We start from the raw sequence: 122476 nt of genomic DNA, 5'->3' as shown, positions 1-122476 counted from the left end.
TTTTTTTTTTTTTTTAATGTAGTTTATTAGTGTTGTTTGTGGTCCCAGTCCCAGTTCCACATCATGTATGTAATGTGCACAGATGCAGCTCAGGATTCATACTTTTTATGCCTCGTATGTACCCATGAACAACACATGGTATTGTTTTATGTGCTCTCAGAATTTACTGCCGCAGTATTATGCATGTGTTTTGGAGACCCATTTATGTTGAAATGCATAATCTAGCTCTTTCCTCTTTTTTTTTATTATTTTTTTAAAGATTTTATTTTTATTATTTATTTGACAGAGAGACACAGTCAGAGAGGGAACACAAGCAGGGGGAGTGGGAGAGGGAGAAGCAGGCTCCCTGCAGAACGGGGAGCCCGACGCAGGACTCGATCCCAGGACCCCAGGATCATGACCTGAGCCGAAGGCAGTCGCTTAACCGACTGAGCCACCCAGGCGCCCCTAGCTCTTTCCTCTTAATGGCTGTGTGTTCTGCACCCAGGGAACATAACATCTCACTGGTACAGGCAATACTAGAGGGAACACCTTGGCGCAGGTTCTTTTTGTGCACATCTCATCCCAAACCTGCAAGAGTTTCCCAAGGAGGTATCAAAAAGGTGGGGTTGCTGGGTTTGCTGGCTGTTCTCCATTTGTCCTCTCCCCTCCATTCTTCATCCTTACTGGACTGCTCCGGCCTGGGATGCTGTTCCCTGGAGACCTGCACCGTCCACTGCCTTCCCGTTGGGTTTGGCCCCCAGTGGAGGCGCAGGAGACTAGAGGGCAGGAAGGAGGGCTCTGGGTACTTTTCCCTGACCTCCCTCTCTGTTCCAGTGCTTTGTGTCTGGCAGCAGGTCTGTCCTTCCATCTGTCCTTCCTTCCCCTGTTCCAGGTTTGCAACCTGGGTTCTGTGTCCTCTCTTTGTCCAGTGAGCCCTGAGCAAGGTGACAGGTTCCGACCATTACAGGTTTCTGGGTCCGTCACCATCCGCTGTCTCTTTCACGCTGCCTATTCCTCCCTCATAGAGAGCTCTTCATTGGAACATTTGGGATAAACTGTTTTCTACCAGGACCGGATGGACACATTGGCTTCATAGGACATGCTCATTATTTACTGATTTATTTATTTGAGAGAGAGCTTGAGTGCATGAGTGGGGGAGGGGAAGAGGGACAAGCAGACTCCCCCCCTGAGTGGGGAGCTGGACACGGGGCTCAATCCTAGGACCCTGAGATCATGGCCTGAGTATAAGTCAGACACTTAATTGACTGAGCCACCCAGGCACCCCAGGACATGCTCATTTTTAGAACTTAATTTTTGCTTTAACATACACACCCTACCCCCTAGTTTTGGGAAGTCAAATAGCACAAAAAAGTTCATGATGGAAAACAGAAGTCACCTGCCTTCTTTCCCATCTCCTTTATCTATTTAGGCTCTCCAGAGGCAACCATATTCAACTGTTTTCATGTCTCTGAGGGCCCAAGATGTGGAACATCTTTTCATATATTTATTGACCATTTTTATATCTTATTTTGTGAAGTGATTTTTCAGGTCTTTTATAACTTGATCTGTAGTTCTTTATATTTTCTAGATATGAAATATATCTCAAATGTATGTAGAATATTTTCTCCCAACCTGGGGCTTGCCTCTGACTTTCCTAATAGTCTCTTTTGAAGAACAGGAAGTTTAAATTTTGATGAAAAGCAACTTATTATTTTTGTGGTGAAATCTAATTTATTGTTTTTTCCTTTATGGTTGTTTGCTTTTGGTGTCATAACAGATTGCCTACCCAAGGTCGAAAGTATACTCTTGTTTTCTTTTAGCAGTTTTATAATTTTAGGTTGTGCATTTGTATCTATGACCCATTTCTGAATTTTTGCTTTGTTTTATATGGTGTGAAATTGAGTTCATTTTTTTTTGTCCATAGGGTATCTAGTTTTTCCAGCAGCATTTATGGAAAAAACTATCCTTTCTCCACTGAATCACTTTGATGTTTTTGCCAAAAATCAATTGATGATACCTGTGTGAGACTATTTCTGGATTCTAGACTCAGTTCATTGATGTATTTATTCATCTTCATACAAACTTTGGTCTTCATTTTTCAAGATTATTTTGGCTAGATTTACCTCCTTTGCAATTTCATATAAATTTCATAATCACCTCTTCAAGTTCTACAAAAGTCTGCTAGGATTCTTAGATAAATGTGGAGAGAAGTGACATGTTAACGATACAGTGTTTCATTCAGTTCACGAATATGGCGCTTCTCCATTTATTGAGGTCTCCTTTAACTTTTCTTGGCAATGCTTCTAGCTTTTGGTTGAACGATACTGTACGTTTTTTTCATCCAGTTTATTCCTGACTATATTAATGATATTCAAAATGGAATTGAAAATTGTTTCCCAATTGATAATTTCTAAGATACAGAAATAGGATTATTTTTTGTATATTAACTTTCTATTCTATGACTTACTAGTTTAATAATTTATTTTATAGATTTCTTATGGTCTTTTAAAGTATGTCTTTGAATAAAGACAGTTTTACCTTCTCTTTTCTTATATTTATGCCTTCTATTTGTTATTTTTCTTGCCTTATTGCACTAGCTAGAACCTCTAGCACAATGATGAATCAAACATCTTTGCCTATTTCTGATTTTAGGGTGAACATATTTGTGATAAAACAAGGATCAGATTATCAAAGCAGACTCACCCAAATCAGAGATGTGAAAGCAGTCAAATTACACAGATGAGGCAGGAACAGGTTCAGAACCATCGACAGAGCTCTTCAAGTCCATTATTGTGACATCAGATGCGCTCTGTTGCCTTTTATAAATGATGAGTGCAGTTCACATTATTTGCACGTAAGTGAGCCATTTAAGTCATGAATGCATCTCTGTTTTATACTTCCATAGTTATATAACATTTTCCAGGGAGCAATGCTCCATAAATCCATGGGCTCCAGGTTTGTTTATTATAAGCAAGCCTGTCCATCCTTCAGAATGTACTCCATAGGTAATGATTCTCCTGCTAGCAAGTACCATTAGCTTCTTTGCCAAGAGGTTTGCCATTTCATGTTTATGAGGAAATTGAATCAGATCACCTGTCTTCTATCTTTTCCAGGGGCTTTTCCCAGATAACAGGGAAGAATGGATTAAAGATGCCATTTAATTCTTTCCTTTTCAATATTCACTATTTCACCAGTAAGTATCATGTTAGCTGAAGGTTTTTGTAGACCTCCTTAATCAGACTGAGTAAATTTTCTTCTGTTCCTAGTTTGCTATAAGTTTTATTATAAATTAATGGTAAATTATTTTCTAATGCTTTCTCTGCATTTGTTGGGATGATCAAATAGTTTTTCTCATTTAGTCTGTTAATGTGGAAAATTACATTGATTTTCAAATGTTAAACCAACATATCATTCTTAGGATAAGTCCTACTTCATCATGAGATACTTACCTTTATATACATGCTGCTGGAGACACACAGAGACACACATACACATTTTGTCAGTTGCTTTTTTATATTTTTTTAAATTGGTAAATGCACGTGACATAAAATTTAGCATCTTAACCAGTTGCAAGTCCACAGTGCAATGGTGTTAACTATTTGCACATTCTTGTGCAACAGATGTTTAGAACTTTTTCATCTTGCAAGACTGAAACTTTCTACTCACTAAACATCAACTCCCCATTTCCTCCTCCCCCTCAGCCCTTGGTAACCACATTCTACTTTCTGTTTCCATGAGTTTGACTAGTTTAGGTACCTCATATAAGTGGAATCTCATGCAGTATTTGTGTTTTTATGACTGGCATGTTTCACTTAATGTCCTCAAGGTTCATCCATGTTGTACAGTATGATAGAATTTTCTTCCTTTTTAAAGCTCAATAATATCTCAGTAATATCACATTGTCTTTATCCATTCATCTGTTGATGGACACTTAGATTGCTTCCACCTCTTGACTATTGTGAATAATGCTGCAATGAACATGGGTGTGCAAATATCTCTTTGAGATGCTGTTTTCAGTTCTTCTGGGTACATACCAAGAAGTGGGATTGCTGGATCATATGGTAATTATGTTTTTAATATTTTTGGAGAAACTCCATACTGTTTTTCACAGCAGCTGAACCATTTTACAGTCCCACAAACAGTGCACAGGGTTCCAATTTCTCCATATCCTCTCTGGGACTTGTTTTGTTTTTTTTTTGCTGTTGTTTGTTGGTTGCTTTTGTTTTTATTTTTTTGATAATGAGCATACTAATGAGTGTGAGGTTTTGATTTGAATCTCCCTGATGAGTAGTGATGTTGAGCGTCTTTTCATGTGCTTCATTTGTATATCTTCTCTGGAGAAATGTCTTTTTAAGTCCTTTACCCATTTTTTAATCAGGTTATTTGTTTGTTGTCTTGAGTTGTAGGGAGTCCATTATATTATCTGGATATTTACCCCTTTTCAGATATATATTGTCTGCAAATATTTTCTCCCCTTCCATAGGTTGCCTATCACTCTGTTGTTCTTACTTTGCTGCACAGAAGTTTTTAAGTTTAATGTAGTCCCATTTGTCAATTTTTGTTTTCGTTTCCTGTGCTTTTGATGTCATATCCAAGAAATCATTGTCAAATGCAATGTCCTGAAGATTTCCCCCTATATTTCCTTACAGGAGGTTTATAATTTTAGATCTTCTGTTTAGGTCTGTAATCCACTTTGAGTTAATTTTTGTATGTGGTCTAAGTTAGAGTCCATCTTCATCCCTTTTGCAAACACCGTTTGTTGAAGAAACTGTCCTTTCACCAGTGTGTAGCTTTGGGACCGTTGTCAAAGATCGTTTGGTCATAGACGCAAGGCTTTATTTCTGGGCTCTCTATCTGTTCCACTGGTCTATATATCTGTCTCTATGCCTGTACTTACACCATCTTTTTTTTTTTTAAAGATTATTTATTTATTTATTTGAGAGAGAGAATGAGATAGAGAGAGAGCATGAGAGGGAGGAGGGTCAGAGGGAGAAGCAGACTCCCCGCCGAGCAGGGAGCCCGACGCGGGACTCGATCCCGGGACTCCAGGATCATGACCTGAGCCGAAGGCAGTCACTTAACCGACTGAGCCACCCAGGCGCCCTGTACTTACACCATCTTAATTACTGTTGCTTTGTAGTATGTTTTGAGATCATGAAGTGTGGGGCCTCCAACTTTATCTTTTTCAAGATTTCTTTGACTATTTTTTATATGAATTTTAGGATGGATTTCTGATTACATTGAATCTGTAGATTCCTTTGGGTAGTATGGACATTTGAACAAATATTAAGTCTTCTAATTCATGAACACAGGATGTCTTTCCATTTATTTGTATCTTCTTTGATTTCTTTTAGCAGTATTTTGTAGTTTTTTTTTTTTAATTAAAGATTTTTATTTATTTATTTGACAGAGAGAGACACAGCGAGAGAGGGAACACAAGCAGGGGGAGTGGAGGAGGGAGAAGCAGGCTCCCGCGGAGCAGGGAGCCCGATGCGGGGCTCGATCCCAGGACCCTGGGATCATGACCTGAGCCGAAGGCAGACGCTTAACGACTGAGCCACCCAGGCGCCCCTATTTTGTAGTTTTTAATGTACAAGTCTTTCAGCTCCCTGGTGAAGTTTTTTCCTAAGTATTTTATTCTTTTTGATACTATTGTGATTGGGATTGTTTTTAAATTTCCTTTTCAAATGTTTCATTGTTAGTGTCTAGAAACACAACTGATTTTTGCATGTTGATTCTGTGAAATCTTTATAGAGTTTTCTAGACATTAGATCATGTCATCTGAGAGCAGAGATAATATCCTTCCTTTCTAGTTTGGTTGATGGCTCCGTGTAGAATTTCCAGTACTATGTTGAACAAGAGTGGGCATCCTTGCCTTGTTTCTGATCTTAGAGGGAAAGCTTTCAGTCTCTTACAATTTTGATATAAGAGTAATTCTGGCCTCATGGATAAGTTTGGAAATGTGCCCAGCTCTTCAATTCTTTGGAAGATTTTGAGGAAGATTGGGATTACTAACTGTAAACTTTAGAAGTTTGGTAGAATTCTCCAGTGAAGACATCTGGTCCTGGACTTATCTTTGTTGAGAGGTTTTTTTTTTTTTTTTTTAAAGATTTTATTTATTTATTTGACAGAGACACAGCAGGAGAAGGAACACAGCAGGGGGAGTGGGAGAGGGAGAAGCAGGCTTCCCGTGGAGCAGGGAGCCGGATGCAGGGCTTGATCCCAGGACCCTGGGACCATGACCTGAGCCGAAGGTAGACACTTAACGACTGAGCCACCCAGGTGCCCCTGTTGAGAGGTTTTGATCACTGCTTTAATTTCCTTACTAGCTAGTTCCGTTCAGATTTTGTATTTCTTCATGGTTCGGTCTTCGGAGGTTGTGTATGTTTCTAGGAATTTATCCATTTCTTCTGGGTTATTCAGTTTATTGATATATAATTGTTCATTGTCGTCTCTTACAATCCTTTTTATTTCTGTGGTATCAGTTATAATGTCCCCTCTTTAATTTCTAATTTTAATTATTTGGAACTTCTCTCTTTTTTTTTTTTTTTTGTCTATTTGCTAAGAGTTTGTCAACCTTTTTCAGTAATTTTTTTTCCTTTTGTTTTTCCATTCTTTGTTTATCTCTCCTGTAATCTTTATTATTTTCCTTCTTTTAACTTTTTTGCGTATTTTTAAGAAACACTTTAATTTTTAAGAGCAGTTTTAAGTTTACAATAAAATCGAGAGGAAGGTACAGAGATTTCCCACATGTGCAGAGCCTTCCTTGTTCTCAGCACCACCACTAGGAAGGGACATTTGTTACAATCGATGAACTTGCACTGACACAACGTAATCGTTCAAAGTCCATAGTTTACCTGAGGGTTCACTCTAGGTGTTAGGCATTCTGTGGGCTTGGAAAAATGTATGACGTTTATCCATTATTGTAATAGCATACGGAATATTTTCACTGCCCTAAAAATTCTCTGTGCTCTGCCTATTCATCTTTCTTTTCTCCCTACCCCTTAACCACTGTTTTTTTTTTTTTTAAGATTTTTATTTATTTATTTGAGAGAGAGAATGAGAGAGAGAGCACATGAGGGGGGGGAGGGTCAGAGGGAGAAGCAGATTCCCTGCTGAGCAGGGAGCCCGATGCGGGACTCGATCCCGGGACTCCAGGATCATGACCTGAGCCGAAGGCACTCGCTTAACCAACTGAGCCACCCAGGTGCCCCCCCCCCCCCTTTTTTTAAAATTAAGATAGTTTGCCTTTTCCAGAATGTCATACAGTTGGAATCATCCAGTAGGTTGCCTTTGCAGATTGGCTTCCTTCACTTTGTAATATGCCTTTGAGATTCATCCATGTCTTTTCATAGCTTGGTCGCTCATTTCTTTTTAGCACCAAATAATATTCCATTGTCTGGATGTACCACAGTTCATTTATCAATTTACCTATTGACAGGCATCTTGGTAGCTTCCAAGTTTTTGTAGTAATGAATAAAGCTGCTATAAACATTTGTGTGCAGGTTTTTATGCAGGTATAAGTTTTCATCTCTGTAGGGTAAACACCAAGAAGTGGGATTGCTGGATCATACAGTTAGAGTACGCATCTGCAAAACTGTCTTCCAAAGTGCCTGAACTGTTTTGCATTCCCACCAGCAATATATGAGGAGTTCCCATTGCTCTGTATCCTCGCCAACATTGGGCTTTGCCCTGTTCCAGATTTTGGCCATTCTCATAGGTGTGTAGTGGTATCTTGTTTTAATTTGCATTTCTCTGATGATACTTAATGTAAAACATCTTTTCATATGTTTGGTTATCATCTATATATGAAATATTATTTGGGGAAGTGTCCGTTAGGGTCTTTGGCCCATTTTTTAGTTGGGTTTTTTACTTTCTTACTGTTGAGTTTTAAGAGTTCTTTGTATATTTTGGACAACTGTTCATTATCAAATGTATATTTTGTAAGTATTTTCTCCCAGTCTGTGGCTTATCTTCTAGTTCTCCTGATAGTGTCTTCTGCTAACTTTTAGTTTCGTTTGTTCTCTTTCCAGTGGTTTTAGATGTAAAGTTAGATTGTTGATTTGAGATCTTTCTCCTTTTTAAATGCAGTTGTTTATTGCTGTAAACTTTCCTCTTAGTGCTGCTTCTGCTTCCTCCCATTAGTTTTTGTATGTTGTTTTTTTGCTTTCATTTGTCTCCAGATATTTTCTCAATTTTCTAAATTTCTCCTGTTGCTAAAAACTTACACCAGTAAGGTTACATCTTGCACATATATTTGTTACAATTAATGAGACAATATTGCTACATTATTACTAACTGAAGTCTGTACCTCATTTGGATTTCTTTAGTTTTTATCTATTGTAATTTTTCTGTCCCCGGATTTCATCTAGGATTCCTTACTGCATTTATTTGACTTGTCTCCTTAGACTCCTCGAGATGGAACAGTTTCTCAGACTTTCCTTGTTTTTGATGACCTTGGCAGTTTTGGATACTGGATAGGTATTTTGTGGAATGTTCCTCAGTTTGGGTTTGTCTGATATTTTTCTCAAGATGAGATTGTGATTATAGGATTTTGAGAGGAAGACCACTGAGGTAAAGGGCCATCCTCATCACATCATATCAAGGGCACCTACAATGAGCACTAGTTATCACTGATAATGTTAAGCTGGATCATCTGTCTCCACTGTGAGGTTAGTCATTTTTCCTTCTTTCCATATAGTAGTCTTTGGGAGAAAGTCTCTGTGCACAGCCTACACTTAGGGAGTGGGGAGTTATGGTCCTCCTCCCTGACGGCGTAGTATCTACATAAATTATGTGGAATTCTTCTGTATGTGAATTATTTCCATTGTCTGCCATTTATTTATATCATTGTGGACTCCTCAATATTTATTGTATACCTTTGGTTATAATCCAATACCATGTTATTTATGTTGTTGGCTTCTGTGTCCTTTGACTTACCTCCATCATTGTGCAGTGGATTTTGGATACTTCCTTAATTTCTGGCACGACCAGATGCTCCAGGCTCATCATATGTATTCCCTGTCCCAGCCCCAGAATCAGCCATTTCTCCAGGGAGCCCCTCTTCCTTTCTTGGATATTGGTATTAGAAATCAAGTTCTGGCCATTGGGTGTGTGAATTGCCCCTGGAGTTTCATTGCTTCTAGTTCCTTAGGGACAGTTATTGAGAGAGAACAGTGTCCTTCCTTCTAGGCCCTCTAAATGGACAGAGCTCGGAAATGTATGTGTTATACCAGGGCTTATGCACATATCTGTAATTATTTCTATGTTTATCCATAGGTAAAGCAAAACATGAATTCATACTGATGTCTCCAACTATAATGCAGTGTCACATGGCTCATTCTGGCCTTAGCCCCCTGCTCATCTGTCATCTTCCATTCTAACAGGGAGAAACTTGGCTCCTACCACCTAGCACCTGTATGCTGATGTGTTCAATCCCACTGTGTACATATACCTGTACCAGGACAAGAAACGCCTTTATCAGCTGGACTGCAAATGCTGTGTGTCATCCTTTTGTCTTTGGTCTTATAGTCTCTGCTCTGTTCCAGAGTTACTTAGATCAGCATCTTTTCTCCCCACTGATTTGCCAATATTTTGTTAAGGATTTTTGTATCTATGTTTGTGAGGCATATTAATCTGTAAACTTATTTCTTTATATGGTCTGTGTCGGGCTGATTGGTTTATCTGTTTATTTCTTTATGGGCTGGGTTTGTGCCAGCCTTATAGAAAGGGCTGGGAAGGGGCACCTGGGTGGCTCAGTTGTTAAGCGTCTGCCTTCGGCTCAGATCATGATCCCAGGATCCTGGGATCGAGTCCCGCATTGGGCTCCCTGCTCAGCAGGAAGCCTGCTTCTCCCTCTGCCTCTCCCCCTGCTTGTGTTCCCTCTCTCGCTGTGTCTTTCTGTCAATTAAATAAATAAAATCTTAAAAGGAAGGAAATGTGTTGCTAAATTTCCATATATTTGGAGATTTTGCTAGACAGCTTATTCATTTCTAATTTAATTCTTTGAGGGGGGTGGGCTCAGAAAATATACTATATTTTTCCAGTCCTTTGAAATTTATTTAGATTTGTTTTAGGTCCCAGAGATGGTCCTTCCTGGTGAATGTTCTTTGTAGACTAGAAAATAATGGGTACTCTATATTTGTTTTGTGAAATAGTCTGTAAATGATAATAAGGTCTAGTTGGTTGATGATGTTCTTAAAATTTTGTAGCTTTATTAATATTTGCTCATTTAATCAGTTTCTGAGAGGTATGTATTAAAATTTCCCATAATCATTGTGTTTTTGCTTATTTCTTCCTTTTAGTGTTCTCAGTTTTTACTTCTGAATATTTCTTTCCATAGCATTCTATTCACATTTCATGGATTCAGGTTTTTATCTCTCTGGTCTTATTCATAATTTCTTTTTGTAGTTTTCTTCAGCATCCCACTTCATATCTTTTCCTTGATGTCCCCTCCCCCCTTTTTCTGGTTTGTAGATTTTGTCTAATGTCTTTCCCATTAGAAGCTCTTCTCCAAGGTCTTGACTGTTTATACTTAAGAGTGAGGCACGGAAATGCTAGTTGGGACTTGTTTGCACACTTGAGGGGCCTCAGTGTAGCATGGTGGAGCAGGGGTCTGGCTCTTTGTTGGGGACCAGCACACCCTACTGTTGGTAGCAGAATTACTCCGCTCTCTGATTTAGGGCTGTGGTTCTATCTGCTCCTCCTGGGAACCAAGTGTTTAAGAGCGGTTGTGGTTCTGGGGTGCCTGGGTGTCTCCAGCGGTTGAGCATCCAACTCTTGATTTCAGCTCAGGCCATGATCTCAGGGTCCTGGGATTGAGGCCCCGGTCTGGCTCTGTGCTCAACGGGGAGTCTGCTTGAAATTCTCTCTCTCCCTCTCCCTCTGCCCTTCCCCCTGCTCGCTCTTCTCTCAAATAAATAAATCTTAGAAAAAAAGAGGGGTTGTGGTTTTTAACATTGGGAATGAAACTTTAACTTAAACCCTATTTTTTGGGACAGCATACACTTCCCATTTTCAGCAGGATCTTACATCCTAAGTCCAAATATTTTCTGGAAGGTTACTCTCTGGACGGTCACGAGGGTGAGGGAGTCTGGCTGTGTAAGCTGCTGATTCCCAGGGGAGGGGTGTTGATTATAACTGATTCTTATAATGGCCGTCAGTGGATCCCCTTTTGCCCCAGACCCTTTACCAGTATGTAAGGGTAACTAATGACTCCAATTTCTGAGGCTTTCCAGATTTTTGTAAGGGGAACCAGCTTGTTTCTTGTTGAATTTTCCTCCCAGCTGGCTTACATTTTAGCTTTTTCTATTTTTTAACTCACTTACTATTTGTCCTTTTAATTTCCCTCACCCCGAATTTTGTTCATGTCTCTCTTCTCCTGCCCTATCTTCTTCTACTCCCTTTATCACATATTCTCGACTTTTCAATTCCTCTGTCGTCATTATACTGGAGTTTCCAGAGAGATCAAGGTTAAGTTCATATTTAGCCATGTTTTAATTGGAATTCTTATTGCAGTAGGTCATGCATTTTATATTTTACTATTTTTAAATTGCTTTCCATGGTGCTGTACTGATTCACATTCCAGCTGGTAGTTGAAAATTTTTACTTCTTTAGATCCTCAGCAGCTTTGGATATTTTCTGAAATCTTTAATTTTGACCAATCTGTTGGGTGCAAAGTGCTACGTAATTGTTATTTTAATTAACGTTTCTCCGGCTACTATTGTGGAAGTAGCTGTCAGATGATCATGAAGCCCGGGCATGCTGGGGGAGGCTCCTGGGTAACTAACTCCCTTTGGCTTCACCAAGCCCGTCGGTGAGCACGGAGGAAGGGTCTAGCTTTCATTTGCCCATTTTGCTTCCATCCGTGGGCAGAGAGGAAGCCCACTTGCCATTCTCATGGGGGTTGCCTACTTTTTAAGCCTCTGGTCTCTCTTTAAACATTCTCGCTAAGATCTCCCTCATGTGGGTCCATTGTCCAGCTGTGGGGATGGGGACCAGAGGAGCCACGTTTCCATCTCCTGCTCTGCTCCATTAGGCTCCATGTCGTTTGTCTTTGAGGATAACTCCATTCCATGACAGTGGCTCTTGACATCCTATGTCAGTTCCATCATTGTCCAGTTATGAGAGCAGGGCTGGACACCTTGCAGGGCTAAGAGGTTTCTTTTTGTGTGTGAATTGCTTGTTTATATTCTTTGCTCATACTTCTATGAAGTTGTTTAAATGCCTTTGGACTTCATCTAACTTTTGGAAACATTTTAAACTTTGGTGTAACGAATCTTTCAGTCTTTCTTTCCCTTTATAATTCGTGTTTCTTTTTTCTTCTTTTTATAATTTAATTATGTTATGTTAGTCACCATACAATACATCATTAGTTTTTGATGTAGTGATCCAAGATTCATTATTCTGTGTTGCATGATTTTAATTGCATGCGTATCTTGCTTGCCAGACGCTTAACTCTCAATCACAAGGATTAGGTTTTTTCATCTTTATTCCCCAAATCTAGCATGGGCTAATGCTCATATGTCAAAAATTTTTCCAGAAATTTTGTCATAAGTTTATCCTAACTATGATTTCAGAAGGACTTTAAGGACAAAATACAAAATTCATGTTTCCATGTGGTTTAGGAACTCTTTTCCTATTCCCAAATCATAGAAATTATTAGAAGAAAACATAAGATTCAACTTAAAGTTTTCTTTTCACTTTTAGCTATTGGATCCGTGGTGAATTTATTTTTGCATATGATTTGACGTAGGGACATAATTGTATGTCTTTTCCATATGGCGAGCCAGTTTCCCCAGAACCACTTGACTAATCATCTGTCCTTTCCCACGGATGCCACTTCTCTTGTGTTCACATACCCATTCACTAGGGAGTCATTGCTTGACGGGTGACAAGAATGGCTGAGAAGAGAGCCCAAAGATAAGAGCGTTCAGAAATAGACTGACAAAATATTTGTACCTCTAAAGCTTGGATTCTAGGGGTACGCTTCAAGTCTTTGCTTGACCATCTCCCCTGGGCAGGTCTCCCTCACTGCATCCTCCCCACACAACCATTTCTGCCTACCAATGCAATGGTGGCACAAGGGAGAGAATTAGCATATCTATTATTCTGTGTTGCATGATTTTAATTGCATGTGTATCTTGCTTGCCAGACACTTAACCCTCAATCACAAGGATTAGGTCTTTTCATCTTTATTCCCCAAATCTAGCATGGGCTAATGCTCATATGTCAAAAATTTTTCCAGAAATTTTATCATAAGTTTATCCTAACTATGATTTCAGAAGGACTTTAAGGCTAATAGGGCATGAAATGAACAAAATTAAACTATATTTTGAATTCCTTTCTTTAATACTCAGTTACAGAGATATTATGACATTCAATTACATATTTTATTTCATTTTTTTAGCACAGCTATAAATCATGAATGTTCAAAAGAAAGTGAATGTTAGTTAGAACAAATATTAGTATACAGAAAATGGATGCACAAATATGCTAGTCTTCTATGATACAGACCATCTTAAAAAAATGTGTTTATGTGTACATACACATGGCAATGGGCTAAATTTGATAATGGGATAAAATTTGGTTCCTTTCTGGTCATTAGCACAGATAATTTAACTGATTTCAGCTACATTGTGTCAAACACCCCCACGCACCCACATCCTCTCCCCCACACATATACCCAAGTGAGGGAATTTTCCATTAGGTAAATTTGGAAAAATTTAAAATTTTCTGGTACAGAGCTTTTAAAAACCATCTCAAATAAGCTTCATCAAAATGTCTAATATTGACCTCACTGACAAGCACTCAGTGATAAAAAAGATTATCTTATTTATTGGGTACTTTTTCATTGTCTGTTTCTCCCACTTAATTTATCACTGTAATTCCAGCATTCTCAAGAGTGCCTAGCAATGAATGCATATGCATACAGAAGCAAGTGCTCATAGCAAGGTATTATTAAAGATGAGGAAGATATAAATTGATCCAGAATGATAGTTATTTAGTCAACAAGAAATGTCTCGAATGCATAGATGCTATAATCAGATAAAGCTAAGATTTCACTATTTGGCAGCTAGGGATCAAGTGACATTTTTACAGTGAAAATGAAATACTAGTTGAAGAGGGATTAAGCCCCTTTGGAATTTGGGCAAGCCAAACCCAAATCACTGAACTTTTTCAATTACAGATCCAATAAGCAACTAGACACTGAATAGAATGGTGTCTGCAGACGTTGGTTCAGCCATGACCATGTCACCATAAGATTTGGGCCAAGGAGACACAGTGTCCTCAATCATACAGTGGGTTCAGAAGACCTGTCCTGCCTTTTTACAGAACTGTTGTGAGAATCAAGTACAATTATGTATATGTATATATATTGTACAATTGTTGTACAATCAAGTACAGTTATGTATATGTATATCCTTATTCTTCAGTGATTTTGTAAGCAGTATGTCCTTATTACAATCAACACTGAAAACAAGAGTCTCCGTGGCAGGCATGGTGGTGGGCCACTTGGCTCTCCCTTGAAAGAGGAACTTGCTGATGAGTGGGTTATCTGACAGCCTTCCTCTGCAGCAGCTTCTGGATCTCCCCCAGCATCTGAAGGTTGTGTTTTCCCTGGGAGGCCTCTGGGAATGACGTACATGGTGTTGTGTGTACGAAGACCTAGTCATTTCTGCCTCACATGGGACTCTATTCTCTATGAGCAATCTTTGCTCTGGATCGTACCAGCGAGCTGGCCAGGACTCTCCCAGAGCTGCATCTCAGCTGGATGGTTTTCTTACCCCCATCTCCCTCCTCTCTCTCTCTCCTCTCATAGGGAACCATGTCACAGCCCGAAGGCTCTCCCTGTCTAGTCTTATTGCTTCCCTTCACCCCTTATCTTTCTCAGGCATTACCTATAACAAATGTTTGCACTTCTAACTCCTGTCTTGGCATCTGAGTTCCAGAAGACCCAGCTAACATGGTCCCTCAAACCCTAATCGTCTAAAAAACAACCCTGTCAATATTTTGAATTGTATCTTTCTTTCCAGAGATTTTCATTATGGATAAGCATGGTGGGCTTTTTATTTTAAGATGGTTGATTTCTGCCTCCTTTTCCTCTTCCCATCATATCAGGCATTTATGAATAAAACATTTTGAAAAACAAGCCTCAGAAATGCTAGCCACCAGCTGATGCTCATCGTTTTAACAACGCTAGTGCTTGAGGAGACTCAGACATTTCTTGAGCACACGGTGTTGAATAGTGCGAACAAGTGAATCAGAGGTCCCAGGCATCTCCCAATAGCTTTGTAGAGGGAGGCTCAGATTCTTCCTTCGCTAGAGCTGCGGCCTCTGCAGTCTTTTTCCACGCCGGCCTGGGTCTGCCCAAGTCCAGCTGAGAGTGACCAGCAACCACACTGCCTTCAGCTCTGAGCAGTACGCCCCTTAGTAGCCAAGCCGCAGTTTAGACACGCTCGCCTCTTGGTCCCTATGTTGGCCCATGCAGGTGCACTGGAAGGGAGGCTCAGTGGGGTATCACAGAGCTTCTTCATCAAAGGCTCCTGACCTGACTTAGAGGCATAATTTCCCACGGACCTTGGGAAAGCTGAGCCTGGACGGTTGTCTGGTTGGTAGGTAGACTCTCAGAGCTCCTCTCAGAGCACTCCTTGGCTGCTATTTTAGATGAGATAATCCTGAGCAAGGTTCCCATAGTCATCTCTTCCCTTCTAATTCTATTTTGATTTTACTTCTGCCTTAACGCCACTCTTGCATAAATATTCCATAAATTTCATGAATAGGCTTTGTTAACATTTGAAGTCATCTTGTAGATTGATTTCAACCAGAACTCACTCACTCTTTTTTAAACTTACTCCACTACAGAGTTTATTTATTTATATATTTCAGAGCGGGTAAATCTATTTTCAAATGGTGTCTCTCTCTTTAATTCAGCTTTTCAACCTGATGGTAAAATTCCACAGGGAAATGTACCTGGGAAGGTGTGCTTGGACAGAGCCAGGCAAAATGCGTAAAGATGGGGGCTCCCTTCTTACATTGAGTGAGACCAGTAACCTCTTTGAACCTCTTATTCCTCATTTGTATTGTAAAATAGTAATAAAATAATATCCTCTTAGCTTTAGGAGGGGACAGTATCAGGAGGCGTGCAATGTTCCTTCAAAGTAGCGCTAATCTGAGGACACTTCTCTTCCTTTGAAGGGAAGTCCATAATTGGAATTAAAAAAAAAAAAAGTTACTTTCACTCAGACTTAGGCTTACTCCCTTACTACGAATCTGCTAATTCCGTTTGTCTTAAAGCCACTCCAAACAGAGTCCTGGAGACTGGGCCCGTGGCCCTTTCACCCCTGGAGTAAAAGCGTTTCTGATTTCTGTCTTACAGGTGATATTTGCACACACTCTCCTTTTCTGCTACATTCCTTCTCTACAGTTGAGTTTCCAGGATTACAAATAGATAGAACTTACATTCACCAACGTCTTCAGCATAAGGAATCTCAAAAACATTGTACCTTCACAGGTCCTACCACTTCTGAAATAAAGGCAGGACCAGGTCCTAAGAAGAGCATAGATTCGGGAGTCTCACGTAGATTTGTGTCGCGCTAGCTACAAACAGGTAAGCAAAGCTTCTCCTCACCTTTATTTCTCACCTGGAAGCATGGCGACCACGTTTATGGTTTTCTCTTTCGAAGATATTTTTTAAAAGCTCGCTTTTATTTTTGCTTCTTCTCAATATTTCTTCTGTGGTTTGAACTTTCAAAACCGACATCGATTTTCCAATTCCCATTATAGAATGTTTTCCTTTTCTCCGAAGTCAAAGAAGTGATCCCTCGAAACCACAGAAAAATCGTCTTTGAAATAAATGAAAAGTGGGTAGAGGTCTTGGATCCAGTGAACTGCAGAGAAAACAAAACTCCCTACTACCAAGGTGAGAAGCACCTGCTAAGGGGGAGGGGCTGAGTCAGGTAGCATTGCTCCCTGTGGATTCCGGTTTTGTCTTTCCCGTCAATTAGTACGATGGGGACATACTTGTAGTGTTCAATGATGTCTCCCACTGAATTAAACTTCTGAAACACAGAAAAGAAAGTTAATGAAAATTTAAATATCTTTTGTGTCAGTGGGTTAAAGCACAGAATAAGGTTTTTTTTTTTTTTTTTTTGAATTGTGAAGGTGTGTCAGAAAGTGATTTTAAAAAAAGAAAGTGGAAAGCCAGCTCTTGAAGGATGAGTGATAAAAATATTAAGTTAACATGGGAGAGTAAGGTGGTTGGGGAGACCAAAAGTGAGCAGGTCAGGGCTCGACCTTCACTGAGTGAATTGGTGGGAAGGCCTGCAGTGAGCTCCCCTCCCGGAAACCCCTGTGTTCCAGGGAGTCCTGGGGTAATCAGAAGGAACAGAGCCGGCCACAAGGTGCTGGCAGTTCTTAGCCAATGTCACTTCCTTCCCTGGGTTTCTTGTGAAATAATGAGGTGACAGCAGATCTTTACTTTTATGTTTCTGGAGATGCACAGATGAAGGGCCGTGGCGATTGAATGGACAGTGAGATTATTTCAAGTTTGGGGAATCAGGACATGCTTTGCTGAAGATGCAGACTCAAAATGAGCTATACCTTCTGGGTGATTCTAGATAAAGGGACAAGAGGGTTTAAGGATTCTAAAAGCATGAACAAAGGCAGGTGTTGAGGACACGAGGGTCCAGACGGTGATTCTGATGAGCTGAGTTTGGATGTGTCCTCAAAGGAAATCCTGGAGGGTGAGTAGGAAGAGTTCACTCAGCTTGCCTTGCACACCTTAAGACAATGTTGATCCTCCTCGGCCTCAGCCCTGGGAGGTGAGCAGGGCAGGGGGAATGGCCTTCATGGAAGAGCTATGGAAACTGCAGCTCACAGACATGGCCTGACCTGCTTGGAGGTCACACAGCCAGGGAGCCACAACCAGGAATGCAACCTGGTTTTTCTGGACAGGAGTCCTCTGCTCTTGCCCTTCTACAGTGCCTACGGCTTGTGACCCTGGGTTCCAACAGACTAGGAGAGAGGACACAGCCTGAAGGGAGGGAGCCCTGGCAGGGAAGCCTTTGATGCTGCTCTAGTGTGATTCCTCCCTCTGCCCAGTGCGTCCCAGCACAGACGTATTTGCAGGCCTTCAGAATATCCAACAGGGAATGGAATTGTCATGGTGCCTGTCCTCGTGCAGATTACATTCTGGTTGGGACAGACGGGAAATAACTTCCTATACAAGGAGGTAATTTCATTTAGGGATAACGTGCTCTGAAATTAATTAACTTGGAACTCAAGAACATCACCAGGCTACCCACGGACCTTCCCTTGGGGCTGCTTGTGGCTACTGGGAGGGAACTCCTTTTCCTTGGGGGAGCACTGAGTTGAAAAGCTAGAGACCTGTAACCGCCATGGTGGAGGGTATGAAGACAAAGAGGCCACTGGAGGAGGGTGTGAAGACAAAGAGGCACCACACTGGGGGAAAGACTCCAGGAAAGAGTCAGGGAATGACTAATCTCCTGACATGCACCAGTCCCTGGATCCACTCCATTCCTGCCCATCCTGAAGACTGAGTCCACAAGCTTCCCCATCGTTCCCACCCAAGCTCTTCTGACACAGATTCTGTCTTTTCACACTAAAACAGACCTGCTTGAATCTGTGACTTGCCCCTCTGCACCTGTTACTAGATCTGGTTTCAAGGACATAACCTATCTGTCCACCCCTAATAGGGATACGATAAATACTAGTTCCTACCTGATGCTAAGGTACGGTGGTTTCCCTTTTGTGCCATGGGGAAAGCAAGTGTTTTGTTAGAGAAGTCGTACGTGAAGGGCTTTTGGGGACCAAGTGCCTGAGTTCCGAACTAGGCTGTCCCACTCACTAGCTGTGTGACCTCGGGCAGGTTTCTCACACTCTCTGTTTCAGTTTCTCTATTTATGAACATGATGCTAAGTAATATCAGGACCCACCTCTGAGGGCCCTTGTGAGGATTAATTGAATTGACACATATTCAGCATTTAGAAGACAGCTTGTTATACAATGAGTGCTCAATAAATAAATGTCTCATTACCATGACCTCATCCCTTTTGGCTTTGCCAAGAACAAAGAGCAATGAAATCACTGGAGAAGTTTATAGATGATCATTGTACACCTTCAGGAAGGCTTTTTTTTTTTTTTGTATTTCATTTCCAGTTATAAACTAGGAACAGAGTTTTCTTTCTCTTTTTCGGTATTTGACAAAACTAAAAGTAATGAAAAGAAACTTCTCACGTGGAACTCTTCTGCAAAATTGGCTAACCACGTGGCACAGAGGAAAGCCTCTTTGGTGATCTTCACCTTCAGAAGGAAAATGCATGGCTCCTCTTCTCATTCCTGTTATCTTCAGGATGGTCTTGAAATAATGGGTTCAATATTAACTGTTTTAATAACCTACTCCGTGGATGCCATTTTATAGGAAATTGTAATCTTAATAAGTGGTAGGAAGCAAGCAAGGCAGGAGCGATAAATCATTACTGTCATTTCTGATTATGCCCTTCTAGTGATAGGCCCACAAATGATAAATAATTACCCTAAAGAGACTTTTAAAAAATATTATAATGAAGCTCTTAAATAAGAAAATTCTTATTAAATGATTTTTCCAGGAGGGCAGCGAATGTCATCCGAATATTAGATCTTAAAATTTCTTTAAATCTTTTGTGTTTGCCCTACATACCAATGGTAGGCAATGACTTACTTGCCAGAAGGGTAAAGAAATCTGTTTGGGTGCATGCATAGGAGTGAAAGAAGAAAAGAGAGAAGCGGGCAGGGGAAATGAGAAGCTGTGAGCTCGTGGGTTCATTGTTTGTCTCTGCTTACTAGTCTTTAACGTTTATCAAGTAAATGTTTATCATAATTTTCAGTCACTTATCATAACCATTTGCAGGACAAGGAAAGGTCTGATGATGGAAATTGCTCCTTTCTATGAGCTTTCACAGAAACGTTGACACATGTGGTTTCTGAACTCGGACGCAGGTTAATGCCTGGCAGCAGGTGAATCTCGTGCCAGGGCTGGTGTTCTAGCAGCTGCTAAGTATTTCCAGTCTCACCCCTGCTTAGGTTCATGCGTCCATAGGCACAGATGAGCAGGGTAGTCCCTGGACGGCAGGGACTCTGTGTCCTCAGAATGGAGCATGAAGTCTAACATAGTGTAGGCATAAAATGAATGCTTGACCAATAACTTGGCCAAAGACATTTCTGATGTTTGAATCCACCGAGTTTGTGGTGCTTTGTTATAGGCCCCAGGGAATGAGGACACTGGGTCTTTCCTAAATCTGAATTCAGACATGAGTTTCTAGCCACGTGGCTAAAAGGATGACCCAAATACCTAAAAACGCAGCAAAACGGACCTTCCCAGGCTTATTCTTGGCAGACGTGGGTGGGTTTGCTCGCCTTCTGTGCTTGGGGAGGGTTGGCGTGCTCGCCTTCCGGGGGCCTCATCCAGGCATCCCCTGCCACCCCCATGTCCTGGAGTAGCTGCCCCTCACTTGTGCCTGGGTGCACAAACTCAGTGCAGAGGCTCTCGGGAATCATTTCCGGTGGAAACCCATCCTCACTAAGCACCTGCCTCTGTGTGTCTGAGCCTCTATGACTGTATTTACATCACCTCCTCTGATAGGTGTCTCTGCGTTGGATGTGTGGTTAGATTCTCAAGTTTGCAAGGCAGCCAAAAAGCCCCACAAAATCAAAATCATCCTTGACAACTCTGTGTCTCATTACCTTTCTCCTGCAGGGTCAAACTAAGACGCTATTTCTTTATTTAAGCCCCAGATGAAGTAGCTGGTGCTGGCTTGCACTCAGCAGAGCCTTACTGTATCAAATTCTCTCTCCCTTTTGTAAAGCTGGGAGCATCTGCCCTAGCCAAGCAGGTGCTCGCATGCCTGGTGAGGGGCAGGAGGGAGCTGAGAGCAAGCTACACTGTCCCACCCGCGCACCAGCACCTGGCGCGTAAGGCAGGAAAATATACAGATGTAAAGTGTAATTTCTCACCCAGTGCCTGGTGCATAGTAAGCTTCACGAAAGTGTTAACTCTCTTTCACCCCCATTCTGGATGGTTTTCAAGCAGGCTGGCGATTATTTGCATTTGGTCACGATGTTATCCGAGACCATATGAGTATTTTTGCAGAATGAAAAATGAAGCCCAGCCTTGCTCTGTACCTGATGTTAGTGGGGTCCTGTTACCTAACATTTGTGTCTCAGTGTCACTGTTAGTTGGAAATGTTGGTGACACCGATGCTGCAGGGTTGCTAGGAAGGATGAAATCGGTCAAGTTAATTAGTAATTGTTAACTGTGCAGAATAGGTCCTGTTCACAGCAAACATGCAGGTGTTAAATAGGAAAAGGGAGACTTGCTTGGGGGGGATAAAGCATGGGAGGAGAGAACTCCGGAATATCCAGAAAGGGTTTTCTTAAAATAGGCATTTGAATCCTTAAGGGGTCCTTGGTGACGATAATTAGAGCAGCTCACCTGGAAGCTGATGGTCTAATCTGGGCTGTCACAGATGGTAAGAGCTTCCCTCCTGAGGCGGGGAACTGGCTGACAATCTGATTAAACGCTATTGGGGTGTCATCGCAGAGTAAGAGTCGCTGTCTCCTCTTTTATGAGAAGACCAAAGTGTGGCATGCAGGGGGGAAAAGCTGTGACCTCTTTAGGGCTGTGTCCTTGCTGGTAAAAGGGGCTCAGTAATGCATCCTTCCCTGAGGTTTTTTGAGCAAATGACACAGCATTTCGCAGAAGCTCCGTGTGTCAGGGTGCATGATTTCCACTTGCTGTGTATCCTGAGCATTTAGAAGTCATATACAGCTTTTTTTAAGAACATGAGCTGGAAGAAGCTAGAAAGGATAGAGGGGGACTGAGATGGAACTGTACCCGTTATTACAGTGACTCGGGAATAAGAATGAAAATATAATAACTCATATTTAACATGGGCTTGCTAAGTCTCAGGCTGGCTCGGAGTGCGTTATGTTTGTTACGTCACTAATCCTCATCACAAAAAGGAAAATTGGCTACTTCCCTTTAGCTTTGCTATCATCCTCTCTTGGTATGGCTGCATTTAGCGGATTTATGTATTAATCTATCTATCCACTCATGCTCTCATTTATGCCCAGACTTTCCCAGGCTCTCACATAGGCTGGTGCTGACCACACCTCTCCAGCCATGAGCGATTCTCTGAAAGTGCTCGGGGTCAGACACTGGGTTTAAGTTGGAGTCTCCATGCAGTTGGGATTCTCACATAAGCACGTACCCGATGCGCTTTGGCAGCCCTGGCCATGTTCTTCATTGTAATCTCTACTGAAGAACATTGAGGTCTGGAGATGCTAAATGAGAATTACTGAATTAGAGAAGTCCAGACAAGAAAAGAACATTACATTTGAAGAAATTAAAGCCCAGAGATGTTAAGTGACTGACCTGAGCTCACATGCTTAGTAAATGGTGATGCAGAACTTAACGCCTACCCTTCCCTTCCAACCCGCCTTCCTACTTTCCTTTCAAGAAGAGTTGAAGGAGTAGCTTCTCCTCACGCTCTCACTTTCTACTCATTTGTCTCTAGCCATTTACATAACTTTCTGAGCCTCAGTTTCCCTATATCTAAGGTTGGAGCAATTGTTATGTGAAGGAGTCATTGAGGGTTCATGTGAGGTGATGCAGAGAGACCAGGCCTACCATAAGCACATTCAGTGAAAATTAGTCTCCTTCCTCCTTTGTCTTTATGCAGTTCATGAATGCCTTAATTGATGGATTCTCTCACCTAGCTGCCTATCAGCAGGTCTGTACTGAGGATGGGCATGCTCAACATGGCACTGAATGCTGTGCTTGAGCTCACATTCAATTTGGAGACACAAACCTAAGGGTTCCTAATGCCAGCAGGTGTGGTGAGGAATGCCTGCCGTGGGAGTTTGGCGTGGGGGCAGGGAAGGAATGTGGTGTTAACACTAACTGGGGCTTCAGGGGAGACCTCCTGGGAGGCAGAACTTCGATGTGTCCCGCAGAATGACTTTCCTTTAATGGGCAGAGCCGCGTGGAGGGTTCACGGAATGGTCAGGATTGGCTGGGGCTCATGAGCTGAAGCGTGAGGTGGGCAGGGCTGCTTGTAGAAGGGGCTGGAAGGGAATTAGTCTCCACCTCCAGGGCGGCGCTCTTTTCTCCTCCCCCAGCAGTTATGGGGATATGACAGATAACTTGGCCAGCATTCCCCTCCGCCCCCGCAACATCTCCCCTTGTTGTCTTTGGTCTGGAAAAGGGAAGCTGTCAGGTTATACCCACCTCATCTCCCCTCAGTCCTGTCCCCAGGGCGAACTGCTGATTCTTCTCCAGGAAACGGATTTTCACATTGTAGACTTTGTTCCCATAAAACACCACCAGCACGTAGGGTTCTGCCCTGGATTTCGTGGAACAGTCTCGGACCAAGAAAGTGCCGTCCTGAAGCAGAAGGAAGAATGGTCATCTCTCAGGCATGCCAGCATCCCAACCCTGCCAGCGTGGGTCGCAGTGACACTTGTGCGTGCCACGTTCCCACATGCCTTGCTCTTTGGCACACCAGTTCTTCGTGCAGTTTAATTGAGTATTTGAGGGTCAGCATTTGTAAGGGCCCTCGTTAATTTCTGAAGAGTGTACCAGTCAGATCAGGACACCCCCTTCTTCCAAATCTTCCACCATCCCCCACTGGCCTCAATGTCATGCCTACAACCACAGCGTGATGTTCGTGGATAAATGCTCCAGCCTGTCTTGGGGTTTTGTTTCCCTCCTGTCTCCAGCCAAGCCACTATTTCCCACCGCCTTGCTTCTGGGCTCTCAGGTTTCACACAGGCAACCTCATCTGTGGGGAGTAGCCCTCCACCTCCCCTCCTGGGGGTGCTACCTTCACCTGCCCATGTTCCCATATATCCTATTCTGCCTGGTGCTCGGGTGTTATTCTAGAGACAGTGGGAGCCACTGCAGGCTTTAGCAGGAGAGGCTTTTAGCATAATACATGGAGACTCTGAGTGGGGAGATGTTAATATAGGGCTAGGGTCCCCCCAAAAAACATGGGGCTTCAGTCATTGATAGCAGCGTGAGCGGACATGGGGGGGGGGCTAACATAGCCTCCGGTGAGGGGAAGGCAGGTGCAGGGGAAGAAGGAGGAGACAGAAGATTGATTAGGAAGGAAACCCAGAAGCGTCAGTGTGACGGGAGCCAAGGGAAGAGATGGAGGGTTTCAACAGTGTGAGATGGCTTGAGGGCTGTGAAGAGGCCGACTGCAGGCATCAGGCCCACCCTGGGGAATAGCTCGCTGGAGGTCTGGTCATAAACGGCCAGGAAATGGAGCGATACTCCTGGATTCTCCTAAATAGAAACACACCTGCAAGGATGGTTGTGTGGCTACATTGTGTCTTTTATATGATGAAAAATACTGAAAAATCTGTAACTGTAATTGCATAGATTCTTGCATAGATGGTTATAAATGATCTATTAGAATAGATCTAATTAGATGTGTGCAGGACTTACTATTTTTTATAGATCGATATTATATATAATAATTTATAATTAATTGTTACATATAATTATCTCCATATAGACTATATTTTATATCTATATATCTATATAACTATTATGCATAACTAATATATACAGTTATAGATATAGATAATAATGGTTATAATACAATAATACTATAAATATATTAAGTTTATAAATAATACTAAGAAACTGTAGTGACGTGGTAATTCTGGTAGCTAAGGTTTATTGAGACTTGCTCTCAAGACGCTAAGCATTTTAGAGGCACCTGGGTGGCTCACTTGGTTAAGTGTTTGCCTTTGGCTCAGGTCATGATCTCAGGGTCCTGGGATCGAACCCCTCATTAGGCTCCCTGCTGAATGGGGAGTCTGCTTCCCCCCCTCCCCTCCCTCCTGCTTGTGCTCTCTATCTCAAATAAATACAATCTTTAAAAAAAGATGCTAAGCATTTTACACACATTATTTCATGTGATGTTTACATAAAATTTGAGAAATTATTTTATCCCCATTTTACAGGTAAGGGAAGTAGGGTCTGATTGCTTAAGTGAATCCACTAACGCAACACAGCTAGTTAGTAGATTACCTAAAAGTCAAGCCCAAGTTCTTGCCCTTTAAATATATCAGCCTCTGAGTACATAAAGTGGGATTGAGGAATTTTCTGGAACTTGTTCTACCTGAAACATTTAGCCGTAATTGAAGCCTTAAGATTCAAGCACAGAACATTGCCCGAGATCAGAAAGGGAGAGGACGCCAAGACACGGAACCAATTTTTGGATTTATCATCTTAACCTCTGCAATGAGTTTGTCATCACGAATCTGGGCGATCCTGCAATTTAAATGAAATTATATTTCCTTAATTGGAAACATGTTTTGACAAAACTGAGACAAACAGAATAGGAAAAGATGAAGTCATGCCACTGAGATGCTGTTTTCTCAGTGCTTTTGTGGGAGGAGACAGAAACAGGCACAGAGAGCTGTGGCAAAAGGAGCCTTGACCGAGTGCCAAAATGTTGCTGGAAGGACGTTATGGGATATATACATTGCTCTAGAATTCTAGCACCATCCCCACAGTGGCTCCGCGAAGCAAATGGGCTCAGAGAGTGCAGTGGCTCATTGGCTACTGATTAACCAGGAGTAGGAGGCAAGGTTGGAGCTGGTACCGTGCTCCCCCATCTACGCGGAGAGGTCAACTCGGGTGGGATTCCCTGGGGAGGGGGCAGGAAGGGTCCTGTCGGCAAGGCATCAGCTAGCCACCTACGGCTCCCCGCTGGAATGTAAAGAACTGTGATGGCTACTAGAGGCAGTTGTGGTTTTGTAAAAAGAGCCCTGATCTTGAATATACGTTCTGCCACTTTTTCCACTTTTTCCTCTTGATGACCTAGACCTTGATTTAGCCTCAGGTTCCTCATCTAGAGAATGAGATCGTTCCATTGACTTCTAATATGTTCAAGATACTTTGTTAGCAACTGTATTAATTTCCTACTGCTGCTGGAACAAACCACCATGAACTTCATGGACTAAAGTGCAGATTTATTCTCCTGTGGTTCTGGAGACTGAGTTCTGATATGGGTTTGACTGGGCTAAAATCAAGGGGTCACAGGGCTGGGTTCCTTCTGGAGGCCCTTGGGAAGAATGCATTTCCTTGCGTTTTTTGGCTTCTAGAGGCCGCCAGCAGTCCTTGACTTATGGCCCCCATGTCTGACGGACATTCCTGCCTTCCTCTTACAAGGATTCTTGTGATTACATTGAATCCACTCAGATAATACAAGATACTGTCCCCATCTCAAGATTCTTAATTTAATCACATATGCAAAGCCCTTTTTCCAAGTAAGGTGGTATATTTACAAGGTCTGGGGATTAGGATAAGGGTTTCTTGTCAGGGGGCGTTATTCAATTTACCCTAGAAACTTACATATAATTTATCTTATTTAATTTCACAATATCAATTCTGAGAGCTACAGTTTATTAAAATTTATTGGGGACCTACCATTTATCCACCCATTTACTAATTAACTCACTCATCCATTTTTGTATCTCTTCATTCAACAATAAACATTGCACTGGTTAGTTGAGGAGCGGTTTTCATGCTCCAACAGTCTTGAGAACCTTTCTATCTCTTCTGAGAGATTTCTCACAGCCTAGTAGAGCTCTCTGCTCATAGTAGAATAGTTATTTAATAACTATTTGCTATTTGTTACGGTGGTTCTAGTAGTCATTTGATCTGATCCCAAGTATGTCACTTCTTTTCTCCTTGTGGTCATATGGTAGGTTTGTCCTTCCCCACCCCCTTGGGAGTTAGGCCTGGCCATGTGAATCACTTTGGCCAATGAAGTGTGATCAGAGACGAGTGTTACTTTTGAGAGCATGTGCTAAGAGCCAGTGTGTGACTGGAGGTGAGCACACACGGAGACGCGGTCTCCACCAGCACCCAAACCTTTCTAGCCCATGGAGCTCAAGCAAGAAAGTTTTGCTATGCTAAGCAACTGAGATCTTGGGGTAGTTACTACAGAAACCTATCATACCCTGACTATGACAGCATTCATGATCCCTGCACCTTTCCTGAAGACAGGAGACATGAAGACCTGCCTGTACTGTGGGCAGACCTTTAGTAATGAGATGACCTTGGAAGAAAGCAGAAGGAAGGCATCTTCCATGGTGACCTCCATTCAGACCTCAGCTTCCACATCTGATCTCCAAAATAGTTCCTTAGGGTTGATTTTACTGTTTTCATTTAATCAATAAAGAAACCTAAACTTAAAGATATATTTTTTAATTCAATTAACCATCATTAGTTTCAGATGTAGGGTTCAGTAATTCATCAGTTGCATATAATACCCAGTGCTCATCACGACACATGCCCTCCTTAAAGATATTTTGGAAAGAGCAAGTCACATGATTCATAGTGACACAGCCAAGTCCCGCTTTTAATGACTACCTCCTGAGCACTGAGAGATACAGGCTGGTGCGTCAAAGCACACTGCTTGGTACGTGCTGGGGGACCTACGGGCAGAAAACCGTAAGACGGCTGGAGGCAGGGTGAGATGGGCCCTCTAGAAGGCGTTACCTTGTTCTCCTTCCTTAATGCCTCTTCTACTGCCTTGCGGCTGTGTTCTCCGATGTACCAGTCATTCTGCTGAACATCCTGTGGTGCAGGTAAGTGATGAATATTTTAGGGTCAAAAAGAAGTACTAACTTTAATCAATTAATTAACGAAAGTGTGCTTTTGTTCTACTAGGGGTCACACCACAGTTTGATTTATAGCAAATACGCAGTATAAAAATTCCATCCCTGGATCTGGAAATGGACACAGGAAAAGCAACTGCGGCTTAGGGATTATAGGAAACTGGCATGACAGAGTCCATCTGTCATTGAAAGTAACCAGAAATTTCACTCCCATCTGTTGAGAAAGGCCCTTTGGCACCACGCTCAAAATGGGTAATAAACCTTCTATCTACCAGTGCTTTCTGAATCTGCACCCGCTGAAGCTAAGGTGGGAGGTGTATTGTTTGTGAAGCCAGTGTGGCCTTAGTCCTTGCAAAACCAGCAGGGGAGGAAGAGGTGCAGGTCAAGAGCATCTTTATAGCTCTTGCGTGAAGTCACATGTGGTGGAACTAGGATTCGAACCCTGGTCTGTCTGGCTTTCTCCCTGATACCCTGTTATACCAATTGATTTATTTTGATGATAAAATCCACCATAACAGAAGAAAGGGCAGTCAGGGAGATGTACCATGAATCTACAATTCCTTTACTGGATTCCAAGGATGATAACATTAAACAATCCCTTGCATGAGTCCAACCTCTCCAAGGCCATTCTTCATTCATTATCCAGTCCACCCCCATAATAATCCTGTGAGGTTGGCATGTCAGGACAGTGCAGGCTCAGGGAATCAGCATCTGTCACATGACTGGCAAGAACTAGGTTTGGGACAGCAGGTCTTTGTTCTCTCCATCTGAGTCTCTGGTCTTCCCAGCACATACCTGATGGTACACCACCAAGCATATGTGAGTGCCATTGGGAGAGGCATGAGCTAGTGGCAGCCTAAGTCTGCAACGTCACTGGCTGCAGTCTGAGGACGTGGGTCCGGCCAACCAGATGTGCTTGCTGTTCTCTGGACATGCATAGCTTCAGGGCTTGGCATGAGCTAGCCCTGCTGCCTAGAAACCCCCTCACACCTCACCCTTTCCTTCCGCCTGGCTCTGCTACTATCTTCCATCCAGTTGGGGATCAAAGTCATCTCTTATTTAACACCCCCTTTGGAATAAATTCCTCTACCTAGACCATAACCCCCTGGGAAGGTCCAGACACAGGACCAGCTCTGCTCTATTCCTGCAAAGCCATGGAACAGGCTCCAGAAACAAAGGGGCCTTAGAGCCCCATCCCCCTCAGAAGTGGGAGCTCTCAGAGCTCAGAGTGATCTGCTGCTTCTGGAGGGTCTCTCAGATAGTCTAGGGGCTTGGCCGGGCTCAGTCATGGTGCATTTCAGCTATTCTGACTTTATTTACTTGTTCAAACTGGAAGACGCTTAGAGATTTTATAGTCCTGTGTTTCTCCAGGTGTGGTCATGAGTGCCGGCAGGTGAGTTTAGGTGGCACTCAGATACAGCATTAAATAACTCTGAATTACTTGGGGGAGAAATAGCTCCCTTTCAGTTCTCTGTCTAGCCCTTTGAATAATTCAAGAGGAATGTTTCATTTTTGTTCTAGTATGTTCCTAATAACTCTCTGGCATTTTTAATCTCTCCTGCAATCCTTATGCTGAAAGCCATTAGTGAATGGTGGGATCTTGCTACAGTTTAATGGCCTTGTTGTGTTTGAGCTTAAGCAACTTAAAAATGTGGTAAAATAGACACAACATAAGATTTACCATTTAAGCCATTTTAAGTGTATAATGCAGTGACGTTGAGTACATTTTCATGGTTTTGCAACCATCACCACTGTCCATCTCCAACACTTTGTCATCATCCCAAACTGAAATTATATATATAAAATCCCTGCATGAGCATTTGGACTGTTTGCACATCTTGGCCTTATTGTGAAAAATGCTGCTGTGAACATGGGTGTACAAATACCTGTCTGAGTCCCTGCCTTCAATTCTTTGGGGCATATATGCTCAGAAGTGGGTTGTTGAAATTAGTTTTAAGGTTACTTCCTATCTATGGCATGTAATACTGGCTTTCTCTTTAGAACAGTGGTACAAAGTGAAAAAAAAGTCAAAGAATATTAATAAGTAAACATTATTATTGATAGTACATGGGTAGGTCACAGATCATAAGGTGCACTGAAATTGTTGACATCAGGGAACTCCTGATCTAGTGCAAGCTTCTCCCATGCCTGTGAGGGATCCAGGCTCTGGGAGGGGCGTGATTTTGGAGAGACACCTGGGTAGAACTCAGGGATTTCTGTGCTCATGAAGAAGATGACAGAGGGAAAGAATCCAGGTACACAAAAAGGAACAATAACAGAAGTATGTGCAAAAGTTTCCCAAAGTCTAACTTAAGAGTATGTGACCTCTTTTAGAATTAAGGTAGAAATTAATATAAGGACAGCAAAAGACTTTTAGGATACTGCAGGGATTATAGGACTGGACCAGAGATATCTTATATGCTCTGCTTCTACTTAAAATGCTTTGCAAGCTCCACAGCAGGACCCCACGCATATGAGGATATGGAATGGAGACCCAGAAGAAGCATATTCCTCTGTGCCTTATAGTGAAAGACTTTAATAAGCAATGTTATAAGGTAATGGAGGGAAGGGCATCGAAACTACAAAGAAAGTTTTGACACCCACCCTCCCCCATAGTAAATGTAAGTGCAACATGATCCAAGAAGACCATAGGGATGGTGAATATTTTAGAAAGAGATCAGGAAATAGATGAAGGACAAACAAGAGTACATCTGTTATCCATTAGCATCTCTCCCTGCTCTATGTCTTTTCTGGGGCAGAGACCATATCCTCTAGCATGTTTTGTGGCATATAATAAATGCTCAATAAATAGCTGTTGGACTGTTCAAATGAAATGAGTATGTGATAGGTAGATCTTTTATTGACAAAAGAATTGCAATATATAAATCCTTGTTAGTCCTGAAAGATTATTGAACAGCTAGTGAATATAAAACACAGGTCTTGATATCTCTATTTTTTTGATTGATTAATGCCACTTGGAGAATCTGAGAATATGCAAATTAAAGACTGGTAAAAGACCTATACAAGATGTAGCAAAACACTGTAAAGTATATAAAAACCAGTAATATATAGCCAGGAGGGGAAAAAACAAAGCCAATCATGATGATCTCCTTCTAAGCATTGTTCAATAAAGCTCTCTGTCGATGCTAAGTTCATCCAGAAAGACACTGAAGAGAAGCATTTGTTTTACCTTTGCATCAGACCTTGTAGGGAAAGGTTTTCTCCAGCTTGTGTTTTTATAGTGAAGCAAATTTTCCTGAGGGCTGAAGCGGGCTGGAGACTGACATCTCTGAGGAGGATGAAACTGCATGCTTTCTTTATGATCTGGAGAAAAGGAAATTCACATATAAATATGATTTTGTTACTGTTTCAGATTACCTCCCTCCAACAAGGAGCTGGAACTCATCACTCCTTCCTGTATCTGGGGCAACCTTCTTGGTCTACACTACTGTGCTCTCATTCTGGACAGCAATCTCCTCTGGATTGTTCTCTTGCTTCAGCTTTTGCCCCTTTCTCTCTAGGGCATCTGGAGTAATCTTAACAAAATGTAATTCTGACTTTGTTATTCCACCTGGTAAAAATCTTTCCATGATTTCCTTTACACCTGAAAGAAAATCCAAATGTTTTACTTCTGTCAATAAGGCCTGGAATAATTTTATCTATCCATCCATCCATCCATCCATCCATCCCACATCGTCTGCTCTGTTCTGGTCATGATGAACTCTGTTCAGTTTCTTAAACAAGCCAAGCCTGTTCTCAACTCAGAACACACTACTTTTTTAACTTGAAAGAATAACTTTTTGTTTTAATGGAATATCACTTCTTTTAACCTAAAAGAATGAATAACAGATAAATTATGGCTATTCAGACTTGGGCAGTTGGCAGATATTTTATTAAAAATGAACCAAGTAAGCCTGTCACTTTATGGAAAACAACTGGCAGTATTTGTTGCCAGTTATAAAATTAGATTTTTCTAGTGCAAACTAGAATTTGGAAAAACTTTTATCTACCACCGTTACATAACAACACACTTTTCTGATGAGACTGGTGGTGTTATTTGCAAATGTAATTTAAAAAATGTTATAAAATGTGTTAACATTGGAAAGATCTGCTCAGGTCTGTGAATAATATTCCAAGTGACCAATGCATGAAATTACAAAATCATGCCTGGTTAGAAGATTCTTTAAAAGAACAAGATAGACCAATGGACTTAAAGTAACAGAATACAGAAAGTTCACTGAAAGGGTTTAGTGTTCACATGGAACCTAAACTTTAAGATACTACCACTTGTCAAGTTTTGACATGGTGTTTTCTCTTTATATTCAATGAAACTAGCATATTTCCACTGCATGCCATTCTCATAAATACTAATAAAGGATGAAATCAAGGCCACAAGGAAGGAGTGAAGTGTTAAGAGAAATACTAAGCAAAGATATTTGTAAATATGATAGTAATTTTAAGCAAGGATTAACTGTATAAAAATCATAAAGCCTTGAGAGTATGAAAACAATATCAAAGTAGAATACTGGACAGTAATAATATAACATGGAAGAAAGGTGATTAGTATAAAGCCAGAATTATAAGCTATAGAGTCTTAATTCAGTCTAAAAATATAACTAAAATTATAGTCCTAGTTAGTAGCTGAGTAAGAACTTTGAAAGAGTGGGATACTTGTGACAGTATGCTTTGAAACACAATACTGATAGCAAATATTTACATGTTAGTTACTGTAGCATTTAGGTTTTATGTTTTTATTCTGCTTTTTGTCATAAAAAAGTTGAATTCTTCTCTAAGTTTACTAAGAAGAACAGAGTACTCCTGAAACATTTTACATTCTAATTTAATGGTTCCAAGGATTGTGGGTTTTAATGTGGAGCCTAAGAATGTTTGTTATAGGGAATTACGTGTACGAAAACGTTTGTTGAAAAATGTTTGTTTGCTTGAAGTTTAAATCACATTCATCATAGTAAGTTAATTTCACCCACCAATTTATGACCTTAAAAATAGGAATTATGCTAAAGACATCTCTGATTTTCAAATTTTATAAGTAAAGGAGCTCAATTTTCAAATAGTGCAGAATCCATACCATCAGAATTAGGGCATTCTGAGTTTCTTCTATTGCTTGGGAAGAGGATATGAACCTCAGATTCTTAAAATTCAAGCATGCTTTTATTTAAAATGTTAAAGGTCATGAATGGGTGAATAGAATTGGAATGTATAACTTCCAAGGGAGAGAAAGAAAGGGGAGTTAGAAGATGAACCCACTATCTGGCAGGAAAAGAAATAGTCCAAAAAAGTAGGGCAAATAGGAGTCACAGAGTAATATAAAAACTGATCTAAAATATTAGTAATCACAATAAATGTCAAAAGTTTAAGCTAAGCATTGAAAAACTAGGTGCAGACTAGTTTAAAAGTTCCAGTTATGTGCAAGTATAATGACACCTAATGGTCACTAATGGGAGGATGGAGACTATATACTAGGCAAATCCTAACCAAAAAGCTAAAAGAGCTCTTGTAGTATTTCCAAAAATACTTTAAAAACTTTATTTTAAATTATAGTGGAGCGGTACATAGAGACTTATTACGGAAATGGCCATCGCTATCTTTTCAACATGGATCGAAGCTGTAAGAGTGTACTTGAGAAAAGAAAATAACCATTATCAGCATTGTCTATCACTTGGTTCGTGTAGTTTGCATAATAGTGTTCAGTGATTATGAATTTTTCATTATATTGTGGCAACTGATTTATTATATTTCAACTCTGAGTGCCTTGCTTGAATATTTCAAGAGTCTGACTTGAAAAAGAGCATTTGGGAACAGCTATATGCATTTGTAGTCTATGCAGAGAATGAGTTAGATAGAACAAAACAACAAACAGAATAACTTTGCTGTGCTATTTTCCCCTGAAGGCCCTTTGGATCTTTGTTTAATGAGTGAATGAAATTCTGAGCATATAATCCACTACAAATATTTAACTGATTTTGTTCTAGAACAATGGCAGCTGATCTTTGGAAATTATATATATATTACATATTATAATATTAAATATATATTATATATTATATATACACACACATTTATATGTATACACATACATATATATACATATATAAATATATATATATACACACACATATATATATATATTTTACATGAAACTGCATTTTAGTTTTATAACCCCATGAAATAGGACTCTCCTACTTGGAGAACAGAGGGCCACATTAATGAAGAGATTGATAAAGTAGAAGAACATTGTGGGGAGGACACTGCGTAGGTGGTCAATAAAATTTGAGGCAGGGCAGCCTAATAAAAAAGGCATGGGTTGTAGAATCATATTGATATCAATAATTACTAATATTTAAAAATTCTTCCGTATATAAAGCTGTTAGTGTGGTGTTTGACCTGACTGATCACTCAAAAAACACCACTGCTTATGTTAATATTATAAGAGAAACACAGTTTTAGACTCTTCTTTTGTAAGTTATATAAAAGCATTTTATTTTAAGCAGGTATCCATACATATTTATTGGTAAATTTTAATTTACTCTTACACACAATTTAAAAATTAATTTTATAAGAGCCATATCTTTTTTTATTGTTATGTTAATCCCCATACATTACATCATTAGTTTTAGATGAAGTGTTCCATGATTCATTGTTTGTGCACAACACCCAGTGCTCCATGCAGAATGTGCCCTCCTCAATACCCACCACCAGGCTAACCCATCCTCCCACCCCCCTCCCCTCTAGAACCCTCAGTTTGTTTTTCAGAGTCCATCGTCTCTCATGGTTCGTCTCCCCCTCTGATTTCCCCCGCTTCATTCTTCCCCTCCCGCTACCTTCTTCTTCTTTTTTTTTTCTTAACATATATTGCATTATTTGTTTCAGAGGTACAGATCTGAGATTCAACAGTCTTGCACAATTCACAGCGCTTACCAGAGCACATACCCTCCCCAGTGTCTATCACCCAGTCACCCCATCCCTCCCACCCCACCCCCCACTCCCAACCCTCAGTTTGTTTCCTGTGATTAAGAATTCCTCATATCAGTGAGATCATATGATACATATCTTTCTCTGTTTGACTTATTTCACTCAACATAATACCCTCCAGTTCCATCCACATCGTTGCAAATGGCAAGATCTCATTCCTTTTGATGGCTGCATAATATTCCATTGTATATATATACCACATCTTCTTTATCCAAAGAGCCATATCTTTTAAAGAATATTTATAAAATGCTGATAGAAAAAGAAAACGTCAGCAAACAAAAATTTAAGACAGAAAAGAACATAGATCATCTACAATCCCAAGCTTAGAGATTAAGGTTATAATTTTGGAGTAGAGCCAAACCTTTCTGGACCATCTTCCAATATATCAAAACAATTTGTTTTTTGGTCCTGATACCCATTTGCTTAGGCTCTGTGATGTGGTGAAACAGGCATTGGTTGTAGTCAGTTAACAGCCGCTCCAGACCTTTGGAATTGTCATAGGCAATTAAAACATGGTCTTATCAGAACAACAACAACAACAACCCAAACCTTTGGAATTTCCTAAGTGATAAGAATGATACAGGTACTTTAATATTTATAACAAGCCCCTTGCAACCATACTTGAGTATATTAATGAGGTGGCTTTCCAGAAGTGCCTAAGGATGGTTGACAGGTAAATCAGCCATGTGCCTGGAGGGTTGGAACTTTTAGTCCCACCCCCTCGACCTAGGGAAGAGGAGAGGGGCTGGAGGTTGAATCAGTCACCAGTGACCAGTGATTTCATCAATCATGCTTATGTAATGAAGCCTCTCCAAAACCCCAAAGGATGGGGTTCAGAGAGCTTCTAAGTTGGTGAACCAGAATGCTTCCACATGCCATTATACAGGGCCCCAAACTCCATGAGGACAGAAGCCCCTTTTTTCAGGACCTTGCCCTATGAATCCTTTCCATCTGGCTGTGGCTGAGTTGTATTCTTTTACGATCAAATGCTAATCCAGCAAGAAAAATGTTTCTGTGAGTTCTGTGAGCCACTCTGGCAAATTAATTGAAGCTATGGAGGGGTTTGTTGGAATCTTGGATCTATAGCTGGTTGATCAGAAGCCCAAGTGACATATGCTTGGCATCTGGCGTGGGCTGGTGGGGCACAATCTTGTGGGATTGAACACTTTACCTGTGGGATCTAATGAATTCACGTAGTGTCAGAATAGAGTTGAACTGTAGGTCGCCAAGCTGGTGTCGAGAATTGCCTGGTGGTGTGGACCACCCCCCCGCCCCCCACTTTGGAATTGTTGGGTACAGAATTCTCAGACTCCTAATAGCTTAGCTTGAATTCATTAATCAGGGAATTGAGGCAAGTCTGTTTATCAAGTAGTAGCTGAACTATCAAAAATAAGCATTTCCCAAATTCCTTTCTCATTTGTAGAATAAGGATGATAATATCCCCATTGACAGAGGTGTAGATTTCACTCTTCTACACAAAGAGTGCCGACTCCTTCTGCTCAGGCATTCAAATTAAAACCAGTAAGCCTTAGAGAGTCTGCTAGACTGAAAACTGAGTGCTGGGATTGTGTGGTTTTCTATGTATCTAGTTTCTGCCATGCCCTGGTGATCCAGAAATGAATTTTCACCTAGTAGAATGAACACCTGCTCAGTAAGCTGATGGTGGAGCGAGGCAGGTGTGAAAGCACTGATTAGCTGAAGGGCAGGGCTGTCTCTGTTCTGTATTCTTAGGGCCCAGCCTGATTCGGTATACAACCCATGTGCTTTGTGGATGTTTGATGACTGAAAGAGGAATGAATCAGTGGTGTTTGAAGGCTCTGGAAACATTTCCCCTGTCCATTCTGGGGTGCTTCCTTCATCAACTGTTTCTCGGACACGAGCGGAGAACAGTCTGCAAGAGCTCAGTACAGATGATATACTCCTGGTCCTGGGGTGCTTGGCTGGACTCATGTCTGTGAGGGCCATCCACTTCACTAACATCTTGAATTGCTCTTCCAATCTTGAATTGCTCTTCATTTTTCACTTGTGCATGGTTTCGTCTTTCAAATTAAGACTTTGGAATTCTCTCTATGCGGATTCTGCTTCCCTGAAGCATATTCTCACAACCCTCACTCAGCTCCTAGACTTTCGCCCCAGATGCTGCAAGTCTTTTTATCTTCATACACCTAGTCTGGCCTCCAGGACTACTGTTTCTTCCATTTGATTCTTAGGGATTGAGCCCATCCCATTAATCACAGCTCCTTTTGACTGCCTTCCTTCAAAAAAGGAAGTCCTCTCTTGGGAAACGCCTTTTTTTTTTATTAAAGATTTTATTTATTTGAGAGAGAGTGAGAGAAAGAGAGAGCACGAGAGAGGGGAGGGTCAGAGGGAGAAGCAGACTCCCCACTGAGTGGGGAGCCAGATGTGGGATTTGATCCTGGGGCTCTGAGATCATGACCTGAGCCAAAGGCAGTCACTTAACCGACTGAGCCACCAAGGCGCCCGTCTTGGGAAACTCTTACTAGCAATGCGGCACACATCATGGGAAATAAGCTTTCCAAATTGGTTTTTCAATCTAAGGCGTAGATAGTGTAGGGCAGAAGAGGAATAAGGACAAGATGGAGAGGAAGCAGAAAACTCTTAGGTCTAATGGGTCAGTTGGGTTGGGAATCTCTGGAGAAGGAAGGATATTTATTAAAATGTGTCAGTTGCCTACTATGTATCACGTGACTGTGTGTGTGTGTGTGTGTGTATGTGTAACCCTGTGAGTTAATATTATTATTTGGATGTTATGGATGGAGGGAGGGTGAAGATCCAAGAATGAACTTGCTCAAGATGACCCCTATTGCAGGGAAGGAGGCAGCACTGGGACTCAGGTCAGTAGAACCCTCAGTCATTCCACTATATCCCATGGGGTCTGCTTCCTCCAGCATTAAGCCCTCTTGAGGCTCAACAGAAAGAGATTGCAGGATTAGACCTGGACACAGAATCTCCATAGCATATGGAGTGAAGAAAGAAATGCAAAAGTACACGATAGATTTGTTTGAACAAAATAATACTAATCAAAACCCACCACCAATAGTAATATAACGCTATATTTATATGTTGCTGTAGACATCTCTGCAGACAGGTATCCTATATTTATCTTTACAGTCAATTAGTAAGAGGAGTCAATTTGATTTTCTTCATTTGACATACTTAAAATAAATCTATTTTACATCGAAAGGATTGGCAAAAACCAAAAGTTTGTCAAGAACAACTACTGGAGATAATGGGGAATGAGTAGGACTCATAAGCTGTTGGTGACACTAACATGTCTGCTTTGGAGGATGCATCTAGTACAATTGAAGAGAGGCATAGACTCCGACCCAGAAATTTCACTCTTAGAGAAGTTACCGTGTTGTGTACATGGGAAGACTTCTACAGTATTGTTCGTAACATCATCATGTTCATAAGAAGAAAACTCTGGAAACCACCTAAGTGATCATACTGAGTTACGGATAAAAATTGGGATATTAACATAATGGAATACTATCTTGAATGAAAATTACACCTACACGCATCAGCTCAACAGCGTGGAGGCTCACAAAAGCTAAGTCACAGTGCAGGGATGTCATAGTGTGATGGCTTACCTGTTTGTTTTAGAATTCTTACATACAGTGCTCTTACCTCTGTTTTGTACACTGTAGTTCCTGGTCATGAATGGCGAACTAAAGGGAATGTTAGAATTGACAGAATGTTGGTATTTCCCATAGTAGGTAAAATTCCACTCAAAGGCAACATCAGTCATGGTGGACTAAGTCCCATTTACAAAGCACTTTATATTTCACTGGTTGTGCTACGAGAATTTCTGTTTTGTAAGGCAATAGGCGGGTGGTTCTTTCTCTCTTTTCTCAAGGCAGGCAAACAGATATGGAACAAATTGACCCATACAAGTTCTTCCCATCATATTTCAGTGAGCACATATCATGATTTTTTGCTTTTGGAAGCCATGAATTCAGACTTGCCTCGTAACTACAGTCACTATAGATAGGTGGCGGGTTGGGGCTAATATTCTATAGAAATTGTTTACCAGTTGAAGGAGAGCGAGCCATAGCAAGCAAGAGGAGCACAGAAATTATTTTGTTCCTTCTTGAAATGTGAGCTAAGTGAGAAAACTGGATTATTATAAGGAAATCCATAAGAGAAAAAGGATTATAAAAATATAATAAAAGACTCTTTAAACAACAATACGCAAGCGAGGGAAAGGGAAGTAATGGGGGATGGAGATCATGCCCTTGATGTGCAGGCCTGGCATGGCGGTGAGAGCTGACATTTACTGGGCACTGGCAACAGGCCTGGCTCTGCTTTCAGCGTCTACTGTAGGACGAGCAATGTTGCCCAAGGATGTGGTTTGCTAGTGATGAGGTGGGCAGTCCGATTCTGGTGAATGTCTCCTGACCACTTTTCTGTTCTACCATAGACAAGGTACATTCCCTGTACTTATTGAATAAATAAAAGATAGCATCCTAACTGTGGGCAGGGCACCAGGGAAAGTCAGCATTCATGCATTTTCAGAATCAAGCCATTATTGGCAGCATGGGCTACTGTTTGGGCTTCGAAGTTGGACTTAACTTCAGTAGTAAGGAACTGCACCTCTCTGGGCCTCATTTATTCCCTCTGGGGAGTGGGTCAAAACTATCTCCTAAATTCAGTGTGGCTTTAAGCTGGGGTCTGATGGCTGAAGAGGGTTTTTTCCAAGTAGTGAGAGGGTGGAAAGAGGGAAATATGGGGGGAGGTGGTATAGACAGAGGAAGAGCATGTGCAAATGTCCTGCATTATGTGACAACAGGGATTGAGACAGTGGGAAAGTGGCATGAACTGAGGCTGGAGCCACTGGCCAGCCAGGGGTCATGGGGACCTTAGAAGCACTAATTTTGGAGGCCCTGGATTTTGTTGTAAGGAAGCCACTGCTAATTTATAGTGACCTTGGTCAGTAAATCACTGGTCTGAGCCTCTGCTTCCTCGAATCTTCAGTTGGGACAGCAGTGGTCACAATAAACCCCATCAGGCAAGTGTTAAATCAGATAATGGCATTTTCAACCTCCAACCATCTATAAAGTTTTGTTCAAAGTTAGGTGTCAGTTTGCGTGTGGTAACTTACAAGTTACCAACTGAGAATAATTAGAAATAGCCAATTTTTCCCCCAGATTGGTTTGCATCCTTCCAGTTAAACCTGTCTAGTTCATATCCAAGCCTTCAGATCTCCCAAACTTCTCTAACAAGCAATCACTAGTAAATTACAGGAAGAACAAGGCCATTACCTTCCCTAACAACTGTGACTCACACATTTCCCTTGGGCCTCATCATTGGGCTTCATTATCAAAGACCAAAGACTTCCCATTTCTCAGGAAGCCTTCGTGCGTCATTATCCAGGACGACACATGGCCTGACCCCCAGGCTGCCGCCCAGCAAGGCATTCCTGTCTCCTTACCTGGCAATGGCAAGAGGAATCTCGGGGGTGCTTTGATTTTGTGACAGGTGAATTGATTCAGGCTTCATCTGGTAATGAGGAACTGCATAGAGGAGTCACATCATTTGGTCAGGTTATAAAAAGAAAATGATTGGGGACCTAATGGAACTTCTGTGATTTCATCTGAGTGATCTCTGATTAGTAGGAGCGGGCTGTTGGTGGTCAGCAGAAACCATAACCTACATATTCTACAACTCCCCTGGCTCCTGTGGGCAGCTTTTCCCTGAGGCTATAAAAACTCTTTCGAATCGTGAATATTCAATAGGATCAAGAATACTGAATCTGGAATTCATCATTGAGCTTCCTGAAATACAGAATATCACATCGAAAGGTATTTGGTATTGGAAGGGCTTGGTGTGGAAGTGAACCAAAGTTGAATTCTGCATTCAAATGAAAACTTACATAGGAACATAAATAAAACAGTGAAACTTGAGAACTGCTCTGGGCAGGGGGTTGCCCAGTGCTGGCCCACGCTCTCCTGAAGTCTCGCATCTCTTCTGCGACAGGGCTGGAGAGCTCCCAGGATTCTGATGTAGACCAGCCGTGCATACCTGCTTACCAGCAGGCATACATTTTCTCAATTTTCCCCCTTTGATCTTTAAGTTTTGAAAAGATCTGCCAACCATATGAACTGGAGTTATTTAGTAATTACATATGCCATGGATGTGACCACTATCTATTTCCTTTTCATCATGAATAATCTGCCATCCAAATCACCAAGGGATGTAATCATACTATGATATGAAATGCCATAAAACACTCTCCCAGTTGCTGTCCTTAGAAGTAAAGTTAAGGAAGCGAATCGACATTGACATGTCTTAATTCTGGTTGTTGCTCTGTGCTCTTTCTCTGTCCAAGGTGGGTCACAGACTGGACACCTCTGATTGAAGGGCTGTGATTACTTGCAATGTGATTGGGGTCAATGCCTGGTCCACTAGTCACCCATCCCGTAAAATCATTTGATGTCATCAGCAGCCACCCAGAGCCTCTGCCCCTCATGCGCTGAGCAACATGACATCATGGCACCGATAATCCCAGCAGTCCAAGACGACAACATCTGAACTAAAATTTTAGTGAGGATGTTGAGTTTCAGTGTGGAAAAGGGCACAGTTTACTTTAGGTTTTAAAGTTATTTAGAATTGCCAACTGACCCCCGCTTCTCCATAAGGGACCCTTGAGAATCTACAAACCCTGGTTAGGCCCACTCAAGCCTAACTCCCTCCGTATAAAGAAGAGCAGACTTGAGACCCACAGAGGCAACACAACGTGGCCAAAACCAAACTGAGTTGGTGGCAGCCTCTGGAAACCTAACCGATGTTGCTTTGTGGGACTATGCAGCCTGTGTTAAGTCTCTGGGTCATGGCTCAGATCCTTGGACTTTGACATAACTCGTCATCGTAAGTGAATCAGGTGAATGGTATTTCAAAGGTGGGCATGAACTTGCTGCTGCTTAGCATCTACCAACAATGTGCATACATGCATATGTGTGTGTGCACGATCACATGAGGGTGTATGTGTGTGTGCATGGGTACCACCAAAGCCAGAAAGACCAAGAGCTTCCCTGGAGCAGTGGGCCAAGCACATCTTTCTAAAGTGGCAGGGGCTGACAGCATGCCTCCTTCTTGTCATTGCCTATGGCGGAAGAAAGACCTCCACCTGAGCCTCAATTTTAATCACTTTGTTTCAACCAGAGGGCTCTTGAGTAGACGAGGAGGCCCCGGGCCCACCTGGATCACATCATCATGCACACATGCAGGTGCTCCTATATGCCAGGCCCTGAAACAATCCTTTGTAAAAATGACTAGTGCTATAAATCTGGAAATGGAACTTAACCTAATAGTATCAGTGTATGAAAACAAATGTAAACGGCTTACCTCTCTCTGTTCCAAGAACCTGCATTGAATTAACAACAACAAAAACATAACGTTGAGTGAATCTTGGTGATAGAGAATTTTACATTAAACCATGTTTTTCTTGGAGCAATTGGTTAGTAGAATTTGGACAACATTTTTGTTAGTATAGATTTTTTAAAACCCACAAATAATTCTCCAGAAGACTAAGCAAAATCAAAATGTTCTACTCTCTGTGTGAGGCAGCAGGCAAATATACAGTCTGCTGATGGGTCTATAAATTACTTTGACTCTTCTGGAAACAGTTGAACCATAGCTGTCAAGAACCTTAGGATTGCTCCTATCCTCGTCCCAATAATTCCATCGATGAGACTTTTTTTTCCTAAGAAAACACCTGAAATCTGGACCCAGTTCCATGCACAAAGGCGTCCAGTACATCATTACTTATGGTGTCAAACCCTGGAAACAATCTACATGCCCATCTAAGTGAGAACAGTTAAGTAAATTTTGGTGCTATACTGACTTATTGGAATATTATAAATGCATTGCAAGTATTTATGCAGAGTATGAAATAGGAGTATACTACAAGTATGTGTCAATGTTACATGAAAAGTTCCGGCTACAAACTGGACTTATGATGTTTTTTATATGCAGGGGTGTGTGTGTGTGTTGCAGGGGAGTCTACTGACCCCTGGAGCCCAGGTCTCCTGACTCACCTTGGCTCCACAGACAAGAACCCTTTAGCAACAAATCGCTCAGAGAGGCATTGAACCTCTCGTCTGAAGCTAGCCAACAGGCAAGCCCCTTTGGTTTGAAAACCTCGGTGTCAAAGAGTTGGGTTCTGGGAAAGAGGCCATACATTTCATCATGGACAGCAAATCAGGCAAATCTATAGGCTAAGTAGAAAGGGTAATGAGTCCATCCTAATGACTGGTTTGAAAGTCTCCCACTGAGTCTTGCCCGGGACTTTGGACCTGGCAGTTCAAAGTGCCCAGTCAGAGGCTGTTGTGGAGACAGCCTTGTCGAAGACAATCTCAGGCTTGTTCAAGGAGTTGGGGGAGCAGAGCTGGAAATAGGGCTAAGAAGCCATCTGTCTGGGAGAGCAGGTGTTTTGTTTAATTGAGATCCAGCCCACTTTGTGCTTAAGGGCTCTGAATTTAAAATGGAATGCAATTAGAAAAGTGGGGTAAAATCTCTTCAGTTTATCTACTTTACTTTTTTTTGTTGTTAGAAAATAAACATTCAAGTTAAATAGTAATGCCTCCTTCTTTCCTTCTTTCCTCCTCCTCCTTCTCCTCCTTTTTTTTTCTATCAAGCTACTTTAGCTCGGAGGTGTCTCTGTGTTTCCTGAGGCAGAGAGTCACAGTGTGGGGAGTGGACCTGGATTTTCAGGGGCTGGCCCTGTGTTCTGCCAACTGGGGGGGCTCTGGAAAGTCTTCTACTCCACTGAGGCTTCTTTTTCTCTTAGGGTTTTGTGAGAATTAAATGAGACAATGAGTCTCTGACAACTCTAATGTGCTGTGTGAAGTTGAGTTGGGGTGGGCAGCACAGTATTGCTGCTGGGAATGGGTTCTGGTTCCCAAGATACAATGTGAGTGAGCACTTCACACCCAAGCATAGTATTTGCCCTATGAGATGGGCTTTTGTGGTGGAGAAATGGCCTTGACTCTGGGCCCAGACAAACAACGGGGAAGTGTCTTGGCCAAAGATAAGGAGGAAGAATGTGTTTTTCCAGTAGGCGGTGTTGTTCTTTAGATGATATCTACTTCTAGAATGCCAGCCAAAGTCACAAAGAAAACAAACTGTCATGCATGACCCCCGCTGTCTGAGGCTGACCTTGCTACTTCCTTCTTGCTCCTTACTGATTGGAAGCCCTATTGTCCTTGCAGGCTGACCCATGAGTTGTGGACTACACATCATCTTGGGTGGCAGCTATCTGCAACCAGGGACACATACATTTGACCCACAGGAACAAGGAGGTGGAGTCAGAGAGTGCCCAGCAGCAGAGTGCCACACCCACCTTTCTCCTTCCGGGGGCGGGGGTGCACTTGGAAAATCCAACAACTCCCAGAAGAGGGAGAGCCAGGTGAGGTCCTGATTGGAACCAGGGCTCACTTTCTCATTCGGCAGTTATGTGCTGTCCTCCTTGCCATGATTATCTGATGGATGAGAGGTAGTAAGTGTCTTGCTGAGTGACGAGAAGTGTGACTTTTGATTTTGGCATTCTCGTAAAGCCAAATAAGAAAGGACAGACAGACAGACAGACAGAACAGAAGAAAGAAAGAAAATAGATTAACCCCTGCCATCTAGATATAAGAGCATAGTTGAAATACTAAGACAAGAACCAAGTCCCTTAGGAAGCCAGTGGGAATGAGGTGAGGCCACTCTGGTTGTTGGACAGTGACTTTTCATCAGTCACAGCGGACCCACCACTTCTTAGGGAACTTGCTCATTGGGGGTTAGGGAGCTGAGTGTGGAGGGGCTCTAAGGCAGCTCCATGATACTTGACTTTCATGCTGTTTATTGAGCTTCTACTGCTCAGCTGGTCATTATGCACCTGCTTTAACTTACTTTAACTTTTTCACAACAACTTTGCAAAGAAGTATATCTATCTCTATTTTATGGCCAAGAAAACAGAAAGAGGGGTGGGGTTGTGTGTATATTCAAATCCAGGTCTGTGTGGGTCTGTATCTCAAATTTTTTGTACTGAGCCAGCTTGTCTTTCTTGTGAAGACCAAATGTCAAGGTATAGTACAATTTCCAACATCCTATTTCTGTAAAGCTGAAGGCTGGACGCCATTGGTGGAGGCTTTATGTCTTCCATGGAAACTGGGATGCTCTTCATTGGACCGGTGAACTCCTGAGTATATTCAGGTGGCAAAATAAGACCTTGGTCTAAGATCTGGATCTTGACATGTTTTGCTTTAGTTTTCTCATCTTTAAAGTAGAGTTAATAACTCTACTTTAAATACAGTAGATAATAATACAGTTGAGCATAGCTATTATGAAAATTAAGTGTGATAAAGTCTCTGAATCAAATAGTGTCTTGCCCATCACAGATGCTAATGCACAGAAATCCCTTCTTTGTTTCTGAGGACAAAATTTCCACTTACCTCACTTAAGTCCTTTAAGCTTATCTGCCTGTAAGGAAAACAAATATGGTGTTACATAAAATACAGTTCATAATGATCAAGATAAAATCACTCTGAGCCCTTAAAAACCTTTGACTGCATTTTCATTGCCAAATTAACAGCCATGGTCCAGTGTGATTTTCATCACTGCACTATAAAGCAAAAGCCAGGTTATTTTTCTCATGATTTTCTAAGCAACAGAAGAAGTTACGAGGCAATATGAAAGGTGGTGACAGAAAGGACATGAATAAACCAGCTTCTCATTTTCGGAGAATTTCAATAACGTCTTCATTTCTCCTGACATTTGGTTTTCCGTGTTGGGTTTCATTAGCACAGTCAGACCTGCTATTATTAGCTTGATTGCAAAGTTCTTCGTGTTTTGCTTTGAGGAAGCATAAAGGGTCTCATGTGTGAAGTTGTAGGGTACGGCGGGATCCCAGGAAGCCGTGTGTCAGAGGAAGGATGCTTCCATGAAGGGAGACTGAGACAGACCATGGAATGAATGATGGGGTAAGAACTCAACACACAGTGTGCTGATGTGTGCCCTGGGCAGGTCTCAGAAGAGCCAGCAAGCCTTTCGTGGATACTGTCAATTCAATCACTTTGCCCCTCTGAACCTCGTCTTTCTCATCTGTGAAATGGCCACAAGAGCATTCATCTTGGGGGGTTACTGTGAGGATTGCTAGCGATAAGGATGACAATGTGGGGCACTCAGTGGGCACTGCTCTTGGGATGTGGTCAAAGTCAGATGAAGAGTGATGAAGGCACATTCTGTCTGCCTGGGTCTACCGGAGAGAGACTGGTCCTTGGGAATGTGGGGAGGTTGAGACAGCAACACCAGCCTCAGAAGGTGACTGTTGATCTAGGGTGATGGAGATGAGCCCAGGAGCACACAGCGCTCAGATGCTGCATCCTGCTCTTAGACCACCGAGTAGTAGGGAAATGGACTGAGGGCCGTATTTTGTAACCAGCTCATCAGCCCATCAGAGGTGGTACGTCTGCCCCCCTGCCTCCCACTCTTAATGGGGCAAGTGGGAAGATAATGAGATATGATCAGAAGTAATAAAGTTGAACCCCATAGTACTAATTATTTGGGTTAAATTGAGGCTAAATTCTGTTTTTAATGTTTAAGAGACTCTGGCAATTGATCGTGACTTTACGTTACAAGAGTCAAGCTATGTTTGACTCCATTTATAAAGATTTCAAACTGAGAGCACTTGAATTTTTCTAGATTTATATATTTACCTTATTAGATTTATAAAGATCTATGAAGTTTTGCTCGTTAGGGTTTAAAGTTAGATGTATACAGGTATTTCAAATGTTTAAGGAGGTTTAACTGAGTTTGTAAATAAGTCTTATTGTCTAAGATTCTTTAACCTACCTAGTGTGACAGAGTGTCCTTCTTTTTAGATAAAATTGCTTGATTTGTAAATAAGTAATATACTTGATCGATGGAAATGTGAGGCTTCCGGAAAGGTAGGCTTTGGAAGTGGTAACATTAAAAAACGGATTTTTAAGTGAGAACCCAAGTAATTGTAGGGGTGTTTTCCATGCATGGCAATGTCTCTGGGCCTGGAAATGCCTATGTTGACAAGACTCCCCAAGTTAGTTGCTCCCTTTATCTATAAAATGAAGGCATCGGGCTTGGGGGGGTGGTTGGGGGTGGTTGGGGGGAGACCTGCACAGTCACAAAATGGCAGAGTGGGGTGGGGAACTGCCTGCCCCCCCCCCCCCGAACCACACCACCTCTTTCATCTCGTGTAAGTTGTCCCATGTTCTGTTTCAGAGATGGCCAATAAACCATGGTCACTGCCCACATGGCACAAATAAGCTTCCTGACATCCTTTCCTGTGCAAAATAGATGCTCAGCGTGTATTTGAGGATAATCCATTTTACTTGTAAAAATAGCCTTTCTTGAGCCTCCCTTGGATTTCGCTTAGTTTTAAATAAACCGGGTTTGAATCCTTGCTCTGTCATCTGTGAGCTCCCTCATCCTCTGGAAGTGAAGTCCCTTCTCTGAAGCTTGGTTTTCCCACCTGTAAAATGGGTAAGCCCACACAGAAATGAGAGGGTTGATTAAGGTGCTCATGAAATAATATACGTGAAAGCTATTTGGAAGAAAATAACACCTTCCATCTGCAGAACGCCTTCACAGTCACGCTTTCTTTTAAATGGAACTTTCGTCCTGAGATAATTGTAGGTCTCCTGCTCGTGTAAGAAGGTATACAGAGAGATCATGTGTGCACCTCACCCAGTTTCCCCCAATGGCAACATCCTGCAAAACTGTAATAATTAAATTCACTCTAAAATCAGTATTTCCCGTAAGTTCCTGTTCCCATGCTCATTTGCGTATCTTCTTGGTAATCCATGCTTCCTCTCTTCAAGGACTCTGGTTTCTCAATATCTCCACCGGTTTTTTTTGTTTTCACTTTCCAAATCATCAGAATGTACATTTTTGTCCCTGAGATTGCTTGAACTGATGTGGTGCTGGCTTTGCTGGTTGCAAAGGGAAAAACCATAGTTTTGTTGTTTAAATAGCAGGTACCTTCTGTAAATTACATTCTGGCTTAACCCTGAAGCATGGGGTTGGAGTTTGCTGAAGCTGCAGGGAGACGTCGTGGCTCGTGACCTCTCTGCATTTCTGTGTCCCTCTCAGTAAACTGGAGATTGTGATCTTGCTCTCTGCACAATGTGGTTGTGGGACTACATGAGGTAAAGCATCCGAAAGACCCCAGAGTGGACCCATTGTATTTAATCAGAGCTCAGCAGATGTCGTTTCCTCTGATGATTACTCAGGATGCTTTTATTTGGTGCATATGCCATGGTATTGAAAATACAAGGGAGTTATTCCCTTTTTCATCTCTTTCTAATTATGTCAAAGAGAGAGTCTCCATGTGGTGATGACTTTATCCAAATATTGCTCTTGCATTTTAATTGTCTTCCCTTTTAAGAGAGAGGAAATGCCACTGGCTCAAAGTTTGGGTCTGAAACTGTCTGTGTTGTAGTTATGCTAATGATGTTCCCCTTTTAAGTACATTTCCTTACTTTAAAAAATGAGCTGAGCCAAAAATACTAAGTACACGGATATGATAAAAATCGTAACAACGGTACATCAATGGTTGAGAATGCCCAGCGAACATTCCCCTGACTTCAAAGTTCTCTTCCAGCTTTCAGTCGTCAGTGAAGGATTTAAGTGGTATGTTCATGAACTGAAGTGCTTCGATTCAGCAATGGTTTTGTGAAGCCAAGACCTAGCTTTCAAACAGACTGGCTGAGCAGGTGGAGACAAATGGCTGCAGCAATGCGCAGAGCCGCATTCACCATCGGGAGAGCAGAGCCCGTTGTAAAGGGCTGCAGCTGTCGGCTGCCTTCAGTGGCCGCCGTGGATTACCCCATGTGAATCACAGCCTCCCAGATGGAGTGCCGTCCATCCCCAAGCGCCCACGGAGCAGCTGGTAGGAGGGGAGTGGGCGCTAGCCTTCCTGCATGGGCTGAAGCAGCTCAGCTCTCCAAAGTCCCTTCTGTTTTCAGAGAAAGTGAACCTAGCCACAGCCTCCTGTGGTTGTGGACAGGCCACATGTGGGTCATTAGTAATGGCCATCTGACTACCAATATGGCGCCCAACTCAAAATGAATTTGGAAGCTCTCCTCCTACAGCAAAACTCTTTCTTATTCGTGGTGACCTTCCTGGTGTCTCACACAGGTTTTTGACCCTTTCAACAGTCCTACGCCAGCCCTATAACTTTGACCAAGTCACCTAACCACTGTGAATCTTAGTGACCCTATGTGCCCAATGGGTAGGGAAGTGATTTTTACCAGGCACCTACTACGAACCAGCTGCTGAGCCTTCGAAAACCATACTTTAGAGGGCTGCCGGAAGCATACAAGAAGATGGGATGTCATGACACTCTGGAGGGGTTGATGGTGAAGACACCCAGCCAGGTTCTCGCCACTTCTAAAAGTGATTAAACAAATTTAACTATGGCTGCAGAAACCCAAAAGGATGCAAAATGCAAACGTGTAAGGATTCCAACACCATGGTGTTGGCTGCACGATAGGCTGGAGTGATCCAGATTGCAGAGGAACTCATTTGCAGATCAAGGGAGTATTATTTTAGACACTGGAAGCTGGAGCATATGTAGGAACGGCCTAAAGACCATCAAAGCTTTACTGACAGATTCTTGGAACCTGGTTCCCTCTGGGTCCTTAGCTCTGCCTGCACGTCAGATTCACCCAGCGGAGCTTTAAAAAACATGATGGGTTCTTCTTACCTCTCAGAGTGATTAAAGCACATACTGGGGAATAATACTTTTAAAAAAGCTTTCCTAATTATTTTAATGTAAAGCCAGAATGAGAAACATTGCACTAGAATATATAGCCTTTATTTCAAGAGAAAAATAGGGTTATGGGTGCCTAATTCTTTTGGGTACAGATGGGAGATGATGTTCAGGTGTTTTTCTTTCTTTTCTGTGCCGTGACAGATATTCTCCTAGGCACCCTAGAGAAATCCTTACCACTCTGTCACATGGGGACCTTTCTGCTGTCTTCACAAACACAGAAACTCAGAACCGTTTGAGAGCTTTATGAGATGATGTAGCCAGAAGTGACTCAGCTGGGATCCAAACCCAGTTCTGCTGGGTCCCAACACCTGTGCTTCCCAGCATGAAGAAACAGAAGGAAGAGAAGATCCTCTCTTTTTCTCCACACTGAACAACCTCATCAGCTGTGATATTTTATTCATCCTATGTTCTACCTCCTTACTTCTCTGAGTTTTGACCAGTTCTGAACATATTAGACTATTTGGTCAGTAGCATCAGGGATGATACATTTTACGTTTCCAATTCTGATGACATCACTTTATGGGTTTCATGGTCAATTGTTGGCTGTTGTCCCCTCCCTGTTTCTCTCGATTTGAAACTAGAAATCAAAACTGAGTAAACTTGGTGACTCCCAGTCTGGCTAGGACCCTCTGGAAACGGAAGAAGGAAATACAGATTTATCGAAGGTGTACTATGTGCCAGGCAGACATTGCGCCAGGAACTACGCACATTGAAATGAGTCAGTCCCCCCTTTTGGGGTGGAACAGACAGAACTGTATCCGAATAATTATACGGGGTGAGGGATGGGCAAGGGTGCCAACAGGAAACGGCTCAAGGTCACAACTATGTGCTGGGCAGGAAGTGTGGAGCACTTGGCATGATTCGTCTTGTGTAATTCTCACATTGGCCCATGAGGTAGGTGGTAGGTATGACTGTTATCCTCACTTTACCGCCCAGAAGGATGAGGGCTGGGTGAAGTTTAGTCATTTGCTCTAAAGCACTTTCTCAAGCTCTGCACTATTGACCTTTGAGGGCTCGTTATTCTTTGTCACAGGGTGGTCCCATACGCTGCAGGGTGTTTAGCGGCATCCCTGGCCTCCACCCACCAGATGCCAGGAGAAGTCCCACCACCCAACTCATCACAACAAATGTGTCTCTGGACACTGCTAATTTCTCCGAGGGCAGAGGCACCTCCAACCCAATCTCCCAGTTCATAAGGAGGAGCACCTAAATTTCAATTGGGGCAGTTGGAATCGACACCTGAGAGCTTGCTTCCCTCCCCACACTGCAAGGCCAGTGGAGAAGCCGGCAGACGGGAAATGGCGCTGGCGAGAGGAGGGGGTTCTGCCTGTCAGAGGTATGTTTGCGCGGGGCTGCCAAGGATGAGCAGATGGAGAGACATTCACCAGAAAAATAAGGGGGGAATGGCCTTTTAGGCTCTTCAGCGTTCCCCAGCAGAACCAGTGATGACTGGGTTTTCCACAGAAGCTCAAAATGTGCCTGATATTTTGAATTTATCTATGAAAAATGCTGACTAACTAATGCCTTGTGCTCCAACCTGCTGATTCAAGCTTTCCGTAAGAAAGCGTCATTCATTCCATGCAGGAACAAGAGAGAAATGTTAATCTCTGTTCTGACTTCTAAAATGAGGAAATTCTGGAAATTCAAACTCTCCTGGGGGGAAAAAAAGCGCCTATTCGCATTTGTTACATTTTGTGATTGTTGTGGGTTGCCAGATGACCCACACGTTTGGGAATGGGACTTTGTCGTCAGCTTAATGACATAGAGTTGGCTTTTTAGTTATTTGTCAAAATGGCAATAGCATTTTTGACAAATGGGTTTTCACACGCGGTTGTATTCCCACAGCCGGGGTGGTGAGAAGCCGGGGGGCAGTATTGGTCCACAAATAGCCTGAGCCCCCTTTCAGTTTTTACATATAAAGTCCTGATTCCTTTCTGGCACTTAACATTTCCTTCTGTAACAATTCAGGTCTCAAGTGAGCCTTTGTTTCAATTTTATTACAGAGAAGCTGTAATTTTTTCTTTCTTTTTTTTTTTTTTTTAAACGGTTTTATTTATTTGTCAGAGAGAGCGAGCACAAGCAGGGGGAGCGGCAGGCAGAGGCCGAGGGAGAAGCAGGCTTCCCGCTGAGCAGGGAGCCCGAAGTGGGACCCCGTCCCAGGACCCTGGGATCACGACCTGAGCTGAAGGCAGACGCTTAATGACTGAGCCACCCAGGCGCCCCAAGAAGGTATATTTTCTGTTAAAGAATCAAAGTGCAGTTTTCTAAGAGTCTTTTCCCTCCATGCGTCATTGGCTCTTCCCAGCACAGTAGGAAGACTGTTTCCCGAGATGGCTGGTTGTCCTCCTCACCCTCCCGAGCCCACCAACCTCCCTGGGCATCTCACCAGCAACAACACCAAACCTGTCACCTGGGCCCTTTCTGGACGTCGGGGAAGCTGATCCTCTGAGGAAGGGGTGACCGGCGGCTCTCTGGCTGGGGGGGCAAGGGCTGGTACTTCTTTGGAAGAGTGACAGGTGGCCTGTGGGAAGAGTCACAGTGAGAGTCTGAGAAGGTTCACTGTGCAGGTGGCTCCTCAACCAGCCCTGTCCTCTGTGTCCCCAGCTTTGGGTGGGAAGTCCATTTTGGGGGGCTGGCTCCTTGACAGGGCAGTCTGATCCATTTCAGGTAGCTGCGATTATTCGAATACTGTAGTCATTCTCCTACTCAGCGTAAAGCTCCCTCCCTGCAACGTGCCCTTTGGTCTGGTTCTGTTTTCCAAAGGGTGGGATGTCATTTTCTGCAGGGCATCATAGATTTCTCAATATGCCACCTATCTGAGATTGAGGAAGACTGGAACATGTGAGCTCTTTAAATGCCCCCAAAGAATTAGGAACATGTTTGAGAGTCAATGAATGTCTCACTCACCCATTTATTCTCACATTCACTCATTTACAAAGCATATCGGGCACTATTGATGGAGGCTGGAGATGCAGAGAGCAAAGACACAGTCCATGCTCTAGAGACTTCCCTCCAGAGTGGCAGAGAGAGAAGCCATGAGAGGTTACCAGCAAGGGTGGTTCGCGCTGTGATGGAGGTCCTCTTGGGGCCCCGAGAGGGACAGCAGAGTGCCTCACCAAGAACCTGAGAAGTTAAGGCTGTGACTCTCACGTGTATGTGTAATAGAATAATAGTAGTATTTCTATATATACTAGATAGAAAAATCTGTGTGCATATATAAATATAGGCCTATACCTTGTAAGTTCCTGAAGGCATTTCCTAGGGCCGGTACCGTCTGGGGGCTTTCTGTACTAAACGGAGGGAAGAAACGGGGAAAGGATGGGGAGCAAGGTGCACATCACGGACTGATGAGTGAAGGTACGTGGAGTGGCTGACTTGTTCGACCTTGTTCACTGGCAAGCTCATCTTAATTTCTCAACTATCAACTGTTCGTGTTTTTCTTTTTTAAATTCTGGAGCTTTTCAAATTCTGGAACTAATCATTTAAGTGCGTAGCAAAATACAATTTCTATTTTAGGTGTCTTACCGAGGAGGTGGTAAAGGAGTCTGCAGAAGGAAAGAGAATCAGAAATTAAATTTATTATTCTCTGAGCAGAAGTAATGCTTAACAATTTTGGGGTTTACAAATAGAAATGACAAATTCCAACCAAACGCCTGGGTTATATTTTTCAAGTGATATCTAAGCCTTTACATGGTCCACATCCCCATGCTTCTAAAATAAAGAGTGGGTAACAAACACATTTTAATGATTTCTCTTACCTTGTTTCCTTTTGTGGGTCTGTCTCCTGAAACATAAGAGGGAGAGCAGTGAGTTTATGGAAAATGTCATCGAGCTAGTTTTACATATGTGAATGGAAATCATTCCCATTTGAATAATCTTGATGATAATGTCAATTAAGGTTTGTTGAGATCTTATTGGGTACCCAGGACCTAATTATACTAGTTATGTGATCTCATTCGATCCTGGCCTTTGTTCTGGAAGTGAAGAGTGAGGTATGGGGAAGTTACTCTCCAGTCACCCCGTAAATGGTAGAACGAAGACTTCATTGCATGCGGTATGACTCCCAAGGTCCCCCTCTTAACCACTAACTCTTGATTAGAATTAACATTTTTATATATCTCTATAGTTGTCTCATTATTTCAAATTCCTGACACACACCTTCAGTGGACATTTCTGAGCAGAAGAAAATAGCATCACAGTAATTTCCCGATAGGAGGGTTTTCTAAGACTCCCAAATCCAACTTTTGTTTTAGACCAAAGTAAGGACAAACTAGGTAGGACAATTGCTCAAGACCACCCAACCCTAGAAAAACCTGAATGAAGGTCAGGAGGGCTTTTCCTGACTCTCAGGTAGTTTTATTTCCACAATTGGATTCAACTCAAAGACAGTTATTGGGCTGCTACTCTGAGCTAAGCACAGAACCAGGCGACGGGATACAAAGACAACATGGCCTTCCCCTCAAGGTGCTTATGGTTGTTCGGTTTCCAGGCAAAGGTCTGGGTTCTGGGGACGCAGTGAGGAGGACACTGTCCCTGTCGCCATAGGGTTTATACCTAGGAGCACAGATGTGCATTGAAAACACTATTAAATCTCTGAGAATTTGAGAGAGAAGGTCATGGTATTAAAGGGACACGCAGGACATTTAAGTTAGTCTGGGGTGTCAGAAAAAGCCCCCTTGAGAAAGCAACGTTCACTGATCTGTAAGAGCGGATGTGGTGTCATAAATGGTGTTTTATATGGCTGTGGGAGGAGCCAATGGGAAAACGTGGCTCCTGTCAGAGATGACTTCACCCTGGGCTGATTACTGGTCTCCACGCACTTCGTTTCCTTGTGTGTGAAGCAATGAGGCCGGACGGGCTCAGTGGTTTTTAACTGAGCTCTGAAGGGCGCCCCGGGCTCCCCTGGGGACTTGTAAGGGGTGGGAGGGTTAGGGGACTGGTTTCTGGCTCATTGTTGCATGTCACAGGAGGCTCCATTCCATCTGCTTCCAGATTTCTTTTGGGGAAAAGTCCAGCTGGCCCAGAAAAGCACAACACAACAAACACTTGTCTGGATGATTTCAAGGGCTCTTCCGGGTCCTAAAATAATTACTTGAGTGAGCAAAATTACCATTCTCTGTATTTTGTTTTTGGAAAACACTTTTTAAATGGATAGACTAGATTTCTCAGCATACATTCAAACACTAATGGCAAACAGGAATCGTAGATGTTCTTGGCATTGTAAAAACCAAATAGGATCCGGGATGGATTTCAACAACAGTAGTGATCTAGTTAATGTGAGATCTCTGGCTATTTCAACGGTATTTCCAAAGAGCTTAGACCACGTGATGTCCTCTTAAGGCACCAGGTCAGAAAACGTAAGATTAAGTTCGTCTCACTTTGTTGTGCGTTGGCTTGACCCGCAGAGCTCCCCAGTGGACTGTCTCACTGTTCATAATGATGCCTTTCCCTGTGAGGCTAGATGCTGGCTTTCTAAGAGGCCTTTCTTCATAGCTACCACTATATCTGTGGGGGACCAATTTAATTTACTGGAAAAAAAATTCAGTAAAGAGACTATCTGGGATTCAGTAGGCACATTCCATTTATAGTTTCAGAGATATCTATCCTGATTGCTTCAGTGACTGAGCTCAGAAAAGGACATCTCTCTTCCTTTTATTCATTGGCTTGTTATTGTGCATGTAGTCTATGTCAGGCCTGGGTTCATTTGTAATATATTTATTGATGCAGGGGAATATAATTGGGGAATATAATACCCAAACAAAAGTTGCTATTCCCATGTAACTTGTATTTCAGTGGCAGGACGTAGAAAACAAAAGTATACAATGACAATGACAGGTGAGGACAAGTGCTCCCAAGAAAAATGCGACAGAGTGAGGGAGAAAGCAGGGCCATGGAGAGAGCCGGAGCATGAAGAGTTCTCCATCTGTCACGCAAGAGAGATGGGGAATGGGGTGACCATTTTTTAGGCAGATCCCAGAAAGCCTCTCTGGTTAGTTAATGAGAATAGAGACCCAAGGAAAGTGAGGGAATCATGTGACTGTGTGGGCAGGAGTTTCGTGACAGAGGGAAGAACAAGTGCAAAGGCCCTGAGGTGAGATGAATAAGAGGGAGGTACCGCTTGAGCAGTGTTTGCAGAGTTAGGGACATCCCCAGATCACCTGCCGTCTTGTAGGCTGTGGGAAGAGCTTTGTTTTAAACACGTTGCATCTTTTGATACACTGTTCATGTGTCCTGTGTCTTCATTATAATATGGCATTTTCTCTGGCATCACTTAGACTTAGTTCCCCACCCCCGCCAATTAAAACAGTTTTGTATATGATATCATTAGCAACAGCAGTGGGAATTTTGGCTGTATCAGATATGTCTGTTAGTAAGCATTTATGCTGTTGAGCTTCACTTGTTTGTTGCTTAGATAATTGAAATCCTACAGACTAGCGGGTAAGAGTGAATTTCAAGAATCCTACAAGCGAGAAAACTGGATCGAATAGGCAAAGTACCATGCCATGCTGTGATAATTCATAAAATCCAACCAGCTTTGCTTTGGAGGGGGAGTGTTTAATAAAGTAATAACAGCTCAGGTATTTGGGATAATGGAAGAAGATGAGATACGGAGTGGCGTTTCTGGAGTTTGAATCTTGATTCTGCTACTTACTATAGGCAGGATCATAGCAGGTGCTCAATAAATATTTATGAAATAAGCAAATGGATTGAAGGACTGCTGAGTTTTCTCATCTGGAAAAGTGAGAAATGGTTATTCACACTTCACTGGAATTCACGCATGGAATGCACGGGTTAATGGACTTCGAGTACGTGGCTTGTTAATGCACGCCCAGTTATTAGCATTATTGTGTGATGGAAAATTAGAGGGGGGATGACAGTTTACTCTCCTTGTGAAGTACACACAAATATTCTCATGCTAGGAAAGCTTTCCGCTCTGTCACATAAGAAGACCCAAATGTTTGTTCTCTGAGGTCCTCCTTCCCTTGAAATTCAATACAGTGGGTTTCACGGGGAGGAGGCTTGCATGCTCGCCATCTGGTGGCCATCTGGGTAATTAGCACCATCTGCCAACAGCGTGTCCTCATTTGCTCCCGGTTCTGCCACGAGATTGATTTCCCTTCCGCTGCAACACTTACTGCTGCTTCCGCGGTCGTGTGGAGCTGTGAGCACAGCATGGCTGTAGAAGCTGAATGGATGGGGCTGGACTGTTACCTCCACAGCTTATTAGGGAGAAATCGCAAAGAGATCGTCAACCTTACAGGGTTCTGTGAAGTTAAAGCAAAGCGTGCTGGGGAAGAAAGTATCACAAGACCTGTTCGTGGTTCTGTGGGAGCAGCTTGTCCAGCGTACGCAGCTTGCTGTTAAATTTTAGGAATTTGCAATGCGGTTGTTAAACACGGCCATTATTAAAACATAAACTGTTTCATGTACACTTGAGTTGTATCAGCGACTGCCGAACTGTCCTGCAAGTGGCTGCGCTGTTCTGCGTTCCCACCGGCAATGCATGAGAGTTCCCGTTGCTCCACATCTTCACCAGCATTTGGTGTGGCCCGTCCTCTGGATTTTGGCCATTCTTCGAGGGGTCCAGTGGGATCTCATTATTGCTTTAATTTGTACTTCCCTGTTGACGTAGGATGTGGAACATCTTTCCATAGGCTTATTTGGTGACGTGGCTATTGAGGTCTTTGGCCCCCTTTTTAATTGAACTGTTGGTTTTTTTATTGTTGAGTTTTACGAGCTCTTTGGATATTTTGGACAACAGCCCTTTATCAGATATGTCTTTTGCAGGTACTCTCTACAGGTCTGTGACTTGTCTTCTTATTCTCTCTTTTTTTTTTTTTTTAAAGATTTTATTTGACAGAGAGAGACAGCGAGAGAGGGAACACAAGCAGGGGGAGTGGGAGAGGGAGAAGCATGCCTCCCGCCGAGCAGGGAGCCCGATGCGGGGCTCGATCCCAGGACCCTGGGATCATGACCTGAGCCGAAGGCAAGACGCTCAACGACTGAGCCACCCAGGCGCCCCTTCTTATTCTCTTGACATTGTCCTTCCCAGAGCAGAAGTTTGTAGTTCTCAGGAAGCCCAGCTCATCAATGATTTCTTTCATGGATTGTGCCTTTGGTGTTTTGTCTGGAAAGGCATCACCACCCCCAAGGTCGTCAAGGTTTTCTACTCTGTTATCTTCTAGGAGTTTTATAGTTTTGATTTTTAATTTAGGTCTCTGATCCATTTTGAGTTAATTTTTGTAAAGGACCTAAGGCCCGTGTTTAGATTAATTTCCTTTTTTTTTTTAAGAAGAGGATGTCCTGTTGTTCTAGCACCATTTTTTGGAAAGACAATCTCTGCTCCATCGGATTGCCTCTGCTGCCTTATCAGAGATCAGTTGACCAAATGTGGGTTGATTTCTGGGCTCTCCATTCTGCTCCACTGATGCATGTGTCTGTTCTTTAGCCGATACCGCACTGTCCTGATTACTGGGCCTTTATGGTACGTCTGGAAGTAGGATATTGTCAGCGCTCCAAATTTGTTCTCATACTTTTTTTCCCCAGAGATCTGTTTTCAGACGTTTACCGCTGCTTATGATCTGGTGTTGGCAGCACTGCTAATGAGCTGAGTGATTTAATGCAAATTGGTTGGCCTCTCTGGGCTTCGGTATCCTCATCTGTGACTTAAACGGGGGGACAAAGATACGTAGGATCCAAGAATGTGTTTCTTGATAGAAGGGACAAGACACAACAGAGTGGCAACAAATGGGATCTTTGAAATCATTCACATGGGGTTCGAATCCCTCCTCTGTCACTTACTGAGTGACAGTGGGCAAATCACGCAGACGCTCTGGGCTTTGGGTTCCACGTCTGCAGAATGCAGATCAAGAAGCATAGTTCCTGGGATGTGGTAAGAATTAAATAAAATAATACTTGTTTTTCACTTAGCTGCCATTTGATTTGTGTTAAATATATGCCATACCCTTTATCTATGAAATATGATCGTGAAGATCAACACTTCAGAAATGGACCATCAGTGTAACGTTCTGTAATTAGAGAAACAGACTCTGGGCAAAAATGGATAAAACCTGGGCTCAGTTACAGTATTCATCATGTCTAAGAGTTTTATGATATATGGACGTGAACCATCAGGACTGCATGTCCTGATGGTTAATTATGAAAGAGCTTCAGAAGCAACTTAGGATCCAAGTGGCTAATGTAGATCTGACAAGCCTCCTTTGAGAAACCTCTCCAAGTCTGTTGAAGCGTTCAGAAATTAATTCCAACAATAAGTTGCTGACACCCTTCTTTGGGTTGGGCAGGGAGAGAGTAAGTTAGGCCAAGCCACGGATTTGAGAGGGACATACCTTCTTTAGCAACTGCTCAAATCGGATCAGAAAGTATAGTCTCAGGAGTGTGTACATCAACATGCACTTGACCATGTACAGCTGCGTGCTGGGGTTAGTGATGGATGTGGGATAGAAGCATCTTCCCCAAACAAAGCTGGGGAAGGTCTTCTCTGCTGACCTGGGTGTCTCAGGGAATGGAGGGAGGTCAGGTAGGGCACGCGAAGGACTAAGACGTCAGGGGGTGACTTGGGCAGTGGGGTGGGTGGGTTTGTGTGTCTGGATTCACAAAATGCTAGAGACCATTGTGTTCTACTCTCTTTCTACAGATGGGCTATGAAGGCCCAGTGAGGGAATGTCACCTGCCTAGATTTGGAAACAGAGAAAGAGATGGGACCAGAAGCAAGCAACCCAGGCCTCTTGACTTGCTCCTCCACAGGCCCCCACCTAGTGGGGGTGCATGACTGAGGGTCACAGGCTGGTCTATAGGTGGTCCAGTGACACCTGGAAATGCTGATTGAATACGCTTTTAAAATGGGCTAAATTTTAGACTTAATTGAATAAATATTTACTATGCATCCCCTATGTGTGTAGCACGGTGCTGTGTATTTGCTGTAGGGAAAATAATGTTCAATAAACGTGGATCCTTGTGATTGAGGAGGCTAGCTTGTTTTTCATATTCATCTACAAGACTTATTTTGTGTGCTGAACACCAGACTGGATAGAGCATGAAATGGTTTTAGCTTAGAGAGAGAGTCAGGAAGATGCTCGAGTGCTGGGAGAAAGACAAGGGCCAGAGGGAGCCCAGAACCCTGCGAGTCTGGTCAGTTCAGTAGCCCTCCGTGGAAGGTCCGCCATGTGTCAATGACGGTGCTGTAGGTTTTCACTGGTTCTCACCTTTCAAACTGGCAGATATTGTAGGATGTAGCTGGTATCACCTCCATTCTAGACAAGTGGAGACTAACGTGGAGAGGTTATGATCCTTGGAGTTTTCTTATTTGCAAAACAGTGGTGCTGGGTGTGAACCCAGGGCTCCGTGTCCACAGGTCTCACATTCATGCAACCACACTTGAGCTGCTTCTGAGCATCAGAAATCAAGTTTCACTTCCCGTGAGGTCGTTGTCTCCCATCTCGGTCCAATGTCTCTTGCTCTGGGAAGCCTTCCCTGGAGACACCATTCTCCTCCCAGGCAGAATGAAGTACGCACTTTGTTGAGTTCCCAGAACACTTTGTGTTGACTGGACCAGATTGTGGGCTCCTCATGGTCTAAGGTCTTATGCTATTCAATGCCTGGAACAAGTAATTTTATTTTATTTTATTTTATTTTATTTTATTTTATTTTATTTTATTTTATTTTATTTTATTTATTTATTTTTTTAAAGATTTTATTTATTTATTTGAGAGAGAGAGAATGAGAGGGAGCACATGAGAGGGGGGAGGGTCAGAGGGAGAAGCAGACTCCCTGCCGAGCAGGGAGCCTGATGCGGGACTCCATCCAGGGACTCCAGGATCATGACCTGAGCCGAAGGCAGTCGCTTAACCAACTGAGCCACCCAGGCGCCCTGGAACAAGTAATTTTAAACAAAGTGCCCTGTTACCCGGGAAGTTATCACACAGTGTGCTAACTCCCTTGTTTTTAATTCCTTTATTTGTGGCTACTTTGTATTTCTCTTTCAGAAAGCCGTATTTGTTAAAATGAGCAGTTTTATCAGATGCCCTTCCTTTTCTCTGAGCCTTATTATTTTCTGTGTATGTGATGGGGAGACAAAATGCTTTCCTGTAGTCCCATTACTGAGGGGTTTTTATAAAATTTATAACATTTATAATAAATTTATAACATTAACTTTGAACTGAATATTGTTACCAATTCTTCTGTTGCTTTTGAGTCATGGGTTGTGTCTGAAATAAATTTAAATCTAAAATGATAGGAGAATAATCTTAAATTTATTTCTAATCATCTCTGTGTCTCAAGGCTTGTTATTTTTCTCTGGAATACAATCCAAAGGATGCCAAATTCCATCATTTTTGTGATGTTTTGTGTTGCCATATTCTGCCACTGGGGGACAGTATCGCCCATCAATTCATGTCCAGCACTAAACCTTGCAGAGTTTGGATGCGTGGGAGAGCGGAACAGGAAGGGGTGTTTGCAGAATGGATTTTACAGCAAAACGTTGGAAAACATTGCCAAAACCCTGGGTTCTGGTCTAGGCTCTGGTCTCTGTGACCTTGAGCGAACCACTTCTCTTGCTAGATTTCCTTGCATAAAATGAGGGAGTTAAATCAGATTAACTCAAACTCATCTCTAATTCTAATTTTGTTGGCATCCAAATTCCTCTAAAAGCAAACTAGAAGAAAGGCCTTTTGATGGCATTATGTGGAATTCTATTTTGCTTCTTTTCAACCAAGCTCATGTTTCTGGATATACATGTTCAGTCACCTGTGCATAATTCTCTTTCGTTTCTTGGAAGGTTTATTGTATTTCGTTATAAATTCATTCTTGCATATGGTATGCTTGTCACCTCAAAGAAAATTGGTTCACAGTCTGTGCTTGGTTCACATCTGAGGCAAAGAAAAATTCACTTTAACGTCCTTTATTCTCAGCATTAAGAAGCTAAGCCGCACTATATTTGGACATGATAGCTATCCTTCTCTGAAAAGAAGACAGTTTCTTCTGGATTTGTAGTGAGTGCTAATGGGCTCATCATACACAAGCTATACTACTATATTATATAGAAATGCTTTGCCCCCAAATAAACTTTCACCCATTTTTAGAAATGAAAAAAAAAATCCAAGCTTCAGGGAAGATAAGGTCTTGAAATCTGACAGTTTCCAGATAATGTCAGAATACGATTGCAAGAAAAATGACATGAAATGTACATTAACATAAATCTATAACTGCTCAACTTGATGAAAAATATCACCATAAAATTCTGTCATTGCTGAACCACCCAATATGTTTTTTTCCATGACATTTTGTGAGGATGAATAAATTATCTGAGAATGTGTTTGCATCAAAAATACAGAATTTTGTAATAAACACATAAATCATTCAAGCATTCTCCAGCAAGTTGCCTGATCCTAAAAATGGGGGCATTCGTATTAATTTTGACGCTTTGAGCTTCCTTCTCTGTGTGGTTCCTTAGAGCTCTGGGTGGTGATGGAGAACCATCAATTAGGGAAGTGAAGGAAGAGAGGGTGTAAAGAGAATAACTCTTACTGGAGAAGTTTTCCGTGCAACCTTGCCCTACTCCCTACAAGCCTCAATTCTGGGAGCTCTGCTTTCACTGATGTCCTGTATGCAGTCTACATGGGGGGCTCCTTTTCAAAAACAGTCATATTTTTGCAGCCATTGTCCCTGTATACTAGCCTACATTTGCTGCAAAATTGACAGCATTGACATAACTCTGAAAGATATGCCCTTGTTGTGCTTTCTTAGGAATTAGTTTGCTTTTCTTTCATGGGCAATTAATATCACATAAAGAAGCATGATCCCCTGTTTGCTTGGACTACCAGAAAGCTGAGGAGGCGAGTCAGTAGTTTAATTTTAATAGAATGTAGTGATGTGTACCCGAGGATCCTGAATTTTATCTTTGCCTTAATGTTATAGTCTACCTAGATTTACACTAGGATTTTATTTTTATTTTCTTCTATTTTACTATGTAAGTTTTTGTTAACTACCCCAATATCTTTGTGAGCTCAGGCAAAGTATAGATAAATATATGCATGGATAGTTGTGATACTGTGATTTATAATAAGAAAATATATATTTGGTCCTAATCTCCAGGATTCTGCCACAGAGCTCATAAATCCCTTGGAATTTCCTAAGTGATGAGAACTATAAAGGTGTCTTTTCTTATGTTAAGGAGGTGACATTTGGACTGCACCTGATGATGGTTGTGGGGGGATGGGGGAGCCCACAGTGTGACTAGAGAGTTGGAACTTTCTGTACCTCCCACACTCACCCCAGGGAGTGGAGAGAAGATTGAGATTGAGTTCACTTGCCAATGCCCAGTGATTTAATCAATTGTGCCAATGTAATGAAGCCTCCATAAAAACCAAAAAGGTCAGAGTTTGGAGACCTTTTGGGTCGGAGATAAAGGAAGCAAGGGGGGGGGGGGCACACCCTTTCCCACATACCTTATCCTGTGCATCTCTTCCGTCTGGCTCTTCCTGACTTATATCCCTTTATTATAAACTGTAATCTAGTGAGTAAAATGTTGCTCTGAGTTCTGTGAGACTCTCTAGCAAATTAGTGGAACCTAAGAAGGGGGGGTTCACCTCTAACCTATCGCCGGTCTATCGGAAGCACAGGTGACAATCTGAGTTTTTGACTGCCATCTGAAGTGGGGACAGTCTTGTAGGACTGAGCCCTCAACTTGGAATCTGATGCTGCCTCTGGGTGGATAGTATCAGGATTGGGTTGAGTTGTAGACACAGCTGGTGCCCAAGGACTGCTTGGGGGTGTGGGGAGAAGTGCTCCCCCAACATGCATGTTGGAATGGGGATTAGAAGCGTCTAAATAGGCCAACAGACATGTTGATATGTAGAATAATGGTCAAAGAAGCTTCTGCAATCAAAGAAGTGAAGTTGGATGTCTATGGTGAACTATAAAAAAGGAAGGACTTGTGAGGTCCATTTCTTGTCTGCTCTCATTTCTCAACGAGTGCCTGTGAAGTTTCTAGAATGATGTGCAGCATTTGTGTATCAAACGATTATGGTCTGATCTGGGATTCCTCGGTGCTTCTGGTCCCTTTCTCTGTCAAGAGGTGTGAAAATACTTTGTTTACATAATTCACCTGGTTTCTACGGACTAAAATACATGAGTTCGTGGAGAAGAGCTCGGAATCAAGTGCTGTGTACATTGAAGGTACTGACATTTTAAGGACTAAAGAGGCACTGATTTGGAAGCTCCTGTTTTGGGGGAGTTTTAGGGGTGGTATGCAAGGGAGACCGACGGGTCTGTCAGGCTGTGCAGGACTGAGAGGAGGAAGGACTTGAGAACAGCTAGATTTTCCTGCCTCTGTGAATGCTCCTGAATTGAATAGTCATAAAAACCCTGCCCACTTCACACTTTAAAGAGGAGGAAAGTAAGACCCAGAAAGGTTAGGTGCCTTACTTAAGGTCACACAGCCAGGGAGGGGCAGAACCTGTGTTTTGGCTACTCTGGTTGCTCCTTCCACCATGCTTCCTGTTGTGGGGATATTCTGTGTGCCCCAGGGTGACCCTCCATCCTTTACCATCTCCATCTGCCTCTCCATCCCTGGGGTACCAACCAGGATGGACCACATACTGACTGCCCTGCCCTCTGGTTTCTGGTTGGGTTCAGTCCCTGCAGGAATTCAGAGGCAGGTTGGAAAGGGAAGTTGGTGGGCGTGTGTTCCTTTGGCTTCCCCTCCATGAAGCTCACTGGTGCTGGTGGTGTCCCTCCCCTCAAGGTGGTGTGCTTCTGGCTTTCTGTAACTGTCCCCTCATCCCTTTGGGCTGGGGGTGGTGACAACACAACCTCTCTTAGCCCCAGTTCCCACATCATCCCTACACTCCACACACCTCAGTAAATGGTTCCTTTGTAAATAAGTTTCTTTAAGTCATCCTAATTTGGGTGCACCCTCTGTCTCCTTCTAGGACCCTAACTGTTACAGCTTCCTATGAAAGAAAATGTGATGTTAATAATATGTTATAGAATATAGCATTAGACCCATAAGGGATGAAGTCGATATGTTTCAAGTACTGGGAAGTGTAAGTCATTGCCACCTTTTCCAGCTGGACATTGTGAGAGAAGATGGAGATGGGGGAGATGATGAGAGGAGCTATAATGTGTCTGATCCAATTAAATTGCTTTGGCTGTCCTCCATTTGTGCTTCCAGCACTCCTGAAACTGATTATTTCCTTTCAGCTTTCTACCTGTATCTTCATCTCTAAATTGAGTTGCTTTGCCTAAAGCTTTAAAAATCTGTTTTCATATGAATTAATCAACGTTTTAAAATTAGATTTCTATCTTGTGATTTTACTGGGGATATGCTTGGAGAAATAACTTAGTTATATATTTAATGCAACCCATATGTTTCAAAGCAATTCCTTTCTGAAATCGCACAGCCGTGGAATACGAATTTTCACAATCAATTTCTTCATCAATAAGGTAAGGTGATAAAAAGGCTTACGATGTGGGAGAGCCTTTCCAAAAGTAGTTATTTCATGAAGTATAGTCCAATAGATTGTCTGGTTTACGATAACCTGTGACCACCAACAAAGATAACCTGTGACCACCAACAAAGTTCTTGGAGGCAAAGAAAATATCCTTGCATTTCAAACTTTGTAACTTGACTTTACCTTTAACATGTTGGCTTCTGGAATCCTTGAAGATGGGTTTGTCCACCTGTGGAAGACAGTGTGGCACCATTATCTCTTCAGTTGTGACTATGATACCATCGAATATGTTGCCACTCTGTATGGTTACTCCCCAGGGTCAAGGCATAAGTCCCCGGACTCATCATTCTTAGGGAATCACCATATGTGTGTAGTTGGCAGTCAGTCAATACATGTGAATAAATGCAAATATGCAAATATGTGAACCACCATGCCAGCGACCAGTGTAGTGACCTCTGATGGTGTTTGGCGTAAAAATACTTGTGTTTGAGATCCAGTCCTGCCTCTTATTGCCGTGAAACTTTGGGAAGGCATTTGTCATATTATAAGCCTTAAATTTTTAATCCTTTTAATAGGGAAATTAGTCAGTTCAGATCCTTGAGTTATTATGAAGACCAATATACATGGTCAAGGATGTGGGAGTGATCAAGCAGGCAGATGAGAGTGTGGCCATGTGTGGATGCCCGTTTGGGATTTCACCTTCATCACGGGCCGGCTGTGAGAACATGGCAAGTCGCTTAACCTTCTGAGCTTCCGTTTCCTCATTTGTGAAATTAAGGTAACAAAAGTACTGATACGTCAAAAGGATGGGGCGATTACATAAGACACACCATGCAAGGTGCCTAGAACAGAGAATGGCACCAATAAAGCTTAAGAGTTGTTAGCCTTCATTATTAATATTACTAAAGGCATTGGCCAACCATTAAGGGGTCTACAAGGGCTAGGCAAGAGGGTGAAGAAGAAAATGAAGATACCACAATGATGCCCAGGGTTTTTGAAAGCCTTTAAGTCTAGGTCAGCAGTGGGGTCTATGATGGTTAATTTTATGTGTCCACTTGACAGGGCCACAGAATGTCCAGATAATTGGTTAAACATTATTTCTGGGTATGTCTGTGAAGATGTTTCCAGATGAGATTGGCATTTGAGTCAGTAGACCAAGTGAGGCAGATTGCCCTCCCCAGTGAGGGTGGGCATCAGTTAATTCATTGGGGCCTGAATAGAATAAAAAAGGCAAAGGAAAGGAGACTTTTGTTTCTGTATGTGAGTGTTGAGCTGCGATAATTGGTCTTTTCCTGCCCTAGACTGAAATTTACATCATTTGTTCTCTTGGTTCTCAGACCTTTTGGACTCAGACTAGAACTTAGGGCTAGTCTGTCTAGCTGTCTATTTATCATCTATCTCAGTATCTATCATCTATCGTCTATCATCTATATCATCTAACCCCCATGGTTCTAACCCTGACTAATACAGCTTGTAATGTCACTCTTTATTGGCATCAAGTTGAGGTAGACAAGGTGGATGGGGGGAGGGAGAAGGATCATTGAATCCCCTGTTACTTCTTACCCTGTGATGTTCAATGTCTAGTTCTTTTCCTCTGTGGAACACCGAACCATAGTATATGCCTGGAATGTGTGTGGCTCTTCTGGTCCATCAGTCTAGCAAGAGTTGAGTGTCCTTTGGATGTGGTAATTGCTATGGCCTCCTTCAGAGCTTCCAGTTCCTTCAGGTTACTCTGTGGAGGCTGGGGTGCTGGATGGGTTTTTCAACATTCTGTTGCACCCTCAGCTTTCAGCCTTCTCTGTGTGCCTGCCTTATGGATGGGGTCTCTCAATGCTTATGCCCACCTCCCACTGCTAGCCTGGTCACAGGTGCAGTGGAGGTTCTCTCTTTCTGTCTTAGGTAGGCCTTGTGTGCTTGGAATCTCAGAGATGGGGCTTCCTCAGCATTCCTGCACTTTTCCCCTTTGGTGGCCAAATTAATGTGGTGTCTTTGGACATTTGGATCCATTTGGCCCTTTTGTGTGTGAGAGCTTCTTTGCCCTGCACCTTCCCCAGCAGTAAGTGCCCTTGGATGGTGTTAGTATAGGATCCCAGGGCTGGGAATATTTTCTGACCCTTTCAAGGGGGCTACTCCCATTTTTGGTCAGATAAATATTTATTCGTGCCTACTGTAAGCCTGTATCAATGCTAGATTATGAGGGAAAAAGAAGAATAAGAGCTTGGATTCCAAAGGGCTCAGACGTGCACACAAGTCTGAGCTCACAACATATTATAACACATTGTAACACAGATTTCTCAACCTCAGCAGCATTAAGAGTTGGGGCTGGATAATTCCTTGTTGTGGGGGCTGCCCTGAGTATTGTAGTAATCTTAGCAGCATGTCCGTCCTCCACCCTTAGACGTCGGTAGCACCACCCCCGGTCCTGACAACCAGCCTGTCTCTGGACATTGCCAACCATCCCCTAGGGGCAAAATGGCCCCTGATGAGGACCACTGATGAGAACCACTGATGACCATGCAATGATATGTCAAAGACCGCTTTGCAATGCTTCCTGCAGAAGGCTTCTCGAAAGCCTCTAGCTGGGCTAAGTGATGCAGCTTCTGTGAAGCATGCTCGCCTCTGTCTTAGCACTTTGCTTTGCATTGGAACTACCGGTTTGGGCCACTGCCTCTTCCATTAGACCGTGGGCACTAGCTCATTTTTCATCCCCATCATTGAGCACAGTGCTTGGCACATAGCAAGTGCTCAATAAATGGAAAATGGGCAGAGGCTTAGTGGTTGAGGACAGTTGTAACCAACCTACGGAGTCTAGGTTGGAACTGGCCTCTTGTCAGGATTAGTGAAGATGCCTTTCACAGCTAGTTGAATCTCAACAGAGATTACAGAGAATGCAGAACTAGTAAGAATTAACTCCTGAGAATGAGGCTATAATGAAAAACAGAATCTGCTTCTCATAAAAATGTGATTATTCAAACATTGGTCAAAAGAGTAAAACTGCCTCCTTATCTGAATTGAGGCCAAGTCCTTAATTAATAATCCAACCTCCCCCCACCCTGCCCCCTGGCCAAAATTGTGCTGAGTCTCCCATATCCCCTTTCTCACATGATTTCACTTGACTTGATATGCTGAGGTTATAGTTCCACTTGCAAAGTGATCTAGCCGAAGGAAGAAATCTGTATTGTAACAGAAAGCTACAAAGATATTATGAAGGAAATATAAAGAATTAAGAATGGAGGCTTAAATTCTGGCATAGTTGTTTTAAAAACTCCAACGAGAATTATCTTTAAAAAATTTTTTCTCATAAAGGGATACTTACATGTAAAGGGGAATGAATCGGTGAGTTCTGGGGGAAAGGGAAGCTCAAGTTTTTAGGTGAACATTCTCTATTCTTTCATAACCAGGCCAGAAATTGTATCTTCAGCCACTGGCCCAGTCGCTCTGCAATTCTTACTGTTTCCTGAACATGCTCTATGCTCCTGAGATGAGTGCCCTAAAGCGCCCTCCTCCCCGTCCCACAAGCCCTGGGGGTGCTGCCCCAGCGGCAGATCTTGCTGACAATAGCAAATATTCACCTGAGAACTTTGAAGACCAGGCTGAAAAAGGGTTCCAGGTGGACAGAAGTCAGTCGAGCCTGGATCTCTTTTCCTATTAAACAGCTACTCATATTTCAAGATTCAGTTCAAATGATTGAGAGTTTGTTTGTTCATTTTCCTCCATCTAACCAATATCTCCTGAGAGCCTCTTACATAAAGGTACTGTGTTAAGTGCTGGGGCTAAAATGGTCCCTGTTCTCAAGGAGCGGTCCTCTATTGACCGCTTCATGCTAGGCACCGTGCTCTGTATGTATTATCATTAACAGTGATGAGATTTAATAGCTAAGATAATAAAGGCTCAGAGAGGATAAGTAGCTGGCTCAAAGAGCTCATAAAAGTTGGAGCTGTTGGGGCGCCTGGGTTGCTCAGTCAGTTAAGCATCTGCCTTTGGCTCAGGTCATGATCCCAAGGTCCTGGGATCGAGCCCCGCATCAGGTTCCCTGCTCAGTGGGGAGCCTGCTTCTCCCTCTCCCTCTGCCTGCCACTCCCCCTCCTTGTGCTCCCTCCACCTCTCTCTCTCTCTGTCAAATAAATAAATAAAATCTTAAGAAAAAATTGGAGCTGTTAAAATGGGGATTATAATGCTCATCTTGCAAGGGTATTTTAAGGATTAAATGTCATTCATTCATTCATTTATTCATTCATTCCCATCTCTACTCAGGAAGACCTTGCTTGACTACTCTTACCCTGCTTTAATGATTTTTTTTTCAAAGTATTTATCACTTAACATATTTCTATTATTTATTTATTTGTTTGCTTATTTATTTATTTCCAGTCTCTTCCCACCAGTATGTAAGTTTCATGAGCATAGGGCCTTTGTTATTTACCAATGCATGTGGGAGCTTATCACTGTGTCTGGTCCATGGCAGGCACTCAACACATATTTCTTGAATGCATTTGTTGAATGAATGACTGAAGTTTAGCTTGGTGCCTGTGTAAAGCCGAAGTGTTCAATATTTCATCCCTCATCCTGTTCTCCCAAACTCTCTTGGATGTGTTCTGGGTAAATGACATTGCTTGGTAATATTTGTAGTTTCCTTTGCTTATCAATATTAACAGAAGCCCTCAAGTTAAATAGATAATGTGAACAAATAATGCACAAGGAAGAATGCACTATAAATATTTAAAAGCATGTTCATGCTCACTAATAAATGTGGTACAAATTTAAAAAAAAAGGACAGTGAAATCCCTTTAAAAATGTGATTAGTAAAGTAATAGCCAGTTTTGGTGAGAGTCCTGTGAGGCGCACATTCTCATACAGGGCTTCTGGGAGGGTGAATTGAAGCTATTTTTCAGGGAAGAAATTTCACAATATGTACCAAAGCTTTTTAAAATGTTTTCACTCAATGGTTAAGTAAGTTAATTAAAAATCCCATAATGGGGTATGATAGATCTATAAAGATTATGCCATTAATGCTTATTTATCATGTGGGAAATCATTTTATAAGCAGAACTTAGTAAGAAAAGAAAAAAAAAACAGTATGTGACACTGGGACTCTCTTGCATGAAATATGTCTGCACAGAGAATATGGACACAAAACGTCACATAGCATCATGCTTGGTAAACCCTGAATCTCCAGGGGTGATTCATTTGTATTTCTGCACGAAGGAAATAAAAGCATTAGCAAAAGTGTTATTAAAAATGAAATTCTATATATATGTTTAGCGCATTTGTATTTACAGGATATTTTCATAGGTCTCTTGTAACGAAGTGTTCAAATGGCCTTTCGAAGTAAAACACGGTAGGGATTTTTAGTCCTGTTTTACAGATGGGGTTACAGTGGGGCTCAGAGAGGTTGCTTGACTTACTTTTTACCACCTAGTTACCAGCTGCCAGCATTGGGCCTACAATCTGGGCAAAATGATATGTTATTATCAACCAGATCTGAGTCCAAATTCTGCTTCTGGTAAAGGAGGCAAGCCTCAGGTGTGATGCTTGTGAAGAGTCCCCACCCTGACTCCTCACAGAAAACCTTTCCAAATGCTAGTTCTCTTCCCTTCTTGGTGCTCCTTCCCCGGGACCAAGATGTCAGCAGTTATACAAGCCAGTTCCCCTGCCCCTCACTGAACTCAGCGTGCTCATCACCTGCAAGATGCCTTGGGACTGAGAGGTGGGGAAGCTCTCAGCTGCTAAGAATGGCCCTGCCCATGTTTGGTTCACATGACCAAATCTGTACTCACTTTTTCCAGCCCCATCTGTGTGTGCCAGGGATGGTGCTCTGTGGGGACAGAGGTCTTGGTGTCTAAGGGATGGGGAGTATCCATCACACCCTTGAAATAGCGTGTATCTGTGAAAAGAGAAAAATTCAGTCTTACCTTATGTGGACTCAGCACATTACAGTTTACAAATATGTGCATATATACCAACTCATTGAATCGTCACAATGTAGGTATGAGGCAAGCAGTTGTACTTTGGACAGATTAGGAGATGAAGCCCAAGGAGGAGGACATGTATTCCTCCCAGTCCGTATGTGTAAATACCAGAGTCTGGACTTGAGAATCCTTCACTCTCTCAGCGCTGGGAACTCTTGCTTATCCTTCAAGCCTTGTGCTGTGTCACGCTCTTTGCAAATCTTTCTAGATCCCACCCATCAACACCCACTCCTGGTTCTTCTTTCTATATTACACACCTAATATAGCCTATCCTATTTATCTGTTGATCTTTTTGCACCTGCCACTGGATTGTGACCTTCCTGAGAATGGGGATCATGCTTTGTGTATCTTTGTGTCACTTGATCAGTCCTAACACCATAACTGCACACAGCAGATACTCAGTAATTGCTTGCTGAGTGAATGAATGAAGGTGTTTCATCATTATTTACAAGGTGATTCTTTCCAAAGAAACTTCTATAGACTCGTCTAAGTGGGTCAGGTCCTCAGAAATCACAAGTGCTTTCTTCTCTTTTCCCTTACAGCCCTGTTCTGTATCTACAATTCAGAGAACTTGCTGAGGCTGTCCCGTGTGCCCCAGTTGGAAAGAGGCAGGGTGCATGTGAAATTATATCTTCCCTACTCTTAAAAAGCTTGGCTTTGCTGCCATGTCCTGGGGCTACATATATGCTGGCTACCTATAAAACAAGTCAGCCAAGTTGAAAATTCTTCCCTTTCATGCTACTCTCCATTATGCAAACTCTGTCTTAAATTTCCCATGCTGCCCACAGCCCTGCCTGTGCACCCTCTGCCATGCTCACCAGTTGTTCCTAGGACTCAGGAAGAGCATCCTGATAGTAACAACCTGTAGTTACAGAGCTCTGACACTGTGCCAAGTCCCCTGGTGAGAACTTGAAAGAACTCTCAGGGGGTAAGTTCTGTTTTTATGAACACCATTTTCAGGTAGAGGAAATGAATTTTTTAGGCTTGCTTAAGGCCACACAGCTAGTAAGCCATAGAGGCAGGATTTTAGCCTAGAGTTGTTTAATTCGGAATCTGCAGCTTTAATTGCTGTGCAGTATTGCATCGTGGACGTGCATTCCCAGATTTTAGACCCCAGACGTTACCTGCGTATTCCGATTCCTTTATAGGCCTGGCTGGTAAAATTTGTATCGATTTCCATGCCTGTACCATGTGAAGCTCAGGGTCTTCGTAGTCACCATCCTTGTAGTCTTTCACTCCATCCAGAACTGCCGCAGCAAAGTTCCTTTCCTAAGCAGGAGGGAATGGTTGAGTGAGTCAAGGGAAGGTACAGTCATAACAAAAGTGCTAGCTAGGGGAGTGGTATAGATTCTCTTAGCTGGAAACATTTAAGAATCTGGGACCTGGGGAGTTGAATTCTTGTGGTAGGCAGAATCCTAAAGATGTCCTCAAATATTCCCATTCTTGGTTATTCGATCAAATAAGAATCTGGGTGCTGCTATGAAGGGACATTGAGGATGTACTTAAGATTACTCATCAGCTGTCCTTAAAATAGGGATATTATCCTGGATCACCTGAGTGGTCCAATGTAATCACATGAGCCTTGCAAAGCAGAAAGGAGATCTATTTGCAGATGATGGGATCTTGTATGTAGAACATTCCAAGGAACCCACTAAAAATTACTAGAACTAATAAACATTTCAGCAAGGTGTCAGGATACGTGGTCAATACACAAATTTCAGTTGTATTTCTATATACCAGGAATGAGCTCCAAGTCTGAACACTGGGGCTGGCAGGATTGGGTACCATTCAGCAAGAGATGTAATCATCATCACAGAAATTCTGGAATCTTCACCTATGTGTTGGGATTTGGATTCAGCATTGTGCCGTGTTTCAGCCTGGATACTAATCTCAGTGGTCTTTCATACAGAAAGATCCCTTGACTCTCTTAAAGTTTCCACTAAGACTCCAAATGGCCATGGCTATGAATAACAAGTCCAGTTACAAGAGATTTTCATGCACATCCCCCAGTTTGTCCATCATGATTAAGAACTTATATCTTTCTTTTACAAATATAGAACCTGGGAATGGTGACTTCTGAAAGCCACACAGGCGATAGGTGCCATTGATGGGCAGAACCAGGTCTTCTGCCACATCCACACTAGAATCCAGCACCAGGTATTAAAATTGTTCTGAACCTAAGATGAAGAGCGAAGAGTCTAGGGCATTCCTTGTATTGCAACATCCATAATTTTGACTTCTAACCAGAGAGTGCAACGGCAAACTGTGTGAGCTGGGCTCAGAGCCTGAGTTTTTAAGCTCCTTTGTTATTCTGCAGAGAGCATTTTACTTCTTCCCAGCCAATCCTAGTCACACTACGGGAATTGGGCAGCCCACTAACTCTTTCTTTGGACTCCCAATTATTTTATAGTCAAAGACTGAAGACTTAAAGTCAAAGTTACTGCATTATAGCCTTAACTATATCTGTTTTTTTTTCCCATAGTAGATTCTTAATATATGCTTGTTAAATGAAGTACATAAATTAATAGATTTTAACTAGATTTACAGTGTAATGATGAGTATGATTTAAAATTTTTCATTTATACTGTAATTTCTCCAGTTAGAGATCTCTTTATTGGAGGCCACTTCAAATTTATTTTTGAATTAGATGATATACACATGCACTAATACAATCACCCAGAGTTAAGAGTGATGTTGGCAACCAAATTTAAATGAGACAATGCATGTAAAATTTTGAGCAAAATGCCTGATGGTCGGCACTCAATAAATAGTAGCTATAAATATTACTGTGGCAGCTATACTAAAGACAATTGCAGAAATTCAGAGATAAAGCAAGGTCACCGATCCTCCTCTTAAAGCCCTTCTAATGTTTGTTAAGGACTTTATATGTGCTAGATGCTTTATGTACTTTATTTCGTTGTATAAACACAACAATCTAGGAGGTGGTTTTATTATAGTGGAGGAACTTGGAATTAGAGGCTTGTGTTTTAATTCCAGCTCTGCATGATTCCAGTTCTCTAGGGTATGTGAGCAAGTTGCTTACCAGCCCCAAGCATCCAGATGTATAACTTTTTCCATCATTGCTCTGTCAAAGCTGTTTGGTACAAGTAAAGACACCGTCCGTACTGGGCCTGATTTCCAGGCCAGCAGGAGTGCGGTGGGGACTCACCAGCCTGTCTGGAAGGCCTTTTAGGCTTTCCTTGGGCTCTAAGTAACTCTGCTCATTTGATGCAAGAGTAAGTCGGTGTTCTCCCTGGGACAGCATAAAGGAGGTGGGCTCCCTGAAGACTACAGGTTTGGCTTTCATTGTGCTGCCCTTGATTCCTATCTGAGCGCTCCTAAAGGAAAGCGAGGCTCAAGTCCTATAAGAACTGAGGGCTTAGGCAAGTTATGAAGTTATAAAATTCTAGGGGCTCAAGTCTAAGAGAACAGGGACCAATGCAGTGACCCAGCGGTAGGAACAGAATAGAAAGGGAGAGCTTGATGACCCAAAGGAAAGAGGTTAGGTCCCTGAACACAGAGTCGGAGTGGGACCATTGGAAATGTTGCATGGATACTGTGCCCCTATCAGCCAGGCACTGTGGCTATGAAACCCTGCCTTCTTGGTCTGGTCTTAGGAGTCAAGCCGGGCTCAGACAGGAGTTCTTGGGTGGGAAACCAGGTAGGATCAGTCTGCTTGGGGGCAGCATGGATTCAGGATGGAGTTACCCACTCCTAGATCTAAACTGTGGGTCCACTTTATGACCTTGGGGAGGTTACTTAACCCCTCTGACTCACATGCTCAGTCTGTAAATTGGGGATGGTTAAATCTGCTTTATTTGGTTGTAGTCAGAGATTAAATGCTGTCCATAAGGGTTCTACTTTGACATTTGCCCATGACAGGAGCTCAGGACATGGTAGATCCCTTCTCTCTAGTTAATGTACTGAGTTTTGGTAGAGCTGAGTGCCCAGAGCAAAGCAAGCCTGCCAGGAAGGGAACTCCAGGGGTTTTCACAATTAACCTGGCAAAGGGGGAAGGTGGTCAGGCTGTTCTCCATCAGAACTGCACAAAGAAGTAAGTTCTGACCTGGAACAACTCCTTTTGGGATTTGACAGAGGGATATTTGTTGCAAGAGCATCATTAATGTACTATTATGGCAACTACCAAGACTCCGCAGAGCACAATCTCTTTGGAAAATCTTGGACCTGCTGGAAGAATCTGAGACAGAGCCCATCTTTAGTCTAGTCCCCTTGCTAGACTTTGTGGGGTCAGGACACAGAGGGACACCAGGAGGGACAGCAACCACCACCCCAGGTCTGTAGAGAATCTACACACCAGACACTGAGAATCTTGCCCCCAGGACCAAATATAAATATTTTGGCTTGTCTCTTTCCAGATTGAGAAAGAGACAGAATTTTATTTTGAATATAATGAGGTGCATCTATTTATCTAATAATCTATTACCTACCTACTATCAATAGCAGGATTCTTAACTAAAAACTCGGTATTTTCTGTCCATAAGTCTCCTACTTTATAAAATATTTTGTGATTGATTGATTTGTTGATTGATTGATTATGTGTGTGTGTCCTAGGGGGAGGATCCATAGCTTTAGTTTGATTCTTAAAGAAGTCTTTCAAACAATAAAGAACTAATGATTTTACAGGCAGATTCTCTCTCTCCCTCTCATCTACCTATTCCATATATCATCTATAGACATGCTAGTTAAAACTATTTAAATTATGTACAATTTAACAATAGACTTATAACATTAGGTAGCTGAGTTCATGTTATAAATTACATTTTCTTTAGTCATTAAAATTCTTGTCAATACGCTTAACGGCTTCATCATATGAATACATCAACGTTTTTTTCTCTTATTGAATATCTGGAATGATTTCAGTGTTTCTGTTTAACTATATTTTTATAAAATATAAATGAGTATGTTTACATATTAATCCAAATTTCAGATTAGTTTCTTAGTTTAAATTCCCAACCATAGGATTATTGGGCCAAAGAAAGTGGACATTTTTAGGTTGATTGGTTATTATGAAATGGCTTTCCAGAAAGTTAGTTCCAATTTAATATTTCACCATGAGCTTTAGGAAGTGCTTTTCTCGTCACATCCTTGCCAGCACCATGTGGTGACATTTTCATCTTATTTCATCTTCGCAGTGGCCATGTGAGTTAATTTTTATCTGCATTTCATAGCTGAGGAGTTGGAAGGCAGGTTTTTTTTTTTTTTTGCCTCTCTATCAAATGCCTTATTATCCACTTATTTTTTCCAATTTAATTAAGAAATAATTGAGATACATCACTGTGTATGTTTAAGGCACATAGTGTGATGGTTTGATTTACAATGTATATTGTGGGAAGACAGTTTATACTCAAGAACTGAAATGCAGATTTCTCTGCTAGGAAATCATGCCATTTGGAAAAGTTTGTTGTCGTTGTTGTTGTTGTTTTCTTTAAATTCATCAAGTACCTTGAAAAGAGCCACTCACTTTGTCATGTCAAAGACAGACAAGTAGGGAAAGGAAGCGGCTGACTTACACATTCGAGAAGAGGCTCGTCGGTAGCCCGGGACTGGCCTGCCAACAGAAGTAGACAAAATGTTACTGCGAAACATGGAGAAGAGTGGGGGCGCCTAGCGGTACAGCCGGGTAGGTCACTGACTCTCGGTTTCCACTCAGGTCGTGATCTCAGAGGTCGTGGGATCGAGCCCTGTGTCCAGCCCTGCATTCTGCACAGAGGCTGCTTGGGATTCTCTCTCCCTCTGCCCCCTCTGGCTCGTGCTCTCTCTCGCTCTCTAAAATAAATAAATAAATCTTAAAAAAAAAACAAACACTTTGAAAAGAGTGGCCGTTGTGTTTCTCTGAAAATTCTGTGCTCATTGCCATTAATTTCTCTTGATGGCCGTTGCCTAAAATGCAGTATGTATGTCCGTACCTCTCCTATCTGCTGTTCTTGCAAAGCAGGGCGATGAGAAAGGAGGCTGGACAATTAAATCCAAACTAGGAAGGCTCGCTTCTTCTATGGAGGGTCAGCATCAGGTTAGAAGGACCCCCCCGCCATCCCCCCCGCCCCAGATGCACCCAGTCATGACTCCGAGGGCGTCTGGGCCCGTGGAGAGGTTTGCTTGCCCCTCTCCCACCCTCTGGCCCACACATTGCATTTGCTGTAATCTGCCATACGTCTGTCTCCTGGAACACATTGGAAGTATTTCACGGGCAGGGGGGGATAGGTCTACTCACTCATCTGTCCCCAGCTCCAGGCACAGGGCCCAACATTGAACACATGAATTTTTTTTTTTTTTTAAGATTTTATTTATTCATTTGAGAGAGACAGAGAAAGAGAGATCAGGAGGGGAGCAGAAGGAGAGAAAGACAAGCAGACTCCATGCTGAGCACAGAGCCCAACATTGGGCTGATCCCAGGACCCAGAGATCAGGACCCCAGCCGAAATCAAGAGTCAGACACTTAACCTACTGAGCCACCCAGTCGCCCCCTGGACAAACGAGTTCTTGACAGGTGTTTGTTGAGTAAGTATTATTCATGTGAGTTTTGCCAATGCTTGACTTGGACTTGTTTTATGGAAGATTGCCTGGAGGTTGTCTAGTGCACTCGATCAATGCTCTGCTTTAAACTTTACCCTCAGATGATGCAGAACCACCATAGAACTGCTCACATGATCTGCAGGGTTTTTTGCTTCCTCTAGACTTAATTTTCCTAAATTGCATTATAGTCATGCTGTTAGTCCACACTGAGGAACACCATAAGCAGAAAACGTTCTTATCACATCCTCTTTATTAGCACATATGTGAGAAGTTTCAAGCGGGTCTCAGGAGCTGCATGCTTCTCAAAGATTAGTTTGCTTTGATTTAATGGAAAACACCAATTTTATAAGAGATTGCATTTTCCTTCCTCCTTTGGCTGTTAAGAATCTCAGGGCAAATTTCTGGCCTGTGTCCAAGTCACGCAGAAGACCACAGGATGATGTGTATTTCTACATCTTGCTCTGGCTTCACCGTGTTCTTAGACTTTTGCCCCTCCACTCCGAATTCTCTTACCATACCAAAATATGCAGTTAATAGCTGGGGATTTGTGTTAGCATGCCCAAGCCTTGTGTAGAGTGTAATGTGTAAATTAATGAAAGTTTGGCTCAGTGGAAACACAGCTCTCTGGAATTTGCTTAGGACCAGTGCATAGGGAAGTGTTAATTAGCCAAAGCTAATTTCCTTGAGATAATGAGTAGGCAGGAACAGGAGTCTGCCTGCACCTGCCGCCAGGTGCCAGCCCATCCCGGTGGTAGGACTTGTAGCTACCACTGTCCTGGGGCACCGATGACACCTTCCTGACCCAACACGATTACACCCCTACCTAGAGCCATGGTGGAGAAACCCACAGGTTTTCCAGCCTTTCACAGTAACAATCTGTACTCTCTCTTGAATTGAGTTAAATTAATAAGGTCACCCTTAAGGACCAGCTGGCCTGGAAGGAGCAAATGAGCACTGAAATTTTGGGGATCTGCTCTGGCCCACAGGATCTAGGAAAGCAGCTCCGCTGTCTGATTCAGAGTTTGATACAACTTCATTTGAGGAAATTGGCCTCAACGGATGTGGTCATTATACCGACATCACCACAGAGAGCTGTGGGGTCTCTTCCTTCACGAGCTTGCAGCCTGAGACTCTCCTGGATCCCCCAAATATGTTTCCTGCCACTTCTGAGTCTTTGCTTGGGTTTTTTCCACCTGGAGTCCCTACCTCCTCTGTGTTGCTTTCCACAAGGCTCGGTGCCCTTTGAGATCCTCCTGGGGCTTCCCTTTCTGACCATGCTAGGTAACTTTAATGTCACGGAATTGTCAGGACAGTTACTTTCTGTCTCACTCACTGTGACACCTAAATAAAAATAGGCAGCATGTACTCGCCCCCCCCGCTCTTTTTTAAAGATTTTATTTATTTAGAGATCACCTGAGCTGGGGCAGGGGCAGAGGGAGAGAGAGAGAATCTCAAACAGACTCTGCACGAAGCATGGAGCCTGACATGGGGCTCGATCTCACGACCCCGAGATCATGACCTGAGCCCAAATTGAGAATCGGACGCTCAACCAACTGGGCCACGCAGGGGCCCCTGTACTTGGCTCTTCTTTAGGGCAGGAGTTGTCTTTATCTGCTGCAGTACGTATGTTACTAACAATGTAGTTTAGAAATGTAATTTTAAAAGCATAGTTTTAAAACTGTAAATCATGCATGTCACTCATGGTCCGTGGAATGCCCCATGGAATCCGGATTCTCTGCCGTGGCCCCCAGCCCCCAGCACAGGCTGGTTCCTGCCCCCTCTCTGATCGCATCTCTTTCTAGTTTCTTCCTCGCCTCTGAAATTAGCTACATCAGCTTTTTTCAAGTCTCTCCAGTATGCCAAGCTCCTTCCACCACAGAGATCTGCACGCACTGGGCCACAGTCCAGAACATTCTTTCCTTGGCTCTGCCTATGTCTGGGTCCTTTTCATCCATCAGATCATGTCTTAAATGTCATCTTCCTGGGAGGACCCTCCCTCACCACCAATCTTAGGTAAAAATGAAGGAGCACCTCTCCAGCCCCGGTCCTCACTACCTCAAGCACCTCACACGGCTTTGAGGATGCTGTGAGGATGTGCACCGAGCCCCATTTCCTCGGCTGGCACACCTTTCCCAGTGTGCCTTGCACCGGGTGGCCATGGCATGGTGCTCTAATCACTGGGACAAGGTGGGTGCATGTGCACTACTCCTGGGTGACCCACTTGACCCTCTTCTTCTCTTGACCCTCTCGACGCTCATCTTGCCTCAGTGGCTGGCTAGAGATAAAAGACCCTGAGGTCTTCAGGGATAATGGGTAAAAGGAGAGTGAATCCCGAATGAGCGTTTGGGGAAAAGACTTCCTTCGATCCACATCGGATTGTGATGTGAACAAGAAATAAATCTTTATTTTATTAAACTACTAACATTTGTAGTTCATGCATTATAGATGTTAGCCCTTCCTGATTAATACACTCTTTTTTGGTTTCCGCATAGCATATAGGAGCAAAGCAAGCCAATAAATATGCTCTGTAGTTACAGACTCTGGTGCCTGCCTCCCCCAAGGCGGTGCTGAGATTTCAGGCCCTTGATCACTCCTGTAACCCGGTATATGGCAGGTGCGCAGCGAATGCACAGTGTGGAAACACTCCAGCATCGAGAGCCAGCAATAGAAAAGCAAGGAGAACCCGATCTCCTCCCTGGCTGAGTGAGCTTGACACTCCCTCCCACGGGCCCCAGATCCCCACCACATAGGCACCCCAAACCCTTCCAGGTCTTTGAGTCTTCCTGGGGCCGAAGGATAGGCTGGCTCCTCCCAGAGAGCCATTTTCTAAAAAGACGAAGGAAGTTTACCCAGCAGCTTTTCACATCATCCTGGAAGAGTTACACTCATGTGTCTGTGGAGGGTCGTTCATCAGCCACTGACCCCAAACTGCTCCGGAGAACAATGGACTCTTGTGTTCCTCTCAAGGAAACAACATCTCTTTACAAAGACAACATTCCCTGGAAAGTCATTTTTAGAAGGGAAGTGAAGATGAGTATGTGTCGTCTCCGGAGGTTTCCCGATGACCCCAGCCCTTGGCTATCAGCTTGGACACCTCTTCTCAGGACCACAGAAGTATGAAAAAGGCCTCTGGCCAATGGCCATCCAGTTAAGGTTCCCGGACCACTTGCATCTTGGGTGCTTCCAAAAAAAAAAAAAAAGAGAGAGGAAAGAAAGCAAAACCGGGCCCCCAGTGCAAAGCAGTTACTTTCTGCATGAGCTTCTGTGGTGGCATCTGCTCACACGATGTTGTAGACCGCTGGCTTGGAAGCTCCAGCTCCTTCCCATGGGAGACAGGCCATGCAAGTCAGATAAAGCTAGAGAGAAGCTCAGGCTATCTGCACTCGTAAACACATCCTTGAACGGAAGCCCCTGGAAGCGCAAGGCTGGTGCGTTTTAGCGCCTTTACTGGGCAGGGGTGCTGGATGCACCCCCAAGGGCTGGCTCCATGGGATGGTCGCCTTCAAAGGCAGTCACCGGCTGAAACAGTTCCCAGCAGGTGCCATCAAGAGAATCTGCTTCTCTGGTGGGAGAAGGGAAGTGAGAGTAGGGAGCCTGCGGCGCTTTAGAAGTTCCTGTTTCTCTGCGAAGTGGAGTCACCGAGCTTTGCAGATGATGGCATTCCCAAACCAACCAGGTTCCCCAAGCAGATGCAGCTTCTGTGTTCATGGCAGTCACAAGATTTTGGAGGGCGGGGGGCGGGGAGAGGTATGGTGAAGGTGAGTGTGGGCTCCGGCTCCAGAGGCTGCCCCTGGGCTTGCCATCAACACGTGGTGACGAGGGAGAGGCCAGCGGGTCCCAAGGACCCGTCACTAGGAACTCTGAAGAGGAGGCGGCTGTGTGTCTCCCCACGTCCACTTTCCCCGTCCGTCCTGGAAGCCGTGGCTGTCAGCTGCGTACATGGGCAACTAGACCAAGTACTTGCTACACATCCCAGTCTTCCTCGTGGTCATGTGTGCCCATGGCTCTCTGTTTTGGTAAATGGAAGAGGCAGAGAATCAACTCACAATTTTCAGGAAACTTTCAGAAGAGCAATTATTGGGCACTGTTGATTTCTTCTTTTTCTTCCCTTCCTCCCTCCTGCTGCCTGGAACAGGGCGATCACTCTTTTAGGCAACGGGATTGAGGCCAATACCAGGGAGGAAGCAGCATCTCTGAGGACCTGGGGGAGCAGAGCTGCTAAACAGCCTTGCACGGCTTGCCTCCGGACGTGACTTACGTAGAAGAAAATAAACATGTCACATTTAAACCCCCGTGATTTCTTTCTGAACATGTCTTTCAGCCTTTACTGTTTTATCTCCTTTCGGAGGTCAGCTTTGGAATTCACCAAAAATATAGCGGAGCCTCTGATGAAAGGCATGAACGCATATCTCATGGGAGCTGAATGAGAAGTTAGAAGTTCTAGGTTCAAAACCTGGCCCGATTCTGGCCACGTGACCTAAGACAAGCCCGTAAGCCTCAGCTAACTATCAGCTTGTAGAACGAGAAGAGTGGTGTCCGCCCCAAGCAGCAGCTGAGAAGTTTGAAAAAATAACCCCCTGGCTGTGTGTCCCCCCAGTGAACAGCTGTGTTTCACATTTCAAGTTCAACTTCATGACCAAATCTTTTCCACTCAGTCCAGATTGTGAGTCCTCTGCTTTCAGATCCATATTAGGAGCTTGTTCATTACTGAGCTCTCATTTTAAAACAAAAGCAATGCCTTTTTCAACATTCAACTCCGTTGACGTGGCTCTGTCGAGTCTCCCCAGTGGTCCGTCAAGCCGGCGCCCCGTCCGGCTGTGAGGCTCAGGGATTCAGTGACAGGTTGGTTGACAGCCTCAGTTTAAAGATGAAAACACTGCTTGCCCCAGCGTGAACAAGAGCACTGGGGCAGATCTGAGTTCTACGCTGCTGACTTCTTCCCAGGGATCTAGCTTCCCTTGGGCTCAGTTTGCCTAATCTTTATTTATTTATTTATTTATTTATTTATTTATTTATTTATTTATTTATTTATTTTTAAAGATTTTAGTTATTTATTTGAGAGAGAGAGAATGAGAGAGAGCACATGAGAGGGGGGAGGGTCAGAGGGAGAAGCAGACTCCCCGCCGAGCAGGGAGCCCGATGCGGGACTCGATCCAGGGACTCGATCCAGGGACTCGATCCCGGGACTCCAGGATCATGACCTGAGCCGAAGGCAGTCGCTCAACCAACTGAGCCACCCAGGCGCCCCAATAGGTCTTCTGGTTTTGTTTTGTTTTTTAAGATTTTATTTATTTATTTGAGAGAGAGAATGAGAGAGAGAGAGCATGAGAGGGGGGAGGGTCAGAGGGAGAAGCAGACTCCCTGCCGAGCAGGGAGCCTGACGCGGGACTCGATCCAGGGACTCCAGGATCATGACCTGAGCCGAAGGCAGTCGCTCAACCAACTGAGCCACCCAGGCGCGCATCAGTTTGCCTAATCTATAGTGTATTATCAGCACCCGACAGCTAAATTAGAGACGTCTGTAAAATGCCTGGCACAAACTAGGGGCTCATTATGTATGTTAGTTTCTTTCCATTTTCTCTCATTCACGGGGCCTAGGTCTCTCTGATGTCATGGGAGAAGGAGTGTTCAAATTCTGGGCTCCAGACCTATGGCCCCGGGTTCTTTTCTCTACTTGTGCTGCTTTCATCAGTGTTTGTCTTTTAGGAACCGCAAGGTTTCTCTTGAAATCCAAATAAAATATTCTGAGACGGTTGTTGTCCCGAGAATTGACAGCAGCTTCTTGGTGGAGACAGTCTTGATAGTTTCCTTTCTATCTATTGTTGCTTCAGCCGGTGATTTTCCAGAGACAGTCCTAGCGCTACGCGAGCTGGCATTACCTTGGGAAGGGCAAGGACTCGCTGGTCTTGCTACAGACCTGTGAAAGCACAGACCCTGGAGTGGGCTTGAGAATACACGTTTGTGACTATAGTGATTCTGATACACATTTTATTTTATTTTTTAAAGATTTTATTTATTTATTTGACAGAGAGAGACACAGCGAGAGAGGGAACACAAGCAGGGGGAGTGGGAGAGGGAGAAGCAGGCCTCCCGCGGAGCAGGGAGCCCGATGTGGGGCTCGATCCCAGGACCCTGGGATCATGACCTGAGCCGAAGGCAGACGCTTAACGACTGAGCCACCCGGGCACCCCGGACACACATTTTAAAGACAACTCTGAATTCCTGTGTTTACCAATCGTGGACGACTTGGAGTCCTGGCTTGTTGCTTAGGAGACCTTGGGGAACACCTTTTCCCAGCAATTCAACCATCAACCTTTCACTGTTTCTGTCCACCCATTTTGCCAACATGTTGGGGGGAGAGCCAGCCTCTGCCAAATTAATACAAGTATTGCAATGTCTAGAAATAGGCCAGCAGGGGGCATTGGATGCTCACGTATCCCATTCTTGTTGTTCCTCCACCTACTTCTAAAAATCCTTATTAATTTTTCTTTTAAAAGTGGGAGAAACCAACTTTCAAGACTGCTTTCCTTAGGAAAAAACAAAACAAAACAAAACAAAAAACAAAAACAAAACAAGTAGCCCTGGACAAAATGAAACTTCTTGTCCATTTAACTGAAATAGCCAATGTATATCTTTATCAAGGTTCTTACTGTGTACGGTACCTTAAGAGCGAAGGACCACTTTCTAAATCGGGCTATCTTCTTTAATTTCCTTCTTTAATCAGTGGAAGGAGAGAAACTCCTGAGTTTATTTTATGGAAAAAACATGGCACTGTTCTCTATAAATCAGCCTCACAGAAGATATTGGTATTAATAGATTGTCCAAGTTGAATATGTGTCTGTCTTTTCCAGGCATATATTTTTGTATGCCGAAAACAATATATATATTGTTGTAATGGGATTCAGAACAATATATATATATTGTTTTCAGCATACAAAAATATATGCTACTGTAGAAAATTTATAAGGTACAGATAAGCAAAAAGAAGGGAATAAAAATTACTATAAAGTCCCCATAATAAGACGACCACTAAAAATACTTGATTGTAGCCTGATCACTCACATACATGCACACATGGTAGAGCCTATGTAGGTCTGAGCACACTGTTTTCTCGCTTGCTCTGTCACATAATAGCATACTATAACACATCCATGTCGATAAATATGCTTCAATGTCATCTTTTTTAATGGCTATATAGTATTCTCTCCTATGGATGCCCCACCATATTTTCAATTAAGCCCATGGTAAAGAATTGCAAACAACTTAAAAATATCTAGAAATGTTACAGATATTGTGGCAAACAACCTGTTATGTGAATCATGTGTATCTTTAATTATATCAGTTCTGTTCTATTTTAATAGATACTTGCCATGGTTCATAAACATGCACAGGCTGGGGTGGTGTGATTTGCTGTTAATATTTTTGGCAGAGGGGCACCTGGGTGGCTCAGTCGTTAAGCGTCTGCCTTCGGCTCAGGTCATGGTCCCAGGGTCCTGGGATCGAGCCCCGCATCGGGCTCCCTGCTCCGCGGGAAGCCTGCTTCTCCCTCTCCCACTCCCCCTGCTTGTGTTCCCTCTCTCGCTGTGCCTCTCTGTCAAATAAATAAATAAAATCTTTAAAAAAAAATATTTTTGGCAGAATATAGATTCCAGTGCGTACGGGCAGGCCTGGGCAGCTTTATCTCAATCAGCTCTCTTGGGGTTTTGATTTGTTTTTGTTTTCTTCCCCCCTGCTTCTCTCTCTTGAATGTTGTTAATGAAATGGAATACCCACCTGTCAGTTTTTCTCTATCTTCAGGAATGTGGAAAGCAGGTGAAGGGAGAGGGGTTTATAACTTGCCAGCCACCGCATCAGATTGGCAATTTCCTTTCCAGGCACCATCCCCTTTGGAAGTGTCTGGAGTACACCCAAGATTCTAATGGGTGGTGGGAAGGGATGAGAGGTAGCAAGCCAGTGGAGGGAGGTATATTTGGGATCAAAGACTCCAGTACAGTCTGGAAATATCTACCTTGACAGAATGTAACCTTTGTTAGCAAAGGACTGGGAAGCTTACTAAAAGCATTTTCTGTAAGAGGGATTAGAGCTGGGTGCTTGTTTCTTATTTATATTCATACTTGCAGTTTTGATTTTGCTTTTCTCCACTTCTCATGGCTCTTCGGGACATGCTTAGTGCTGGCTACATGCTCCAACATGCACCATTATGAACCTTTGAGTTCATTTGCAGATTGCATCACTTCCTATGCTTCTATCCCTTCTTTGCACACTTCTTGTCTATTTCTCACTTTATTCTGTCTCTTTGCAGCCATCACTTATGGCCACCAGCTTTCTAGGGACGTTCTATTGGACTTTCCCTGAAATAATGATGCTCTAAGATGAATAGTACATACTTTTACTCAAACTTTAATGGGATTCAGAACTAGGCTCTAAAAAAGATGCAACAGAAACATAAAATTAATCAGTCATCTGCTTAACACATACTTTGGGGGGAAGCCATTATGTAGAGTTCAGTTGAACGAGCCCTACCAAGTGGCCACGATGCTGACATTTAGGCAGACTTTCACCCATTTTACAAATGAAGGAACTGGGGCCTGGAGGGATCTGTGCTTCGTCCCAGGCTTCACAGCTAAAAAGTGGGGAGCCAGGGTTCCCCATCAGCCTACCAGCTTCCAAAGCTTTTGGAAGTCACAGACCAGGCTGCACCCCAGGAGCAGCCAGAGGGAGAGACCGTCAGTGGCTAATGCCAGTTGGAACAGGCTGATAGTTTTATCAAAGCAAAAAGCAGAAGAGAATGGAAGGAAGACTAGCAGTCCCATGCTGACATTTCCACCGCTCAGGCGATGGAGGGCCCCTGACTTACCTGCGGTGCTGTTGATTCGAGGCCATGACCTAGGGCAGAAAAGAGAACCAAGGTCAGTGTCCATGGCATGTGGGTCACACACCTTCCCCAGAGGAGTGTGCAGCCATCACGTGCATTTCCCAGATCAGCCTACGGAACGATTTCCTCGTGTTCATATTGTTCTAGATCTAAAACAACGTCTCATTACAGAGAATCCGGAAAATAGAAAAATGCACAGAGAAGAAAACAGCTCTGCCCCAGGTAATATTTTGGCAAATCTGCCATACATATGTGCATGTGTTTATGATGGGGTGTATGCATACATCTAAACATATAGCTGCATAAAAATAGCACAAGAATGTATGGGCTGCTGATGTTAAAAATGCACTATATATCTCTAGCTATTATTCAAAGACATGATATTTATTGGCTGTGATTTTTAGAGGGGACATTTAGGTTCTTGCTAGTCTTTATTATTGTGAATAATGTTGCAGGGAGCATCCGTGCTTGCATTTTTCATCTAATCCCCAAATATTTCCATGGAGAGACTCCACCAAGTGCAGTGAAGGGGTCAGGCAATGGGGGTCTTCCAAACCCCTCACTGTAGATCACTCAGGTACCTTCCAGGTTGGTTGGGTCAATTTAGGTGCTAATCCACAGAGCGGGAAGTGACCATCTCGCTGCATCTCACCACCCTTAAATCCATCCTTTAAAATGATTCTACTTGGCACCTGATTCCTTATTTTACCTGTTTTAATTCCCTGATGCCTAGTGAGCCTGAATTATTATTATTATTATTTTCCAAGTGGTTTTAGGCCACTTGGATTTTTTTCTTTCCTTTTTTTTTTTTTTTTAAGATTTTATTTATTTGACAGAGAGAGAGACAGCAAGAGCAGGAACACAAGCAGGGGGAGTGGGAGAGGGAGAAGCAGGCTTCCCGCCGAGCAGGGAACCCGATGTGGGACTCGATCCCAGGACCCTGGGATCATGACCTGAGCTGAAGGCAGACGCTTAACCACTGAGCCACCCAGGCGCCCCACTTGGATTTTTTCTGTTGTGAGTTGTCTGTATGTGTGTTTGCCCATTTTCTAGTAGGGTCTTTGCCTGGCCGGCACATTCACATTGGACAGGGTGCTTTTGGAAACACTTTTTGATTAGATTTTGGGCAAAGATCGGAAAAGCTCTGGGGTGGTGGAAGGCTCTGGAGGATGCTGCTTCTGTGAGCCAACTTGTTTGTGCCTTTAATAATCCTGGGCCTCACACGGCGCCTGTCCTCCGAGGCTCTCAAAGTACGTCATAGGAGCAATTAATTGAGCATCGCAACACACGCTGGGTGTAAATATTTATGAGGCCTGGCTGGTGGCTGGGACATCAGGCCCCCGACAGTTAAGCTGGGAGCTTTGAGTAACCAGGAGGCCATGGCCCTTGAGTCTGGCTTCCTGCTCACCCTTTGTCCTCTGCCGTTTTAATACTCTGACTGGCCCTGTGGGGTGGTTAACACTGTCCCAAGTTTATAGACGAGGAAATGGGAGGTTCAGAGAGCTCTTCAGCTTGCCCAGTCCCACAGAGAGCGAGGGACCTGACACCAGCCTGTCGGATCCCCTGGTCCTCGCCGCCTCCCCGGCCCTGCCTGCGGGCGGTGGTGAGTCGGGAAGCAGTATGCAGCTGTGGTCTGAGAGCCCTTGTGGTTCGCTCTTGGCGTCCTTTCAAGCTGCCCGAGATTCTGCAGAAATTAGCAGTAAATCAGCCAGGAAGGAGCAGGTCATTTATCTGGGGCCTGAGAGCTCTCTCTTGACACTTTGAACACAGGGCCTCTTCCCTGACATCTTCGTCTTTGATTAAGGCCTCCAAAGGCTCCCCAGACCTGTCACTCGTGACATGTGAAATGTAAATATGTTCTCGCGATTGTGAATGGCGACCCTTGCCTGGAGGCAGCGACGTGTGTAAGCCCGAGCCCAGGAGTGAGGAAGAGGATGCTCACTCTCCCCGGGGAGCCTAGCAAGAACTTTGGCTTTTAAGCTAGGATTATGTCCTTCTTCTGACCTTGGCTTCACCTGGCTTTTAGAATCAAAAACTGTTAATGCTAACAAGCTCATTGGAGGCAATGTTGTCCAATTTGTTGTTCCAAGTTTCGGACCCTCAAAGGCAGACGTTGGTCATCTGACACCTATGAAGATGGAGTCTGTCCCACACTGAGTGAGGCTCCACTCTGATGGGCAGGCTTTCCCTGCTTTGCAGGTGCATCTCATGTTCGGAAGAGGTAAGTGACTTGCCTGAAGTGGCCCAGCAAGCGATCGGTGGAGCCAGGAGTTGTCCCACTACTCTTATTATTTCCAAGCCTACAGCAGCGACGTAGACCGCCCAGCTCTCTGCCTGGGAGCTTCCTCCCGATGGTCGAGGCTGTCTGAAAGTGGCTTATCGGATCCACTCTGCCTCTCGCTGGGGTCCCAAAGTGATGGCGCTCATTCATATGTCATGTCCTCTGGGATTCTGCACCTCAGGGCTCTCTGTGCATCAGTGCAAGCCAAATGAATTAGCAGAGGAAGCCTCAGCAGAGCCGGGAGCAGCATTGTTACTCCAGCTGAGCCCAGAAAGCGGGGAGGGAGGCGAAGAAGGCTGGAACCTGCCTCTGAGGGCCTGGGAAGGAGGGGGCCCCGGAGAGGACCTGGACTCCACAGTTATGTCTAGTTGGAGTGCAGACCAGCAGCTGACAAGGTACCTGACAAGGCTGTTGTGTTAATGCTCTTTGCAGTCTGACAGCCCAGGGTGATTAGCAAAAGAAGCTGCTAGCAAACTTCATGGAGATCTGATGTGTTCTTTATGCTCAAGCAAGCCCCATGTGTTCGTTAGCAAGCTGCCTCTTGCCAGGGCACTACAAGGATGCTCCTTGGCTCCTTTGCGTCATTGGCATCCATAACACGGCCATATGAGAACGGGCCTCGGCTGGATGGTGGGATGGTTTGGCAGCCACCTCTCTACTGTTCCCACCCCCTGCTCCTTCCACCTCTGGGTCTGAGGGCAGCAGGCCTTCCTCTGCATCTCTGGCTCGTGCAGGCAGGTATCCACGTCGTGGTGGGGGGAGTTCACAGAATATGAAATGAACAAGACTGACCTCCAGCAGTTTGTGGTTTTCAATATTTAAGCCTTATTACAAATAAGGATTTTTAATTTCTGAATTATTTTTAATTTTAATACTTCTTAATAATTTAATAAGCTTAATAATTTTTAATCCTGAACGGGCACTAAATTAAACCCATCCCTCCCTTCCCCCACCTCCTCGCTCCCTGGGAGAACTGGATCTGATTGTGTAGGCAGGGTGCACTTGCGTCTTACTTATCCATGGGAACATAGTTTGGATGGTGTGTTTTTCCTGTCCCATAGAGACAACATTGGCTCTTGTCTCCAGGCTCAAGCTCCTGGAGTGGAGATAGTTCTTCATCGCCCCCCTGGAGTGTGGCATGTGTGGTCCCCTCTGGGTCTCCCCAGGCACCCCACTGCTGGAGAGAATGCACAGCAAGCCCCTTGGGAGATGGTCAGGGTGATTTCACCTGCCAGCCCACTCCCCGTCCCAAACCTCCAAGATTGACTGGTTCGGCTCCACGTCTCCCCTTAAGAAACTGCCTGCTTCTGACATTAAGAGCTAAAATTCTAATTTTTGTCAGACAATTGATAAGAGTTGCTAAACTCATTTTTAAATGCAATCTAGAGAGAAATGAAGGTGACTCTGAAGTTCTAAATTCATTGTCTTCTTCCCTCTGTTTGGATGCCTGCTCTGTGCTGGTTAAGTGTGAGCCTTTTATAAATCATTTCAGCAAATCTCCTGGCAACTCTTGGTGGACAGGAATCTTTTTTTTTTTTTAAAGATTTTATTTATTTATTTGACAGAGAGAGACACAGCGAGAGAGGGAATACAAGCAGGGGAATGGGAGAGGGAGAAGCAGGCTTCCCACGGAGCAGGGAGCCCCATGCTCCCAGGACCCTGGGATCATGACCTGAGCCGAAGGCAGACGCTTAACGACTGAGCCACCCAGGCGCCCCGGTGGACAGGAATCTTTATCTCAACGTTAGGGCTAATTACCAGAACTGGCCCTTTCATTTTGTGGCTGTGTGGACTGAGGCCCAGGTTACCCTGCGAGGGGAGTTGGGGGTGCCACGGTTCCCATGCAGCCAGTCTGCAGGTGGGGTGCACCCTCCTTCCCCTCCAGCACTGGAGGGAGGTGCGGGTTTGTATCAGGGAGCTGTGGGAGCTGAGGTCTGGAAAGGCATGGTGTGCTCATGCTCAGAGAATGAGGAACCAGCAGGGGTGAGCTAGAAGGCCTGCATGGTCCTGGAGGCAGGTGGAACTGGGTGAGGCACTAGGTAAAGCCTGCTCAGAGCTGCATCTCAGAAAGGCCATGCCGGTGTGCATAGGATCTCCTGGAGAGGGAAGGACATAGCTTCCTATGGGGCCACCACAGCCCTCCTCTGCTCATGTGGCACTTATCCAACAGAACTCACACTCTCATAAGCAGAACAGAGTACAACTCGATTTCTCAAACTCCCTCCACCAGGCCCCCAGGCCCTAAAAGGGAAACCAGGCACCAAATACAGAACATGCCTGGAACATGGCCTGGACTCACAAATGTGTGGCCAAGTAAGCATGAGTGAGTGCAGGGACGAGGGCATGAATGCAGGGCACAGGTTCACAGGGAAACGGAGATAAGGGGGGCGTCCGAAGATTAGAGCAGCTTAGAGACCCATGGCCAACCAAGTCTGGGTCTCTACGTGGACCCGCCTGCCCCAGCAAGGCCTGGCAGAGTGTCCACTACACGGGAGGAACCTGCTCCGCACGTGTGCACGTGTCCCACATGGACCCCTCTAGAACAGGCTGTCGTTTTCGTTACAGATCCCAGACTGGAGAACATCTCCCAACACCCACATTACTTTGAAGCAGATGAAACTCACACCAGGGTGGAATCAAGTCAATGCTCATATTTAATTAGTGAAAGAATGGGCTCATTCTTTGTTAAAGGAATCCTTGATTAGTTTCAAGAATCCTCCTCTTTTCTATTTTATTTTTACAAAACAAAACACATTTGTGGAGCATGCAGCTCCCTGAAGGGATCCTAGGGAAAACTCTGGAAGTGTGAACGCTTGCACCTCCCAGGACCCTCAGGGCTGGGGGAGCCCCTGTCTACCCCTGCAGGGTCCCCCGGGGGCCTGTGGGCTTCCCCACCTCTGAGCACTGCAGTGCTGCTTGCTCTCCTAACACACTAGGAGAGTCAAAAGGCAGCGTGGAGTTACGAATTTCTTACTCAAATCTCATTGTTAAGCCTTGTGTTTTTTTCTTTCCTCAACTAGATTTTAAGTTCTCGGAGGACAGAACGCATGTCTTGTGACCCTGATCCCTTTCAAATATGGGCTCTCCACGTCCCTGACAAATATTGAAGGAGGAAAATCACCGTATCTGGCACTGGGATGGGTTACACCGCAGAGGAGCAGGGCGGTGGCATGGTGCCCAGTCTGAATCTAGCGCCCCTCCAGCCGGTGAACGGCTCCCAAGCCCACGGCCTCCACCCTCTCGCCTGCCCTCCCTGACTTGTTCTGTCTTCTCTCTGCGTCTCTCCATCCTTTCCTTCTGCTGAAAGTTCCTTCTACCACCTATTTAAGTATCTAGTCTGTGCCAGGCACGGGGCATCGTACAAGCCCACGGCATCCTGGTGGGTCCTTCCAGCCCTTCTTCCTCCCAACCCTTCAGTAATGCTTCCTGAGCATCTACATGGGGAGCTCCTTGTGGGCGAGCCCAGGAAAGGGATGGGGCACCACACTGTAGTCCACATACCCTCCGTGAAAGCACTTGTAGCCCTCTGGAAAGCTCTCAGCCGGCCACACCTTTCAGAAAGATACTCCCCTTTCTGCCCATTGAGGAGGGCCAGAAGGAGCAGTATTCTTATGCATCTGTCAGTGCCATGGATGCTCAGGGCCCCTGGAGGCGGGTAGGGTGAAACCAGAGAGGTCAAGAGCAACAGGCAGCAGCCTCCCCCCTCCCCCACTCCCCCCCCAGGTCTGTCTCCTGGGTGAGGGCTGCCTGCTGGGAGGGTCCACCAGGGGGCCTCCTAGCACAGAAACAGGGCTCCTACATCTGAAGGGTAAGGACTGGCTCTCCTGGGCCCTGAGGAATTAAAGCCACCTGTCCCTTGCCCCCCACCTCCCTCCCGGGAATTAACTATTGCTGCAGGTGTTAGTGGCAAAAGGGACAAATGGACAGTCAATGAGGTGAAGATTGGGAGCATTGGAGTGTGGGACGTCAGGGGCAGTGTTAACCGTAGTGCTGTCGTCAGGAATGGGAAAAGAGACTCCACTCGGAGTGTGAAGGCATGGCTGGGAACCTCGTGGGCAAGCCCTTAGCCTCACCGACCCTTAGTGCCCCCCGGGGGCCTGCGTCTGTTCCTATCAGCGCACATGGCACAGGGTCTTGTGATCTGCAGTACCAGTCTTCACTTTCCCCCGACCATAGACCGAGCATCTTGATGGCAAGGGCTGTCTTCATCTCTGAATTTCCCTGCCCCCAACTTCCTCCTACCCTCTGGGCCCCCGTCTTGCATCTTCTTCACTCCTTCCCGTTTCCTGGAGGTGGTGGTAAAGGGCAGAGTAAGTGCTGGGCCCAGAGGCCTCCTACTCCAGCTCCGAAGCTTGCACTCTCAGTAACCGTGCTGAAGTGGAGGTTCTCAAACTTGAGTGGGCACCGGAATCACCCAGAGAGCTTGTCTAAACACCAGTGCCCGGGGTCCACACCCGAGCTTCTGATTCCAGAGGTCAGGGCCTGAGAATCTGCATTTCTAAGAAGTTCCCAGGTGGTGCTGATGGATGCTGGTCCAGGGGCCACGCTCCAGGACGTGCCACCGTGAGGCTCTGTAAGAATGTGTTTGCTCTTCTCAGGAGCACACTGCACATGCCCCTTCTTCATTGCAGTCTTGACACGAGCAGACTGGAGACTCACAGGAACAGAAAATGAAATCCACACGACCATGCCGACACAGCAGAAAGTTGTGGTCACTTAGAACCCAGGATTGACACTCGACTTCTGGTTAGACTCTGAATCCAAATCCAGCTGTCACCAGGGACTAGCTTGTGACTGACCACAAATGGAACCTCTCTCAGACTCTTTTCTCGTCTATAAAATGGGAATTAGAATAACTACTTCAGAGCAATATTGTGAGGATTAAATGCCAAAATTCCTTTCGTGGTGGCTGGTGCATGTCAGGCACTTAACTACGGATTTGAGTTTGGACTCGATTGGAAAACATCTTTCAGTGTGTTTCCGTTGTCTACACATGTGGGGACACGGCACAGGGTAGGAGTGGATATTGGGGATTCAGCCCAGTGAATTCCACGGGGAGTTTTGGGTGCGTTCGTATCAGTAGTGTGGACGTGTCATGGATGTGGATGTGGTCCTGTGTTTTTCTTGGATCATCTCCTGGACCGCATCAGCTGGGTGGGGCCCCGGCACTCAGCATCTGTGCGTGCATCTTGTGTGGCCCGGAGGCGCATGCCTGTTTGAGTGTGCGTGTGGGGGTGGCCGGGGACAGCCCTCTGCACCTGTCGGGTGCAGACCCCTCACCTAACTAAGGGCTGGCGGTATTGAGGGGAGCCGCATCGAGTGCCAGGGCTGTTTTAGATACCAGTAACGATATGGAAAAGTCTAAGGTTTACCATACCACACCCAGCTCATCAGCCTTGGGGAAGTTACTGATCCTGGGCATGCCTTCTTCTCTCCTATAAAAAGGAGACTGGTAAGACCGGAACTGTGGGGATCCAGGGAGACACCGCCTATTAAACTCTTCAAACGGTGCCCAGTGTATGGTCACATGATGGTCCCATGACCACTCACTGATCATTAGCCAGTTATTTATTGAGGACCTACTATGTTCCAGGCGTGCTACACGGGTCACCCATTTATTTCCCACACACGTGCCCTGCTTTACATACAGGGGTCAGTGGGGGACAAGGCAGCCTACTCATTTGCTTTCAAATACCATTTCTAAAGCCTATGAGGCACTGAGATGGGAAATGGGCTTGTCAGAGTGAGGTCGCTCCGTGAGTGAGCGCGTCGGGTGACACTGAGACCCGGTGCCCCGGGCTGGTTCTCTGCGCAGCCCCGCCTGCCCGCAGCATCCTCCTTCTCTCCTCGCCGCCAAGTGCTGATAATTGTAATTTGTACGGAGAATGAGCTCGTGGGTTTAATAGTTCTTGAAGTAAGACAGGAGACCCAAATATGTAGTGTTCAGACATTTTGACTGGATTTATGTATCTCAAATACTAATTTATACTCATATAATACTTTCATTATAAAATACGCAGTGGCACAGAGATTTGTATGCATATGGGATTTTTTTTTAAAATTTGGGTTTATAAATGGTTTGGAACAGGTTGCAGAAACATCGTCTGTTGCTCTTTTTAATATATCTTGAGCATGCTATGACACATCCTGAAATAATTTGCTGTGGGGAAAAAAGCACTGTTCTTTCTCTCTCTCTTTCTCAAATGTAGCTGTAAATATTACTTTGATGTATGTGATTTTGCTGCAACCATCTTCATTTGAAGGAAGTCTTCTAACCCTTCCAGCTCCCATCTCTTGCTATTGTCAAGAAATAAGAAAAACTGACTTAAAATGCATTATTCAAATGTATTTAATGTAAACATTGAACAAGTCTGAGAAGAGCCACAATTTTTCCTTTGCTTAATGTGGTTTTGACAATATTTCAAATATTCTGTTTTACAGGCATTCATTTACTCTTCTTAGGGAAAATAGTTCTTCAAGTAAATCTTAGGATGCTAAGAAAGCCCCAGGGCCTGGCACATAGTAGGAACTGAATGGGTGTTTGGTGGTTGACCTGAATTGAAGTGTGCTGGGTTGCAAGGTGTGGTATAACACGCTGAGACCCTCGCGGGCCTCTGGGCAGAGAGACTGCTCGGGCAGGGCTCAGTGAGGGAGCTCTGGCGGGGTACAAGGAGACCTGCAACCCCCTCTGGGCATCAGAGTGTTGCCCAGGGTCTGGCTGCTGGGCAATGACAGAGCTGGATTGGGCTTCAGGATTGGGATCTTGTCATTTCACCAAGTTAGTCCCCATTCTGAGCTTTCAGGCTCTGAGCCCCTTGGAGGTAGGACTTTGTCTTTTATCTCTGCATGTTCCCTAGCCTGTGCAAGTCCTAATGTCATGACTGCTTAGTAAATGTTTGCTCAGCTGAAGGACAAAGAGAGGAAACCACATAGGCACATGGCTTTCTCTATTCTCCTCGCTTGTGAGAGCTGGTGGTGGGCTTGGGGCCTGATGGCATCTGTGATCCATCATTTAAGTCATTCACAAGCTGAGAATGGAAGTTTCCGTCTTCGTGGCTGTCTCCTGGGCTGTTTGGACCCCTGGTGGGTGGTGGAAGTAGTCCTCGTCAGAAATGCTGGGGATGCCTTGGGGCTTCTCAACCTTTCCCTGCATTGCATGCGTGCTGGTACTTCAACCCACATGAGTTTCTTTTCCTTCTGAACCTTGGTCTCCATGTGACCTCTAAGACCACTGGCAGCAATAAAATTCTATCACATTAACCTGGTGTGTGTGTGTGTGTGTGTGTGTGTGTTGGTCAGCTGATTTGCCACAGACTCAAAATTTTCACTCCTCTATGAATAAACAAGTAAATATTCTGACCTATTTTTTGGCAGACTGAGGTTCTGGAATTTCAAATCACTGGATCCTTCTTTTGTTGTCCTTCTGTTGCCCCTGGGATGAAAGAAAATAGATTACAGTCAGGAAATAGCAAGAAGCTAGGGGAAAAAAATTAATTAAGTGCATTCATTCATAGAAACAACCACCCAGTCAGATTTAAGTAATGAACATCTCACAAATAATTCCAAATCTCTCTTTGCATTTCCACTGGGGTTAAAAAAAATCTGTTTCAAGTAATTTAATTACTTTAAAAAATATATATATATTTTAATGTAAGAGCTTTCTTTTATAAGGGGCAGTAGTGTGGGGTGAAGAAGCACCCCAGTCAGGATGAAAATGTGGCCTGCTGTCCCACATCAGCAGGCTCACCGCCGCACCCTCCCTGTCTCTGTGACATTGTTCTGTAAAATGAAGAGCATCATACCTTCACCACGTGGTTGATGGGAGGCTGTCAAAGAAGGACAGTGCCTGTGGGCCAAGGAATGTTCTAGATGCTTCCTATGTTAGTCGAATTTGACCCCAGGCTAGCAGACATCATCCAGGGTAGGAAGGCAGATTACTTAGCAATAGCAATTCAGATTCAAATTATATTTATTGGAATTCTATATAATTTAGATACTTTGCTATGGCATTTCTATGAAAAGATTAAATTATTTTAAATTGAGTTAATTTGCTCACACTATCATAAACCATCACTATTATGCATCCCTCGTTCATTTAATTAGCCACATTTAATATACTTCCATTTCTTTTGCAGGTATCTCATGAGCTTTAGCAGAGATTTATTGATAACAGTTTCGTCCGCAAATGCTCCTCGACAGCTACCTCGTTAGCTCGGCTGACCTCCTTGTCCTCCTGGTTCCCACCATGTGGGGCAAACTTGCTTCTTCTTGGTCCTTGGGCTTTCTCTACCCCCACCCCCGGCCTCTTTCAGATACTGTTTATTGTCTCCCTTCTCTCTCTTCTGCTTCTGAGCTCAGCACAGATGTCAGGTCCTCAGAAGAACCTTCCCCGCCCTCTAAGACTGGCTCCTTCACAGTGTGTGTCTGAGTTGTAATTTTCCTTTTGTCTTAACTCATAGCTTGTGATCAGGTCTGCTAAGCTAGCTCAACGACCATGCCCTCGAGGGCAGAGAGGCGCAGGCTGTGCATCCGTAGGGTGGGGGAGAGCGCCTGGTCTGCAGCGGGCCCTCAGTGGGAATGCCTGTGCACGCAGGAGTCAAGGACCCTGGGAAATGCCTATCAGTGACCGGAGATTGTCCATCTAGGATTTTGTGTGCAGCCTATAGGCTGTGATGTGATAAATAAGAAAATTCAGTGAGGGGCGCCTCGGTGGCTTAGTTGTTTAAGCATCTAGGCTCAGATCATGATCTCAGAGTCGTGGGATGGAGCCCTGTGCCGGGCTCCACGCTGGGTGTAGAGCCTGCTTAAGATTCTCTCTCCCCCTCTACTTCTCTCTCCCTCTTCATTTGCCCCTCCCCCTGCTCTCTCTCTCTCTCTCTCTCAAATAAATAAATATTTTTAAAAAATTAGTGTGGGGTGCATGGATGGCTCAGTCGGTTAAGCATCCAAGTCTTGGTTTTGGCTCAGGTCATGATCTCGGGGTCCTGGGATCCAGCCCCAGGTTGGGTTTCATGCTCAGCGGGGAGTCTATTTTAAGGATCTTTCTCCCTCTCCCTCTGCTCCTTCCCCTGCTCATGCTCTCCCTCTCAAATAAATAAATAAATCTTTAAAAATAAAAAAAAAAATTAAAATAAAATTAAAATATTTAGTGAGTCATTTGGATATTGTTCATCATGTAAATTGACACAAAGAAAGATGATGGTGTTATTTTGTTATTTTTCATTTGATTTTTTCATCATTTCATGACTTCGAAAATTATTTAATTATTGTATTATTTCATATATTTCATTATTTTCTGTTTATCTGGGTAAAGCTTGATTCATGCCTACATCGGCACCCCGACTTCTAAGTTCTTGACGTGGGCATCTCTTTCCTGGACCTTTCTGCTTGGTTATTCTCCAGCAGACACAGGCCGTTTCCCAGTGAGTGGCTCCGTTGCTCATATAGTTTCCAAACCAGCAGCCTGGGCACTAACCTTGAGTCTCCTCTTTCCTGCCCCCATCACCAACAACTCCATGCTCTGTTGGCAGATCCCCGGATGTCTCCTCTCTTGCCCCTTCTTCCTTGCTCTATTCCGTCTTCGTTCTGCTCTCTCTATCTGAGGTCTAACCCCCAGCATCAACCCCTTACCTGCTTTCCTGGCCTCCTGGGCTCCAATCCACCCACCAAAATGCCACAGGAGTGACCTTTCTTTCTTTTTTTTGACCTTTTCTATTGTGTGTTTTATTTTATTTTTAAAATTTTTTAATTAACATATGATGTATTATTTGTTTCAGGGGTACAGGTCTGTGATTCATCAGTCTTACACAATTCACAGCCCTTACCATAGTACATAACTTCCCCAATGTCCATCACCCAGCCACTGCATCCCTCCGACCCGCCCCCCCCCCCCCCAGCAACCCCCAGTTTGTTTCCTGAGTCTCTTATGGTTTGTCTCCCTCTCTGTTTTCATCTTGTTTCATTTTTCCCTCACTTCCCCTATGATCCTCTGTCTTGTTTCTCAAGATCCTCATATCAGTGAGATCATATGATACTTGTCTTTCTCTGATTGACTTATTTCACTTAGCATAATATGCTCTAGTTCCATCCACGCCATTGCAAATGGCAAGATTTCATTTTTTTGATTGGCTGCATAATATTCCATTGTATATATATATATACCACATCTTCTTTATCCATTCATCTGTTGATGGACATCTAGGCTCCTTCCACGGTTTGGCTATTGTGGACATTGCTGCTATAAACATTGGGGTGCATGTGCCCCTTCGGATCACTACATTTGTATCTTTGGGGTAACTTGTAATTAGCAGGATATTATCAAGTCACCTCCCTGCTTGAAAATCCACACCACTTGCCCCTTCTGGGGGACAAAATCCAAACTCATTCCCATGATAGCCGAGATGTTTGCCTTGGTGGCCTTGAACACAATTTCTGTGTCTGCGTCTCTGTTCCCTCCCATCCTGTCCCCCCACCAGGGCCCCACACTGTCCTCTCTCTGGGCCCTACCTTTGCATGCTCCCACATCACTGATTAGATTTTTCTTTGGCCTCCTCTCCATCTGCCAAAAACCTTTCCATTCTTCCAGGTCTAGTTCCAATGCTACTTTCCCGTGAGTTCTGTCCTGCTTCCTCTTTAGGACTTTTGATATGTCTCTGTTTTACTGTTCGTTATTTGTTCATGGATCTATCTGTTCATTCATTAACTCAATGAACAGATATCAGATCTACTCTGTACCAGGCTGGATGCCATGCAGCGGGATGCAGTTGTTAAAGAAGATTAATGGAGTCTGCCTCATGAATCTTACTGCTGTTGGGGAGATAGGCCATAAACAAGTAAACAATCTTTTTTTTTTTTTTTTAAATCATAGTGTCTTGTATGTGCCTGTTCATGTGGTCATGTCCCCCTGGACTAGCAGCTTGACAGTATAGCCATATCCTGGGAATTGTTTCTCTCCCAGCACATTGGCTACCTGACCTCAGGAATGTTTGTAAGATATGAATAGGTGCATCAATAAAGAATTGACAAAAGGGCCTGCTCGTTTGGGCTCATCCACAGAAGTGCGCTGTGCCCTTCGTGTGCCGAATCCTGTGGGTCTCTCTGTTACCAGGGAAATTCTGACCTGTCCCTGCACAGAGAAGGAGGCCCTCGGTATCATGTCAGAGCATTTGTGTTCTCTGACAGCCCATGTAACGTTTGCCTAAATGGCTTTAACTAGTCCCATTGTAGGAGAATGGGAAAGATTCTGAGAATTTTAACCTCTTTCTAGATACCTTAAGAACCCAACATCTGGAAGCTACCTTTACTTTCCCAGATAATTTGCTTTTGACTTTTTAACTTTAAGAAGAGAGTTGAATTCAAAGATTTTTTCTATTTGGTGTTGACAGCAACCCTCAGCAGTAGATGGGCAAGTCTCCTTCTCAGCTCCAAGATACAGATGAGGACACAGGGGCCCTGTGAGCAGAGGAGGTTTGGCTAGAGTGATCAGGCTTGTTGCAGGCCAGGGCTCTGACTTCTGGCCAGGTGCATGTCAGATGTGCTTTAGGGGAACCAGGAGCCAGTGATCTCCAGAAGCTCAGAGCCAGGCCCCTCTGAAAACCACTGAGGAACAGAGAGAAAATGGGTCTGAACTCCTCCCACAACAGAGTATGTAAGGAAAATATTAACGAAGCTGGCAAATAAATAGCCATTTACCTGGATAGTAACTAGTTAAAGTCTATTTGCTTTGGAAATGCATGGAAAGAGCAGAGATTAGAAATCAAAGTGGTTCCCTCCCTGTTTCCTGCTCCCTCCCAGTTATTTGGCTTTGAATTTTGTTCGCTAATCTCAAGGAAAACTGAAATGTCCGTGGTTTTACCCCCTACCAGATTTCTCTATTTTAAATCATTCTTTAGGGTTCCAGTTTTTAGAGACACATTTTTTTTTAATGTACAATGTTGAAAGAATCATAAAGTTTCAGTCACAGAAAATGTGATTAAGAATGTTAATCATCATGGGTCAATATTATTTGCTTTGCATTAAATTGAGATCTGACCTTAGAAGGTTCAGCGTTCCCAAGTTGGCCATTGCTTCTGTGAACCTGGGAATGACAGTTCTGTTTACTACAGCAGGGTAAGTAGATACTCATCATTTTATAAGGCCTCAAACATTTGGGACCAGCTGTCCTTCCCTGTGGGCTGCTCAGCCTGTCCCACCCACATTGTAAAATGAATCACATCAGCAGTTTTAAACTGCTGCTTTATTACTTGTCATTGATCCTACTCAAGTGCCCACCAGGGAAGCAATACAAGTTAATTTATTGCTCAGAGAACTCAGCACATCCTGGAAAAGTAAGAGGTGCCACTGGCTTGTGGGGAAACTGAGGCACAGAGAGCCAGCGGGGGTGAGCCAGTTAATTGTTCTTCCAAACAACTCACATCCTGCTGAAAAAGAGCAAGAACACATCACCCCACACCATCCAGCCTCTCTTCTTGATTATCCTCCTGGCACTTGAGGTTCAACACTTTCTGGCCATCTTTGATTTTCTTCTCTTCTCTACCTCCCTCCTGCATGGTCAGTTAACAAAAGCCATCTGGTATCCCTTCACAGGTTTGTTTTCTTGTTCCCTCCTTTTTCTGTATACCTTCTGTGATTCCCATTGCTTTTTGAGTAGACCTAACCTACCTGATAGTTTAGAACTGGTGGTCTAGTTCCGTGGTGGAATCAATTTATACCTGCTGTAGTGGGTTGAGGGGTGTCTACCAAGAGATATGTGTGTCTGGGACCTGTGAATGGGACTACATTTGGAAAAAGTTTCTTTGAGAATGTAATCCTGCTAAGGATCTTGAGATGAGATCATCCCAGAGTAGGGCGGGCCCTAAAACCAATGACAGAGAGGAGAGAAGAGAACATGGAGGAAGGCTGTGTGAAGACCCACATGAAGATGGGGGCAGAGACTGGAGCCATGGGGCCATGGAGCCACCCAAGGCTGGAAGAGGTGAGGAAGGATTCTCATCTAGAGTCTTCAGAGGGAGCACAGCCCAGCTGACACCTTGATTTTAGACTTCTGGGCTCCAGAACTGTGGGAGAATAAGCTTATGTTGTTTTAAGCCACCTGTTTATGGTAATTTGTGATGGCAGCCCTAGGAAACTAAACAGGAACATCTAACATGTCCCAAGGACAGAAAGTAAATTAGATCCAAATCCAAATTAAGGCAAAACTATAAATGCAATGATAAAACAAACAAATAACAACAACAAGAAAAACCTATGTGATCTAGAAGGAAAAAGAAGGAAGAAACTGGTTAAATCTTTAAGTGAGGAGATAGTCAGGGGCGGCTTCCCCACAATGATGAATGAGGGCCTATTGGTATTTGCCAGACAGATGACAGAGTGAGCTGGGAGGTGGAGAGGAATGTGGGGCAACCTATTTTGAGAGCCAAAAATACCTGCTTCAATCTGTCCTGGTCATTCCCCTCAAATTTCCTCACCGTCTCCTGTACTCCCAGCTACACCCAATATGGTGGGTGCAGTCTGACAGGCACAGAAAGAGCACTACAGTTTCTTCTGCTGTGAAATTACACTTCTCTTCATGAACTTTCAGATCAAGTGCAGCTTTTTCAGGAGCTTCCCATTCTATACATTCACAGGGATCTTGCAGACTCCCGAGAAATCACACAAATTGCTCTTAAGCCATAACTCTCCTTCAGTGACTTGTGCAGCTGCATTGTTGACTCCAAGATCACGAGTGGTAATGACGTATAATACTATGTAATGATGATAATGACAACTCAAAACTTACATGGGATTTACAGCTTCCTGGCTATTGTTTCGCATTTCACACATTAATCCATGGAATCCTCACAGCACCCTGTGAGACTGGTCCCACTCTATCCCCAGCTCTATTGGATTTCTTCCTCTTGTGTTTAACGCATGCTCTATCTCCTCAGGAATTGATGCATGTTCGGATCCTGAGGAAATAGGCCCTGAAATGGAATCACGCAGGAAGTGCATTAGGGTGAGCTCCTGGAATCAGCTCCCAAGGAAGGAAAGAAAAGGAGCAAGATTGGCAGAGGGAGGATGTGGGCTGTGCTCTGATGCTATCGTGATGGCCCTTCACCGTTGTCCCGAGCTGTGGTAGGAGGGCTGGGCTTTTGTGCCCCTGGTGGACCAGTCAGTGGATGTGGGCTGTCCCAGGGAAGGCAAATCCAACCAAGGCAATTCCCAAAGAAGTTTGAGGGGGACCTAGGTGGAGACTCACAAAGTCTAGAACAAAAATCACACTGATTCTGACTCTTTAGCAAGTCTGAGTTCTCAAAGCCAAAATGGGCCTTGGCTCTATTTTTCAGTAGGAGAGAACCTATCGACTGCATGTTAGTGGTCATTTTTCTTATCTAGGACCTGATTCTCACTCAGAATGACTAAAGATTACCAGAGGTGGACAACCAGTAGCATTGAGAAGGGTGGTTGATAATTAAACCATTTCACCCAGGTCAAAAGTGTGGGTTACTTGATTAGAGAGATACAAAGTCCTAGCATTAAATATTACCTAATTTGTTGGTTTAGGTTGTTTCTTTTTTGTTTTCTGATTTTTCTTTTGAGAACAACCAGCATGTGATTATTATCTCATATAGCTGAGGATACCAACATAGAACTCTCCTTAACTTCAGGAGAGTGAGAAGCATCAGCTAGAAAAAGTGGAGACCTACTGCTGATAGGGACTTTACACGAAGTAAAATTAAGCCGTTCAATAATTTTGGTCTTTTTCCCAGCCATTTGTTTTGGGTGCTTGGGTGTACTGGGTGGTCATCCATCGAGGATCTGGTCTAATTTAAATGCAGCAACTTCTTCCTTGGCAGCGAGTTAATTGCCCAATATTTTCCCAGGTAAATAGAATATTAGATTCCAACATGTCCTTTTTTCTTTTAAGCAGGAAATTCAACTTCATTATCTAGTCTAGTACTTCATGGGCATTAGAGGTTATATCACTGGACTTAACTCTAGAATTTTCTTGCTGTGTCTGGTGAATGGTTTTGAATGCTCCAGTGAAGTTCTGCAGAGCATATTGTTTAAGAGCAGGTCATGTCTGTTCATGTGATATGATCTCTTTAGCTAAGTCCGTTTCTGCCACTCCACCTGCAAGCATAAGACATTTGTTCCTCATGAGGACTTTGAAAATATTGACACCATAACCTACTGTTTTCCCTATATCATCATCAGGTTGGCTGTAGAGCCTTGGAACACTTCCATAGAAATAGCACTGTGTTGTTTTTTTTTCTCAGCCTCTGAGAGATGAACACTATACATGGGTCTTCAATGACTGGAGGAGTTGATCTAGAAAGGGTGGTGGCACCAGCTGTTTTATAGGGTCTCCTGGGATCCCAGTTTGAGTCCAGCCCAACCAACATGACCTCATATTTATTTGCACAGTCCTTCAAGAACCATGAACTCCACCATGCTATGTGTTACTCCCACTTTGTACCAGCATCACCATGGACTTTAATTTATGCATCCATGAGATTTCCTTCTCTTTCACACAATCCACGAGACTTTCTACTCCTTATAAAATCCATGGGATTTTTTTTCTTCCTTATAAATCCACAGAATTGTTTTCTCTCCTACACAATTTATCAGTTCTTCTATGATTATCAGTTCTGTTCTCTTAGTTTCTGTTATCACGCCCTCAGAAGGATGAGAATGCACCTGCTATTTTAGCATCTTTAGAGATGTTACATCACCTTTTGTTTCCATCTTTAAAAATGTGCCATAATGTATTAGTTATCTATTGTTGTGTATCAATACTATCACAAACTGAGCAGCTTTATCAACACACGTTTATTATTTTACAGTTTTGGGGATCAGGAATGTAGGCATGGCTTTGCTGGGTCCTTTGTTTTAAGGTCTTTTTGAGGCTTCAGTCAAGGTATCAGCCAGGGTTGGAAAGCTCCATTGCTCCTAAGTACATGTGGTTGCTGGCAGGAGTCAGTTTCTTGTGGCCTGTTGGGCTGAGGGCCTCAGGTCCTTGGTGTCTGTTGGCTGGAGGCTACCCTCAGTTCCTTGCCATGTGGACCTCCCTAACATGGCACTTGCCTCATCAAAGCATGCCAACCAAGAAGACAAGAGGAAGTTGCAATCTTAGGTAACATAATCACAGAAATGACAACCCATTTCCTTGAACCACAGGCCTTGTTCACACTTCAGGGGAGGGGATTACACAGGGAGGAACATGAGTACCAGGAAATAGATAATTGGGGGGGCACATTTTAGTGTTTGTCTGCCACACATATTGTCTACTCAATGTGGAAACATGACTACAGATGACACTTTAGTAACATCTAGAAGGGTTTTTTGTGAGCCTAAAAACCAAATCAGCTCAAATCTTTCTGCAGCTTATTTTATAACTTTCTATGACCTCTGAAAATGTCAGGCCAATTTTTGAAGGTTTTTCAGCTAATTACAGAAAGCTCCAGCCAAGACCAGAATAGACTGGTTCTCCAACTCTTTTGCGCATGAGAGGCCATTGCAATAATTTTTTTTGTAGTGGGATGAGGTGCTTCTAACGCCCTTAAAATAGTCACCACATCAGTTGTCACAACTTTTCCAAGTGAGCAATGCCCATTTTGTTTCTTCCACTTGGTCCCTAAGCTGTGTGGGTGGTATGTGCAAACTTCCTTCAAGTGGTATATTCCTGTACACAGTTTTTTCTAAACCTAGGAAATTCTTTCCCTGAGCATCTGGAAAAGCTCTGTTTCTTGGGAACTTGATGTGCCATAGCCTAGATGCTGGATATTATTATGTGTTTCACTGCTGAACCCAGAAAAACTGAAGGGCATGCACAACTTTTCTGCCTCACTTTTTAAAAAAATTTTGAACTTGAATATATGTACGTAGGGCCTATACCCTCAAGCTCATGAAGCCCGCCATTCATCCTGACTATCTTACACTTTCCTATATGCTGACTAGCCCCTGAAGATTTGAGCTGGTGACCCTTTCCAGAGGAATTTGAGAGGGAAGCCCACTCAGTAATCAGTTGACTGTAAAGAGATGTTTTAATTGCTATCCCTCATGTATTCACACCTTTATAATGGTTAATTTTATGTGTCAACTTGGCTAGGTTATGATGCCCAGTTGTCTGGTCAAACAATAGTCTAGATGTTGTTGAGAAGGTATTCTTAGTTGTGATTAACATTTGTTTACTTATTTATTTACTTATTTATTTATATTTAGATACAGACAGAGAGAGAGAGTGCACGCACTACTGAGGGTGGAGGGGCAGACGGAGAGGGAAAGAGAATCTTAAGACATGGGCTGGATCTCACAATCCTGAGATCATGACCTGAGTCAAAACCAAGAGTTGGGACACTTAACCAATTGAGATACCCAGGTACCCCAAATGTGATTAACTTTTAAGTCAGTGGACTTTGAGTAAAGCAGATGAGCTTCTATAGTGTGGGTGGACCTCACCCAAATCAGTTGAAGGCCTTAAGAGCCAAGGCTGAGGTTTTCTGAAGAAGAAGGAATTCTGTCTCAAGACAGCAGCATGGGAACCATGCCTGAGTTTCCAGCCTCTGTCCTGCAGAATTTGGATCCAAGATTGCAACACAACTCTTATATGAGTTTCCAGCCTGCTGGGCTGCCTTATAGATTTCAGACTTGCCAGCTCCCAAAACTGTGTGGGCCAAGATCTTAAAATAAATCTCTCTCTGTATGTATGTATGTATTCTTTTGGTTCTATTCCCTGGAGAACCCTGACAAATATACTTCTCAAACATTTAGTCATTGGGAACTGCTGCTCAACACAGAGGGAAGAAAGAACATGTAAGTAACAGGTAGTAGGTGTCTACCATGTGCCAGGTACTGCTGTAGGTGAGCTAATCTAATCCTCACAGCAGACCTTCAGATTAGATGAGGGCAATTCATGTTGTCCTCATTTTACAGATGACGAAACAAAGACTCAGGGCTCCAGTCAATGAGCTTCCATAGTTAGACAAATCTTGGTGTAAAACCTGTTCCTTCACTGAATGGACTCCACGTGTAATAGACTCCACTATATGCCACAGCAAGTGTCTGATGAACAGAGGAAAGATATGCACACAGGAGAATTTTTGTCCTGAAGGATCCTTCGAGGGCTCATCAAGGCTTTGAGCTGGTTTCTGCTGAGGAGACCTAGGAGTGGGGCCATGGGAGAAGATCCTCTCTGATTGCCATGGCCCCCACTGTGGGATGTTCTTTTTCCCACTGTGCCCGAGTCACACTGGTTTGAGCGGCCAGTGAGGACACGATGGGAGCCCTTGTCTATGGGACATGGCCTCATCGCCCACCTGGATTGTTGCAGTGAACCTATGCCTAGATAGCCCATCAGAAGCTACATGTGCTGGGAGGCAAACACCACTGATGAGGCATGATTTCAGCCCCTGCTCAGAGGCAAGAATGCAACAAGGTACTCCCTGAGTCTCCGGACACCAGATCACAATCCAAGGACTTTGGAGGCTGTTCCTGCCTTGCCTGACACTACATGTGTAGCAGAAAGTGAGGGAAATGGCCCAGATATAGGACAGACTTACATTCTGAAGCAGTTTCAGCTTTGAGGGAATTGCCCGGAGGGTTCTGTCTGTCTGGTCCAAAGTCTCCTAACTGTTGTGTTTATAGCTACAGTCCTGGACAGTGATTCTGGACCAGCCAGCTGGAGGGGAAGGAGAGTTTGGCTGCATAACTTCAGGGTTAGAGTTAGGGTTTGAGTCCAACTACTTTACTGCCTCATCGTGTTGTCTCACCTACACGACTTAACCACCCTGGGCCCACAATGGTTACATGGTGTAGGCATAAAATCAGGGTAGGACTGGTTGGTGTGTCCATGATGCACCTTCACTAAACGTGTCCTGAGCATTTTCTTGTCTCTGCGTTAAGCAGTGGTGAATCAGAGTCCTGATTCACAAGCAGCTGGAAGTCTAGTGGCAGAATTTTAAAAACCATGTCATAAGTGGGGTGTGCATATGCACCATGCTGTCCATGGCTTAGCAGGATGACTTGACTCATGGGTCCGTGCTCACTGAAGCCTCCCTACAAGAGCTCCTTAGTTGATCTTGACATCAACCCTTTTCTCCACAAGGAGCCCCTATAATTTTGCCTTGGCTATCATTTCAACTCTGCAGTTTTGTTTTACAAACCTACATTTCAGGCAAATTGAACCTCCTGCTGGGCTGAAATGGAACTCTTTTGAGATTCTCTTTGTTCATGTGGTCTCCTCCACTTGTGATTCATTTCTCTCTCTTCCTCTTCTCCTTCTGCACGTGCACAACTTCAGCATTCCTTGTTCTTCTGGGCGAGCACAGATGCCATCTTTTCCAATCATCTTTTGAAAATGTGTCTAGGAAGGGGCGCCTGGGTGGCTCAGTCAGTTAAGCATCTGGCTCTTGGTTTCAGCTCAGGTCATGATCTCATGGGTAGTGAGGTTGAGCCCCATGTAGGGCTCCATGCTCAGTGGGGAGTCAGCTTGAAGATTCCCTCTGCCGCTCACCCCACTCTTGCGTACACGCACTCTCTCTCTCTCTCTCAAATAAATACATACGTCTTTAAAAAATGTGTCTAGGAAGATGTCCCATGTCCCTCTGTGAGTTAGAATGGTTCTTGTTCTCTGCCTTAGTGGATGACAACCATATTTCTTAAGCCTCCACCCCTGTCCTGAACCTAAGCCCTCTCCTCCTGCATCCTCATTGAGAGCTCCTGAGAGGCTCTGTCTCACAGTCATGGGAACAAAGTCCTCTCAGACTTAAATCCTTTACTGAACTGAATTGAAATTGGGAAGTGGACCCTGGTGCATTCCGCAAGTCAAATATTTATTGAGTAACTACTATGTGCTGGGCATTGTATTAGGCCTGAGGGCACAGGTGGACAAGACACAGAAGGTCCTACCCTCATGAAGGTGGCAGCCACATGCATGGGAACCAAGCTGGTGAGCGAGGAGCTCATCCCTCTGCCTTTCTTTTATCCATGGCTTCTTATCTTTGTTTACTCCTGATTTGAATGGCTACATAATTTCAAGACAGTCCACCCGGTTCTGACCTGATTTTTCTTTTGTTCACAGCTTTGACTACTGACTGCTGGATTTATACCTGGCCAGGAGGTAGCCCCTTTCTGAACCTTCTTCAGGCTCCTGGGATCCACTTGGGCTATCCTCCCTCCTCTAGCTTCTCCTCACTCAGAGAGAGGCTCTGGGTTCTCCGCTGAAATGGACCAGGCTTGGATTTTCAGGGATTGCCACCTGCATGGTCATCACTGTTGTGCATATCTCCCACCCAAACTCCTGGGTTCTTGTCACCCCCTCCTCACACAGAATAGCAGCAGAGGAAATATTTGTGCATGAGAAGATCAACAGACAGAGACAGGACTCTCTTGAGGGAATTACTCATTCTTGTTTATTAAGGCAGAAAATGGACTTAGAATATTCCAGAAGAGACCAGCTCGGTTTATGGTTTGCACATGCAGAGTGGAGGGTGCTGTCTGAATTTACTCCTTCCTTTTCCAGAGTTTTAGCCTCAAAGGTTTTCAGAGCATGAGGCTGAATGGATAGATAGATATCATCTCCTTAAACCTGCTAATCTTATAAATGGGGGAAGTTGGACCCAGAGAAGTGGAATGACCTGCTCAAGTTAGCCAGATGCTGACCGCAAAGGTTCCGGCTCAACTCCTAGTTCCGCCTGTGGTGCTCAAGGTCCCTTTTATTTGGCCTTTGCTTCCCCAACGCTTATCCTTCTAATTAAACCTCTTTGTGCGTCTTGTAAATAATTTCTCCTCATTTTCTTTTTAATCTTCTTGAGGAAATAAAGAAAGACAAAAGAAAGATAATCTAATTTAGAACATAAGAAAGTAATCCTGGATGCTTTATGTCCAGTTTTCAAGAAAACCCACAAAACCTTATTCCCATTTGCTTTTTTTTGTTTAAATTTTGATTCAGCAAAAGGAAACAAATGAACCAAGAAAAACTGAAGTCTTGGAGATCAGCTTTTCAAATGCTTTCTCTTTCTCTCTCTTTTTTTCTTCAGTCTTGACTGTCAGGGGACGTAGCTTCTAATAGACCATCAGGTTATGTAATGAGCAAATACAATAACAACAGTGAATTACCCCTTTTATACATCCAAAGATGTATTCATAGTGAAATTTAATTTATAGATGGGCATGCCTGAAAGATTTTGGATGTGGCTAGAAAATGACTTGAAAAAAGCAATACGTGTATTTTTAGAAAATCCCTCAAAACAAATGCTTGATTTGTGCCTGGTTAGTATACACCCGAGGAAAACTCAAGAGTAAAAGGGAACATAGCTGACCTTCTGTGTCTGCAGGGATGCCAGGGAGGGGCCTCCAGCTTACAGGGCAGGAGGGGCTTTTAGAGTATGTGGTTCCTCAAGATAATATGCTTTCCTCCATTTCCCGGCCCAACACGTTCTGACTCCTGAAGGTCCGAAGAACGGAAGGGAAATCAAGACAGGAAAGGAAAATAAGAGGGAAAAGGAAGATTCTAGAAGATGCCAGCTCCTGGGCTGGGCTCCACCCTCCCTCCTGTGGGAATTTGCAGCACCATTGCCAGCAATGTTTCCCTCCAGTCCCATCCTATCTCGCTTCCCCCCATCCACCTGCCATGTTGTGGCCAGGCCTCTCACTGTGCTTATGGTCCATGACCCAGATATGGAACACAGGCCTTCCATGGTCTCCCTGACACTTCCCACAGCTAGCTCTCCGTGGCTTCTGCTTTGCATCCTAATGGCCATCATGAGCCATTGGCCTGTCCCTGTGTGGGGCTGGTTGGAGTACGCTGTGAAAATTAAATGAGATAATGCATGCAAAATGCTTGCAACAGGGCTTGGAATGTAATACGTCCTCAATAAATATTTGAGCTGGAAGTCTTTATCAGAATTAATCCAATAATACTCTTTTAGTGCACATTATGGGCCAAGAATTGCTCTCATGCTTGGGATATGTCAGTGAACAAAGCTAAAATTCCTATCTCCCATAGAACAAGGCACAAAAGGTTCTCTGTCTTGGGGAAAGAGAAGGTAAGCAATCACAACCAGTAGAAAGATGCATGTGGGCAGGTCACAGGGTGGCATTCTCCCACATCGCCTCTCCCAACCCCATCCAGAGTTAATCTCTCCTTAATGCTGGTTTTCCTGGACACCATTCAAAAAACAAGTGTCTTAGCATTTCATGTTTTTCCCTATTCCATTTTGCATTGTTGTTCTAACCACTTGGCTTCATCTTCGACGGCTTGCTGGAGATAATTCTGTCCCACCTGGAACACAGAGCAAGTTGTGCTTAGGATTCCAGAGGAAGCAGAGAGCCTTGGGGTTCCCGGGGAAACTCTCAGTGGTGACCACCACACTGGCCGGAGAAGAGAGGAAATGCTAGTGGTTCACAGTCAGCCTCTGCCTCACAGTGTGCTTGCTATCTCCAGACCTTATTTCTCCAGCTGTAAGATGTCAGGAATGGAGGAGACCCTCCACATCAGACCCACATGGGGTGGGAGGAGGTGCGGTGGTGGGGGGGCTACCAGGGGCTATCGGTGGTGTGCTGGAGTGTATTCACACTATACAGCAGGGCCGATTATTAACCATGGCAGGAATTTGAGAGCCAGTTGGTAAATGACTTGTTAAAAATTAAATTATATACAATTACAATTGGATAAGTTATAGTAAAAACAAAGGTAATAAATACTCAAAAACACATCCCTTCCTAATTATTTTGCTACATTTGCTATCGCCTGTGGTTTGATGCTATTCACGTCTATTGGATCCATGCAGTGGAAACGTGTGCATTCTTTCCAATTCTGCGTTTAGTGACCTCAGGTTGGTTTTGACTTTGGCCACTGTGGGAATATTTATACCACAGAACTTGGCACGTGCTGCACGTCAGGGTTTCCTTACTGCTTTGTTGATAGACTAACTCAAGAAAATGATGGGGAAATGTTAATGAAGCAGGTTTAATTTAAAAGTGTGTCATGTTGGGGGAATGCCTGGGTGGCTGGGTCCATTAAGCTCAGGTCATGATCTCAGCATCCTGGGATCCAGCCCTACGGGCAGGCTTTGCACTCAGCAGGGAGCCTGCTTGTCCTTCTCCCTCTGTCCCTCCCCCCCACTCATGTTGTCTCTCTTTCTCAAATAAATAAAATCTTAAAAAAAAGTGTGTCATGTCTATAGCTGGAATATTGTGAATACACCGAAATTGAGGAGATATTCCAGTATTCAAAACTGTTTTCCAATACAGCAAAGAAGTTGCGCACATCACTGACAAGCCAAGTTCTGGAAGATTTCTTTGTTGTTTCCCTTCTGTTTTACTCATTCACATAAAGGAAGACTTCAGTCAATATTGATGTTAGAACTGTACTCATTTGTCGGTTGCAACCATAGGTTGGTTAGGGATATAAGAGTTCAACAAAAGTCAGTGAAATCATGCTGTGAGAATCAATGGGCACTACAGAAATTTACGATAAAGAGTGCTGTGTATTTCATTATTATTTGTGAATTGCATCCTATATATCCTACATATCAGTAACATTTATAGCAAATTGTGTGCATTTATATGCATCCCCCCCCCCCCAACTCAGGAGCTGTTTGTTAAACGTTTACTGAAGTTTACCAGAAGGATAACCGTTTACAGTGTCCTACGGCAGAATGAGCTCAGCACAGCTGTGATTGGACTCTGGGTTTCTGGCCCGGGGCGATAATTAGACTGCTCTGAGCCACATATTTCTTATCTCTAAAGTGTCAACAATAGTAATGCCTTAGTAGGTGGGATGTGAGGCTGGGAGCCCAGTAAAAGTTAATTCTATTCTCCTTTCAAGTATAGGAACACAAAAGGAACAAAATCCCACAGAACTGTCCTGCCTTCCTCCCCTCCTGTCCCAAGTCCCAAAGTGTATGTAAATCAGTGGGCCTCCTTATCCCCTCCCAAATATGCTGGTGACTTCACTACTTGTCTCCCTGTATCCAGGATCAACTCCAGCATCTCTCCTTTGTAGCTGGAGGAGCTATAAGCCTGGGGCAGTTCCAAGTTTAAATATCCCCTTCTCTTTTACCCCCTGGAAAGGAATTCTTTGTCAACAGGATTGATGTGAGCGAAAGAGGAGAGCAGATCCACAACCCCCTCCTGAACTACAACGTGATGAGTGATTATAATGATGGGCTTCTCATCACTGGCGCTGCAAACTGAGGAAGGACAGAGGGTACTCCTCAGTCGAAATTACTTCCCTACTCGCTTCTTTTTCTGTGCTAGGCACTTAGTAGGTACCCAAACTCTCCAGTAAATTAAATTCTAATTAGATAATAGTTAACGTTTGCCCAGAGCATTAGAGATAAAGACTTTAGTGATTTATGAGCCAAGACTACCATCTGAAACATAGGGCTCGATTTCCCTGTAACCTCTGTCTGCCCTGTACCATACAGAAAAGAGAATGGGAGAGAGAAAAATTTAACTTTCTTACTCCTCTGACAGGCTCCCTTTGGGTCTGAACCATTCTCATCTCTTCCACTATGCGTGTAACCAGGAAAGAAAGAACAGCTTTGGTTTTTCTTTTTGCTTGTTTTTTGTTTTTCATCCTGGGCTCTAAGGAGGTAGGGAAATTGGGTGAGTAGGGTATGGTCCTTGTGTTAGAATCACTTGGCCTTTTAGTTGTGAAGGGAAGAGCAAATGAGCTTACACAAAAGAATCAAGATTCTGGAGGCATTTTCTTAAAAACGTAAACACCAAGGTACCATATGACCTTGCAATTCCGCACTTAGGTATCTACCCAAGAGAAGTGAAGACACAGAGCCGCACAAAGACTTGCACAGGGATGATTTTAGCAGTGTTATTCATTAGCATCCAGAACAGAGAACAACCTCAGTGTCCGCTGGTGGATTCAGTGGGTAGGTGACATGCGGTATTATTCATGCAACGGGATACTATTTAGCAATAAAAAGGAGTGACCTATTACAGATGCCACGACCTGGGACAAACTTCAAAAACATGTGAAGTAGAAGAAGCCAGGCCTAGGAGTCCACCTAGTATATGATGGACATACCCAGAAGAGGCAAATCTAGCCCGCAAGAGAGTAGATTAGTGGCTGCCTGGGGCAGAGGGTGGGAGCTGGGGACTGGGAATACAGTGAAAGGGCATGAGAGATCTAACTGAGATGAAGGAAATGTTCTAAAACTGATTTATGGTGAGCGTTACACAACTTGCTAAATTTACTAAAAAAAGAAAATTGAATTGTATACTTGAAATGGGTGACATGTAATGTATGGCTAAGTAAGTTTACTTAGAAGAAGGTTCAGGAGAAAATTACATATTGGCAGCATCCTTTAGCTTTGATCCATCATCAGTGCATGGCCCAGGCTTCGGCGTCCTTGTCCACAGAACAGGCGTGAGGAGCTCTGTGTTCTAGGCTACCACTCACCTGGGCTGAGCTTCCAGAAGGGGTTGGTCCTCTTGGAGCTGTGCCTGCAGGTGGGCCCGCACCTGTGGACCAAGCGCTGCAATTCACTCTACCACCACCCAGCTCTCCCCAAAGGTGATTGCCAGAGCCTTTTCATGCTAAATTAGAATCAAGCGCACTAATCACCTGTTAGGAAAATAAACTGGCTCTGGTTTTAAGAACTTTGTGTTTTTAAACTGGCCAGACTCCTGAGCTGTTGCCAGCAGACCAGGAATAGACATCAGTAGGAGACAGATGGAGTCTTTGAGACTCTGTTTGGGTAATAACAATGTGGTCAATACCTTGTTGGAAATAAAATTAAATGTTATGAGCTACCATCCTTCTCAGAGCACCTTGGCTGCTCTCCGTGTGACAATGACCTCACTAACTGGTTGGTAGGATTAGCTTTATTTCTGTAGGAAACACAGGTGTGTATGTGTGTGTGTAGGGGTTTGGGAGTAGACTGTGACCAGGATAGAAAAGAAAGAAAAGGAAATAGAAAAAGGACAGAGGATGTTCAGCATTACAAATGGGTTGGGATAGATTTCCATGACCCTCAAAAAACAAACTTCGAAACACAAACAAATAGAAAGGTGTTTAAATGTAGCAGGTGCTCTGTGCTTTACGTATAGAGTCTCAGGGAACCCTCTCAGACTACTGGTGTTCTTATCCCCGTTTTGCAGATAAAGAAATGGAGGCTAAGGGGGTTGAATGACGTAAGTGGGAACTATTGGGGGGTTGAGCCCCATAAGTAGGAACCACCAACCAAACTTATTCCTGTTTGGGCCAAAGCCCAGGATTCCTTCCACAACACCCCGTCCTAATAGTCACTCATGGATACTAAATGGTACAAGAAGGGGGGTTGCTAAACAACTAGCCCTGGTTTTCTTCTTACACGAGAATGTGAGAAATCTGTAGCCTGGATACTCCTTCCCCCTTGGTCGTCACACTCGAGTGGGAGATGCTGTGTATTGGGTACAGAATGAGGACTGAGCACGCACCCCATCTTCTTATACCGCCCCCCTCGTCTCAGAACCTTAGAGCTCCCAGCTCCTCATGTGCGAAGGAGAGACTTGAAGTCCAGAAACAGAGAGCCATGTACCCAAGCCCCACAGCCAGGCAGAGCCAGAGATACCTCTGTTCCTGAGATGCACCATTTTACTAGGAATCTGTGCTTTCTGGGGGGACCAATTGCTTTATCCTCTTCAGCAAGTTTTTGGTACCTGGAGTGTCTAGGTTACCAGCTCTCATAAAGTCTCCTCACTTAGGCACTGACTTAACTGTCAAAGAATTGTCATTGATTATATCTGGAGCTCCTAGGCTGCTCACCCACACTTCCTCAGCTAGAACTCTTACTTGCATTTCAAAACCGAGATCCCCTTCTGCCTCCTTGAGCGTGTCTTGCCCACCCCACCTGTTAGGTGGCCCGTCGCCTGGTTCTCATGATGCTCTGCGAGTATTGCTCTCATCATGTTGACCATAGTGCACTGTTACTATCGGCTTGCTTGCCTGTCGGTCCCTCAAGACAGTGTAGAAGCATCCTGGGGAGGTCAGAACAGTAACAACACATCTCGAGATAGGGAGATTCTGAGGGCGGGGGCCTATCTTGTGCGGCTTCTAATTCCTAGCCCCAAACACTGCTACTGGCAGATAATTGATATTTATGAAACATTTGTGGAATAAGGAATGGATAAATAAGTCTATAACTAAATGTGAGAAAGCTAAGTGTCACTGGGGCCTCTCCAGTTTAGGGTGAGTCGAAGGCGTAATCCTTGCCAGGGCGAGTTGCTGCCAGAAATGTGCCACGTGTCTGATGTGAACAACATCCAGTAGACCCACAAATGTTAGCCACTGGAATCTCTAGCCCTTGAATTCATTCTATCCTCAGATTCCATAAGCCAATGTCAGATTCACTGTTGTTATTCTGTCCTCTCCAGGAAGATATTAAGAACAAAATGTCAAGAAAAGGATGATGCACGTTTTGAAAGGCAAAGGACAGCTCACTTTCCAGGTGGGGTCTGGGGCCCGTGGCTTCTCCATGAACTTCTTTTGTGTGCAGCAGAAAAAAAAAAAAAAATTCCCAGTGGCAGCCCATTGTCCCATGACTTAACACTGGGGCTCCACAGGTAAGAGATGAACAATTGTAAGGGTAATTGAACACTTCAAAAAGTTTTCACAGTGGATCAGCACTGAGCCATTTATCCCAGGTATTTCTGTGATTGAGATGCTGAGAAAATGTACACCTTTAAATGGTTCTCCATTCACTCTTTCATCTGGGCAAAACAGGACTTGGGACTTGGTATTTGCAGTCTAGATCATAAAAGCAAGTGGTTTGGGAACAATAGTTGCTTAGAGGCTAGACAAAAAAAAAAAAAAAAAAGAAAGAAAGAAAGAAAGAAAGAAAGAAAAAAGGTTTTGCTTGGAAATTTGAGTCCTGACATTTTCGGCATTGAAAAGATTTCCAGGAATTGAAAATACTTAAATGTCTGTGAGCGCTACCCCTTTATTTGGAGAATGCCATAGAGATTGTTAGGCACAGAGCCAGCCTGGAACCTAGCTCAACCCAGGAAGTTGAGGCTCGTAGTCACCCAGCTCAAAAGGGCTGATGCTGGAAAGCAAACTTGGGTCACCTGATTGCAAGCCCCTTCTCCAGACATTTATGTTATTTTGTTCATTCTTGGGCTCCTCTTATCCTCCTCTGAGAGCTCACAATTCACAACAGCTCGTGGCTAACTGTAATAGGTGTGAGGGCCATGACCCCATGAAGAGGGACTTCCTATAATCCTCGGTCAAAAAGGTGTGGGGCAAAAAGGGGCCTTCACACTACAGCAAAGATGTCCCCACCACACTGCCGGTTCTTCATTGAGAAAGAGCATGACTTTGGTATCAAAACCCCTTGTCATGGTTTGGTGGAGGAAGCCTCAGTACAAATGCATAAAAAATCTCTATGTCTCTATGACATTCATCTATTTTAAATGTACAATTCAATGATTTTTATGTCTGTTATACCTTAACAGAGTTGTTAAAATATTATTTAAAAGATTCATACTAAACAAAGATAATGGATTAAAAGATACATACTATATGCAATTCTCATTCTAGAGAATCCTCATTAACTTTGGTTTAATGAGCCCCTGAGTTAACAAGTCGCTCTATGGATTTTAGAGATTAATTCCTGGGTTGGAGAGGGTTAACAGATTATTAGCCCCAAGATCCCGAGGGCACAGAATCAGAAAAGCACCCCCTCACAGAAAGTTCCTTGAATAAAGATTTGCTGTTTTCTCCTTTCAATACGTATTCGTTGAACATCTCATCAGTGCCTCTGGGCAGCATAATACGGTAGTGAGAGCAAGAGTTCCGGGGTCAGATAGCCTGGGTTCAAATTCCAGCCCCGAACCTTGTAGCTGTGTGGACCTAGGAAAGGTCCGTGCACATTGCTGAGCCCCGGCTTCCCAGTCTGTGCATCAGAGGCGGTACCCACATTTACTTCACTGGATACTTGAAAGGACTAAACCCGATGGCGCCTCAACTGATTTTGGATATTTCTAAGTGTCAGGCATGTAGTGATACAATACTTACAAACTTGGTGCCCTGACCTCTAGTGACTCTGACTTTAGTGTTGGAAATGGCCAAGAGACAAGGAATTCCAACTCAGCACGGAATGCTGCCATGGGGAGCTGCACCTGCCACCAGAGGGGATCCCGAGCCCAAGTGGGACCCCCCGTCAGGATGCTGATGTCCAGACTTACAGTGTAACAACGTGGACAGTGAAGAGGGGTAGAAACAGGTTAGATGTCACGCTGAGCAAGACGTGTTTAACCTGAAGCGTGGAGATGTGCATGTCCCAGTGAGTGCCATAGCCCAGCATTTTGGATTGCTTTCGTTCCTCCCCATCCGTAGGTAGAAAAGTAAATAGCATGTATAGTTTAGGTTTATATCATTCAAACAGTTCAGAGTGTTAGACTTGGGAGGGACATCGTTCAATGCTAGGACAGGGAAGCACTAATGTGTAATGCTGGACCCTAATATCAAGACACATTAAATAATAGGCTTTGCATGAGGTGAAGCAACCTAGTGCCGAGTGGTTTGGTTTAGCGCATTGGATGGTAAACATAGCATCATTCCAGCAGGACTTCTCAGCAACTTTAAAGTGCTAATAAGCAAGAGAGCGGGTTTCTCCTGCTTCCCATATTATGTGGTTAAAAAACAACCCATTTTATTCTTCTGAAGAATCTTGGTGACTGGTGCTCGGAGGAACACACTTTGGGAAATGGTGACTCCATCCAAACTCCTTGTGTGGGCTGGGGGATCTGCCCTATGGAGGGAGAGTGACCAGCCCCACACGTCCAACCCTGCTGGTGGCAAACCCAGGCAGGCCTCAAATCTTCCTTGATTCAACTTTGCTGACTATAGGGCAGAGAGTCCGCACTGTCTTTCTCGGTGGTTTCCAAGAAGAATGAATTGCAGTAGTTTTCCTGGGCAGGAGAATGATAACCATCATAATATTGTGAATGTGAACGAGCTTTCATCCCTGAAGCCCCAGGCACACCAAGAACACAGCTCCAAGATGCCTTGACATGAAGGTCTCCTGCAGAGGGAGTTGTCAAACCACCCACGACTTTGAGCAGACCAGTCAACCCAGCCTCCGGGTATGTGTGACAGGATTTGAGACTTGCTGAAACATTAACCGACGTAATCGAAAGCACAGCAGTCCTCCGCCCTGGAGGGGAGGTGGTCTGTGTTTAAAAGAGGAGGGTGGAGGCAAACACACCAGGCTGACACCACGGTAAGGTTATTTGAACAATTTGTGTTTCCTTTTCTCACTGCTTCCACACTAAGCTTGGCTCTTCCGGCTCATTCCCTCTTCCCAATTGATTGTTCCCTTTAGATCCAGCGGGATCGTTTATGAACTTTGGAAATGAAGAATGCCAGGCATTTATTGTACTAAGAGTGTGTGTGTGTGAGGGGGTTATGCTTGTGTGACAGGGAGAGGGACAGAGGCAGAGAGACAGAGAGAGAGAGAGAGACAGACAGACGGACAGAGTCAGAGAGAGAGGGACCCAAACCAAGCCTTCTTTCGTTGCGTGACCGGTCAAACTCCCGCTGACATAGCTGAGGGCTAACGTGGTTTGGGGGAGGTTTCCTGTCAGGAGGGGAGAAGGGGTCATCTAGGAAAGGAAGCCACACTTGTGACCTGCTCTGTACCAGGCACATTCATTTCAGCTGCTCATTGAACTGACGCTTCGTGGGGATCTTTGGGCACTGGATTGATTATTCTCCCATCCAAGCTCTCATCCTTGATTTGTCTGTCCAGTCCAGCTAGCAGGTAGTGGTACCAGCCTCACAAACAGGTCTTTCTGCCAGAATGCATGTCTTTTCCACTGTGGTTCTCGGGGCCAGCTCTGCCTTGTTCCCTTCCAAGTCTTGGGGAAGTTGCCTCAGAGCCCCAGACCTCAATTTCTACATTCATGAAATGAAGATTTCTCTGAGGGCAATGGTACGATGATGATGATGATTTTTATCTCTAAGAACAGATTTTGGATAGCAAGTTCCTGCCTCCACCTTTCTGTTTCTCATTCTCTCCTTTTTGCTCTTGTTTCTGCTTCACTGACCAGCATCAGCCCACCTTTAATCCCTTTGATTCTCTTGAGTGGCTTTTAGTTTATTCACACGAAGTTCTTTTTTTCTCCAACAGCTGGAGCATCAGTCCCTTACTCTTCTCCCTCTTCTTGCCATCTTTTTTAAAATTTGGTTTTTACGTTTTTATTTACATTAACATTTTAATTACAAAAATAATGCATTGGGGCGCGGGTGGCTCAGTCGGTTAAGCATCTGCCTTCGGCTCAGGTCATGATCCGGGGGTCCTAGGATCAAGTCCTGCATTGGGCCCCCTGCTGAGCAGTTTGCTTCTCCCACTCCCTCTGCTGCTCCCCCTGCTCATGCTCTCTCTCTCGAATAAATAAATAAAATCTTAAAGAAACAATGCATGGCCGTTGTAGAAAATTGAGAAAGTAAATACAAGGAAAAACAAGAAAATAAAAATCATACAATAAGGATCTTGCCATATTCTGGCTTGTAGCATACACACAAGTAAATGTTATTTATTTATTTTTTTGGTAAAAATATGTGCATAATATACCTCCATGCAATCATACCTGATGGCTGCATAACATATCATAATATGGCTCTTATACTGTATTTTAACAATTTCCTGCATTCATGGTTACAGATTTATACCTTAATGGTATGTCTGGGCTTGAATCCCAGTTCTGCCACTCACGGCTCATGTATTTTTTGAGCAGTCTGCTTGACTTCTGTGCCTCAGTTTCTTTATCTGCATCATAGGGAGAGCTCTGTTCTATGTTTCTTCCAGAGAGCTAGTTCTCACTATTTCTCATTTCTCATCTAAGTCATCCCTAGACTTATCATGGTTTGCAAATATTGATTTGCGAGATTATTCACTTCTTTTTCCCTCTCTCTGAGTTCATGTTAAGTTTCTAAAAGGCAGGGTCTGTTTCTCAGTTGCTCACAGGATAGGACAACCTGTAGAAAGATGCCCAGGACATTGCAGAGTGCAGTGGGTGAACCCCTGAGGGGCAGAGGAGTTTTGGAGGCAGGTGAGGATGGGCCCAGCTCCTAGCTGTTTGGGACAAACTGTGTGGTGTTGGCCCCCGTCTCCTCATACTTCAGCAGAGACAACAGCGCCTGCCTCCCTCATAGGCTTGCACGAAGGGCCTTCCTCAATAATAGTGGTGATAGCTAGAGCTCACCTGGCCTGGGCTCTAAACAGGAGAGATGAGCTGGTCTCACCTTCCCAGGACATACAGGCAATCTGACAGCCAAGGCACAGAGCGACAGAGTGTTCATTTGGGAGGCCCCCTGCTGTTTCATGTGTCCAGGAACTGGAAGTGGGCACAGATCCAGCAAGAGGGAGGAGGCTTTGCCATCTCTCAAGGCCATGAGAGGGGACGCTTAGGTCTAGAAAACCTCAATTCAAGGTTCACAGTTAGAGCCAACCTCAGGGAGTTTTTCTCTTTATCCATGAGGACACCCCTCACCCCCACCCCAAGCCAGTGTCTCACAAGCCCAAGTAGGCTTTAAGGCAACATCTTTCAAACTGTAGAGCCGGAAAGGATGAGGAACATGGTGGTGAGTGGGTCAGTGGTCCCCATCCCTGGCTTGCCCACTGGGAAGGCCTGTATAAACAGACAGTCCCTGTCTATCTCAAGACATCAGAATTAGAGCCTCCACGAGGGAGACCCAGGAACTCAGTTTTCAACGCTTCAGAAATATTTCATAAAACATTTGAAAATAGAAATTCCCGCCCCATCTTCTGATGCTGCCAGCCAACCCCAGTCCGTGCAAAGTGTTTGAGAAGCACAGGACGGGAAGACCTCTGAGGGCCGGGGGTCCTGAATGGAAAAGATGGACAATAATTAAGAGACACACTATGCTCCCACTCCAGGAGTGGGGTTATTTTCTGTGAAAATTCCTCAGCCGTGTGGATGCTGATTAAACATTGTGCATCTGAGTTGGATTTGGTTTGTTTCCTATGCATTTTCCTCCTGTCAGCTGACAGAACAAGCAACAGACTTCCTCTGAACAAGTTTGCTTGATGGTTGACAACTTAGTATGACACATATTTGTCCATCTGGACTCTGTGACCGCTCTGAGAGAGAGGCAGAGAGAGGCCTTCATGGCCCTCATTTATGGAGGACACAGTGGAGATCCCAGGGCTCTGGGAGGCTCAAGCTCTCACAGGTAGCCGTGCTGGAGCTGGGATCCATCCCGCGCCTACCTCACCAGCGCTGCTCTTCCTTTCTTCTCACTCTATGCTGAGCCCTGCGCTTCGGGTTGTAGATTCAGAAATTATGGAGATACTCTCACTCTCCAAGTAGACACAGCAGGAGCGGGAAGGTTTATCTTCCTTTCGCCATCACGCCTCATTCCCATTTCCTACCCACACGATCCACAATCTCATAGACTGGGCTGAGCATCCCTCCTTCTCATTCATTCTTTAATCTGTCCATCCGATCATTCAATCACAGATTCATACATTTCTTTAGCAATTACAGCAATAACTCATTATTTATGTGGCACCTACTGCAAACCAGGCAGGCACTATCGTCCTATGTATGCCATTGTGGATAGCCCCTTAAATAGGCAAGAGAATGGAGGGTGGACAATTAACTCCAGGCACATTTGCTGAGTGAATGAATAAATGGATGGGTGTGTGAATAAGGGTAATGAAGGTATTACAGAAAGTACAGAGGAGAAGCACAAGCAAAGAGGCTCTTTTCCCTCTACCGTATCTCATCAAATGCCAGAGCTGCTTTAGGGAATCAGCATTTCCCGATCCACCATCACTCCCCATCGTGGCATAATGAAAGCCTTCTCTCCTGGCCTTCCATTCATTTCCCTCCTGCTCCTCCTGGTGTCTGGTC

General features: G+C 43.8%; 1 protein-coding gene across 1 annotated transcript; it reads right to left on the bottom strand.

Moving 5' to 3' along the window:
• Window positions 1-16895: 16895 nt before the first annotated feature.
• CLNK (cytokine dependent hematopoietic cell linker) lies at window positions 16896-101160 on the bottom strand. The gene is made up of 18 exons (XM_035004362.1): window positions 101057-101160; window positions 95973-96044; window positions 86314-86342; window positions 76454-76491; window positions 72047-72191; window positions 70731-70837; window positions 65140-65185; window positions 53242-53267; window positions 53009-53028; window positions 51894-52004; window positions 45126-45153; window positions 42037-42055; window positions 40124-40205; window positions 38320-38360; window positions 30872-31005; window positions 27563-27640; window positions 23270-23425; window positions 16896-17042 (listed from the first exon to the last, which is right to left on the bottom strand). Exons 1-18 carry the CDS (start codon window positions 101158-101160, stop codon window positions 16896-16898), a joined length of 1383 nt encoding a protein of 460 aa, XP_034860253.1.
• Between the last annotated feature and the right edge of the window lie 21316 nt (window positions 101161-122476).

The sequence above is a fragment of the Mirounga leonina genome, unplaced genomic scaffold (assembly GCF_011800145.1).
Source record: "Mirounga leonina isolate KUSES-001 unplaced genomic scaffold, KU_Mleo_1.0 Mir_129, whole genome shotgun sequence".
NCBI classification, from domain to species: domain Eukaryota; kingdom Metazoa; phylum Chordata; class Mammalia; order Carnivora; family Phocidae; genus Mirounga; species Mirounga leonina.
This window is presented reverse-complemented; position numbering and strand designations above follow the sequence as displayed.

What these genes read in the sequence shown, in the direction of transcription:
- CLNK (XM_035004362.1), bottom strand. Translation starts at nt 101,160, where the DNA reads ATGCAGGAGGGAGGTAGAGAAGAGAAGAAAATCAAAGATGGCCAGAAA. An exon ending in AAAGGAATCGGAATACGCAG is followed by an intron (nt 70,838 to 72,046) that starts GTAACGTCTGGG and finishes CTCTTTTCACAG; the next exon opens with ATACACGCTATTTCAAGGGT. An exon ending in CTACAGTGTACAAAACAGAG is followed by an intron (nt 31,006 to 38,319) that starts GTAAGAGCACTG and finishes CCTTTTCTCCAG; the next exon opens with ATCATAAAGAAAGCATGCAG.